Here is a 144,179-nt window from a genome sequence, read left to right on the forward strand (position 1 = left end):
TTACTTGATTTTTATTTAGTGAGTTTTCTTTAGTCTTGATTACACTATTAACCGCATCGTCAGAAGTCAGATGGTCTATCGCCAGACTGATACGTTCTACACACCAACGTGAATAGTCGTTTTGTTGCCACTTCTCCCAATGATTTTTGAAATTCCTATGGAATGTTATCTGCCCCTTCTGCCTTATTTGATCTAAAGTCCTGTAAAGCTTTCTTAAATTCTGATCCTAATACCGGATCCCCTGTCTCTTCTAAATTGACTCCTGCTTCTTCTTCTATCACATCAGACAAGTCTTCCCCCTCATAGAGGCCTTCAGTGTACTCTTTCCACCTATCCGCTCTCTCCTCTGCATTTTTTCTTTTAATTTCATCGAAGTTTGTTTTGACTTTTCTATGCACTGAGTCATTCCTTCCGAAAATCATTTCTTTTTCGATGTCTTCACATTTTTTATGCAGCCATTTCACCTTAGCTTCTCTGTACTTCTTGTTTATTTCGTTATTTTTTGTATTTCGGTATTCCTGAATTTCCCTGAATATTTTTGTACCTCCTTTTTTCGTCGATCTACTGAAGTTTTCTTCTGTTACCCATGATTTCTTCGCTGTTACCTTCTTTGTACCTACGTTTTTCTTTTCAACTTGTGTGAGAGCCCTTTTTAGAGATATTCATTCCTCTTCAACTGTACTGCCTACTGAGGTATTCCTTATTGCAGTATCTATGACCGTAGAGAACTTCATGAGTATCACGTCTTTCCTTAGTGCTGTCGTCACCCACTTCTTTGCGTATTAATTCTTCCTGACTAATCTCTTAAACTTCAGCCTACTCTTCATCGCTACTACACTGTGATCTGAGTCTGTATCTGCTCCTGGGTACGCCTTACAATCCAGTATGTGTTTTCAGAATCTCTGTCTGACCGTGATGTATTCTGACTGAAATCTTCCCGTATCACCCGGCCTTTTCCAAGTATACCACCTCCTCTTGTAATTCTTGAACAGAATATTCGCTATTACTGGCTGAAATTTGTTACAGAACTCAGATAGTCTTTCTTCTCTCTCGTTCCTTGACCCTAGCCCATATTCTCCTGTAACTTTTTCTACTCCTTCCCCTAAAACTGCGTTCCAGTCCACCATGACTATTAGATTTTCATCCCCTTTTACTTACCATATTACGCTTTCAAAATCCTCATAGACTCTCTATCTGTTCATCAGCTTGCGACGTCAGTATGTATACCTGAACTATGTCGATTTGGTTTGCTGTCGATTCTGATAAAAATAACCCTAACAGTGAACTGTTCACAGTAACACACTCTCCGCCCTACCTTTCTATTCATAACGTATCCTACTCCCGTTATATCATTTTCTGCTGCTGTTGATATTCCCCTATACTCATCTGATCAGAACTCCTTGTCTGTTTTTCCATTTCACTTCACTGACCCCTACTATATCTAGATTGAGCCTTTGCATTTACCTTTCCAGATTTTCTAGCTTCCCTACCACGTTCAGGCTTCTGACAGTCCACGCCCCGACTCGTAGAAAGTTGTCCTTTCTTTGGTCATTCAATCTTTTTTTCATGGTCACCTCCTCCTTGGCAGTCCCCTCCCGGAAATCCGAATAGGAGATTTTCCGGAATCTTTTGCCAGTGGAGAGATCATCATGACACTTTTCAATAACATTACACATGTCCTGTGGATACACCTTATGTATATTTAATGCAGGTCTTTCATTGCCTTCTGCACTCTCATCCCATTGATCATTACTGTCTCTTCCACCTGCACATAGGCATGGAAATAGTACACTTCGGCACTGTAGCCTGCATTACGTGTTTTCATACACTTTGTACAGTAGAGGAAATGTTATGGGACCATTTCTTATGATGGCGGACAATGAGTGGTTTGCTGTAATCGTATACATTATTTCTCAAGTGAACATCCCTTTTTCTCAGCACATACTAAAGTACAATGGTGAATGAGATTTGTTATAAGAATTTGTTAATCGGTTTCTGACATTACACCGATTTTGAGCTAACACTTATTATTTGTGGAAAATGTTAACATAAAAGAGACTTTGAACTATCATAGGCAAAAGGGCATCATGGATGTCCAGCTTCATACCTATATTTTTAAGAAGCTAACGTATTAAGGGCGAATAAGAGACTCCCTTTTCATACTCTCTCATTACAAATACCATGTTATTTGTTTTAAACTACCTATTAACTGGATAATTTGTGTACAGCATTGTCACAGATAACATCCGTGATCACTGCGGTAGCATGTTATATCTGCCCGTCGTACAGAATTACTTTTCTAAACGAATATATTCTCCGAAACGACAAACGTATTTGTCACTGTCGCCTTGAATAGTGATTTACCTGCTACTACTGCGCCTAACGTGCGTATTGTAATTGAAAACGTCTGCCGAGTTAAAGTCCGTGATCTCTTCCCATCGTACAAGCCGGGACAAATTTTCTGAATGCAAAACACGTTTTTGGATACATTAAAATGTATATACAAGGATGTGTCATAAATTCATGACTGTATTTCACGTCGTTCGATTCAGTTTTAAGGGTGTTTTATCTTTTTTTCCATAACTACCCTTACCCAGCGACTGCACTTTTTCCAAATACTATCAGTATTTGAAACTATAAAAGTGAAATTGATGAAATTACGCACATCTTGCGTCATAGAACTTCTCTTCGAAGGCTCTTTCAAATGCCGAACTAAAAGTACGTTGTTCCGTTTATGAAATCAAAGTCGCATCACAACACGGCAGCTATAAACATTAAAAATTACTTGCGTACCTCATAAAATTTGCCAAATCGTCCGTCTTAGGTTAGTGACTATAACACCCTTTTACATATCTGCTTTTTCTGGGTAAATTGCGGGTAGCCTATATTAACTTCCCCACGCCCTACAGCAAAATTCGAAGTTCCTAAAACTAAATAAAAGAGGTAGATTTTTCACTTGATATCAGCAGTTTTAGATGAGGGAAGGTCAAAAACAAAAGAGTCTCGTGTAAGGCGTGGAGATGCTGACAATTGGTGATATAGCACCTCGGGTGTTCGCGGCAACATCGGAGAGAAGCGCTGAAGGTTGCCTAGAGCTACAGCTGTAGCAGCAGTTGGCGAGACTGCAGCGGTAAGATGTAGCGGGGAGTACGCTGTCATTATCTGTCTTCCTGGGGATCCCCGCGTTGTTCGTACAAGAGATCTCTGCCAACCGTAGTCCCTTATCGCTCTACAAGTGGTCGGTAATCTCGTTTGTGCGCAATAAACTGCGAGCTTATGTAATACTGCAGAGAAGTTTTCTTTTAAGCATAAAGTGTCTTAAACATAGTTTCACTGAGATGAAATACAGTGATATTACCTCTGATGTGAAGACATCTTTCAGCAGACCTTCTTATTCTCCTTCCTCCTGATTTGCGTGGATCTGACACTTATTGTAACCAGGTGGCCTACCTCGAAACCTGAACCTCAAAACAGAAATATTATGTTAACTCGTTTATACTACTGAACCCGTGATGAAGAAACACCATAGCATTACTTTCGAGGGAATCTGTCTGATAAGGTAACCCAAGCTGGCAGGTAGATCAACAGTTTGCAAATTAGGGGAGTCGATTTGATCTGCTCCAGGCTCCTCTTCCTATTTCACTGTCTATTCGTTCATCTATTCACTCATCTTGTTCTGTGAATCCCATCAAAAAAGAGAACATCTAGAGACGTGGAAAGAATAGATATATACTACTCTGAAATCAGGCTTTGCTACTCCAGTTATGTTGTTCTGATATTTCAGCAGGTCTCCGTGGAAGATATAGGAAAACTTAAGTAGGCGCTAACATCCGTCATTTCGTTTTTTATTTTTTTATTTTAGTCGTTTTCACAACTAACATCGTTTTTACTCACTATGTTCTCGATGTGACTCTCACGTTGTAATTATACTGCTTCGTTCACGGGACATCAACTTTCTTGTAAAGAACGGGAAGCGATCTGATAAAATAGCAAAATCCAACAGATAAAAGGCCGTTAGATACACACAAGAATGAAACTCAGCTTTAGCGATCCGTACAAAGACAGGATATCAGCACAAATTCTCGGCAGCCGTGGAGGCTTCGATGCAAGCTGGCCTGTGATACACGTCCATCAACAACTTGATGTCCTACTGCTCAAGACTCTCCATTATTGTGCACAGGTCTTCGGCAGAGGTGGCCGTATTATATACTCCGACCATTCGCAGTTTAGTTTAGAGCCTGGCGGACAACGCGTTTACATTTGGAGCCATTCTGCAGGGTAAAATCACATTTGTGCCCGAAACCTTTTAACGTTGTGGTAGTGATTTGATGGTAGGGATAGCACCAATGGACGTGCAGACAAGAAAATAGACGCCCTGCCTCACGATAGGACGTCCCCTTTTAATTTTTTTCTGAATACCACAAGACAGCGCTATTGAGATTATTTTAAAATTTGTCTTCTGTTATTGTTAACGCAATGACAGCTCAGAATGATCGGATACAGCACAACTCAATTTCGTGTAATACCTGTTAAATACAGGAAAACTGATTCATATCCGTGTCCGGAACACTACAAAAATGTACGGCGCAAGTTCGTTGCTTGTTTTTCTTTTTCCTAAAATAAAAGAAGTTGTCCGTGGGCCCCTGTTGGTATTCTTACCAATGGTAAATGTGCAGTACTTATTAGAAATGCGGTTGTTTTATTGATAAGGAATTAAATTTGAAATGCAAGATGTAGTACACTTTTGTTGTATGTGGTATTCATAATCTTATTATACACTGAAGAGCCAAAGAAACTAGTACACCTCCCTAATATCGTGTAGGGTCTCAGACGTGCCTCAAAACGACGTAGCATGGACTCGAATAATGTCTGAAGTAGTGCTGGAAGGAACTGATACCATGAATCCTGCAGGGTGTTCATAAATCCGTAAAAGTACGAGGGAGTGGAGATCTTTTCTGAACAGTATGTTTCAAGGGATCCCAGATATGCTAAATAATGTTCATGTCTGGGGAATTTGGTGGCCAGTGGAAATGTTTAAACTCAGAAGAGCGTTCCTAGAACTACTCTTTAGCAATTCTGGACTTGTGGGGTGTCACATTGTCCTCCTGGAATTGTCCAAGTCAGTCGCAATGCACAGTGGTCATGAATGGATGCAGGTGATAAGACAGGATGCTTACGTACGTGTCACATGTCAGAGACGTGTCTAGACGTATCAGAGGTCCCACATCACTCCAACGACACACGCCCCACACAATTACAGAGCCTCCACCAGCTTGAACAATCCCCTGCTGACATGCAGGGTCCATGGATTCATGATGTTGTTTCCATACCGTACACGTCCATCCGATCGATACAATTTGAAATGAGACTCGTCCGACCAGGCAACATGTTTCCAATTATCAACAGTCCAATGTCGGTATTAACGGGCCCAGGCGGGACGTAAAGCTTTGTGCCGTGCTGTCATCAAGGGTACACAAGTGGGCCTTGGGCTCCGAAAGCCCATATCGATGATGTTTCGTTGAATGGTTCGCAGGCTGACACATGCTGATGGCACAGCACTGAAATATGCAGCAATTTGCGGAAGGATTGCACTTCTGTCACACTGCATGATTCTCTTCATCGTCGTTGGTCCCGTTCTTGCAGGATCTTTTTTCCGGCCGCAGCGATATCAGAGATTTGATGTTTTACCGGAGTCCTGATATTCACGGTACTCTCGTGAAATGGTTGTATGGGAAAATCCCCACTTCATCGCTACCGCGGAGATTCTGTGTCCTACCGCTCGTGCGCCGACTGTAACACCACATTCAAACTCACTTAAATCTTGATAACTCGCCATTGTAGCAGCAATAACCGATCTAAAAACTGCAACAGACAGTTGTGTTATTCGCGCTTTGTCGAGCGCAGCGTCGTATTCTGCCTCTTCACGTATCTCTGTATTTGAATATCCACGACTGTATCAGTTTCTTTGGTGCTTCAGTGTACATGAGAATGTTCCATATCCGCAGACCTTCGTCACAGTCTAAGACCATTTGCCTGATTTAAGCCGACCAAATTTGCGTGTAAGAACTTCGTTGAAAATTCCTGCCAGACAAAAAATTAGTGGCCCCCAGGAGATAACACAATAGTGCCATGTAAACTCCGCCTCCGGTTTTGATGTTGGCCGTAGTTCAGTGAGGAAGAGCGCTCACAATTTTTTTTTCTTACCTATGTCGCATCCAACTGAAACCACACTTGATTACTAGATCCTGTAGAGCTACGAAATCACGGAGATGTTTATTGCCACACTTCACTCTTTGTTACAAATGGTCTTAGACATTTTCTGTGGGATCAGGCGGGTCAATTTCGGTGCTATAGCGTGTCTGCGTGTTCATCGAACTGCGAACGTATGGGTACCGCTCTATAAACATGGCTTTTGTCATCTAGAAGACGGCGGTGTTCACAGAATACTCTTCGCGACTGCTACGGTCGCAGGTTTGAATCCTGCCTCGGGCATGGATGTGTGTGATGTCTTTAGGTTAGTTAGGTTTCAGTAGTTCTAAGTTCTAGGGGACTGATGACCACAGATGTTAAGTCCCATAGTGCTCAGAGCCATTTGAACCATTTGAACCACAGAATACTCATCATCAAGATGTAGAAGGTAAGGCAACACTTCGTCATCAAGAATGTTGAAACAAACATCCTGGTTCATATTTACGGCAACTTGAATAAGAGAGCCCAAGTAACGACACGAAAAACGCCACAAAATCATCACAGAACCAACCCCAGCTCGAGCAACACTCTACACGCATGGCGTGTTAAACGCATCATTGGTCCGTCACTGCACCACACGCCTTCTGTCGTTTGAAAAGAGGAAAAACCGCGACTCCTCCGACCGCAGATCACGCCTCCAGCCACTCAGTGTTCAGTTGTCTGGCGTATTGGAAACGTGTAGTTTTATTAGACCGGTCAACTAAGACCAAATAAGTAGAATAGCAGATAAAATTCGTGTAGACAGAAATTTTTGTACTGTGTTAGCAGGACGTGCCATAGTGCCGTGAAGAACGTAATAAAAATCCCGACCGGTGGGGTATGAGCGCGTATGTGTGTGTGTGTGTCGGGGGGGGGGGGGGGAGAGAAGGTGAGTCATTTAAAGGTATTTGGAACGCTGTTGCAGAAACAATGAAAAAAGTATGCCAAATTTTAAAGAACACAGAATCTTCAAGACTGGCGATGTTTTACTGAAACTGGAAACTCAGCGCGGAACTCAATGCGAGATGCTTTTAATAGCTTTCACAACGAAACACTGTCTCGAAATCTGGAAGCAGATCCAAAGAGATTCTGATCGTATGTAAACTACACAGAGGCAAGCCAAAATTAATGCCTTCACTGCGAGCAATGGTAATATTACCGATTCAGCACCACCAAAGCAAACTTATTAGTTTTCCGAAATTCTTTCACCAAAGAAGACGAAGTAAATATTCCAAAATTCGAATCAAGAATAGCTTCCTACATGAGTAACTTAGAACTAGATATCCTCGATCTAGCGAAGCACCTTAAATCACTTAATATAAGCAAGTTTCGCGGTCCAGATAGTATACCAGTCTGGTTTCTTTCAGAGTATGCTGACACAATAGCTGCATACTTAGCAACGATATACAATTGCTCGCTCGATGAAAGATCCGTACCAAAAGACTGGAAAGTTGCACAGCTTGCACCAGTTCTCAAGAAAGAAAATAGGAGCAATCCGATGAACTACAGACCCATATCACTAAAGTCGATTTGCAGCAGAATTATGGAACATATACTGAGTTCGAACATTCTGAATTACCTTGAATAAAACTATCTATTGACACATAGTCATCACGAATTCAGAAAATATTGTTCTTGCGAAACACAACTAGCTCTTTGTTCGCACAAAGTAATGAGTGCTATCAACACGGAATCTCAAATTGATTCCATATTTCCAGAAGGCTTTTGACACCGTTCATCATAAGAGACTTCTACTCAAATTGTGGGTCTGTGTCAGGATCGCGTCAATTGTGTAGTCTGATTCGCGTTTGCTGTCAGATAGGTCACAGTACGTAGTAATCGACGAAAATCATTGAATAAAACAGAAGTGATTTCCAGTATCATTTTTTACAAGTAATGCTGTCATTTACCTTATAGAAAAGTAATCAGAAGATCAAAATCAATTGCAAACTGATTTAGAAGAAACATCTGTATGGTGCGAAAAGTGGACATTGCCAATGAATTACGAAACCTGTGAGGTCATCCACATCAATAAGACAAGAAATCCGTTAAATTAGGTTACACAATAAATCACACAAAAATAAAGATTATAAATTCACCTAAATACCTGTGAATTACAATTACGAACAACTTAAATTGGAACTCTCTCTTAAATAATGTTGAATGGAACGCAAACCAAAGGCTGCTTTTTACTGGCAGAACACTTAGAAGATGCAATAGCAACATTGTCCTCCGAAAGCGAAAAACCCACATAGGGGGACATGATTATTTTAGTAATATGAGAGAAATCAGAGCTCGTACAGATTATTTTAGTCTTCATTTTTCCCGCGCGCTGTTTGAGAGAGAGTGCGACGGTACAGGAAGAGTCTGAAGGTGGCTCGAAGAACCTCGAGCCAGGCACTTAAGTGTGAATTAGAGTAGTCACGTAGAAGTAGATGTAGTTGTAGATGTGAACCACCGACTTCTAGTGAAAATGTTCCCCAGTACAAAATTGAAGTGTATTAAATTCTGTAGAAGAAAGGTCATATAGCCAGATTCCAAGTAAATCAATGCACAGTTCTTCACTACCAGAAGGGAAATAGATTCTTAGTCCTTCTATATGACGACAGAAGCGGAAAACGCAACTATTTGGACTACGAATGCTGCTCGCTTTTCAGTTTACAGTGAAACTGCACCGCCGCAGCACTTCTTGTTCATTTCTCTTACGTGAGTAGACAATATAACTTCCCTCAATGAGCCCTTGTTCATATAGAGGAGTCACCAGCGATTTATAAGGTGCGTTTCGGAGGGTCGATATACACTATGTGATCAAAAGCATCCGGACACCCCCAAAAACATCCGTTTTTCATTTTAGGTTCATTGTGCTGCCACCTATTGCAAGGTACGCCATATCAACGACCCCTGTAGTCATTAGACATCGTGAGAGAGCAGAATGGGGCGGACTAAGGAACACACGTACTTCGAATGTGGTCAAGTGATTGGGTGTCACTTGAATCATACGTCTGTACGCGAGATTTCCACACTCCCAAACATCCCTAGGTCCACTGTTTCCGATGTGATAGTAAAGTGGAAACGTGAAGGGAAACATACAGCACAAAAACGTACAGCTCGACTTCGTCTGTTGACTGACAGAGATCGCCGACAATTAAACAGGGTCGTAATGTGTAATAGTCAGAAATCTATCCAGATCATCACACAAAAATTCCAAACTGCATCAGCATCCACTGCAAGTACTATGACAGTTAGGCAGAAGGTGAGAAAACTTGGATTTCATGGTCGAGCGGCTGCTCGAAAGCCACACTTCAGGCCGGCAAATGCCAAACGACGGCTCACTTGGTGTAAGGAGCGTAAACATTGGACGATTAAACACTGGAAAAACGTTGCGTGGAGTGACGAATCACGGTACACAATGTGGCGATCCGATGGCAGGGTGTGGGTATGGCGAATGCCGGGTGAACGTCATCTGCCAGGGTGTGAAGTGCCAACAGTAAAATTCGTAGGCGGTGGTGTTATGGTGTGGTCGTGTTTTTCGTGGAGGGGGTTTGCACTCTTTGTTGTTTTGCGTGGCACGTTGTAATGGACTGGCCTGCACAGAGTGTTGATCTGAACCCTACAGAACACCTTTGGGATGTTTTGGAGCTCCGACTTCGTGTCAGGCCTCACCGACCGACATTGATACCTCTCAGCAGTGCAGCACTCCGTGAAGAATGGGCTACCATTCCCCAAGAAACCTTCCAGCACCTGATTGAACGTATGCCTGCGAGAATGGAAGTTGTCATCAAGGCTAAGGGTGGGTCAACACCACACTGAATTCCAGCATTACCAACGGAGGGCACCACGAACTTGTAAGTCATTTTCAGCCAGGTGTGCGGATACTTTTGATGACATAGTGTATATCGTGAAACACCCTTGGTTGCTTCTTGTGACGGAGTGGGGAATCACTTGCTCACTCTTAAGGCTGCAGGCCTTTGAAGCAGGGAAGTGCATGATGACAGTACGGCGACCTACTTTCGCTCGCACGTCTACCCTCCATTCCTCCCCCCTCCACTCCGTTGCAACCTGTTACACTCCAGAACATAATTTGTACCTTAATACGGCTCTGTTGCACTTATACGTGGTATACACATTAAATATTTGCTCTTAACCAAAGTCATTTAATAATAAACATTAATTTTATAGCATTGAAACACTAATTTAATAATGTGTTATCCTTCCATCCCCTGTAACTCGGAAACCATAAACCCAAGAGAAAGAAACAAGTTGTTCTTTTCTTTATAGGGTATTTAACGTAGTTTAATTGTATAGTGAAAAATATTTTTGTCAGAAACCGTGGTATTCCAGTTATTTAAGAAAAACATAAACGGACCTTTAAGCGCCACCCTCTCAACCCGTCCTCCACCCTCACACACGGTCGGGAATTTTAATGTGTTGTTCATGGCACTAACTCCTACAATTGTACAAAAATTTGCGCCTACTCAAACTTTTCCCTAATTTTTCTTCGTTCGCTGTAATATCTGTGTCGCCGTGAGCAGTGGGCTTTTGCGAAGTAATGTCCGTTACATGCATTGTTCGCTCGGAGTCTGGCTGAAATGGACCTACATTCACCGGCAGCAGAAATTCTTGCCGGGTTTGAAACCGACACTCTTCTCTGGTGCCTGTTGGTTACGATCTTTTCCGATCACTGTGCTCACCCCGTGTTACATGGCTGCTAGTGGTACACCATTCCTTGTAAACATGTTGGACAGCCTCCTTTGATAAACTAAAAAACGGACAACTTCATTTACATGTGGTCATGGGTACGCTGAAATACGGATGCTCATTTCTGCCTTCTTTCCCGTTTCCGCTTTGCTGTGCTGGTTCCGTACAACCGACACCAACACTTAGACCAGCGATGGAGGGGTCACGTGACCGACTAGTGCCATTACCTATAAGATCTACAGCGCTCCAAGGCGATCGGACTGTTTGTTCAAAAGGGTGACTAATGTTTTCACCGCTGAACTTACAATGTAATTCTCATGCCAGTAATTGGTAAATGCGTCGATGTAGTCATTAATAAGCGTCTGATTTAGAGCAATATTGTTACATCTCAGAAGTGGTTCTTGGCCTGCAGTTCTTAGACTGAAATTACAGCTATTACCTATGTCTGCAGACAATTTTTCTTCAGTCTGTGCTTCGGTTTTTCTCGGAGTCTTTCTGTCAGAAGGATGTTCTCAAGTATACTTCTGATAATTTGACGAGTGTCTTCCTGTCTTGTAGAGGTACATCATGTCGCTTCATTAGTTTTTTTCATTATTCTTTTATGTAGCTTATTAACACTAAATTTTAGTTAGAATTTCATAGTATGAAGACACATGTAGTCTTAAGTCGGTGCTGAAAAGTAATGGAAGGATCTCTGTCGTAATAATTGTGCGGCTACTCTCCGGGGCCGCAGCTTGCAGTCGAAGTTAATTTCTCCTGGGGAACTTAAGTAGACTGATGGAAATTGCCTCTGTGTCTCCGTTTCTGAATCTACACTACTGGCCATTAAAATTTCTACACCAAGAGGAAATGCCAATGATAAACGGGTATTCATTGGACAAATATATTATACTAGAACCGACATGTGATACATTTTCAGGCAATTTGGGTGCATAGATCCTGAGAAATCAGTACCCAGAACAACCACATCTGGCCGTAATAACGGCCTTGATACGTGTGGGCATTGAGTCAAACAGAGCTCGGATGGCGTGTACAGGTACAGCTGCGCATGCAGCTTAAACACGATACCGCAGTTCATCAAGAGCAGTGACTGGCGTATTGTGACGAGCCAGTTGCTCGGCCACCATTGAGCAGACGTTTTCAATTGGTGAGAGATTTGGAGAATGTGCTGGCCAGGGCAGCAGTCGAACATTTTCTGTATCCAGAAAGGCCCGTACAGGACCTGCAACATGGGGTCGTGCATTATCCTGCTGAAATGTAGGGTTTCACAGTGGTCGGATGAAGGATAGAGCCACGGGTCGTAACACATCTGAAATGTAACGTCCACTGTTCAAAGTGCCGTCAATGCAAACAAGAGGTGACCGAGACGTGTAACCAATGGCAACCCATACCATCACGCCGGGTGATACGCCAGTATGGCGATGACGAATACACCTTCCAATGTGCGTTAACCGCGATGTCGCCAAACACGGATGCGACCATCATGATGCTGTAAACAGAACCTGGATTCATACGAAAAAATGACGTTTTGCCATTCGTGCATCCAGGTAGGTCCTTGAGTACACCATCGCAGGCGCTCCGGTCTGTGATGCAGCATCAAGGGTAACCGCAGCCATGGTCTCCGAGCTGATAGTCCATGCTGCAGCAAACGTCGTCGAACTGTTCTTGCAGATGGTTGTTGTCTTGCAAACGTCCCCATCTGTTGACTCAGGGATCGAGACGTGGCTGCACGATCCGTTACAGCCATGCGGATAAGATGCCTGTCATCTCGACTGCTAGTGATACGAGGCCGTTGGGATCCAGCACGGCGTTCCGCATTACCCTCCTGAACCCACCGATTCCGTATTCTGCTTACACTCATCGGATCTCGACCAATGCGAGCAGCAATGTCGCGATACGATAAACTGCAGTCGCGATAGGCTACAATCCGACCTTTTTCAAAGTCGGAAACGTGATGGCATGCATTTCTCCTCCTTACACGGGACATCACAACAACGTAACTGCTGTTTGTGTATGAGAAATCGGTTGGAATTTTTCCTCATGTCAGCACGTTGTAGGTGTCGCCACCGGCGCCAACCTTATGTGAATGCTCTGAAAAGCTAATCATTTGCGTATCACAGCATCTTCTTCCTGTCGGTTAAATTTCGCGTCTGTAGCACGTCATCTTCGTGGTGTAGCAATTTTAATGGCCAGTAGTGTAATAGACGAATAGACAGTTTGGACTGATGTCCATGTATCAAGAAGAATGCACCCTTGTAAAGTGATCTCATTTGAAAATATCTGTTTCATGCCATTTTGCTGTTGGCTGCAGTAGATTAGCAGCGCCACAGATTAATACAACTTGAGAAAAAATTACAAAAATATAAACCAAAAACGTTACTTGAAGAAGCAATCAGTGTGAAACACGTGATAGCGTCGAAATAGCACTTGAGACTACAGTAAATAAATAAAATGTTTGAAACGTACAAAAATGATGCGTAGCGTGAGCATGGTTCAAGAAATGTCACAATTACGTGTCGTTGTCTTGAACAGCAATACAATATACACACTTAGGTGACAAAAGTCAGCCGGCCGCGGTGGTCTAGCGGTTCTGGCGCTGCAGTCCGGAACCGCGGGACTGCTACGGTCACAGGTTCGAATCCTGCCTCGGGCATGGGTGTGTGTGATGTCCTTAGGTTAGTTAGGTTTAAGTAGTTCTAAGTTCTAGGGGACTTGTGACCTAAGATGTTGAGTCCCATAGTGCTCAGAGCCATTTTTGACAAAAGTCATGGATATCTCCTAATATCGTGTCGGACCACCTTCTGCTCTGCGTTTTGCGGCAGCTTGACGAGGATGTACTCCACATGTCGTTGCAAGTCTCCTGCGGAAACCCTGAGCCATGCTGCCCCTACAGCCATCCATAATTGCAAAGTGTTGCCGGTGCAGCATTTTGTGCATTAACTGACCTCTCGATTACATACCATAAATGTTCGCTGAGATTCACGTCAGGCGATCTGAGTGGCCAAGCCATTCACTGGAACTATCTAGAAAGTTCTTTAAACAAATCACGAACAATTGTAGCCCGGTGACATGGCATCGTTGTTTGAGAACATGTAGTGCACGAATGGATGCAGATGGTCTCCAAGTAGCCGAACATAGCCATTTCCAGTCAAAGAGCGGTTCAGTTGGACCAGAGGCCCCAGTCCATTCCACTAAACACAGCCACGCCGTTGTTGAGAACTTGTGTCCGTAGTTTCATGGGGTTTGCGCCACAGTCGAACCCTACCATCAGCTCTTACAAGCTGAAATCGGGACTCATTTGACTAGGCCACGGTTTTCTAGTCGTCTAGGGTAAAACTGACATGGTCACGAGACCAGAAGAGGCGCTGCAGGCGATATCGTGCTCTTAGCAAAGGCACTCGCGTCGGTCGTCTGCTGCCATGGTCCACTAACTCCAAATTTCGCCGCGCTTTCCTAACGGATGCGTTCGTCGTATCTCCTACATTCATTTCTACGGTTATTTCAAGCAGTGTTGCTTGTCTGTTAGCACTGACAACTCCACGGGAACACCGCTTCTCCTGGTCATTAAGTGAAGGCCATCGGCCACTATGTTGTCCGTGATGAGAGATGATGCCTGAAATTTCGTATTCTCGTCACACTCTTGACACTATGGATCTAGGAATACTGAATTCCGTAACGATTTCCGAAATGGAACGTCCCGTGCGTCTAGCTCAAACTACCACTCCGCGTTCAAAGTCTGTTAATTCGCGTCGTGCCGCTATAATCACGTCGGAAACTTTTTCACACGGATCACCTGAGCACAAACGACAGTTCCGCCAATGCACTGCCCTGTTATACCTGGTGTGCGCGGTACTTCCGCCATCTGCATATGTGCATATCGCTATCCCGTGACTTTGGTAACTTCAGTGTAGAGTGCTGGTTGATGTTGCCTGTGAGAACCACACTACGTCAGTGATGATCGTCCAGCAAGCTCCGTACACCGACCCTCCCCCAAATCTAAATATGTTCTGTGGGATTCACGTATGGGGATCAACTTGACAATTGTATAAACAGAATCATCAGTTACGGAAGCGTGCTTTGAGGTCGAGAGTTGTCCTGTGTAGTGAAATTTCCCGTGATCGATCGGCATATGGACGCACGCGACATTAAGGATGGTGGCTTTATAGGCCTGAGCGGTCAGTGTTTTACATTTGCCCCCCAGCCTACATACAAAAGACAGACACGTATTAAGGCACGGTTTTTGAATCAGCTCAGTGCACGTCTTGGCTTGCCATCCGTAAACCCTCCTTCTGTGACGAGAGGCACGTACATGTCTGGCCGGCCGGCATACATTCAGCTTTCGTGGGTACTTTATCCACGGTGCGCTATAGTTTCACCCTTTGCGTCCATGCAGCAACGGCAGGGCACAACTGGTATGACGTCATGGCCTTGTACCATCGAACGCGTAACAAATATATCCATCATCGGCACGCATCTTATTCCCTGGCCATCCTGGGATCTGGACGTTCTCCTTCCATGAACAACGAAAGGAGGGGCAATTAACCACTTCGTCTCTTCTGACTGAGCTGCACTTGCCTCCAAAAAACGTGTGTGAAACCTTACGGGACTTAACTGCCAAGGTCATCAGTCCCTAAGCTTACACATTACTTAACCTAAATTACCCTAAGGACAATCACATACACCCATGCCCGAGGAAGGATTCGAACCTCCGCCGGGACTAGCCGCACAGTCCATGACTGCAGCGCCTGAGACCACGCGGCTAATCCCGCTCGGCACTTGCCTCCAATCAGATAACGTCGTCTATCGAATTTCGTCCGGCAAATAACGGTCTAAAGTCTTCCATCAGACTGGCTGTCAAAAAATGGCTCTGAGCACTATGGGACTCAACTGCTGTGGTCATAAGTCCCCTAGAACTTAGAACTACTTAAACCTAACTAACCTAAGGACAGCACACAACACCCAGCCATCACGAGGCAGAGAAAATCCCTGACCCCGCCGGGAATCGAACCCGGGAACCCGGGCGTGGGAAGCGAGAACGCTACCGCACGACCACGAGATGCGGGCAGACTGGCTGTACCAACGGTACTATGTTGCTCGTAGCACCAGCGTTGCTGCCCTACTCTTAAAACACAGTCGCCTGCTACACACAGTTGATATAAGCTCCGTTTTGTGGTAGTTTCCTACAGCACTACTGACGTATAATTCACATCACTTTTTCAAGTACTTCATGTTTTTGCTACCTTCTGCTCCTGCACTACTTCCATGTTCTGTGTCAAGTGTGCTTTAGTGTCCTGAGAGCGTTCCACTTGAAGCTTATGGTGTCACAAAGTATTATTCTCAAGACCATTCTATATTTTTACTGTGATCGAAACAGGCCATAGACCGCTTGACTGACGTCGGTATCTCGAGACTATACCAAAGACGCGTTCAAATAAGCAAGTAACCACTTTGCAGAAAATTATGATATTTGGGAACGTAACAATATGATTGCCTCCGAATGGGATGCCTTCAGACATTGTCTATACCTGCATCTGTATTCTGCAAACCGTTGTGTGAAGTGCATGGCAGAGAGTACCTCTCATTTGCCATATGTTAGTTGTTCCCCTTCCATTCGTGTACGGAGCACGAGGAGAAGTCTGCTTAAATACTCTTTGAGCGTGCTGTAATTAGTTTAATCTTGTATTGTGATAAGAGGAATGGATGAGGCTGTGGCATATTCCTCATGTTAGTTTTGCGGTGAATAGGCGATAGTATCATCTCAAATGGACTTTGCTACTAGCCGGTATCCATTGCATACACCACCTTGCTTACGTCTTTCTGTAGACGGGAAAGAAGTGAGGTCGGTTTGAAAAGATAATATGTTTTCTAGGGGCAGAGGCAGGTGCGCCCCGCCCCGCCCCTCCCCCCCCCCCCCCCCCGCCCCCCACACACACACACGCCGGCGCGCTTAATTACGAGTATAAGCGACCGCCTACCCAGGTGCACCGTGAACTCGGCACGCTCTTTCGAACTGCACAAGGGGCTGTATGTGGTAATTTCTGTTATCAAAAGAATATTGAGAAAGAGATCCCCATCTTTTTTAAAAATAGGTTGTCGTTAGGGAGTTACCAAACCTTTTTGAGCAGTTTATGTAGTTTTGCCTCGAGAAAGCCTACTTAAAGTTGTTATGTACGTCGCGTAGAATACTGTTAACACCACCACTCGTTGCTGATGTTACCGTCCACTTTAGGTTATTCCGCGTTCCTGTCATTCACATACACACCGTCGACTGCTGACGCTTGTGTTGTCACTCTGTCCCATTTTCATTTACAGTAATTCCTGTCTGTTTCTTGTTGTTGAGAAATCACTGAAGTTTTGCGAAATCCACGACGTCCTGCTGATGCGTTATGAAACCCGTTACCGTCTGTCGTCGAATAGTCAAAATATTTGATAATGCAAAACCTTAGCCTGTACAGGGTGGTCCATTGATCGTGACCGGGCCAAATATCTCACGAAATAAGCGTCAAACGAACAAACTACAAAGAACGAAATTTGTCTAGCTTGAAGGGGGAAACCAAATGGCGCTGTGGTTGGCTCGCTAGATGGCGCTACCATAGGTCAAACAGATATCAACTGCGTTTTTTTTAAATAGGAACCCCATTTTTATTACATATTCGTGTAGTACGTAAAAAAATTTGAATGTTTTAGATGGACCACTTTTTTCGCTTTATGATAGATGGCGCTGTAATAGTCGCAAACATATGGCTCACAATCTTACAATTAGATGAACAGTTAGTAATAGGTAGGTTTTTTAAATTAAAATACAGAACGTAGGTACGTTTGAACATTTTATTTCGGTTGTTCCTATGTGATACATGTACCTTTGTGAATTTATCATTTCTGAAAACGCATGATGTTACAGCTTGATTACCTGTAAATACCACATTAATGCAATAAATGCTCAAAATGATGTTCATCAACCTCAATGCATTTGGCAATACGTGTAACGACATTCCTCTCAACAACGAGTAGTTCGCCTTCCGTAATGTTCGCACATGCATTGACAATGCGCTGACGCATGTTGTCAGGCCTTGTCGGTGGATCACGATGGCAAATTCCTTCAGCTTTCCCCACAGAAAGAAGTCCGGGGACAGTGAACGTGCTCCGACGACCAATCCACCTGTCATGAGATATGCTATTCAATACCGCTTCAATCGCACGCGAGCTATGTGCAGGACATTCATCATGTTGTAAGTACTTCGCCATTCTCTCATGCAGTGAAACATCTTGTAGTAACATCGGTAGAACATTACGTAGGAAATCACCATACATTGCACCATTTAGACTGCCATCGATAAAATAGGGGCCAATTATCCGTCCTTCCATAATGCCGCACCATACGTTTACCCACCAAGGTCGCTGATGTTCCACTTGTCGCAGCCATCGTGGATTTTCGTTGCCCAATAGTGCATATTGTGCCGGTTTACGTTACGGCTGTTGGTGAATGACGCTTCGTCGCTAAGTAGAACGCGTGCAAGATATCTGTCATCGTCCCATAATTTCTCTTGAGCCCAGTGGCAGAACTGTACACGACGTTCAAAGTCGTCGCCATGTTATTTCTGGTGCACAGAAATATAGTACGGGTGCAATCGATGTTGATGTAGCATTCTCAACACCGACGTTTTTGAGATTCCCGATTCTCGCGCAGTTTGTCTGCTACTGATGTGCGAATTAGCCGTGTCAGCAGCTAAAACACCTACTTGCATGTCATGGTTGACGTTTCATATGTGGGTGAACTCTTCCTGTTTCCTTAAATAACGTAACTATCCGGAGAACGGTCCGGACACTTAGATGATGTCGTCCAGGATACCGAGCAGCATACATAGCACACGCCCATTGGCATTTTGATCACAATAGCCATACATCAACTCGATATCGACCTTTTCCTCAATTGGTAAACGGTCCATTTTAACACGGGTAATGTATCACGAAGCAAATACCGCCCGTACTGGAGGAATGTACGGGATACCACGTACTTGTATGTTTGTGACTATTACAGCGTCATCCATCACAAAGTGAAGAAAGTGGTCCAACTAAAACATTCATATTTCTTTACGTAATACACGAATATGTAATAAAAAATTGGGGTTTCTATTTTAAAAAACGCAGTTGATATCCGTTTGACCTATGGCAGCGCCATCTAGCGGGCCAGTCATAGCGCCATCTGGTTTCCCCTTTCAAGCTAGACGAGTTTAGTTCTTTGTAGGTTTTTTGTTTGACGCTTATTTCGTGAGATATTTGGCCCGGTCACGATCAATGGACCACCCAGTGTATATTATTTCTTAATCCTTAATAATAATTAGTTTCTATCATTAGTATTTTTCACGATGAATCTTTCGTTGATTTAAAACTGAACCTTGATTTGGGCGGTACAGTTATACAGTGGAACTAAAATATTAAATACCAAAAACGCAACACATTATCACGTATAATGAAGTGTAAGAAAACCGTTAGCCTTCAAAACAATTTCCAGCCGTTTCGGAACAGATAAATACAGCCCCTGTAAAGTTTCCAACGAAATCTCTAACCATTCTTTCCACAAAACAGTGGCAGGTAACGATGATGGAGGTGGATGGAAGTCACGTACCCTTCCCTCCAAAGCAGACCACAAAGGCTCAACAATATTTAGATCTGGTAACTGTGGTGGCCATGAGGGATGCGACAAATCATCCCCGTGCTCACAAAACCTATCCTGGACGATGCTAGCTGTGCGAAAGGGGACCCTGTCATCTTGGAACGTAGCATCATCATTGAGGAACAAACATTGTACCACTGGATGGATCTAATCAGCCATAATGGTCATCACATAACCGTTGACGGTATAGCGACCTTGCAACATACCATGGGGCCCATGGAATACCACGGTTTGGCTACCCAAATAATAACCGAACCCGCGCCATTTTTCTCTCCTGGGACGTACATAAACTCAGTCAGAAGTTGGAAACTCTGCGACAAGATTTATCCGACCAAATGACTTACTTCGTCTGCTCCATAGTCCAGGTTTTGTGGCTTCATCACCACGTTTTCATGTTACGCACATTTGTATCACTGATGTGTCGTCTTGGAATTCCACCTCGCTTGGCAGCTCTTACCTGATTGATTGATTTTATTGATTTATTGATCCATCTTTAAGCATTTTTTATGCAATTGATGTCATCATTTTACATACATCATATAATTACAAAATAAGTCATACGTTTTTAACATTCTGAATGAGTAAATATGTTTTATACTGCACTTGTTTAGTAGTCATTAAACATAAATGTGTCGTGCAGAATGACAAAAGGAGATACTGTATGTGTAACACAATACACATGCTAAGAAAAACATTTTAACAAATATAAATGAGACAAGCTTAATACATGTTAACCATTGGGGAAAATGCATTATGTAAATAAAGCTTAACAGCATGGTACAATAACATTTTCAGAAGTGCTCATGTAATATGGTGGTCATGTCATACACAGTTTTAATAGATTAGATCATTTTTATTACATACTTTAAATTCTTCTATTGTATAGAATGCTTTTTGTCCAAGCCACCTTTTTGTAATATTTTTGAAGACATTCAGTGATACACTGTGTGCTGTAGGCGGTAGCATGTTAAATAATTGTATCCCTGTGTGTGTGTAACTGTTTTGCTTTTTTTTTAAGCCTAGTAACTGGGATGTCCATCATCTGCCTTTGGCGTGTGTCATGGCTATGTACAGACTCGCGCAGTTTATAGCTTTCTTGGTTTTCCTTTATGTGCACTAAGCAACTGAGAATAAACAGTGATGTAAATGTCAGTATTTTTAACTCTTTGAAATAGTCTCTACATGATACATGGTTTCTCACTCCAGCAATACACCTAATGACCTTTTTCTGCCAAAGAAAAATTCTTTTCGCCCCAGAGGCGTTGCCCCCTAACAGCACTGCATACGTGAGGTGGCTATAAAAAAAGGCATAATAGGCATTTAGCAGTAGCTCGTCCGTCACACAAGTCCTGAGCTTAGTTAGCAGATAGGTGACTCGGGATAACTTTTTGCATGCATAATTGGTGTGATTTTCCCAGGTTAATTTTGGGTCCAGATGAATGCCAAGAAGCTTAACTGAGGAACTACAGTTGTCATTGGCTGAATAGAATGTTTACAGTTTTAGAGCTCCCTTCATGTTGGTGCTGAAAGGGTGCGAGAGCGCGACATTAAATTTTGCAGTGAAGTTTGCAGCTGTTGTCGCCTTATTTTTCGTCACAATACTCTTCGATGACCGCCTGTCTCAATCACTCAACACACACTTTGTCCGTTTCGTGACTTGGCGCATGATGTTTTTTGCCTTTCCCTGTATGTATCCTGTATTCTGTAGACATTCCATACAGTGCCTCTTGAAACATCAAACACTGGCTACTTTGGTTACAGAGGCACCCGTCAAACGAGCACCAACAATTTGCACACGTTCGAAGTCGCTTATTTCCGACGTGATGCACTCACAACTTCACAAAACACTGTTCTGACCCCGACTGACACTTGCACAGCATCGAGGACATTGCTCAGACGTGGCCACCTGCATGTTTGGCTAGCTGCTGCATTTATGTTCAAGCATGCATTGCTCGCGGTATTTCCATGTTTTTGATCAGCCGCTGTATTTGACAGATTAGTTAATTCAGAAATAAAGCTTGTGTAATTTTCTTTTCAACAAGACGACTTTCTTTGCTCTTGCCCAAAGTGTGTACTTGTAATAGGCCTGTACTTTTGCGACAAAATGATTCTCGAGTAATATTATCAAGGACATTAAGAGATATTTTCTTTAGTTCGAAGGTATATTAAAATTTCCTTTCGTAGGAACTAGTTTTTTCTCAGTGCGATCTTGCATGACTGTAAGTCCCCAGCTATTAGAAATTGTAATGCGAATTCCTTCTATACGATGATGCGTAATTACAACATTCCGAAAATCTTCCAGCTGAAGTAGCAGTGACTACAACCAAATGTAGGCCTGCATGGGTTAATTTCTCGTAAATATCTAATACCTGCCGCAACTCTCATTAGTAATAATTGGAAACATGGGGCGAGTCCAGCGAGAAACAATAGTATCGGTACTATTTTCCTTGCGCTCGGATGACTGTAAACTCAGGACGCAAAAATCACTGAGGTTTATCCACCAGCCAGCTGATACTGACGGGAAAATCTGAGTTATAATTATCGCTCTTAGTTCACGTATTGCTTTAGGTGTATATAAGAGTGTTGTGCTCCTTGTGTCTGAGTTTTAACGTGACTGTCAAGCGTCTTTTAATATAGATATGGCCTCGAGTTTGATCGTATCCCATAGTCACTGATTTTAATTTACAAATACTGGAATGGCTATCTTCTTCAAGGATTGTAAATGAACGCAAGTGAGTAAGCTGCCTTAATAAAACCCGCAGACATGGGACAGTTAAGTACAGTGATTTTAAGTAGGTTATTCAAACTGAAAGAAAGCAAAAAAATAATCATCAGAAACAGACTTTTTGCGAATTCTTCTTCTCAGAACCGATAATTTTCAGCTGCATTTCAGCGCCTCGTTTAAATGTTTCAACCTCCCGCCAAAATTTTCGCACTGCTAATGCGCTACTGAACTATAGGCTGCTATCATAGAAACACATTCTTTTATAGTGGGACCTCTCATTTGTTGTTACAGTTACTTTCATACAAAATTCACTGGTTCCTTTCGGGCAACTGCTTTCTTTTATTAGCGGCATTAGCTGCAGTTGTGACTGGAGTAGTGAGCTGTGCGTTCCATATGTTGGCAACACTGCTTGTTTATACATCACAAGGAAGCGGGAGTTGAAGAAGGCAAGTAGTGTAGCAGGAGCGCGTAAACGCCATTTTAGTATTAGTATGTATCGGTATCGGTCACGGAGCTGTGAGGACGCGACGAACTGAGTAACCGCGTTGCAGGCGGTGCTGTGCAACCGGGCCAGCAGTGAGCAGTGCGTAGCGCGGCAGCTTTTGCAATGTAGACAGCCATGCCAACAGGTGGTTGCGCTACGGTACTCCACTGCACCGTTGCCACGGATTCGTGACCAGAATTTGCGGACCGACTGGCTAAAAATAAAACCGTGTATTGATGCAAATCATGGTTACACCGTTTCTGCCTTCGCCTGATTTGTGATTGCTGACGCCGCGATGGTAGGTCCTGGTGCGTACACTGCTAGAAGGAAGCCAAGGGTGATGTCTTGCACATTTGATGAAACACCAACTAATTCAGAGCCGGAGAAGAAAGTAGGGCCGTTGACAGGTGAGAACACAACGTATTTTTAAGTAAATTTTTCTTATTGTCGAGGAGTACGAAAGATGTACCGATGCTTCACCATCGAATAATTGTTTCAGATCATCTGTTACCGACAAACCTGACACTAAAATTCGATACTAACGTCAGGTTGCAGAGGAACAGTGTGCTGACAACAGTAACCATTTTAAATGCGGTGGTTACTGCTGCGTTAATTGTTGCAGCTGTCCCGACGAGTGTTTATGTACATAGTGAACTGAATAATTCCCAGCATAAAGTCCTAGTCCTTCAAGAGCAAGTAAATTTCTTGACGGATCGTTACGAGTACATCCTAAAACAGTTAAGGTCAGTGAGGATCCGATCAAAAGGAAGTTCCTTAAATGAAAATTTGAAGCAAAGTAGTAATAACGAAGATTTTAACAGTGCGCAACATAAATTTCCTAGTCAGTACAAGGATGTTGATTCTGTTAATAGTGGAGAGCGGAGCCAGCACCTGCAAATCAAGAAACCAAGTTTCGTGTCGAAAGACGTCGTGAAGGAGTCATCAAAAGGTGCCCAGGCTACAGAGGATACATTTCCTCCATTTTCTGAAGAGCCACACACATCAAGAGCAGTGGCAATGGAATCTGACGGCAGTCAGTATGGCACTCATACACTGCGGAGGACTAAGCGTTCAGATTGGAGAGGTAAACAGTCACAGAGGAAGCCTTCGAATGGTGGACGTGGGCGACAGCGAAGGAGAGGAAAATTTAGTGGTACAATACTTTGGCTATACAGAGATTTGCACTTAGTGTTGCAGTTGATGTTGAGAGCTAGTTGGTGTAAAATACCTTATTTAGGGTTGTTGATCCCAGGTTTTTGTCTCAATAAACGAATTATTCTAGCCATAAGGCTAATTTTTGGTGTGATAATTCTCGTGGTGTTCCACACAAGATATTAAATCGGTTGAAATTCTGTAGCTGAAATAAATGGCCTTATTAGAAATTGTCACTGGACAACAAATATGGGTAGGTATGAAATTGAGGAAGAATTAGTTAAAGAGATAGTTAAGACCTTGAAACACCCTGTCTGCTTGGCAGAGGATGGAAATAAGAGGGTGGTGGCAGAGGGAGGGTATAATGGAGTTATAAATCACTGAATAGGTATTACTGTCATTGATTAATATGTATCTGTGGTGTATGATACTAAAATTTGAGTAAATTCAAAACTTCATACTGTAGCCTACATGTTGTTTGAAAAATTAATAGAAGGGAGAGAGAGAGAGTGACTAAGAATGTGTAGCTTTGTTTTGATGAAATTACTGGATGTAGAAATTTGCCTCTATTGTATTTCATAGCAATGTCAAAATTATTTTTATTTGGTTTCCCAGGTGCTGCTGTTGCACATTTCAAGGGTGGGCAGCCAGAAACTTTCATCAGAGATGGAGGTAGTATGTATAATTTTTTGCACTATTTAAAATACATCTATTGTGCCAGGTGCAGTTACCTTCAGAACTGAGTACATTAAAATAAATTTGGCACAAAGTGTGTTTCTTTTAGTTAAAAGTACTGTAATAAGGATTTTATACTTTTCAAAATATCTGAATTATTTGAGTTCTGTACGTCTATGTGCAAATTTTAGTGTATGTGATTTATGTTACTGAGAATAAAATGGGGGGGGGGGGGGATCCTTGCAGGTCTATTGAAAGATGTGAGCCATCGAAATACTCTTTGAAACGTAACAATATACATTATGCAGATGACATCTGCAGTAGTTTTGTTTGTATTTTTGTTGTAGAGGCCATTTATATGTTTCCTTTAGAATATTTATTGTATGTAGTTTTTTTGGATAGTTCAGATAACACTGTGTATTAGACATACAAACTGTGAAGATGTTGATCCATTGACAGGAGTGGTGAGAAGGGGGGGGGGGTGGATTGCTTTATATAATGGACCTCTGTAGTTTAGTGGCCATAGCAAGTGTGTTGAAGAGTGATAATGCCATCTGATTCGAGTATCAATGTCACTGCCTCCTTTTATCCCCCTTTGGGTTGTTGAGAAAAGCTCTAGGTTGCACTCAAAGGTAATGATATAATTTGAGTGAGAGCTAGCAAAGCCTACAAATGTCATGTCTTTTTTCCCTTTCATTTCACATTCAATAGTTACATTTATGTTCTTGATAAAAACCCTCTGTTTCCCTCAATGATGTATTTAAGTTTTTTAATATGTCAATGACAAGAACATCTGTACCCAATCTGTGAAGCCTTCTATTCTCGAGGAGGTCCTGTTAGTGAGTTACTGTTTAGCTAATGTGTTTTTGCTTTGTGATGTCACCCACTGCTAAGTTTTTGAGGCTCAGAACTTCACCGTGTTAATGACACCATTAAGTCCCTTTGCAGTGCAGCACTGTTTACTAATCCCATGTTAGTGTGTACATAGTTCTCTCACCTGGCAAATTTTCATTTTCTGCTGGGATGGTTTCTTTGAAGAGGAAGCTGCCTGTTTTCTTCCACAAACTAGTTTATTTGTTCTATGCTGATTGAATTATTGATGAGTTTGTCTAATTGTCATTAATTCATTGTTACTTAAGAAAAATTAAAATGCAGACCTTATTTATTCTGCACAACTGATGCATTTTTAAAAAGTAATGGTGGGAAGGTTTCTGGTTTATACTAGTATCTTAGTAAAGGTTAATTTGCTGCTCCACACCACTAGCCCTTTATTCAAAACTGTAGTTGTAATATGAAGTAAGACCGTAATATGCATCGTAATTCTTCGTGGACGTCTTTGACTGTATTGTAATACAGATTTTCTGAATTTAATACTGTTAACAATGGAGGATCCAGGATGGAATAATGACAATATTATGACATGGATAGATTTCTACTCACCATATAGTCAGTATGACTGGTTTGCTTTTGCCATTATTGTTGTAGTGATACGATGTAGTGTGTATTCTGTAGCAGGTGGTTGCTTTAGGTATCACTCACTCTCTTGTCATCAGTTTCAATATTGAGAAGGTTTGGGTGTCTTTTTATTTGTAAAAGTTGTTGCCTAAGTTCAGAGTTCGTAGATTGTACTGCCAGATCTAGTGTATGTTGATGCGGGAAATGGTTATTTTTAGTACAATTACTTTTCTGTGGGTGAACTGGGTTTTGGTCTATAATTAAAGTGTCACCACTGTAGAAAACAAATAAGAATGGTGAAGATTACTAGTTCCCAAACTAGCAATGGTTTTATGTTGTGCTATAGGAAGGATGTTTGAAAATCTATTTGGCATGGAACACGGTTTGAGATATCTGTACTGTTGATCTGCAGTATCATTTATGTTGTGTGTTGTTTTTGTTAATATTACTCAGGCTTGCAGCATTGTAACCACGAGATGGGTGTTAGTGAAAATTTTATTGACTGGTTTTGTTTTTGTAAAAAAAAGTGCTTTGTTAATTGGTTAGGTATAGGGGTACCTGAGGTGGTTGTGGAAATTGAGGAGTTGGCTTTTGTGAAGTGTGGGAAGTGGAAGAAACATATGGGGAGTTTTTATTTTGGGGGAGAGGGGGTTGACTCTGAAGTTATTTTAGGATGGATGGGGAAATAATGAGTGGGTGTTGAATGATTAGCCATACTGAGACGAGGTTGACTACGGTTTTGGGATATTGTGCTTCATGTAGGGGGTATAATAATTAGACTGTAAATCTTAAAAAAAGAGACTGGGTTTTGTACTTTATTTTATTTTGGATTTGTAAATTGTGTGGTATAGCATTTTCTTTGTGCTACCATTTTTTTTTTTGGGGGGGGGGGAGGAGGAAATTTTGTGTTTTTAAGTATTTTCTGTTCGGTGTGGTTTATTTTAAGGGGATGTTTCTATTTTTCTGTCTTTTTAGTTGATAAAGGGAAGAGTGGTTATTCGGGGCTAAGTAGGTGAGTTAGGTATTTCATTTGCTTGTTTGTTCTGTGTACATATGGTGTGTGAAAAATTTATTTAATTTGAAGTTAATGAATTTCAATTCTCGGATTTGTTTGTTTCATGTCTGAGATTAAGGGGATTTGTTTGACAAGTAAGTTCTTACCTAATTGTTGTCGGCATCCCATTGTTTACACATTGGTCTCTAGATTTTGAATATAATTTTGGTAATGAAATGTGTATAGTGTGTTTGTTATGGTTATTGAAATGAAATAAGTTAAAATATTTAGACATTTTGATATAACAGGTAAGAGGTGATCTCTAGTATTGAATGCATCAGTATTTCAATGCTTCTAATGTCTATCAAATGACATCTAGAACATCACATTCTATTTGAAAAACAGCCAGTATGTGCATGCTATGGGTTACATAATTACTTGCCAGATTAGTTATGTCATTTCTTTTAACCTGCCAGTGAAGACAATTAGTTAATACCTTGCATTTTATTTATGAATGATGTAAGATACTCATAAAATGAAGTAGTGAATTACTCCTGTAAATACATTGTGGCAAATCAAAAGAAACTTTTTGTCATTCATGGTATCAAAGGCTGTGGCACAGTTATACACTGTGCCATCGATATAAGCAGCTACTCATTACCAATGTGTGTGTGACAAATTCTCTACACTATGAAGACATTTGCCCCTTACAGAAAAAATGACAAATGTGATTTTTGCTTCATGTAAATCCTTATACATTAATAATATTTATTGTACAAAGGTCAAGGAAGTCCAGTTGCACAGCCTCCCAATTAACCTAATCAATATTCCATGTTTTATCTATGTGGTAATTTAGACATCACTGTGTACTATACCCATCTACAGTGTTGCACATGCCTTTATCTTAAGACAGGAGAAAATCAGAGGCCAACATGATGTATTCTTAGAAATCTTTTTTTCTGTGAGAAAACAGTTAAGGTTTGAGAATAGGCAACTACCACATTTAACCCCTGCTGCTGTTGGCACATGGCTACCAAAGAACAGAATAGCTCATTTTGCAACAAATATGTTCTTACGTAACTTCTTTCTAATTTCGATCCCCACTATCTCCTGTAGGAGTAAGATACCCTTTGTTTTAAACATCATGTATATGTTGGAGCCCTAGTGTCTAGAGATGCAAAATAAGGGTGCAGCTCAGTGAGGTCTTGAGTGCTGTTTGTGCCTCAAGAGAATGCAAGAAAAGTATCAATCTCACACACACAGGTTCAAGGCACAATAAGAACATAAATACGTCTTTTCTTGCCCAGTGTATCAGTAGGCAGTCGCAAACAAAGGTCTCTCCTTCTGTCCATAGTTAATAATATAATAGATTTGTTAAAAAAAGGAATAAGACTGGCAAGAACATGTTTGAGGTAACAATGCAATTACCTTATTCTTCGCACAGCATGTAGGTTGAATTGTGCATTTGACTTAGTACCAGTTTGAACTTTGTTTAGTTGCTACATGAGTGTTAGAAGTGTCTGAAAAGAAATTGTGTTTATCATATGCATTACAAACATGGACAGGTATGCAAAAATGCTGTGTTATCAAATACTGTGAAACTCTGAACTACCTCTGTAATTTCAGAAAAAAATTGCAAAGGGCTTATGTAAGGACTCTCTCCCAATCTCAGTAAATTATGAATGAGAAGATGGGAAATCAGCTAGATGCTCTTTATTTTTTCAGTTTGGGGATTGTCTACGAGAAATTTTGCCTACAGTAGAAAACATCATTTAGACTTTTTACTGGCAAGTGCTTGAAGAACTGCTCAGACTTGGTTGCAGCACCCTCTCACAGGGTAAACTGCATCAATGAATTTTTGCTAACAAATAATGTTTTTGTGATTCCTCAGCTTCTCTGTTAGCTGGATCTCATTGTATGACTTTGTTTTATTGCCCAACATGAAAACCACTTCAAATGGCATCACATAGGTCCTACAGATGATATCCAGATGTGTCTACACAGTGAGCTGAATGGTGCTTTAGCAGAAGTATCCCAGAACTGCATAGAAGACTAGACATTGGTGACAAAATTGTTATGTAATTGCTGCTGGGAGTTATTTTTAAAGGGACAGTCTCGATGGATGTAAAAAGGAAAAAATATGGTAGCTAAAAATTTTCTCATTACATTTCTTTCAAGCCTTGTATGTGCAAACCTTACGTTTGTAACACTATACAGTGTGCAGTCTGCCAAAATATAGTGAAATTGAATGGTTTCCACTCAGCTGGGAGCCACACATTTATTTAGTTCCATTGATTACAGTAGTTTCATTGAATTCATCTTGCCTTGCACCATGTCCATGAATTATACTGTAGAGGTTGTTTCTCTTAGTCTGTTCGGTTTAGTTTTATTATCCATGTCTTACTAGCCTAATACTTAAATGAAGGTGGTGTTGTTGGATGTTAGGCCTTTTTAAGATGTAAACAGATCACTGTTACGTGAATCGACTGCAGTGCCATCTTGATTCTTGATGTATATACCAATGTAATAACTCCATATTTAGCAAATTTACATAAAGCTGCTTGCTCGAAGAAAGAGATGTACCTAAAGTATGGAAAGTTGAACGGGTCACACCAAAACGCAAGAACAGAAATGAAAGTAATTTGCCGAATTACAGACCCATATCACTGATACTGATTTGCAATAGGATTCTGAAACATCATGATTTGCCTCGAAGAGAAGGATCTGTTGACACGGTTTTCATTCATGAAATATTACTTTGAAACACAAGTGGCTCTTTATTCACACAGAGTTATAAATTCATATTTATATATTTTCAGAAGCTATTGACAGCATTGCTCAGCTTCTAATAAAATTGTGCGACTAAGGAGTACTGTTACAATTATTAGATCTGTGATTTCTAGTCGGAAAGGTCATAGTTTGTAGAAACTGATGGAAAGTCAAAGTTTAAAACAGAAGTGATAACTGGTAGTTTCACAAAGAAGTGTTCCACGTCATCTGCTGTTGCTGATGTATATAAATGATTAACGGAAAATTTGAGCAGCCCTCTTAGACTGTTTCAAGATGATGCTGTCATTTAACATTCAGTAGACTCATCAAAGGACCAAAACCAATTGCAAAAGGATTTGGACAAGATATCTGTATTGTACAAAACTGGCAATTGACTCTCAGCAGTGAAAAGTGAGATCATGTGCTTGGATTGTAAAAGGAATTCATTAAATTTTGGTAACATGATAAATCTCACAAATTTAGCAACTGTCAGTTCAACTGAATATCTAGGACATACAGTTACAAATAACTTAAATTGGAACGATCACACAGAAAATGTTGTGGAGAAGACAAACCAGAGACTTTATTTTATTGGCAATACTTACTGAAGATGCAACGAATCTACTAAAGAGATTGCGTACATTACACTTGCATGTCTTCTTCTGGTGTATTATTGTGCAGTATGTAGGGTACTTACCAGGTAGGTCTTATAGCAGGCATTGGAACAGTTCTGAGAAGAGGAAGATATGATACACAAATTGGGGTGGCAAACATCAAAATGGAGTAGTTATTGTTTAAGTGAGATCCTTTCATGAAATTTCAGTCACCAACTTTCTCCTCTGAATGTGAAAGTATTTTGTCAACTCCCACCTACAAAGGGAGAAATGACCATCATAATAAAATAAGAGAAATCGCAACTTACACTGAAAAAGATTTAAGTTTTTGTTTTCCTGCATGCTATTAGAGAGTAAAATGGTAGAAAAATAATCTGTAATTATTTGATGAAGCCCCTATTAAGTGCTTAAGTGTGAATAGCAGTGTAATGTAGATGCAGGTATGTTCCTTCCATAAACTTAAAATTGAAATATAGATATATTATTTTCATGAATAGCTGCATTTGCAGTGCTATGTTCTGTTGGTATTTTTACTAATTAATTGCAATAATAAATGTTCAGAATAACTGAACATTAGTTTAAGAGGACATATATTATCTGTGTTTGTTCCTGGATATCATGATTAATGACAGTAGTTCTGTATCGTTAGTTTCTCCCACCCCTAGATCTAATATGTTTACGAACTGGGGAAAAAGCTTGATAGTAGTGCCCTACCCCTCTCAAGCATTTGAGATAGGATATTGGAAACAAAAAATAAATAAAAAATGGATTTTTCAAAGATATGTTCATTTTGTAGTGCACGTCTTTCTGATGAGCATGATATATCAGTTCAAGGAAATGTAAGGCATGTTTTTGGTCTTAAGTGTGCCAGAGTACAGTGCCATGTCTCTTCACACAGCATTCTTCTATTGCAAGAACTCAAATTTGTATGTTTTGTAATTTAAGCCATCAAATCTATATTCAGAACATTGGAAATTGAAAAGTCTTGTGGTGACTCTCTTGCTCTCAGTTGGCCAGATTAACATCCCCCCCCCCCATCCCCATCCCCCTCCCCATCACCACCTTAAAGAAGAAGACAAACACTTGGACATAATACTGGATGGGATTATTTGCGAGTGTGTGAATAAGACCTCTTCAGAAAATTTGCACCCTTTATTGGCTGTTGGCTAGTAACTTTCTCTTTTGTGTGACATAAATTAAATTTAGGAAACATAAAACCTGTAAATACAAGAGATAAGACAGTACACATTTCTTAAAACCTTAGGTCCAAGCATTTTTTCTCTCTATTCCTGCTACAAGTTTACATGATGTGCTTTCCTTTCTGCGAAAGAATCTATTACCCTATCAAAGTTCGTCAAATGTTATGCTGCATGAAAAGACAATGTTTTTGTCTAATACTGAAAAAGCTTTTAATATGAATAGTACCCAAGACTGGTGTCATTTCTCAATTTGAGTACATCTATTTTCCCACTGTCTGTTAGAAATGCTTATTTCATTTTATCTAATATTGCAGCAATTGCAACGCATGCCAAATAAATGATACTGCTTTGCCACACATGGTCATTTTTATTGACCTCATTTACATACATGGTGTCCAGAAAAGGACTCCCTGATTTCAAAATTAAATATCTCGAAAAAAAAAAAGATCGATAGAGGAATGCAGTAAACGGTATGTTTATTGTGAAAGCTGTAAGAAGTTTATACAGCAGTTTGAAATAATAGTTACAAAAGCTGCTAACAGATGGCACTGTAATCGCCATATGTAATGCCTAGTATAAATAGTGATCCGAAGCCCAAAGCGATCAGTTCCACTATTGAAATGTGAAAGGAGGTTAGCGTACCAAAGGAAGAGATTAAAACCATGTACTCCATTGAACAACGTGTTTTTCTGGTGCTAGAGTACCACAGGTTCGAAGAGAGTCCTACGGCAACAAGGCGAAGTTTTCAAGCACGATTTAATGTTCCAAAAGGACCCGATGCAAAAACCATTCGTACGCTCTTCGCAAAATTTCAACGAACAAGCAGCGTAACTGATGATCTAGTGGGGCATGTTGGCCGCAAGCAAACCGCAGTTTCTGGAATTATTCAGCGATAGCCAATGTCATCCGTCTGTAGAATTGCATCTGAGACCGGTTTGAAGTGTTCCAGCATGCAGAAAATACTGAGATAGCCTACACATGTTTCCATTCAAAATTCAAAGGCACAAGGCCATACCTGTACGAGCTGTGCAACAAAGGGTTGCCTTTGCTAATTGATAGTGAAGGGTTTGATGTTGGCTGCATCTGGTTTACAGATGAAGCACACTTCCACCTGAATGGATACGTGAATATACAGAACTGGCGATTTTGGGGTTCCGAAAAGCTATATTGGTGTGAAGCGAAACCCCTGTATTCTCCTAAAGTTACTGTGTGGGCTGCAGTATGCAGCAGAGGCATTATTGGCCCTTTTTTCATTTGAGAAACAGTCACTGGCACACGTTACGTTGCAGTTTTGGAACAATTTGTCGCCACACAGCAAACGTTAGAGGATCGACCAGGTATTGAATGGTTTATGCAAGATGGAGCCCGACCACATCTGACTGAACAAGTGTTTAGATTTCTTGAGGAATACTTCGGGAATCGAGTCATTGCTTTGGAATATCCCAAATTTACTGGTGCAGGCATGGATTGGCCTCCATAATCGCTGGATTTGACTCCCTGTGACTTCTTTTTGTGGGGCACAGTGGAAGACATGGTCTACCCAAAGCATCCCGCCACGCTGGACGAGCTTGAATCGGCGATCGCTGTGGCATGTGAATCCATTTCGGTTGAGACACTTCGAAATGTGATGGCGAATTTCATTCTTCATTTGTGCCACCTCTGTAGTGCCAATTGTGAACATTTTGAGAACATTGTGATCTGATTGTTCGCAAAGATTGTTTTCATATGATTATTTCACTTATGTATGCTGATATGAGCTGTACAGCGTACAGTGCCATCTGTTAGCAGATTTTGTAACTATTATTTCAAACTGCTGTATAAACTTCTTACAGCTTTCACAATAAACATACCGTTTACTGCATTCCTCTATCGATCTTTGTTTTCGAGATATTTAATTTTGAAATCAGGGAGACCTCTTCTGGACACCCTGTAACTACTCCTGCCATTGTCAAAACTTATTTTCCAGTTAACTTTGGTAGCCCTGCCAGAATCACCAGTTTACTCATTCTGTATTTATTGTCTGGTAGGTGTCACTACGTGTTCATACAACTCATTTTCAGAGCTGTTCCAAAAATTGAACTTATGAAGATGCTCACCAGGGACTGTAAACCCTGCCCTTAGTATTGTAGTGATCTGGCAAAAATTTTGTTAAAAATATTTTTTTCTTGGAGACACTAAGAAGATAACATATTATCCTTCTTACTCCTTATTTCTGTTATTGTTTATTTTCTCTCTGGTAGTCTGAATCTATGGATTTCACTAATGATGATAATAATGCTTACCATTCACACACCCAATCAACCACAAAAACAAACAGCAATTGACGTTCACCTGTTTGGGTTTATTCGGCTCAGCTCGTATAGCCCCAACCCCTTTGTCTATGAGAAAGTTTTTGTTTCTACATGCAATATGATTTCCTCTGGCAGACACAGGACATACACAATATGCACGTATTCAAAAATCAATGTATGATTCATTCAGGAATCATCTTGGAATGTGCTCAAAAACCAACAGGGATGCATTTCATATTGATGAGTAATCAATATACCAACGTGTGCAGGATGCTAGGCACTTTGTGAAAAAAGATTTTTTCCATAAAGAATATGAATTTGGTACGCCCCCCCCCCCCCCCCCCCCCCAAAAATTGCCGTCTGGGGGCAGGTACCTGTACCTTTGTTTGCCTCTCCATCTTCCCCCCCCCCCCCCCTGCCTCCCGGGTGAGTTTTCCAGCATGCACTATGCAGTGTCGATTTCTGCATCGATGGTGACAATGGACTTCTTTGTACCTGATATCCAGCACAGTAGCCAGTCCGTTGTGGTGGGGCTAACATGTACCCTGTTGGTTGTAGCCCCCTGACCACACAGGGATTGCTTTGCTGATGCTAGGCCATTAACTCTCAATGTATGTCAAGGGGTAGATGCCAATCCCCCTGGGGCATCGGGACTCCTGGCAATGGCCATCCTGCCAGGTGGCCTTTGCTGCGGCTGGGTAGCACCTGTGGGGAGGGCCCCTGGTCGGAGTGGGCGACATCTGGGCATATGACACACGATGAAGCGTAGTCCATCATCTCTTGCTAGTAGTGAAACACCAGCAGTCTCTAAGCGATCACAAGCTCGATTCAATACACAGAAGTACGACCCCAAATTGTTCCCCTCCCTGGCCACACCATGGAAAGAGCGTCAGACTAAGGATGGTAGCAGATCTTATTCACCCTGGTACCTTGTATGTTCGAGAGCTGATGGGGAATCTTTAATGACGATGAAGCCTCAGTTTTTTGTTGAGCATTTAGAGGACAAGTTCAGGGAGGTGCAGGGCTTGTCCAAAATAAGATCTGGGTCAATCTTGATCAAAACAGCATCCTCTGCCCAGTCAGGGGAGTTACTCACTTCTGACAGGTTGAGGATGTTTCTGTAACCGTCACGCCCCATAAGAGCTTAAATAGAGACCAGGGTATCATATTTTACAGTGACTTTCTTTTGCATCCCGATGATAAGCTGCACGCCAATTTAGAGCGGCGAGATGTACATTTTGTCTGGGGTGTCCACCGGGATCCGAAGGATAATCAGGTTGCCACCAGTGCCTTCATCTTGGCCTTTGAGGGTGATACATTGCCCGAGAAGGTCAATGTGATGGTCTATCTGTGTGATGTAAAGCCCTATATCCCTCCCCCGATGCGTAGCCTTAAGTGTTGGAAGTTCGGCCATATGTCTTTCCGCTGTACTTAGTGTCATATGTCAAGATTGTGGACGTGCATCACATCCCAATACTCCATGTGCCCCACCCCCATCTGTCTCACATGCAGAAAGCACCATTCGCCTTGCTCACCTGACTGCAAGATTCTCCAGAAAGAAGGAAAAATCAGAGTGCAAGACCCAGGACAGACTGACCTACACTGCAGCTAAGAGAAAATTTGAACACCTGCACCCTGTGCGTATGACATCGTTTCACGCTGACGCTACAACAGTTCTGGCACCATCAGCTCCGCCAACCCATATCACCTCTGAGCCGGAAGATTACACCTGCCCCCATGATGGTGGGGGGCATTTCCCTCCCTGTTGCTACTGCACCACCCACTTCGGGAGCAACACTCCCCCCCCCCCCCCCTCCCCCCCTCCATCCATTGAGGATGCCCATCCCCACTTCTAAACCAGAGATGCGTAAGTCTTAGTTGGCTTCTCTCACTAGGAAGGGGTCCCTTGGGTCAGTCCCTTTCAAGGTTTCTTCTAGTAGGAAAGATGGCACCTGCCAGTGGCTGAAGAGCCCAAAAGCAGCTGGTCGTAGGGCTTCACGCTCATCTTCAGTCCCGGAGACTGAGCCAGTGAAGTCCTCCCAGCCAGGGAAACCCAAGGAGCAGTGAGAGAAATCCAAAAAGAAAACCCCTAAGACCAAGGAAATTCCAGTGGCACCCACACCACCACTACCTAGAAGCTCTGTGGCTGAGGATGAGGTGGAGATTTTGGCGTCCTATGAGGACCTAGATCTCGTCAGACCCTCAGACACAATGGATATACACTGGTCAGGCAATAAATTGGTGGCAGCGGATGACTCTGAGGAATAAACTGCCTCATTGAATGCTCCATGCCTTCACAGTCTCACAGTGATGTCATCCTCCAGTGGAATTGCAGCGGTTTATTCCACTGCCTGGCTGAGCTACGGCAACTGTTAAGCTTTACACCTGCTATCTGCATTGTCCTCCAGGAAACCTGATTCCTAGCAATGCGGACCCCTGTCCTCCTTGGCTATAAGGGATATTACAGGAACCTAATGAATATAATAAAGTGTCGGGTGGAGTTTGCGTACTCGGACTATAGTGAACATGTGCCCCTTCAAACCCCTTTTAAAGCTGTGGCTGTCAGAATGACGACGCAGGAAATAACTGTCTGCAAGGTATATCTCCCTCCAGATGGTGCAGTACCACTGAAGGTATTAGCTGCACTGACAGATCAGCTCCCTAAACCTTTAATGTCCATAACCCCTTGTGGCGTGGTACAATGCTTACTGGCCAGGGCAGAGATATCAAAACTTTTGTCATAATTTGACCTCTGCCTCGTAAATACTGGGGCCGCCACACATTTCAGTGTGGCTCATGTTAGTTAGTCGACCATTGATTTATCAATTTGCAGCCCAGGACTTCTCCCATCTATACACTGGAGAGCACATTATGGCCTGTATCGTAGTGACCAGTTATCTTCCTGTCACTGCCCCAGTGTCAGGATCACGGATGCCTGCCCAGAAGGGCTTTGAACGACGCGGAGTGGGGAACTTTCACCTCTGCTGTCACCGCTGAATCTCCCCCCACGCAGTAACAATGATACGATAGTTGAGCAGGTGACTAGCACAATTGTTTCTGCGGCAGAAAATGCGATCCCTTGCTTTTTTAGGGTGCCCGAGGCCTAAGGCAGTCCCTTGGTGATCGTTGGAAGTTGCTGAAGCAATTAAGGAGTGTCAATGAGCTCTACAGCGGCATAAGCAGCACCCTTTGCTGGAGCACCTCATAGCCTTTAAATGGCTCCATGCCCATGTTCACTACCTTACCAAAAAATGGAAGTAGTAGTATCGGGAGAGAGAAATCTCCACCGTTGGGTGCCATACATCACCTTCCCAAGTCTGGGCAAAGATCAAATGTCTTTTCTGGTACCAGGCCCCAACACTGTCTCCGGTGTTACAATAAATGGCTAGTTGTGTACTGATGCAAACACAATTGCCGAGCACTTCGCTCGAGCCTCTGCGTTTGAGAATTACCCCAAGCCTTTTGCACACTGACAGCTGCTGGAAAGGAATGTAGTCTCATTCACTACACGCTACAGTGAATCCTATAATACCCCATTTCAAGAGTTGGATCTCCTCAGTGCCCTTGCACATTGCCCTGACACTGCTCCTGGGCCTGATTGGATCCACAGCCAGGTGATTAAACATTTCTCATCATCTTCAACTGGATCTGGTGCGGTGGTGTCTTTCCATGGTAATAGCGGGAGAGCACCATCATTCCAGTGCTCAAACTCGGTAAAAACCCACTTGATGTGGATAGCTATCGGACCATCAGCCTCACCAACGTTCTTTATATGCTCCTGGAACATATGGCATGTTGGCAGTTGGGTTGGGTCCTGGAGTCTCGTGGCTTGCTGGCTGCATGTCAGGGCAGCTTCTGCCAGGGTCGTTCTACCACTGATAATCTAGTGTCCATTGAGTCTGCCATCTGAACATCCTTTTCCAGATGGCAACACCTGATTGCCATCTTTCTTGACTTACATAAAGCATACGGCATGGCTTGGCGACATCGTATCCTTGCCACTTTGTGTGAGTGCGATCTCTGGCAACCACTCCTGATTTTTATCCATAACTTCCTGTTGCTCCGTACTTTCCATGTCCAAGTTGGTGACTCCCATAGTTCCATCCATATCCAGGAGAATGGAGTCCTGCTGGGCACTGTATTGAGTCTCTCTCTCTCTCTCTCTCTCTCTCTCTCTCTCTCTCTCTCTCTCTCTCTCTCTCTCTCTCTCTCTCTCTCTTTGGTGGCCATTAACGGTCTAGCAGCAGCTGTAGGGCCCTCCGTCTCACCTTCTCTGTATGCAGGCGACTTTTGCTTTTCGTACTGCTGCTCCAGTGCTGTTGTTGCTGAGTGGCACCTCCAGGGAACCATCCACAAGGTGCAGTCAAGGGCTCTAGCCCATGTTTTTGTTTTCAGCTGCAAAGTCTTGTCTCGTGCATTTCTGTCGGTGTCGTACCGTTCATCTGGAACCCGCACTTTACCTTAATGACAATCCACTCACTGTAGCGGAGACATATCAATTCCTAGGACTGGTTTTCGACACTCGATTGACTTAGCTCCCTCATCTTCATCTGGCAGCACCTCAATGCCCTCCGTTGCCTGAGCAACACCATTTGGCGTACAGATCGCTCTAAGCTGCTGCAGCTCTACAGAGCAATTGTCCAATCCCAAATTGACTATGGGAGTGTGGTTTATGGTTTGGCAGCACCTTCAGCATTGTATTTACTTGACCCTGTGCACCATTGTGAGGTTTGAGTAGCGACAGGAGCTTTTAGGACGTGTCCGGTGACCAATGTACTGATGGAGGCTGGTGTCCCTCCACTGCAGATCAGATGTGCACAACTTCTCACCAGTTATGCAGCACACATTCATAGTTCCCCTGAGCATGTGAATTACCATCTCCTTTTCCCGCCCTCGGCAGTCCATCTCCCCCATTGGTGGCCCGGATTGGAGCTGTCAATTGCGGTTTCCTTGCAGTCCCTTTTCTCTGAACTGAAGTCCTTCCCTTTACCACGGTCCATTCCTGTATGCCCCCATGGTGTATGCCTCGGCCACAGCTTTGGCTGGACCTTTTGCATGACCCTAAGGACTCCGTTAAACCCGCCGCTCTCTGCTGTCATTTCCTCTAGATTCTTGACGTGTTCCGGGGCTCTGAAGTGGTTTACATGAACGACTCAATGTCTGATAGTCACATAGGCTTTGCATATGTTCATGGAGGATATATTGAGCAGCACTCCTTGCCAGTTGGCTGCAGTGTTTTCACTGCAGAGCTGACGGCCATATCTCGTGCTCTTGAGTAAATCCGCTCATGCCCTGGTGAGTCATTTCTCCTGTGTACTGACTCATTGAGCAGCCTACTAGCTATCGACCAGTGCTACCCTCGTCACCCTCTGATAACTTCCATTCAGGAGTCTTATCTATGGCCTGGAAAAGTCCCACCACTCCGTGGTGTTTTTGTGGACCCCAGGACATGTTGGAATCCCCGACAGCAAACTTTCCGACAGGCTGGCCAAACAGGCGACACGGAAACCACTTCTGGAGGCATCTCCAAAGCTGACCTGTGTTCTGTCTTACACAGCACGGTTTTCTGGCTTTGTGAGATAGAATGGAATAACAGCACGCACAACAAACTGCGTGTCATTGAGGAGACTATGAATGTGTGGAATTCTTTCATGCAGGCCTCTCGCAGGGAGTCATTTGTCCTGTGCCGGCTCGCCATTGGCCATACGTGGCTAATGCGTGGTTACCTACTCCATCACGAGGACCCATCTCAGTGTCGCTGTGGCTCCCAAATGACTAGTCATCCAGCTCTTGTTGGACTGCACACTTTTAGCCGCTCTGCGGCAGACTTCTTTCTCAGCACCCTGCCTTTGGTGTTGGGCAACAATGCCTCCACAGCATCTGTAGTTTTAAGTTTTATCCGTGAGAGTGGGTTTTATACTTCTATGTAGGTTGTAGCGCATGTCCTTCGTCCCTCTGTGTCCTCCACCATAGTGCTTTTAGGGTGGAGGTTTTAATGTGTTGCAGAGTGCCTGGCTTTTCCTTTTTATTCTCGTGGTTGGCCAGCCACTGTAATCTGCTTTCATGTTTTACTCTCTTCTGTTTCTAGCTTCTCTCTTGTTTTCTTGTCCTCTTTTGTTCCTTTTTGTGTTTGTTGCCTTATCTTCGTTCTTGTGGCTTTCCCTTTCTTTCCGTTTTGTGTTATATGTTTCATCGGTTTTATTCTCACACTTGTGCCATTGTTTTATTAGGAACAAGGGTCTGATGACCTCGTAGTTTGGTCTCTTTTTCCCACCTTTAAACCAACCAACCAACAAACAAACAATCTGCCTTTCATGCTCCCTATAGAGCATTTATTAGCACTAACAATAGGTTATAATTTCTTCATCTATATCATGCAAACCACCATGAGGTGCATGGCAGAAGGTACATCCCATTGTACCACTTACTAGGGTTTCTTCCTGTTCCAATTACATATGGACTGCAGGAAGAATAATTGTTTAAATGCCTGTGTGCATGCAGTAATTATTCTTATCTTCACGGCCGTTAAATGTGCAATATGTTCCTAGAATAATCATTTAAAGATAGTTCTTGCAACATTGTGAATAGACTTTCTTGGAATAGTTTACATCTATCTTCAAGAATCTTCCAGTTCAGTTCCTTAAATATCTGTGACACACTCCCATGGAGGTAACAAACCTGTGATCATTCATGCTGCCCTTCTCTGTATACGTTAAATATCTTCTATTAGTCATATTTGGTATGGGTCCCACACACTTTAGAAATATTGTAGACACTGTCGCATGAGTGATTTGTAAGCAATCTCCTTTGTACATTGAATGCATTTCCCCAGTATTGTACCAATAAACCGAAGTGTATTACATGCTTTACCCATGAGTGGACCTATGTCATCAATTTTTAGACTTGAGTATTTGTACAAGTTGACTGATCCCAACAGTGACTCATTGATATTATAGGATACTATGTTTTTTTAGTTTTTTGAAGTGCAAAATTTTACATTTCATGACATTTAGAGCAAGTTGCCAGTATTTGACCCATGCTGAAATCTTGACAGGATCTGACTGAATATTTATGCAGTTTGTCAGATAGTACTTCATTATAGATAACTGCATCATCTGCAGAAAGCCTGATTTTAGTATTAATACTGTCTGCAAGGTCATTAATATACAATGTGAACAGAAAGGGCCCAAATACACTCCCCTGGGGCTCACCTGAAGTTACTTTTACTTCTGACAAGGACACTCTATCAGAGGTAACATGATGTGTCCTCTATGCTAAAAAGTCCTCTGTCCAGTCATAAATTTCACTTGATATCCCATATGATCATACTTTTGACAATAAGTGTAGGTGTGGTACTGAGTCATAAGTTTTTCGGAAACAAGAAATACTGCATCTACCTGGTTGCCTTGATCTAACACTTTCAGTGCATTGTGAAAAAAGTGTGAACCTGCAATCCTTTAAATACGAATCCATTTTCTTACCACTGAATCAAACACCGCTTCCTAAACACGGTGTCACAGGGACAATTGATAAGGTGCACATAGTGACAGATCTGAATCAAAATTCCTATTATTTCCTAAACGCTTGGCCATCTGAAGTTCCCACTTTGGGCATTTCCACATCTCACCACGCCCTACATGTACCATAAATTTTGATGAATTTGGCGATGACGAGTAGTTGTCCTCTCCTTTTTAGTATTATGTGAGCCTCACTACTTTTCATGAGAACTTCAAACTCTGGCACTTTGTTGTGAATGCTTCGGCAGTTTACCATTAGGAATTTAATACTGTCACCTGTAAGAGGCATTTCTTTCGATCTTACACTGATATTTCAGAATTTCCTACAGCTATCAATATCTGGATTGGATGGAGAGTCGCCTAATCTGAAAAATCTGTGTGTGCGCACCACACTGTCAGCTATCTGAGTAGCAGCCTCTGATGTGTAGTGCACAGCTGACCTACTTACAGGAACTGTACAGTTCTCATCCCTGTGCTCCAGTTCAGGAAATCACAGCCTAGCTTGTCCGCAGCTCACGGTCTAGTGGCTAGTGTTACTGCCTCTGGATCGTAGGGTTCCAGGTTTGATTCCTAGCTGGGTAGGGGATTTTCTCTGACCGGGGCCTGGGTGTTTGTGTTTTCCTCATCATTTCATCATCATGATTTCTGACTGTGGCTCAATTGGATTGTAAAAAATATTGGACTGTGTAAAAATTGGGACTTGGTATGGGCACTGATGACTGCACAGTTGAGCACCCCACAAACCAAACATCATCAATCAGCCTAGCTTGTCACATCTTCGAAGTCTCTCATTTGGTTCGTTCCACTCAGCTCAGAACCAAACGGCAACAATCAATTCTGGGGAAAATGCTGCAAATTGAGCTTCATTGAAACTCCATGTGTAAAGCTGGTCTTCTCAACCTTCTCTGCCAGTTGCTGGAATGACCCTAGAATGACCTTGAAATACAGACAACTGGCATCATTTGCTGTGATGTTTATAGCCCACCTAATTTTCTCGTGAGGTACTTCATCAAATTCTCAAGATTTTGCTTGCTTTTCTCCAGACTACGGAGTGAGTGTTTTCCATCCAGACAACTGACCCTTTCATTGCATGCCTCTAAACAAAAATGAATGTCTGGAAGTATTTTACTTTATTAAATTTTCTATTTGGATATAACATAACTTCTTACAGCCACTTTAGTAACAGGGATGTAGGAGAGGTATCATTCATTATTCACTTTCGTTATATGAATATGGAGTAGAGTGAGGGCAGCTGTTATTGTAAAATATAATTGATTTGTTCTTTTCATTACAGCTTTTCTACGTACTTCAGGCTCTTTATATTTCATCTTCAGCTAGGCACTAGTTTTAAAAATTATCTGCTACCTTCACATTCATGGTGTTATTTTTGGTCATAGTGTTAAGCTTTTGCAAAAATTGCTGTTTCAAATAAACAAATCTTTGTCTTCAGAATACATCTGACAGTTTTATCAGTTGGATATGTACCTGTAAATAGTATGTCCTGTCAATTTTGAATGTATTGTTGCTAAATTTCTGTTTTCTAAAAACAAAATTGCAGGTTTGGTTGCGCCATGGTTCCTTGATGATGCTGCATCTGGAAGATTCAGTTTCTCAGCCTTCCAGCTGAAACAAGGAAAAGCAGCGGTTGAGGTGACAGAGAGTGGGCTTTACTATATATATTCTCAGGTACATATCTTCCGTTGCAGTTGTCTGAAACTGTTCTCTTTAAAGTCAGTTAACAGCGTATTGCTAAATTTTTACTGGCATGTTATTTTATTCCAGATCCATTATTTGACTTCACAAGTTACAAATAGCTACTCCCTGAACTTAAGGCACGGTAGTCAGAGCAACTCCTCCGTCCTATCGTACTGCAGTGCAAGTTCAGGTAGTCAGACTCTGAATGAAGTGAGCTGCTTTACATCAGTTGTCAGATACCTCAATTCCACAGATCGCATTTTCATACAACAGAGAGACATGAATAGAAGAATTATTCTTAGAGATGGATATAGTTATCTTGGTGTTGTAAGGCTAAGTGCATAATTGCCGAAGCTTGAGAATTCCATTTTCACAAAGAGTAAGAAATACTGCTCAATGAAGAGCTATGCTTAGAAGTGAAAAAGTTGTATATGCTTGGAGCAACAGTTTCCAAACTGTCGCAGGTTCCGCTACATTAAGCTGGTGATAATGCATATAGTTTTGGTTACATTACTGTTGTCCAGACACTTAACATCCAAGAATGTGGTGTGCATTTAAGGTGATCTCCTTCTTTTTAAAATGCAAGGCTTGTGATTATATTTGAGTGTAACTTGTTTTGTTTGGGAATGAGGTGTTACTTAGAGACTAAATGTATGTGCTACACCTGTACTAGAGTTCATGTTGTAGCTGAATCAGTCACTGAAGTCCCTAAAATGGCTAGGAAGCAGTAAGAGATTGACGCTTACTGCAAAGACTGTAAAGAGCAAAATGGTGAGCACTTCCTACCAGGTGTGCTATTATCTCCAAAGTAGTTCACCCAAGTTAAAAATGTATTATACTATTTACTTATTAAGATTGCAATGGTGCTAAATTAATTACAGTGCAGAAGTACAAATATTTGAATAAGTTGAAAAACCCAACTGTAAATGTGCATATTTGTTTGCATCATTTTAGAAGACTAAATAATTAGTCAGGCTAAATGAAAATGTATGTTTTAAATTTATTTTGTGATGTATCAACTCAGGAGGAACAATATCCACTTATACAGACAACAAATTGTATTCTGTGAACAAACTTTGATTCTAAGTTCTTTTTGGGAAGTATGTATGGGTACATTTGTGTTTCAAATCGTACATGGAATATCTAGCAACCTAGTTGGCAAAAAATGCAAAAAGTCCACTTCCAAGTAGAAAATACAGAAAGCACAGTTACAGAGAATTGATTCCTTCCTTAGTACTATTCATATAATATTAACAGTTGTACTGTAGTATTGAGACAGATATTCAAAATGAGTATCCAGAATGGGTTGGCCAGTGTTTCTCTTATCGAGTTGTACTCTCAGTAGGAATTTCTGTTGGTCAATCTTTTCAAAAATTAAGTGGCTTGTATACTTGAATCTTAACGGGCCAAATAATTAAAATAATATACATTTTTCTAGACTTCCTCCATATTCACCTCACAACAATGTCATCATTTAATCATTGTTGTCTTACCTGTGGGAATGGACAGGGTGTCTTGAGATGCTTCATTTGTTGAGAGTACAATCATCATTCAATAGGTAGCAGAACATTTTGGAGAAATACAGTACTCTAGAGGAAATGTGTACAGTTTTATTGATGCCGTGGATACAATTTGTTATCCAGAAAATTAAAATGAGATAAGGTACTCCGTTGATTTAATAGATTGTGGCTATATCCTTATGATGGACCTTACTGTTATAAGTTTCTGTTTACTGGTTAGCTTCAGCTGTAGAATACAGAAAGTTCCAGGAATAAGTTTCCTCTTTTCACTTGTTTGACCATGCTAGTATTGTGGGCAACATAAAGGTAAATGATGGATCACATTTCTGGCAAAGAGTAGTCCAAATGTTCAATATCACCATAATAAGAAAACATTGCAGAGACAAATTTTTTGGGGGGTTTATTGAAAACTTAAAACTTGTGTTTTACACAGTATTGTCTCTAGATCATTGTATTTTGAGGTAGCATACTTTGTCCACTGAGTGTTGCTGTAAATCCAGATTTATGTATTTTGAGTGTCACAACAAAGCATATGAAGTGTTTGGAAGGAAACTTTCACCAACATAAGTGATATTTCACCAGGACCATGCAGTGGAGATGTTAAAAGAGGAGGTTTGTTAATTACACCCAGTCCTGTTTTTGTGGTTCTCTGAAACACAGTGATGTTATTTTTCTGCCAAATGTATAAAGAGCTCCCCCCGCCCCCCGTGAAAGTAAAAAAATGGATATTGTTTAATCACCTTGCATAAACATTATGAACCCAGTACCCAGTAAGTGTTTTGTAAACAGTCACCCATACTGCTGAACGATGATACTGTTGCACTTGGACCAAATCACCATCACTCCTACATGCAATAATATTGTGGCCGATCAATAATTTGCTCAAAAGCAACAATGCATAGTTGCACATACAACTACAATTTGTCTTTGCAAGATAAATTTTAGTTATTATGAAAATACCAATGTAGGAAATTAAAGTGATGAATCATGTGGCTTTGTGCAGTGTTAACATTAGGGCTCAGATTTTTAGGTGCTTAAAAGCTGGAGTTATTTATTTTTTTACATATTTAGAAACATTTGAAATATGACAAATAATTAAACATATTTAATTATAATTTGGTAAATTTTTGTACATCTGAGCAACATGCAGTGTTTATGGATGCAGTTTATGCTATGCCTCACTGATTGCTGAAGAATGAAGATACACAGTGAGATTCATTCTAAAGTTGTTCATTACAAATCACTGATGATTATGCTGAAACGCTGCCCTATACTGGAAGAATGAGTGCTCACTTTAAGATGTCGGTCTGGAAAATTTATGGCAGGTCAGCTCACTCACTCACTCACTCACACATTGATAGCCTCCTCTTGGACATTTGAAGTTTTTCCCAGTTTGAAACTCACCGTTTTCAAACACATCTGACTTAATTTTGTAACATTGGTGCTGTAGATCCACTATGACAAAGTTTCCGTTCAATGTCGTGAACATACTGAACTGTTTGACAGGAGGACCCCCCACCCCTTTAAATTTTTTAAATTGTGCTGCTAAGGAAACACAACAGACAAATATGGCAAATAATTTTTTAACACTGTGTTACTTAACATTTCCTAAAGTATTCCAATTGAAATTTCATCCTCTTTCTCTACTACATCAACCGCTAAGGCCAGGCCATCAAAATTTACTGTATGCTGCTGGGCTGCAAGGAGTGAAGTTCCCCACTGCGTTACTACTGGGGTAGGTAGCTGTGATACATTGGGGTGAATTCTTCTCAGCAACTTCATTAACAGTTTTCCCCATTAGAAATAAATTTGCCTAAAGATATAATGCTTTAACTTCATCACATAGGCTGTGTAAACTATGCACAGTGCATGTAACGTTGATCATTTTAGAATAACTTGTCGCTTCCTGGCACAGGTCACGGATACCAATATAGAGTTGGTAGAGCCTGCGTGGCGCAATCGGGATGTTGGCGACAATTATGGGTTTGTGGTTCCCTTTAACTAGCCTTTATTATGAAGGTGAGAGGGAGTAGAATCTCCTGGACTGTCTAAGGGTGTGTAGAAGGTGTAGATACATTAGACAATACTTTCAATAGGTAGCAGGTACAAGTGGGAATTGGCAGCACTGAACTGTCAAAACAGTAAGGTGAGATTTCTCCTTTAACGCAATTTATTGAACTAATATCATAGCCTCATCAGTAGCGGCTGCTACCTTCTCAATGCTGCCGGGCCTCGTCTGCTTGTGTCCTCTTCAACTTCTGCGACGGCTCTGTTTCTTGCTGCTCGTGGATGTCCTTAAATACCCATTTTGAAGGTCTGCCCTGCTCGGACGCAGCCCTCTCATCCGCTTTCTCTAATTTATTTTTCGGTCTTCCCGGGCATTTTGTCGCTGTGGACCTATATTGGTTTCGATATGTCCAGCAGAGTCCCGGGGCGGAAAGTTCTTTCTTGTCCTCAGAGGTCCGGGAGACACGCTATTCGTATCCTTGACGTGTTTATTAGCTCAGGCTATTTGTACTGTGTGACACTTTCCCTTCCGTGCCTGTGGAACTCTGGGTTTCACTGCGCGGCGTCTCCCGTTGCTAAGAATAGCTATGTCATTTTGTTAATTAAATCCTCTGGGGACCTGACAGACTAATAAAACCTGCCACTGCCTTCTTCATAATTGTGATGCAGCATCTGTTATTAACCCATATTTTGTCATTTTCACATGTAATAAATTTGTTGGTAACACTTTGGAAGCTATTTACTCAAAGCTGACTTTTCAGGAATGTCAAGATTTGAAATTTTGGAGACTAACTTCCTTAACACTGTATTACTTACATTAGAAAGATATATGTTGACTAAAACCAATAGCTTACACAAATCTTCACAATAAACTGAAAATTTATGAGATATTGCAGAACATCCTCAAACTGCATCATTTATTAGAAGCTGTTTGTTTAGTAAGTGCAAAACTGCCCCCCCCCCACCCCACCCACCCCACTCAGTTGTTTAACTTGGAATCGCTGTTTAATCTTTCCTGCTTTCCCATAAGATTGGCAGAACAGGGCATGTCAATCTGCATTAAATTCTCCTTAAATTCTGAAACACACTGCTGCAGATGATAATTTGTTCTTGCTTTTACTTTAGGCATTGTAGTATTGCCTTGCACTTCCTAGCACCAGAAATGAACTACATGTGAATATGTTACTAGGAAGATGACACATGATGCAATATGGCTATGGATAAGGAAATTCCCAGCTTCTGTGGTGACTGCAACTGATAAGATGATAAACACAGTGCTGCAGGCTGATACACAGAAATAGAATAATATGTACTTTTCATTTAGGGCAGCTGACAGGTTCTTCCTCTTTTAAGTAACACACAAAAGAAAAGAAATAAGCTAAAATATCTAGCACATTGATAAAAATTGTAAATATTACGTGCAAATAACTGAAAAACAATATATGTAATTATAAAAACTTTTTACCTAAAAATCAGAGCCATAATTATCATAGGTCATAATTATCTAATGTGTGTTGCAAACCCCCCCCCCCCCCCCCCCCCCCGGCCCTTCTCTCTGTCTCTCTGTCTCTCTGTCGCATCTTTTCTCCTCAGTTTGACTTACTGAAATATTCATAACTGTAGTCATAACTAAAGACTGGTGCATATTGCTGACCTTGAGATTACATACAAAGTTTCCTTTTATACATTAGTGACTTCTCATATGGCCTACCACTCTTTGTTTGTGAACATGTCTTTTTCACATCACGAATGTGAGTCAAATGCCATATTATCTGAAACCTTTGTATCATAACTGTACTTCTCAAACTAGAAACTGAGATGACACATTAATCTTTTGAGTGTAAAGCATGAGCTATGACAGCAGTCCTTCAGCTTTTTTGTGAATTGGCTGACTTTACTGTTGATCTTTATCAGTAGACACATAATTATATTGGTCCAAATTTCTATACGTGGTTTCCACGAAATGTGTTTGAAAAGGATTTTTCAGTGACAGAATTTTATTTTCATGATTACTGTCACACTGGTGCTCCAGGAAAGTTTACTGAAATCCAGAACTATTAGAAATATATAGATTTTTCATCTGTTAATTTAACCTTCATATTTACTCAATGATGCTTAATTTCTTGTGATGCTTAATTTCTTGTGAGCAGTTGTAAGTAAGAGGAATGCATACCGCTCGGGAAGAAAAACAGCCTGAATATGCTTGTGAACAAACAAATGACTGGGAGGAATAAAAGTGAAAGCAATCATTTACATAGTGACTCCTATACAGAAAAATACTACTGAACCCTTCTGTCAATGCAGGACATGAGTGGAAGCTTCCTCTTTAACACCCTTTTCATTGGCATGATACATCAGTTACACAAATAATGGCAATTTTGATTGATTGGAGTTTTAATTTTGGTCCAGTTTTCTTCATTTTCAATTGTTTCCAAATCTTGTATATTAAAGATAGGAACTGAAAAAAATTAGGAACTTTAAAATTTAGTAAATGCTGCCCATTTTGTGTGTTTTGTAGACAAGACAAGAAAGATATCGAAATATTATTTTTAAGTTTGTCTCATTCCAAAATTGGTCCGAGTCTCACAGGGGGTAATATTGCATAGTAGGAGGTAAATTCTTGACTCAGGCTCATTCCCCAATATCAATGAGGTGGGTACCTTGGTGGGGAAGACACTACTCACATTCAGGAGGAACGCAGAACGAATCCCCAGTCATGATTAGGTTTTTCTTGATTTCCTTAAACTGCTTATAGTAAACATTGGTAATTCCTTTGCAATGAATACGGAAAAATTCCCTTCCGCACTGTGAACCTGTGCTTAGTCCATAATGGTGTCGTTACTGACATGATACATTTTTGTCTTCCTTCCTTTTCCATATTTTTTCTGTTTCTTAGTTTCTGCAGATCATTTGTGTGTGTGTGTGTGTGTGTGTGTGTGTGTGTGTGTGTGTGTTCTTTTATGAACTGGGTTCAAGGTAAAAAAACTAATTGATTCTGAGGGGTCTTGCAGTTTAGACTGATTGGATGACAAAATACTTAGTGCTTTGTGCATCAAATAACCACTATTGTTATTATTTCTCCCTCTTTCCCTCTCCTTCATCTCCAACATTTTTGTATTTCAGCTTCAAAACATCACTTAACATTTACGCCTAAATGAGGCTGCCATGTCTTCACTCCACCATAATACTGTAGTAATGTGAGTAGCTGGTTTGTCAGCTAACATTACATACTTTCCTGTGCAACTGATCCAAAGTAAAATTTGGTAGGTCAGTATCTGAATTGTCATCTCTGGTACTATAAATTCATCAAGTGATTTCACATGGTAAAGTCATATTTCTACTTTGCTGTAATTCCATAGTTTAATTTCTCTGTTCATTATTCTTTATTTAATACTGGCACATCCTCTGCCGTCAAAAGGCAGTATTTTTCGTTTCCAGTCATCAATGGCACACACAGAATCTTAATTTTGCCTTGTAATTTAAAAATACCGATTCGTGTAATAGAATCAGAAAAAAGTCTTCTCCAGTCAAGACTTCCAATTTGAAATATTACCTTTGTTTATTATCCATGTCTTGTGATTTTGTTACAAAATAATCTTTGTAAAAGTAAAAGCAAATTTCGGGTATTGTTACTGATAATTACATTCATTGAATGACAAATACACAGTACTGCATCACTTGGTCTCAGATAAAATGTGAATAATTGTATGGTTGTAATAATACACTATGGGAGAATGTTCGTAATTGCTATAAAATCATTTGGCATGCTTAATCACTGATGGATTTAGAACAAGATTGACAAAAGGACTATTAGTTGTATATTTTTTATCTGTGATAATGTTTAATCATAAATGTGACATTTTAATAGGAAAAGATTTAATGTGAGGCTGTTCAGTAGAAAATTGCATGTTATCATGCAAATAACGGATAGTATATTTACTTCATATGTGTCATGAAACTATCAGATTTATTAATTAATAATGTTACCTTAATTTCATGTGAAATTAATCAATGCAATCATCCTTAGTGAATCAACAGCAAATATTTTGCTAACCAGTCTGTGTGACTTTATTTGGAATGAGAGGCATTATCTATGCTTTCATCGTGTTTGTAGTAGTTTAATTTCCCAAGTAATACGATGATAGATTGTTGAATGATATGTCAGTTTAGATGAGGATGAAATGCAGACATTATTACAGATGTATCTTAATTGTACATAGTGAAGGTGCTCAGTAGATAAACCTGAACATTTCTAGTGATTCAAAATAAGAAATATGAATTCTGATCTCTCCTGTGAATTCCATTGTTTGCGTTGCAGAGGTTGGTATATTTTTCAGCACTGTTTCTTGATCTCAAAATTTATACAAGAAATTGTAACTTTTTGGCCAATTGTTAATAAAAAAATCTAATCACTTCTTAAAATTATTTAGATAGTTTACCACCCTAACAGAATGCATTATTTGTCATACAACACTGGAATACCTTGTCAGATATAGGCTATTCTTTATTGATTTAAGAAAATACTATATTTGGAAAGCGATAAAATCTGAATTGTAAAATTGTTTCGAATAAGCCCTCTATTTTTAAAGCAAAATATACAATATTCAGTTAGAAGCAATCATTATCAGTATTAATTTTTAATACTATGTCATTACCTTCAGAAGCTGACATAAAAACATTGTATTATTGAGGCACTGTATTAAGAAAATGTATTTTGCAGTTTTCAGTTTGGATGAAACAACTAAAAATCATTGACAGTATTGGTTTTAAACATGTTATTTATATTAATGGCAAAGTTTTCGCACATGACAACTTTGACTACTCAGAATGGCAGAAACTGCTACAGAAAACTGAAGACCAAAGACAAGAATTGTAAGATTTCTGTCCTAACCATATGCCAAACACAAATTTAAGACATGTAGATACATTGAAATTTCTTATGTAAGAGTGCTTTTGCTACAGAAAGAGCAATAGCTGGAAGGCTAGTGTAAATAATGTATTCTCTTCAGACCTTGTAAGTGCCACTCATCAGTCATATCTAGATGAGTGGTTCCCTTCCCTTCCCTTCCCCGTCTCCCCCTTTCCCCCCTCCCCCTATCTCCTTTAACAATTTTTAATTGTTCTTATTCAGTACATGTTAAAGCATTATAGGAGACATTGAAGTAAGTAGGGTGATGAGAACACTCTGAACTTAACAAAAAGATTTTGAATGAAGGGAAGTTACTTTACTTTGAAACAAAATTCTCAAGTTAAAATAGAATGTGGGATCAAACAAAAAAGGCCTGAAAATGAAGCAATAAATGCAGTCACTTTCAGAACAAACTTTCTTGAAGACTGACAATTTAGAAAAGTAACATTGAACCATTATATGGTTTTATATGGTGTGTTGAAACACTACCTACATTATTAGGCCACAATATACATTTAAATGTACAACAAATAAGTTAACTTAAGACTTCTCGGTGATAGTGGAGCTCATGCAGGAGATGGTGGCAGGGTGAAGAGCTAACTTTTACTTGGTAGCTATTGTACTTTCACACCAGGAAAAAACCAACATTAATCCAATTGTTTGCCGTGCTACAGTGGTAAAGCCCAAATCACCAAATTTATGTATTTTCCTAATAGGGGTCATCAAATTTATGTATTTTCCTAATAGCAAAATACACAATTTTGACTGTATGCATATTCCTATGCCATGGCCACTTGTGAAGCTGTATTCACTGATGATACTCATAGATTATGTGTTTTTGTCGTTAAGTGCTGTGGTGTGTTAACGTTTGATTTGAACTTTCATTAAGAACAGTCACTATACTATTTTAAACACAGAAATGACTACCATATCCTCAGAAAGAGCCATTATAGGTGATGGTCAGATAAATTGTAGTAATTAATTTTTGACCATAGAGTAAAGCTTTGGACTTTAAAAATGATAAATCTACATTTAAAATGAGCAACTATCTTCAAATAACATGTAAAGGACAGTTCATTTATAGAATTACATGGACAGTATCGTATAAAACTGTTATTGTAGTATGTTACATAGTAGGGTGGACAGAAAAATGTTTAGTAGCAAAGTGGACAAGTCGTGATTCATTACAAATAAGCATAAATATGCTGGCATTCACTGACAAGTGTAGTTTGCAGCATGTTTGATGGTCAGATTTTAATAAGACTCATTGTGTTGCATGTCTTGACTGCCACTTGTGAATAGTATGCAGATAGAAGCAACCATCAGACACATGTAGTCTCAAATAATTGTATTTGCTGACTTTTTGCTTCTTATATTCTTACCTGCAATATTAGGTGAACGTCATTGTAATGAAATGATGCCAACAACTATAATTATATTCAGAGATAAGATGTGAAACAATTATTGAACTAGTTAGGGCATGCAAATTACTTTTTTGTAACTCTTGGTATGCCCCTGGTCTGGTTTGTAGTGTTGTTTACAGTTCATTGTGTGAAAACAATGAAGAATTATTTAGCAGAATTAATATATTTGTTTTCTGTAGAATACATGGAACATTTTGAGAGAGAAATTTTCAACAAGCTTGGAAATTTTATTCATTTTGTCCACTTTCAGAATGCTAAAGTCTTTTACTGTTGCTATCATGTTTTGCATGATTGTCCTCTTATCTTACCCCACAGCAAATGTGTAGCAATTTAAATCTGTGTTGAAGGATGGAAGGTGTCCATTGATTCCTTACAGTGCATGTGTGGTAGACAAAAGAAATACCTCATTTGTATTTTTGTGTAGATTCTTGGTAACAGCCTGGATTGGAGATATTTCTTTCCAATCACAATTTGACTGAAATTATTTACTTTTATGGTACAAATCACATGACAATTTAGGTGCAAACCTGGCAGTATTTTCTTCCAGTCCTAATTACAAACAACGGTTCGAGATTAGAAGTAAACCATGATAACTTTTGTTTGAAGGTACAATGCATTCATAGATAACTTTATATGGATGGAATCATTTGCAATATTTCACTGAAATCTACCAATAGTGATAAAAGAATGACAGACTATTGTCTGATGTTAGGTATTTAGTATAGCATGGCAATGTGTGGAGTAGGTATTAAAATCCATGGAGAAGAAATAAAAACCTTGAGGTTCACTGATGACATTGTAATTCTGCCAGACACAGCAAAGGACTTGGAAGAGCAGTTGAACGGAATGGACAGTGTCTTGAAAGGAGGATATAAGATTAACATCAACAAAAGCAAAACGAGGATAATGGAATGAAATCGAATTAAGTCGGGTGATGCTGAGGGAAATAGATTAGGAAATAACACACTTAAAGTAGTAAAGGAATTTTCCTATTTGGGGAGCAAAAACTGATGATGGTCGAAGTAGAGAGGATATAAAATGTAGACTGGCAGTGGCAAGGAAAGCGTTTCTGAAGAAGAGAAATTTGTTAACATCAGGTATATATTTAAGTGTCAGAAAGCCGTTTCTGAAAGTATTTGTATGGAGTGTAGCCATGTATGGAAGTGAAACATGGACGATAAATAGTTAGGACAAGAAGAGAATAGAAGCTTTTGAAATGTGGTGGTACAGAAGAATGCTGAAGATTAGATGGGTAGATCACATAACTAATGAGGAGGTATTGAAAAGGTGCTGAATAGAAGAGGAGTTTGTGGCACAACTTGAGTAGAATAAGGGATTGGTTGGTATGACATGTTCTGAGGCATCAAGGGATCACCAATTCAGTACTGGAGGGCAGCATGGAGTGTAAAAATCATAGAGGGAGACCAAGAGATGAATACACTAAGCAGATTCAGAAGGATGTAGGTTGCAGTAGGTACTGGCAGATGAAGTTTGCACAGGACAGAGTAGCATGGAGACCTGCATCAAACCAGTCTCACGACTGAAGACCACAACAACAACAACAACAACAACATACTGAAATGCTCCTTTTATGCCATCCACAGAGTTTCCTTGGTGTCTTGTGAAGTTCCACTTAGAGCAGTGCCGAGAATCCACACTTGTGTTTTACTTGACTAAATGAAAAAAATTCTTTGATATAAGGGAAGTCCCTAGGATCCAAGACTAAAGTTCACACTAGCTACAGGTTTTCTGTCTTTGAGCATAAGCAACTATAAAAAAATGTACATAAGTGGTACAGATGGACAGTACAAAAATTTCAAGTCCAACATGAGATACAGTACTAATGGCAGGGAGGTGAGACAAAAATGCTAAGGTCTAGATCACTAGTCAGAAACTGACCGTGGCACCTGTGGTGGAAGTAGCCACAGCCTGTTCAAAAAGAGATGGAGTTTATCTCTCTTCTCCACCTTTCCCTGTGATAGGAACAGGCAGCCAGTCCCGCATGATAGGTTTAGGAGCCACATGGAACTATGCGCAGTATGCTTGTCTTCATTCAAGTGTTACCATCAAAAAGGGCTCCTTGACTTTTTCCATTATTCATATGAATAATATTAACAGTTCTCGCCTTCACAATACTTTGTGGAGGCAGAACTCCCTGTTGTTACTTGTCCTTTGTCAGAATGCCCTCCCCACTACCTCCCCTATTGAATACCATTGCTGAGTGTCCCCAAGCCTAGAAGATTGCTGAGTTATGAGTTTGCACATGTTGAAGCTGGCAACCACAGGCATACAGCAGGCCTGATACAAATGTGTGTAAACCTCTGTATGACCAACAGAGGTCCATTGTTTAAGGTAATAGCTGTCTTCAGTGGCTCTAGCTGTGTGATGCAGTCAAGTTCCATGTTTGAAAATTGTACTCCATAGGATCCACAGGAGGAGGCTCTGTGTTTTCAATGTTCGTTCATCCCACACAATTCGGTGCTTCTAGCTTTGCTGCTTGGTTTGTCCCATGGCTGTTGTTGCATATTGCAACAGTACAAGACAAACAAAGCAACATGTTTGCTTTATAAATTTACTCATAAATTTTATTGGCAAACCTGGATAAATCCTGTGCACTGATAATTTGTTAAATTAGTCTAAAAAATGGTCCCTGGCCTTGCTGTAACATGAGACAATGTTAAAATTGGCACTTATTCTGTTGACAGAACTGAACTTTTTTTTCTTTGACAAGAATAAAAATATGAGTTTCTAGAAGTATTTGTCATGCTGCATGCAAATATTTTCATTTTTCCCCATCAGGCAGGAGTTTCCTGTGATATTCATTTGAATTTTTGATAATTTGTAATAAAATCAGTGACTAGCTCTCTAACTGTAAATGATACACTACTCATTCTGACTTAACCAGAAAATGGTGGATATTGATTTTTGGACATATTTTGCATCTGTAACTTCTCTTGTTTTGTTGCAGAAGTAGTCAGCAGAATATTAGAGCTCCACATGCCTTGGTACCTTTTTTCCATTGAAGAAATTTGCTGATGAAAATGCTGACCATACCCATAGCTGACTGCTCAAAGATTTTCTGGGAAAAAGACTAAGTGAGAATCCAAGAAGTGAATTTTTACGGACATATTGCATCCCATAGCTTTATTAGGATATAGAATATCTGCCACTATGTCACAATAGTTTTCTGATTTAGGGTTTCCAAGGAAACTGCAACACACCTCTGAAAGACTGACAGGCTGCTTCTCCCAGTAGATTTAACAGCCCTTCAAAATATTCATCAGACATTAATGACTGTATTTGTGGTCCTGCAAAAATTCTCTTTGTTTAGCATTGTGACTATGGGTAATACTGATTTAAAATAGAAGAATCCATCAGGAAGTTTATCCATAGCATTGATTAAATATTTCATTACTCCTAGTTTAATATTCAGTGGAGGCAAATATATTTTTGCCAGGACTCACTAAAGGGACATGTGACACATTTTTCTGACCAGAGGTAAGAGATTCACCTTTAGGCCATGAATTTCTAACATAGTGAGACAACTTATCTCTGCTGTCCCCTTCATACAAAAAACAGCACGATATGGTGAACCCAAATTGTAAACCAAGTAATAAAGCAATTTCTTATTGTCATAGGTCTATTTCGTATCACTGGCATGCACTACAAGTATTGGTGGAAGTTCATTGCCAATATGTAGCAGCACAGCCTTCAAATACCTTCAGAGGAATCTTTGAACAATCACCATTTATCTGGCCAGTGTTCATGCCCAAGATTTTCCGTAACATAACAATAGCATTTCAAAACACAAAAACATTTTTGTGAGAGAAGAGTCTTTGAAATCACTATTGCAGCGGCGATAAGTATTTATTCGTAGATCTTGTTGGAGAGTACATTCCAGCCTTTGCATGTGGAAATTAAAAAGTTGAAACTTCAGCTTACTCTTTAATCCTAAATCAGGTCATGATGGTATTGTTGACTGGGAAAGTATGGTTCTGATGAATAGCAACTGCCTCCATATGTAGGATCATTTTTAATTTCATCTGAATCATGTTCAGTTTGAGGCAGATCATAATCACAGTTATAAATTAAGGTTGTATCTGCATATACTGATACAGGGAACTCTTCACTGTCTAAGCCAGGCCTCATTGTAGCTGGCAAATTTGAATACTTAACTGTATGTTCTCATTTAGATGTGATTCCTTTAATATTTGTTAAAAAATATAACAGTCAGTCAAATGATATGTGAGTTTCTTCCAAATCATGGGAATTGTAGATGGCATATGATGTTTACAATTTTTCCACCCATTTAATAGTCACACATGAAACACAGCATATATTGGGACTTAACTCTTATCAAAATGACCCATGTAACAGCCAAAGTAAAGTTCATAACACTCTTTGACAAGTTCTGTGAAATGTCACATATGAGACTTGAAGGTCAGCTTGCCATAAATATAGCAGAAATTGTCTGCATGATTTACACAATTTCTTGGCTTAATGAAACAGCAAAACACACACACATCATACACAACACATTCTACACAGAAAGGAAGAAAATAATATTTCACTAGTGATATTCGTGCTAACACACAATCAGCTCATACTGACATATCACACTTCCATATTAACAGGTCTGCACATAAGAAAACATGAATGAATCTGTGCAGTCTTGTCGTCTGGTGCTTCAGCGTGATATTGCATATAATTTCCTGAAATATGGCAGGAATAAAATCGCTGTATATGAGATACTTGTTCCTATGACAGGTCAACGAGAATGCTAAAATCAAATTTTAAAAAGAAACTGCCAGAAAAAAAATCTGCCTGATGGAAAAGTTCATACTATGTATCTGAATTTAGTGTAACAACATGCAATAAAATCATGAATCAGATTTCTTGTGAAGAAAAGCTTGTTAACCAATATAATAAGTGCTATGTAGCAATGTAACTGCTTTCAAGAAAGTCTCATATCTGACCACTGCCTCCAACTGCTTTCTGGTGACTCTTGATAACAATCTCCTTCATAAATGAAAGAGGACAACAGTGCAAAGTCAATATGGGGGGACGAAAAGACTCAAACACCTCAGTGTCCAGGGAAACAACCAGAATTTTAATATCTCCAACTGACCCTTTCAAGGCCACCTCATTCATGAAACAAGTTTCAACTAGCTAATGGCTCCACTTGCTGCTATGGAGCCTTTTCCTAGTCTATGGTTCCTACAGGTGGCAGGGCTGCATTGTTGAAGATGACTAGCATTAATCAAGGCAAGGAAGAGCTAGCATTTTGCAGCATCACTCCCTGTCCTAAATGTGATCTTGTGGACAGTAACTGAGTGGAACAGCTAAACCAGACGCTCAGACGATATTGTGACAATCTTGAATAGAGATTTCCTGACGCCTTCTTGAAAGGTCCGACGTGTACTATACAGGGCTGCTAGGGTAGCAGGTATGTGTGGTGTGCATATACAAGTCTTTTAAAATGAGGGACTGTTATCATAGAATTAATAAATTACATTTTGGTTTCAGAGAGGGCAGAATAGCAGCTTCATTAATTACAGATAGTAATGTCTGCCATGGCAAGTCAGACAAATGAAATATTAATATAGCATTAATTAACCACAGAAGTGATTGAGAAAGACCTTATAATTAATCTCACTTGTACATGGGAATAATACCCATACAGTACTAGAGACAGAAATCTGACTGGAACAAGCTGTTAGTACCAGTGGAGTTCTGACTGGGAAGATATCAGAAAAATTTGCTAGGTCCTGATGGTGGAAACCTCCATAGCAGTAATTGAAAATGTCCACTTGGCGTATTTTGGGCGGGAGTGCCCTTTAGAATTCAGCTATCGGACATAAATCATTTTTTATTTGACACCTTTTTGGAGACTTGTGTGTAGTCGATGATGATGATGATGATGATGATGATAACAGCACAACATCCAGCCTGAGTGGAGAAAATCTCTGACCTGGCCGGGAATCAAACCAAGGCCCTTGCATGGAATAGAGCCATGCTAACCATTTGGCCACTGAGTGTAAATAATATACTACTATGTAGTTACATTAGTATAGATTCTGAAGTTGAATAATTTCAGTGAAGATAAGTAACATCCTAATCAGATGCCTTTACAGACACACTGTCTCAGAAGCAGCAGTGACAGAATATTTCAAAAAAACTTGGTGTAGATTTGTGCACAAATTTTCTAGTCATATTTAAAGTATTTCAGCTTATAAGCTGTGGAATGGGTAATGGAGTTGCTGACAGTGAGCAGCAGGAACAAGTAATGGAGAACAGACTTGTTCCAAACAAGCTAAAAAATTTTGACGTGTGTTAATGAAGAGCTGGTAAACACTGAGCAAAGCCTCACTGAATCCAGATAGCAAAAGAAAGGTAGGAATATGTTTCTTTTTGGTAAGTGCAACTAGACATAAATTTCAGATTACCTTAGCAATGAACATCATTCAGATGGCAGAAAATGTTCACTACAAGTAAACAGAGTTCAGTTATCTTGAACAATGTGCTGTAGATAGGTACATGCAAAGGAAAGCTGCAAACAGATATACATGTATGCCAAAGAGATGAAGGTTGGAAAAGACCCTCCATGATTTGACGGCCGTATTTGAAAGCTTTTCTGAAAACAGAGGGATCATAATTATAGATTTATATATAGCTGAAGTCTCATTGACAAACACAAAATGAATGAAGCAAAGTGTAATGAGAACTATGTTTCAGGCACCCAAGAAATTCGAAAGTAAAACTATTTATCAGTCTGATAGAAAATCCTAAGAAGTTTTGGTCTTATTATTAAATTCGTGAATGGATCAAAGCCATCTGTACAGGTACTTTATCACCATAATGACATCGAAATTCCAAAATTGGTTCACTGATGAAGACACTGACGCCCATGTGATAGAAAGCCAATTGAATGTGCTCAAAAGGAAAGGCAGCTGGACTGGATGAGATACCCATTCAGCATGTGGAAGAATTTACTCCTCTTCCAGGCACAGTGTATCATAGGACATTCAAGCAATGAAGCATTCTGGCTGACTGCAAGAATACTTAGGTAATTGCCACTTTCAAGAATGGTCTACAAACTGATGCACATTATGGAACATGTTCTATGCTCACGTATTATGACTCTTTCCGAAGACCAAAAATCTGCTATGTAGATATGACATGGATTCTGCAAAGAACATTTGTGTCAAACTCAGCTCTGTTCGTCGAAGAGACACAGAAGACAATAGATCCCAGTGTCCAGGTCGATGCTGTATTCCTTGACTTCAGGGCATTCCATATCCTCTGTTACTCTTATCTGGTGTGGGTCGCAATTGATTGTAAGCAATCTCCTTTGTAGACTGAGAGCATTTCCTTAGAATCCTACCAATGAATTAGTCTCCTACCTCATTTACCTACAATGAGCATATGTGATCATTTGACTTTAAATCCCCGCAAAATATTACATCTGGATATTTGTATGAGTTGCCTGATTCAAATTATGACAGACCAATATTGCAATTATAGGACACTAATTTTCTTCACTTTGTGAAGTGCGCATATTTAGATTTCAGAACATTTAAAGTATGTTGCCAGTCTGTGTACTACTTCGAAGTCCTAGTGAGATCTGGCTGAATATATGTGCAGATTTTTTCAGTAATTTTTTGGCTTATCTCCTAACTGTACAACTCTTGAATAAAGCTTTCTAAAATAGCAGTAGCAAGGGTTCCAGCAAACCTGGAAAATGCCTGTAGCTACTAGTACATCTGTTGATGATGATGCTCTACCCAGGATAACGTGCTGCACCTTTCTTACCAGGAAATTCTCAGTCCAGTGACAAATTTTATTTGGTAGCCAATATGATAGGAAACAGGAATAATGTCAGTCTGTTTTTAAAACTTCCATTATCTACCAGTGCTTTTAACTAAAAAAGTAGGTAGTCTGGTATTTTTATGGCTGTATGATTTGCTACTTTCTGTGCAACAATAAAATTAATTTGTGGATAGTGGAGGCTATTTTTGTTCCAGACATTACATTTATGAGCGCTACTGTTATTTTCAAATTGCATCCGATTCTTCACAACAAACTTCATAAGTGAGAAAAATGTATTATGAGGCTGTTATCAGTATGCTTTATTTTTTAAACAGTTAATCACATGAAGTTTGAGTGTGGAACCAGGTATTATCTATTCAACACATACCAATACAGTATTTCCTTGTCCTTGTGTGGAACTGCCCCAGCAGATTATTCCACATGACATCAATGAATGCAAGTGCAGAATATTAATTTTCTAGTGATTTATCAATAAAATCAGCAATTAAGTGTACAGCAAATTTTAAGCTTGTGCCCATATTATTTCCATAAATTGCACACACAGCCTTTTTGAATAACCAGTTATACAAATTTCCCTTCCTCCATACTGGATTGTTGTTACTGATTTATGCTTATCTTGTTTTGTAAAGAATCAAATGAACTTTTCTTTTTCTGAGTTACACAATGATCCATTCACCAAGAACCAATCAATTATGCTAAGACTATTTCATTTATTGTTCCTTGTGTTGGGTTTGATTACAATCCTTGCATCATCAACAAAGAGAAGTACCGTAACTGTCAGATGGAAGGTCATTTATATATTGCAATAATGAGATTGGCCCCAGAAGACCCTTTTGGTGGTTATATAAAGCCCCAGTCAGCAAATGATGTACCAAGAATGAGGTATTTAACAAGAGCATTTGCATCTTGTGAGTCCCAAATGAAGTGAAGTTTCTGTAAAAAAATGTGATTTGAACAGTCAAAACCCAAACGCCCCCTGTGCACTAGGCAGACTGGCTGTGACAAGTGAAATTTTGAGAAGCCAATTCCAAGTACACAGCCAAAAGCCAGTAATGACTGCAAGTCTGAAGTAAATGGGTCAAGACAGACATGGAAGATGTTACGATAGTTAATTTATTGCCTTGTAAGAAATGTAAAACCAAAGGAAGACATTTGATTCATTCCCTAGTCCTGGAGTGCCACTCAGATTTTGTTTTTACTATGTAAGAAAATCGACCAATAGACAACCTATTGCAAAAAACAAGACATTCAGTTAATTACACAATTACTCTTTCATGTGCTTTTATGATTCCAGAATTAGTACTTGGAGGCATGTGCAAGAACAATACATTTTATGTTTAGACTTAATAAAATCAGTTACTGGATTTTTGAAATTTCTTACATTTCTTGTACTGATTCCCAAAACAAGTTTAATATTTCTGAACACTTATATCTGACAGAATTCAATCAGTTGGTGGTAACACATCATACATCATTATAGTGTGCTTTGTGTCTGGAACAGGCATGGAATATCCACAGTGAATTTACTCACTGCCCAAAGCTTCCAGTCAGAAATTATGATGAATTGGATATCTGTGGTAATATTACTCAGTGGCCAAGGTTTCTGATCCATAATTTGGCCATATCATATATCTACAGCTGGTTGATCCAGTAGCTCATATTTCTGGTTAAATCATAACCAGAATAGCCTTGGCGAAAAAGGCCAGATCTGGTGCTATGAGTTCCCAGTGGAAGTAGTAGTGCTCATTTTATTGCATCAATTATTTCAATTTTTGGAAAGCATTTGATGTTCTCAAAAGCCTCTAAAATCTTCTAGAACTGAAAGCAAACCCAGTCTATCTGGATTAGATCCTTGTTACTTTCATTGTCTTCTCTCGCTGCAATACTGTGTTTCAATACTTAAACCAAACTTACATTTTGTTTGGCTCCTTCTTGATTTTGGGAACACAGCCTGTTTAATCCCTTACTAGCTTCAGTAGCAGAGGCAAGATATTTACAGCATCTTACAGGACATTATCTGTAGATTACTTTATGAATGTAAATAAGCTGTGTTGTTGTTGTGGTCCTCTGTCCGAAGACAGGTTTGATGCAACTCTCCATGCTACTCTTTCCTGGGCCAGCTTCTTCATCTCAAAATAACTAATGCAACCTACATTCTTTTAAATCTGCTTACTATATTCATCTCTCTCTCTCTCTCTCTCTCTCTCTCTCTCTCTCTCTCTCTCTCTCTCTCTCCAATACTAAATTCGTGATCCTTTGATGTCCCAGAAAGAGTCCTATCAGCCGATGCCTTCTTCTAGTCAGGTTGTGCCACCAGTTTCTTTCCTCACCAATTCCATTCAGTACCACCTCATTAGTTATGTGATCTAGCCATCTAATCTTCAGCATTCTTCTGTAGCACCACATTTCAAAAGCTTGTATTCTCTTCTTGCCTTAACTGGTTATCATCCACATTTTACTTCCATACATGGCTACACTCCACACTAATACTTTCAGAAAAGACTCCCTTACACAAATCTATATTCGATGCTAACAAATCTCTCTTCTTCAGAAATACTTTTGTTGTCATTGCCAGATTACATTTTATATCCTCACTACATCAGTCATCATCAGTTATTTTGCTGCCCAAATAGCAAAACTCATCCACTGCTTTAAGTGTCTCATTTTCTAATCTAATTCCCTCAGTGTCACTTGATTTTATTCAAATTCATTCCATTATACTTGTTTTGCTTTTGTTGATGTTCATCTTGTGTTCTGCTTTCAAGATTCCATTTAACTGCTCTTCCACGTCCTTTGCTGTCTCTGAGACAGCTATCTTCGGCAAATGTCAAAGTTTTTATTTCTTACTTCTTAACTTTAATTCTTATTCCAGATTTTTACTTTGTTTCCTTTACTGCTTGTTCAGTGCAAGAATTTTACAGTGTAGAGGAGTATATATGAAAAGAATGAGGAATGCTTGTATTACTTGTGTATGTGTATTGCAGTTAATTAAAATATTGTAGTATGATGTATGTAAATAACTCATAGTATGTAGTTTTACCTTGTAAATGTAGGTTAAATATTTTAAGATATTAGGCGCCGGGTAAAAGTGTACAAATTGCCGATCCAGCAGTTCCAACAAATTTCGACCGTAATAAGTGCAAAACATGTTCAAAAAGAGTTATACGAGGTATTCTGTGTATTAACTGTAATTACTGGTACCACGAAAAATGCGTCAAAGTTAACCTGAAATACTTTAACAGTGCATCATAGAAGCAACTGAAGCCAAAGTAAACAATACTCTAAAAACACAGGATCACATAATTACGTCATTGAAACAAGAAATAATGGACCTCAACCTCAAGCTTGAAAGCCTACTGGTGAAGTATCATGAACTATTAGTGAAGTGTAATGAACTTGAAGTGGCAGTAACCAATAAAACCACGAACAATGAACTCGTTATCCGCACCCCGAACGTAAATATCAGCAACAAAAACTGGCGTTTGACGGGACAGCGCACTACGAGAAATAGTCAAGCCGTAAATTGTGCTCAGAGTTCAATGCTCAGAAATCGTGTGTTGCCTAGCGCCACGTGTGATCGTAGCCCTGTAAAATCTGCACGTAAACGAACTGCAACGGAAAACAAAGCTAATGTGGGGGTAGGCCTATGTGAAATGGATGCAGAAAGTCGTTTTAAAAGTGTAACTACTGATAACCGCCTGGTGCAAGATGCTAGCAAGGTCAATTTACAGTCTAACTTTGCACAATATCTTACGCAAAAATTAACCCAAAGTGAACAATCCACCACAAAGTGTATGAGTAATCTGTCGACGAACAGAATCTCTCAAGCACCAGTATATGTGCAGGACAAAAATGAAAGAAATTCCACAATGTTACATAGCAAGAAAATCTCGGAAAAAATGAAAGTACTGATATTAAGTGACAGTCATGGAAGAGACTGTGCTCAAATACTGCAAGACAAACTAGGGCCCTCATACCAGGTAAAAAGCATAGTAAAACCTGGCGCCCCACTAAAAGTGGTGATAAAAAACGCAGAAAATTTGACAAGAAGCTTCAGTGCACGTGATACTTTGGTTGTAATAGGGGGTTCTAACGACATAGACAAACCTCTCGATCTAATGTTGAAACATGCGGTAGAACCATTGGAACCAATACTCGCTCTAAGTCACAAAATGAATATCATTAGCCATCCTATACCCAGGAGATATTATGTTCAAAATTTAAATAGTAAAATTAATACTGCAAACCTCCATCAGATAAAGGCTCTGAATTTAGCTAAACATGGATACAAAAAAAGAATTGCTGTGAACTTTGAAATAGGGAGACTAGCCAGAAACCACTTCGCAACACATGGCTTACACCTAAACAAATGTGGCAAGGAGATTATCTGCAATAGACTGGCCTTCCTGACAACTATGGGGGACAATAAGAGACCAAAAGTCAGAAACCATAAACAGACGCTAATAAGCAATTGGATAAAGACAAACAAGATGGGAAATAAAAAGAGTAGTAGTGGCCATACTGTGCAAACTACACTAGACAAATGGGTCACGAAGTCACAGAGATGAAACACAAAGCCCCCGACCCCTCAAAAAGGTCAGGAACCTGAAAGGATCAATAATGTGATGGTGAACATTATCGAGACATCCCTCCAAAATGTCAATGTGATGCCTCAGCAGTGTGAAGTGCATGTGGATACTTTTCAGGCCCACCTGGAAGATGAGTTGGCTGCCAAGGACGACCAACAGAACCAGCACAACTGCTCAGAAGTCAACATACCTGGAATACAGCACAATTTAAACTAAAGGTCAGTGACACAGTAAATATGACTTTGAGCCCCTTGAGTAAACCCCACTCAGACCTGAAAATCTATTATCACAATGTCCAATGCTTGAGCAACAAAACTGATGACTTAAGCATTTTGCTGACCAGTGAACTCAGTGATATCTCAATAGTATGCCTAGCAGAGCACTGGCTCTGCACTGATGTAGTTAAGTTTATCTCACTACCAAACTTCGAACACTGCTCCAGATCAAATGATGGACATGGTGGTGTTGCCATCTTCATCAAACAACACATTAAATATAGTCCACTTCCTACCCTAAAGGAAATAGGGACAGACAAGATCTTTGAATGTGCAGCCATAAAGCTTACAGATCTAAATCTAATTGTAGCTACAATTTACTGTCCCCCCTCCAGTAGTACTAATGATTTTCTGTTACAAATGGACTTTTCTATCCAAAATAAGTCAGTGGAAACAGGATCTGATTATATGTGGTGACTTTAATATAGACTTTCTCACCCACAACAGAAACAGGGAAACATTGATTAACATTGCAAAAACTTATAATCTGCATGGCCTTGTAAACAAGCTCACTAGAATAACACCCTCATGCAAGACAGCTCTAGATCAAATTTTTGCAAATAGAAATAAACTTAACCCAACTCTAGAAGTATACAATGCAGGATTCAGTGACCACCAAGCTTTCTTTCTAAAGGTCGATGTTAGCAAAGATACCTCAAACCCAGTCCCACCTAAAACTTTACAAAGGTTTTTCACCCAAGAGAACTTGCACAAGCTAAATGCCCTCCTTAGTAAAGAAAAGTGGACAGAGATGTACACAGCCAATGATGTCAACATGAAATTCATCATATTTCTTGACAAAATGATCCACCACTTTGAAGAGGCCTTTCCACAAAAACCAGTAAGAATAAATAATAATAATAATAATAGTAACAAGAGCTGGATTACACCAGCTATAAAAATCTCTTGCAAACATAAAAGAATACTCCACATGTTGTGCAAACAAAGTAGTGACTCCTCTCAACTAACAGAATACTATAAAAACTACACATGTATCCTAAGAAGAGTGACAAGCAAAAAGGATGCAGAATGATGAGTACATTGACAAATCCAGCAATAAAGTAAAAGCAATGTGGAATATCATAAAAAGGGAAAGAGGGGAAATGAAAGCTTCACACACGAACATAGAAATCAAACTCAACAATGAATCTATATCTAATCCCGAAGTTGTGGTGAACTCTTTCAACAATTTCTTTACGAGCATAGCTGAAAAATTGGTCCAAAATAATCCTAACACAAATTACCAACCAGCAAACCAAAAGTATTACACATGTGCAGAGTCAATTTTCATTACCAAAGTCACTGAAAATGATGTTGCAAAAGCCCTCAGAGAGTTAAAAAATCCATATTCAGCTGGAATTGATGGTATTCCAGCAGCTGTAATCAAAAATTGTGAACACACAATTGCTAAACCATTAACTCACCTCTGTGACTGTTCTTTCCAGGCAGGTATCTTCCCTGAAGCTCTGAAACTTTCTAAAGTAATTTCTGTCTTCCAAAAAGGTGATAATAAAGATATGAATAACTACAGGCCTGTCTCAATCTCATTGTGCTTTTCTAAAGTTTTTGAAAAAATAATGTACAAAAAAATGATGGACTTCATCGGAAAAAAAAAAAAAAAAAAAAAAAAAAAAAAAAAAAAAGATTTACTAAGTTTAGCTCAACATGGGTTCAGAAGCAACAAATCTACTGAAACTGCAGTATATGATTGCATAAATACGCTATTAGAACTGTTAGATAGAAAACAACACATAAAAGGCATATTTCTGGATCCGTCAAAGGCTTTTGACACTTGACCACAAAATATAACTGTAAAAATTAGAACACTATGGTATCAGAGGAATTGCAAACTGGATTGCTACATTCCTAACCAATTGGATGCAGAGAGTCAGCATGAAATATACTAATAGACAAAGCAACTCAATAACCGAAATACTATCAAGTAATAAAACTATAAAGCAAGGTGTCCCACAGGGCTCAGTATTGGGACCCCTACTTTTCCTCCTGTATATTAATGACTTGAGCCTGAATGTTGATGCATAATATTTGCTGGTGACACAACTGTACTCCTCAAATTCAGCAACTGGGCTAAAATCAACAGATTATCTATCAGCACCAAAACGACAGCTTCCATGAACTTTCACACAACACAAAATGCAAATTCCTCTCAGCCATTTGTCACTGTAAATAACCAGTCAATAGATACCGACACAGTTTTCAAATTCCTGGGTGTGTGGGTTCAAGATGACCTGAAATGGAATACACATACAGGAAAGGTAAATGCCAGGATTTGTACTGGCTGTTATGCATTGAGTGTACTGAAAACATTAACCAGTGCATACTACGCTTACATACAAGCCCACCTAAAATATGGTGTAATATTCTGGGGAAATTCTCCAACTGCTCTGAGCACATTCAGAATCCAGAAGAGAGCAATGAGGATTATTACTGGGAGCAAACCCAGAGACTCCTGCAAACCCATCTTCAGAAAGCTGGAAATCCTTACACTGCCTTGCCTCTACATTCTTGAGACTCTAAAATTTTTCAGAAACCACGTAGTGCCAACTGACCCCCAAGTCATAAAAAATAATGAAATACATGAACACAACACCAGGAAAAACACAAACATGTATGTTATATGTACAAACACTCAACTGTGTAAAAAGGGAGCTTTCTACATGGGCCTCCAAATGTTCAACAATCTTCCCACTAGTATTAAGTACATCGTGTCGTTACATGTATGAAGTTAAACACAGAGCCCTGAATATAATTGTATGTAAATAAAGGCTACTGCTTTCACACTGCAGATGGATTTTTTTCTACAACTGTCACTGTATTCAATTGTTCAGAATTTCCTGTGTGTACTTTGTGCCTATTTCTTCACATGTGAGTCCTTCTGAGTAGCTCTGAAAGTATTCCTACATGCCCACTTTGTCTAAAATTTTCTTTCAACCCATGCCTGACCACTGATGGTGGGACGACAAACGCTTCATGTAGTTACAGCTGGGAATACCACGTAGCGTTGCTATAGCTGACGATATCTTGTGTAGACTCCTTTCCCAAGGTGGCTTCCGTCAACTCCCCCTCCCAGATGGGGTCCTCTCTCCCTCCATTTATCCCTCCTATCAACCCTGATCCTCACCCCCCTCCTTTAATGTCCTTTCCCTGGGCTCCCTCTCCCCCCCCCCTTCCATCCTGTTTTCTCCCCATCTAACCTCTCTCTGCCTCCCCCCCCCCCCCCCCGTCCTTTTGAATACCCATCCTCTGCCTTTCCCCACTCCCTGTCGCATCTGCCCTGCACCTGCCGCCCCCTCCCCCCCTCTTATGGGTCCTCATCCTCCATCAGCTCCTTTACCCCTCCCCGCCACACTTCGTTTTTTCCTCTCCTTCCCCCCTTTCCTTTCCCGTCGTCTGTCCAGGTTCCCCCCCCCCCCCCCCCCCAATCTGCCCTCGGCTGTGGTATATGATATTTATTAAAATTTTTTAGTGCAGTGTTCAAGTGAATGTTCAGTGTGTTCGTCTTTTCAAAAGTGTTGCGAACAGAAACCATGCTGTCTTTGGGTGTACATTTTATATCTCTTGCAAACAGAAACCAGTGTTTTTTTAAATTGTATGTCTATTCTTTTACCTGTGTGCTTCATATGTATTTTATTAGCATCATCAACCCTTTGTTTTATGTTCCATGATTCTCCGCCATTTTACCGTTTAAGTCACCGATTTTATCGCCTGTTATTATTATTTATTATCTTCATCTTGTTAAAACAAATTCTGTAGGCTGAAGAGCAGCGTACTAAGCTGCTGCCAGCCCGCCCCATTCGGGGGGAATCGAAACTCAATAAAGGAAAAAAAAATTACACTGCAGATGCTCGGAATAGCTTACTATTGGTTAATATTTGGAAGAGCTCCAATCATGTGAGCTTCTGTATTATTAGGAAGTAGAGATATGAGCTGTGGGTTGCAAGCATGAGGTAATGATCTGTGGCTGAACTGAAACAGTAAGCCGCTAATGATTTGATGCTGCGCTGCATCACAAAGGATGAGAGAGCTCTACAGTACCCTTATTAGGAATATTACTTTAGGACAGGGCATGCTCGTGCCCTCCTCTGACTTTCGACGGACTTATCGAGCCAGGTATGTAGAAAAGTGTAACCAGGATTATGTCTTGCTAGTGATTGGGGGGGGGGGGGGGGGGACTGTTGTCAAATCTTACAACCTCTGGATTTAGCCATGGAAAATACTTGTAAGTTACTTCAACAAATAATACCAGATGAAACCTTCACTTAGTCGATTAATGTGTGGAGAAAGGAACCTTCCCAGATAGAATGAAGATTGCCAGAGTATTACCACTCTTCAAAAAAAAGTGATCCTGTGTGTTCCCAGATAATTTCAGACCAGTTAGCCTCTTGCCCATTTTGTCAAAGATCCTAGAAAGAATAATATTTGTAAGGTTAATGACATTTTTTGATAAAAACTGTTGGCAGTTTTGGGTTCCAGAGGGGAAAATCTACACTGTTAGCTCCATGTGAGCTTACTAATATAATCTCAGCAGACCTAGATCACGGCAAAATCCCTGTTGGAGTTTTCTGACACTTGTCTGAAGCCTTCAGTCTTGTTAACCAGGAAATTTTAATAATGAAACTACACCAATATGGAATTAGAGGAACAATCCTCAGTATCAAAAAGTCATTTCTGAAGAATAGAAAACAACCAGTGGAAGTGTCATATAAACAGGCGAAAGACCTGTCAGACCTCCAGTACACAGAATATGGTGTGCTACAGGGCAGTATTCTAGGGCCCTTCCTTTTCCTTTTATATGTAAATGGCTTATCTTCTAACACAGAAGGTAAAATGGTACTCTTTGCATATGTCACAACAAGCATAACCACGAGACCGAGCTTACAGGAGGCCATAACTAAAAATAATCAAACAGTTGAAATGATCACTTACTGGCTTAAAGTGAATAGGCTAATTCTCAGCCATGAGAAAAGTAATGCAGTGCTGTTTAGAAACAACAGAAGAAGAAAACCAATGAACTGACAAAACTGCAAGAGCTAGATGTAAGAGTAGTTGAAAGCAGTCCTGTTTTTGATCCAAGACAAATTGATCCACTACTAACTGGAGATGATCTGTGCATGGTGTATTTTTCATACTTCAATGCTATAATGAGCTGTAGTATAGAAATCTGGGGCCACTCGACTGATGCAAATAAAATATTCAAATTACAAAAGAGAATAATTGGAAAAATAGGAAACAGAAGAACAAGAGACAGTTACATCAAAAATTATAAGATTCTAACATTCTACAGTTTGTATGTATACAAAATTCTGCTCCTTGCTTGGGATCATAAAGATAAAATTGACAAAAATGAAGTTATACACTACCATTACACAAGAAACTGCAAGCAATTAGGAAATGCACAGCATAATACAACTCAAACACAAGAGGAGCAGTGGTTACATGGCAGTAAAGTTGTACAACTGTTTATCACCACTCATCACTAATACCAAATAGAAAGTTAAGTTTAAATGTTTGATCAAGCAGGTACTATGAGAACCCTCCTTATATTCAGTCAGAGAATTTCTTTCACATGGAACTAACTGAAGTAAACTAGAAGAGTATTGAAAAATGTAGACAGGAGGAGAGAAAAAGGAAAAGTAAAATGAGGAAAATTCTTAACAACATTATTATACCCAAATGCTGTAAATTTGGTATAGTATATTTGCTTTTAAATTTTTTATTAATGTAAACATAACTGGAGATAGAATATGTATGTCATATATGACTGTTTTATGCCACATATATAAAATGAGGTAACCATGGTATGGAATCATGCAATTAAATTTTCTTTCATTTATGTACATTGAATATGTATGCCTCATAAAATTTGCTAGGTGAACCACATCTAAAATAATGTAAATATTATGGAAATTTACAGAAGTATTGTGACTAAAATTCATTAGTCTTCTAAATAAATCTGCAGTTTGAATTAGTAAAAGTAATCCGTTTTAATGTAAAACTGAAAAAGCAAATATGTACTTGGACATGGGACACGCTCCATAGATGTACGTCAAAGCTGCTTAGTAAAGAAATAAAACAGATATGATAACATTGGGGATAGGTTACAACACTGTCTCATTCCCTTCTCAACCACTGTTCCCCTTTCATGCACTTTGACTCTCATAACTGCCATCTGGTTTCTGTACAAGTTGTAAATAGCCCTTTGTTCCCTATATTTTACCCCAGTTACCTTCAGAATTTCAAAGACAGTATTCCAGTCAACATTATCAAAAGCTTTTTCTAAGTCTACAAATGCTATAAATGTAGGTTCGCTTTTCCTTAACCTACATTCTAAGGTAAGTCATAATGTCAGTATTGGTTTGCATCTTCCTATATTCCTCTGAATCCAAACTGATCTTCACTGAAGAGTTTCCATTATTCTGTAAAGAATGTGTGTTAGTATTTTGCAACCATAACTTATTACACTGATAGTTCAGTAATTTTATGCCTGTCAGCATCTGCTTTCTTTGGAACTGCAATTATTACATTCTTCTTGAGGTCTGAGGGTATTTCACTTGTTTCATACATCTTGAACACCAGATGGAATAATTCTGACATGGCTGGCTCTCCCAAGGCTATCAGTAGCTCTGACTGAATGTCATCTACTCTCAGGGCCTTGTTTCAACTTAGGTCTTTCAATGCTCTGTAAAATTCTTTTTGCAGTATCGCATCTTCTTTCTCATCTTCATCTATGTCCTCTTACCTTTTTATAACATCGTCTTCAAGTTTATCTCCCTTGTATATAGACTTTCTATATATTCCTTCAACTTTTCAGCTTTCCTTTTTTTTGTTAGGACTGGTGGACTGGTTTTCCATCTGAGCTCTCTTTTCTCTAAAGGCATCTTTAATTTTCCTGTTGCCAGTATATACCTTTCCTGTTCTGAAATATGCTTCTAAATCCTTACATTTGTCATTCACCCATTCCTGTGTAGCCATTTTCCGCTTCCTGTCAGTTTCATTTTTCATACATTTGCGTTAGCTTTCACATGCTTCATTTTTAAATTTTCTCCTCTCATCAATTAAATTCAGTATCTCTTGTGTCACCCAAGGATTTCTACCAGGCCTTGTCTTTTTACTATTTGACCTTCTGCTGCCTTTACTACATCTCTACCTATTCATCTTCTACAGTATTCTATTCCCCTGTTCAAGTCAACCGTCGTCTAATGCCTCCTCTGACACTTTCAACAATCTCTGGTTCTTTCTACTTATTCATGTCCCATCTCCTTACTTTGCTAGTTTTTTCAATTTCTTCAGCTTCAATTTCCATTTAATAACCAATACATTGTAGTCACAGTTCACATGTGCCTCTGGAAATGTCTTACAATTTGAAATCTGTATCTTACCATTACATCATCAATGTGAAGCTTTCCGGTGTCTCCAGGCCTTTTCCACATATACAACTTTCTTTCATGATTCCTAACCCAAGTGTTTGAGATGATTAAATTATTCTCTGTGCAAATTCTACCAGGCAGCTTCCCCTTTCATTCTTTTTCCCAGTCCATATTCACCAACTACTTTTCCTCCTCTTCCTTTTCCTACTACCAAATTGCAGCTCCTCATCACAATTAAATTTTCATCTCCCATAATTATCTGAATAATTTCTTTTACTCATCATATATTTCTTCAACCCCTTCATCATCTGCTGAACTAGCTGGCTTATAAACTTGTACTACTGTAGTGAGTTTGGGTTTCAGACCTATTTTGACTACAATGATGCATTTACTAGGCTGTTCATAGTGGCTTCCTGCTTTCCTATTTTCTTATTGATTATTAAACCTAATCCAGCATTATCTCTATTTGATTTTGTATTTGTAACTCTGTACTTATCTGACCACGAAGTCCTGTTCCTCTTGCTGCCACCAAACTTCACTAATTCTCAATTCTTAAGCCTATCCATTTCCCTTTTTAAATTTTCTAACCTACCTGCGATATCAGGACATTTATGTCAACATTAGACAGGTTAAAACTACTACATGTAATTCTGTCACAAGTGCAATGGGAAACATTGTTTATTTGTAGTTACTAGTTTCAGACATGATGTCCATTATCAAACCATTGCCTTCATCGCAATTCAACAGGTACATTTGTAAAGCACTGATAATGTGTTGTACATGATTTTGTACATGTTACTCATAGTGGCTATTTGCAGATGTACTGGTTGTATTATGTTTTAATACTTATAATGAAGATGATGGTTTGATGATGGTCAACATGTCCTAAACTAGTCACCACAAATAAAGTGTATTTCATAATGCAATTTCAGTGGCATTGCAAATAGTGGTTTGAATAAAAATAAGTTGCTGCCCTTTTCCCTGCATCACGCTGGTGGTTCACAAATATTAGACAGATTGTTTCTCCCACACATAATCTTTCTCATTATATACATTTTTAAACAAAAATTGTGTACACAACAATGTACTGTTTTGTTTTCTTCCTCATAGTTGCTTATTGCACAGCAGGAACATTGGATTTATGGCTTGTTGGCTTATTATTAGAATAGTACTGCGGAATCAGAATTTGCAATAACAATGAATGTGGTTCTAGGTCAGAGAGAGGGGGAAAGAGGAGGGGGAGAAGATGGACATAGTGAGGGAGTAGGAGGAGGTGGACAGATGAAAACGGAGGGGTTGATGGACAGAGACAGAGGGGAGGAGTAGGACAAAGAGATTAAGAGGAGGAGATGGGCAAAGAGAGAGAGCGATGGGAGAAGTAGATTAGGACATACATCCAATTCCCAAACATGTGTAGCAACTGCAAAGAATTATCAGGTTCATTAGTTTAGATATATTTTAAAAGGTCAATGAAGAGGTAAGTCTGGTTGAGAGGCTCTAATGAAATCTAAATTGTGAATAACTCAGAATCCTGTATTTGCAGAGTATGCACAAATATTCTTAAGCACATCATCTTTACAAAACCTTTTAGAAGGAAATTAATATTGAATCAGGCCAACAATTGTTATCTGTACTAACACCTTTCTTAGAGAGAGGTCTGGTCTGCATGGAAAGAAATCTTGTTAAAGTGATGCATTAAACATATGGCTGAATACAGTACCTATATCATATTTAACTTGAAATGCTATCAATAATGAGAATTTTTGCTGTAAAATGTGTTAATTATTATTGTGATTCCCAAGGAGTAAGTTGAAGTGATCTCAAACTGACTGATCACTTGTGGTAGTGATTCTCTTGTATACTATGGTGCATTTTCTTTAAGCTGTCTGTATTGAGCTTCTCATTTTTATTTATTAGAAAGTGTTGTTAAAAAGGCTTGCTATATGTTTGGTGTGATGGAAAATTTGATTGTTATCATTAATTACCAGATCATCTTGTTCCCTGTTAGACTTTTCCATTTCCCTTCTAAATACTCTCCACATTGTTTTGATTTTATTTTCAGTATTATTGATTTCTTACATGAGATACAGGATTTTTTTTATTTTCTTACAACTTCTCTCAATCTAGAAACAGTATCTTATATATATCACAGTTGTGCTTATTCTGCCCATTTTATGTCTTAGTTCTCTCTCTCTGGTACTTGATACTGCACAAAGAATAGATTGCACACAATGTATTTAATGTCTTTGAAGTCAATGCTGTTGACAATTTGGAATTGGATACTACTCATACCCTCGTTAAGTTCACTTTTGACAGTTATGTAAGAATGGGTCACATAAAAACAAAAACTTTCATTGTAGCACCCCCAAGATGTTTTCATTGTCTAAAATGATGAACTTGCAGGATCGCTACAAACTCATGAACCTGAAAATGCAGAAAAAAATCATAGGCGGCAGAGACTACACAGAGTCATACAGAAGCATTGTATCAGGAAGTAGATTGAGCCCAATATCTGTACTGAACTGCCTAATAAATCCATGTTGCCAAAATTATCTCGGAGCCCTGTTGGCCTTATGCATACTGAAGACAAAAGTCGCAGTTTGTGGACCGTATATATGATGAATGGTCTGGCTTCGATGTATTGGTGAAAGTGCCACACTGCCTCATATGTGGCTAATAGCTCATGGTCAAAAGCACTCCATTTGATGTGGTGTGCCATGAGCTTACAGGAGAAAAAACTCAAGGGCTGCTAATAATTGTCAACATAGGGGGGGGGGGGGGGCACCAAATGCTTGCTGGCTAGCATCTACAACTACTGCTAAAGGTGTGTCATTTACAGGATGGGCTAACAAAACTGCTTCCTGCAAGCTGGCTTTTACCTGGTTGAAAGCCTGCTGCATCTCCAGTGTCCACTGCAGTGGCTGCCAATCTTAAATTGTGCATTAGGATTAGATTCTAAGTTAGCTTTAACCTCTTATGTTGTATGGCTTAGTATGTCATCTATTGATTTGATAATTTGTTCCTTAATTAATTCCACTTGTTCCACTTTCTGTCCTTTCTTATCCTTCACTGCTTGTTCTTTAAATATACCTTCTAGTATTGATCTTAACTCCTTGTTTTGCATTGCCACCTTTCTTGTGATCGGAATGCACTATTTATTACCAGTCGATAATATTAACATTAAACCCTATACTCACAGAACTGTTTCTACTTTTTAAATGTTCATGGGTCACCCTTCTGCAGAACTGTGAACTGCATGCTGGTTGTAGAACAACCAAAGCTGGCGCTGAAGCTGATGTCTGCTCTTGTGCTGCATGCTGCCACTGACTGGACAACACAGCACCCCGTACTCACGTAACTGCTCGCCGCTGTGCATTGATAACTCCTGCTGGATTGATACCCACCATATGCTTTATCCAGTCAAAACAATTTTGTTAAGTTTTGAACAAATTCCATACACTCATTGCATGTAATATGGGTGCATGTGCTGCTGCCACTGTCTTCTTTCTTTCTTTCTTTCTGTTTCAGATTTGTGACAGTAAATTACATTTTCCATTCATTATATGTTTACTATTCTTTCTTAGACAATTTATTCAAAAGAAACTCTTAATTATTTTAGATTTCTTGTTACGTGCATTATAAGGCACTGCTGTTGATTGCTAGTTGCAAGGGGCAACTTCCCTGTCTTCTATTCTTTACAGTTATAATTCTGACTCAAATCAATTTTCTGCACTTACTTGCTGGTGCATTCTCCATTTGCGTTTACCAGGATTGCCATATGGGGTGTATCTTTCCTTATTTTTCTGCTGTTGTTTATTTTGTTAGATTTGTGGCGAGTCTTATACGAGCACTAGTGGGAAATTACATCTCTTGCCGATATAACAAGGCAATATTTTGCCGACCCAGTACACCACCAGATGAAAGTAGTATTACCTTTATCCTCTCTTCTCAGTGTAGTTTTTTTCTTTTTTTGGTGGTCTGAATCCTTCTATGCCACCTCCCTGGTGATCCAACTGTGGTGAAGATCCCTGGAATGCTTCTGCAAGTTCTCTCTATTGCACTACTAAATAAATAGCCACACTTCTCACAAACAGGGGTATATTTTGCCCAACATTTTCATTATTACTTTTCACAACACAACTAACAATTGCTATGGAAATACCACTCTCTTGAGTACATTTGAAGTCTGTACTTGCATACTGTAAGACCAGAGAGCAAAACTAGGAAAACAACTACCACTCTTCAATTGTTCATTATGTCCTTGTTGATGCATCATGTACTCCATGGCTCTCGGATTCAGACCATTGCCTGCACCATGCCACAAATGACTCCCAGATGACTAGTGGTTGTAATACCATTTTTACTTGTCCCCTTCTTGTCGGCTCCAGAACTGTTCCACATTCACTGCATACAAGAAAGGAAAACACACTGTTTCCTATCCCACCACATTTATGCTTATTCAATTTGCTCACAAGCATCTCTTGTTGACAGCTTTCCAGTGGTGTGTTGGGATGTTTAAACATCCCAAAATACTACGGATGCCATGAGCTTACAGGAGAAAAAACTCAAGGGGTGCCAATAATAGTCAACATACTGGCTGGCATCTACTGCTAAAGGTGTGTCATTTACAGGATGGGCTAATGAAACTGCTTCCTGCAAGCTAGCTTTTACATGATTGAAAACCTGCTGCATCTCTGGTGTCCACTGCAATGGCTGCCAACCTGTGGTGTACTTACTTGCTAGAGCTGCTGTCAGTGGTGTTTGTACCTTGGCTGTTCCTCGTAGGTGCCACTGGTAGAAATTTACAACTCCTAGGAATCTTATTAGCTGATGAAAGTCTGTCTGGCAAGGAGTGCCCTTCATGATTTCAGTCTTGTCTTTCAAAGGTCAGATGCCAGGTGCTGAAATTACATAGCCAAGAAAATTTATCTGCATCTGACGCAAAGTACACTTAACTTTGTTGACCAATATGCCATAGTTGTGTATTCAGTCCAAGACTGCTTTGAAGTGTTCTTCGTACTCTGTGGTCATTCCGAAAAATACCAAGATGTCGTCCAGGTATGAGGTATGCAAAGGTAAAAGTCACCCCTCTAAGGACTTTGTCAGCAAAACATTGCCACATCTGTGCAGCATTTTTTAATCCAAAAGGCATTTGTAAAAACTCAAACAATCCAAATGGAGTTATCACAGCAGTCTTTGGTACGTCTTCATTCGCCACCGGTATTTGGTTATATGCCTTCTTGCAATCAATTACACTGAATGTTGTGGATTCCACTAGTACGTTTGTGACATATTTAATATTTGGTACTGAGTCTCGATCTGGGATTGTGCATTTGTTCAGGGCCCGGTAATCCCCGCAGGGCATCCAAGTGTCATCCCTTCTTCTTTACTAGGTGTAACGGGGATGCCCACGGGCTATCTGACCTGCAGATGATGCCTGTTTGTAGCCTATCTTCGAACTCCACCTTTGCTGCTGCGAAATGATTGGGAGCCAGTCTTCTTGGCCTTTATGAGACCAGTTCTCCTGGTGTGGTCTTAATGTGGTGTACTGTGTTATGCAACACTGCATTTACTTGTTCTTGACTACCGAAGGTGCTCACAGCACTTCAGCCCAGAGATTCTGTGACAACTTCACTGTCCAGTTTTATCTTTGCTGTATTGAGGTTTATCTCTATCCTCTGTTGACAAATAAAATCCATTCCCAGGATAGTGCATGAACCTCCATATAAATTTCTTCCTAAATCCAAAGTCCCATTCTATTTAGTGATGTCCATACATTGCTATGGATGAAATGTTTGCAGCCGTGAGCTGAGTAAGCGTGTCTGACATTCTTTTTTGTGTGCCTAGTAGTAATGTGCTAACGTCGGAGCCTGAATCAAACAGTTAGTAGCAATCCGTTTTAACATCTGTTTGACAGTGTCAGTAGACTGGCTTGATTTCTCACTCAATAGGGTTCTGTTAGATTGTTGACTGCCTTAGTATGGCACTTTTGCTGAGCTCCGTGGCCTGCTGCACCTATTGCAAATTGCTGGCACCATCTGGGAATTAACATGTGGAAGTACAGTTTGTGGCCCACTCCCCAAAATGCCGAGATGTTGAATCTTGCTTATTCTTGTAATATTGTTGATTCTTACATTCAGTGTCTTGTTAGTGGATATCCCTTGTATCTGCTGCCTTCTCTTATAACATTGTCGATTCTTACATTCAGTTTCTTGTCGCTGTACATTCTGCGTATCTTCTACCAGTGCAATTGTGTGTTTCTGCAGCATGTCTTCATGCTCTTTCAGGTGTTCATACTGCCTGTTAATATCTGTGTGTCACTCTTTTCATATAGGCACAGTCTCTTGTGTGTTTCTTCCTTCTCTCATGCAATTTAATTGCACTCGATGCGTTTGTCTTGTCTGATGTTGCATACACTGCCTGCAATGGAATTATTGTGTTGTGTCAGTACTGCTGTAGTAACAACAGCTACTTGCACCATAACTGGCAGCTGTACTGCCCACACTAGTGTCTGATAACTCCTCTTCACTGATATTTCGTAAATTTCACTGAAATTCTGCTGGTGTTCTGTTACTTATCAGCTCATTTCGCAATACTTGCTGCACTACTGACTTACACAACCGATCAATCAGCATTTCTTTAGCTGTGTATATTGTTGTTTTTGCAGTGGTTTCAATATATTGTCTGTAACCATTGCAGCAGCTCTACCTGGAAACTGTTAACTGCTACAACGAATTTTACATCATCAGTCACTTAGTTCTGGACAGATGCTAGGTCTGACATTGCAAACCATAATTCCGGTTTTTCACGCAAGAACTGCAGAGTTTGCACTTTCTTTCTAGGTTTGTAACACGCCAGGGGTACAAATAGGGGTGGGTGATACTTAACTGGCTTTTTCACTTCTGGACCGTGCGCCCTGTCCACACCACGTACCCGATAATCCCGCGGCGGTCATACTGTTCTGCTCCACACTGCTGCTGGCTTGCCTGAAATTATCTATCGAAATATACAAGCGAATCAGGGGAGCCACTCATCCACTCATCGTCAGACACTGTTCTACGTCTGGTATGAACAACTATATTCTGAGATGATTAAAGGAGGTCACAGGTTGCACTGTTTACATTCTAATTCATAAGTGTTTATCCCAGTTAATGGATGATTACCAGTCCACAATATCACTTAGACGGGCGTACACGTAACTGACATGACGCGGGTGATTGTTGATGATGCGGAAGCCGTCACACATACACAGATATTTGGTACCAGTCCTCCTTGATACTAGTAATGATATTTTAACACTGTTCACAAAGTTAAATTTACAGTTCACCATTCTCAGTTGTACGAGCGTGCACGTAACCTTTGCGGCGTGGTTGATTGTTGATGATGTGGAAACGTGATGACCGAACGCATGTTCTCACGCTCACTACAAGACACTGGCACTTGACTGCACTCTTTTGTAGTAAATAGTATTACTGATTCACATTAGTTCATTCTTGGAGACCGAACATGGCACGGATGATTGATACAGTACAGTACGTCACGCGACGACAGGATACACAAATATATTATCCACAGCACTGCACATTTTTAAATTACTTCTTGACACACTTTCCTCTGAATCATTTATTTATTTTATCACTTTACTGTAATAGCATTTGTAGCAACACTTCAACTTCCGTACTAACAATGCCTATCACATACAGAGCTACACGCCACACAACGTAACAGTTCCGTGTCCCGCGCTTGACTCTGCAGGCACAGCTGCCCACAAAGATATTCCACAACTAAGCCAGCGATATGACAATTCGCTTACAGGCTTGACTCACAACTCCTATTTGTTGGCCTGTCTGTGTACTGAATCATTGTTTTCTCTCAGTGATTGTGAGCATGTCTCATCTTATATTGCATTTCTATTATGTTTCCAAGACCCTTAATTTGCTACTGCAAGTTGTCTTGTACCTTCAGCAGCTGCAACATGAATTTATTGGACAGTTCATTACAGTGGCTGGATTATAGTTGATTACGGGCAGCTGGTCACAGCACAGGCTACCGATGCCCAGCTAAAAGAATATTTACACAGTGAATTGATAGGACTGCAATTTAAAATGTACAGCCAGTTGGGGCTAAAGTAAAGATCTGGTGTGATATGTCACAAGGCAAACCCAGATTTTTCATACCAGAATGACTACGCAAAGCTGTTTTTGACAGAATTCATGCACTAGCTCATCTTAGTGCAAACACAAGCGTTAGGCTGCTGACAGAATGGTTCACATGGCACAGCATTAATAAGGATTGCTGCAGGTGGGAAAAATCGTTGTGGTATGTCAACAATCCAACGTTGTAGGCATGTCCATAAGCAAGTGAGAGAATTTCTGGAAACAACAGACTGCTTCTCCCATGTTCACTTGGATATTGTATGACCACTGGCAGAGTCAGAAGGGTGCAATACTTGCTGACAGCAATCAACTGTTATACTTTGTAGGCGGAGGCAGTACCCATCACTGAAATCTCTGCGGAGGCAGTAGCAAAAGTTTTTTTAGCATCATGAGCAGTATGTTTTGGCTGCCCATCACATCACCACAGACCAGAGGTGACAGTTCGAATGAACACTATTCCTAGAGTTGGCTAAATGGTATGGGTTCTGCTATCATCATACAACCAGCTACCATTGAGAAAGTAATGGAATGATGAAACGCTGACACAGCACACTGAAAGCTGCTATCGCATCATGAAGGCAACTGGACCTCCGCATTCCACTAGTTCTGTTAGATCTCCACATCATACATAAACAAGATATAGGAGCTTCAACGGCCAACATGGTATAGGGGGAGACCCTATGTCTGCTGGTGGAATTTTTTTTGGTACCATCAGAACTGAGAGGAAATTATCTGACATACTTGTTGCAATAAATACAAAACCACATTTCCAAACTCTGGTAATCACCAGCAACACAACATAGGAGACATAAGTTTTTTGTGCACAAAGATCTGAGCACGTGTTCACTGATGCAGTAGGTCCACCTCTGCAACCACCGTATGCAGGGCCATACAGTCATAAGATGTGACAAACATATGATGCAGATACAATATAACGGCAAACAACAGACAGTGTCCCTAGAAAGGGTGAAGCCTGCATATACACTGGCATCAGACAGTGAATTGTTTCCAGAAAAGCAAGTGGCAACTGTGGTCACAACTCCAGAAAAGACAGAAGGAGAGTTGGAGCAAATGAAACCCTCAACAAGGCAAGTAGACCCAGAAGAAAGGCCAGAAAAGTAAGTAGTTTACACCGTGGGCAGTTGATGTGTGCAATACAAATACCCATACATTTCAGAAGCTCTGCACTATCGCAGGGGGGAGTGGGGGTTGGGGAAGGGTGGGATGGGGTGGGGGGGAGGGGGTGTGGCTGTGTGGCAATCACCACACAAAGGATAGATCTCACACGGTGCATTTAATGTGTTTGAAATGGACGCTCTTTGGATTTGGACACTACTCTTAGCCTTGTTAAGTTCACTTTTGACAGTTTTGCAAGAGCAAGCTACATAGAAATAAAAAGTTTCATTTCAGCATTTCCAAGAGTATTTTCATTGAAACTTCCTGGCAGATTAAAACTGTGTGCCCGACCGAGACTCGAACTCGGGACCTTTGCCTTTCGCGGGCAAGTGCTCTACCATCTGAGCTACCGTAGCACGACTCACGCCCGGTACTCACAGCTTTACTTCTGCCAGTATCTCGTCTCCTACCTTCCAAACTTCATTCTGGAGTATTTTCATTGTTTAAAATGATGAACATGCTGGATCACTGCACTGTAATGCCTTTCATTATCCAAGATTTCTTTGACATACACCTGGTACTATATTTCAGTTTTTTTGGGGAAACCACTGCTAAATGAGGGGAGAAATCCATATGTATCATAAAAATTGATGCACGTGTAAACGTATGTGTGTATGTTCCACATCTCCTCCTTAATGCAGGACCAAGTCCAGCCAAACTAGGTACACATATCATTTACTGTCTGAAAATTACAGCTGTCAGTGTAAGAACCACCTGCCAATTACAGTAGGGAGGAACGAGCAAAGCAGTACAGTGGTTAGTACACCAGACTCACATTTTGGAGGACTACAATTCAAACTCACATCCAGCCACCCTGATTTAGGTTTTCCACGATTTCCCTAAATCACTTCAGGCAAATGCCAGGATGAATGCTTCGAAAGGACATGGCCAACTTCCTTCCCTGCCCTTCCCTTATCCCATAGGACTGATGACCTCACTGTTTGCTCTCCTCTGTTAAAATCAACCATCCAAAGAGGGGGGGGGGGGAAGGGGGGGTATCCCATGACACACTACTACCCATACTGTAGTTATCCAGTATTTGAGAATGAGAGCACTTAATGACTTGGAGCAAACTTTACACATAACATCAAATCTTTACCGAACTTTTTCTCACTGACAACCCGCATAGAATGATAAAAATATTTTCACTGTTCATACAGTAAAACTGCTGCATGAAGCATGGTGTTTAAATTCATTTCTTCTTTACTGATAACTGTATTTCTCACACATTCTTCAGACATTGTTCACATATACCACTGAATGTACCAGAAAAATTATATCATTGTATGGCATATAGTTCAGGAAATATGAGCTCATAAAACTGAGCTGTGTGAGAAACTGCTGCATCATGCACTATGTTTTAAGTTATGACTTCTGTACTAGTAACTCTATTTGCAACACATTTTGTATACAGTATTCACATATGCCACTGAATGTACCTACAAAAATGTATCAATGTACAACACACAGTTCAGGAGATACAACAAGATCAACATTAAGCTGCCTGGAAGTGGAATGGCAGGGCGAAACTCAATAGAGATAAAGGCGAAATATATGTACAAATACATGTGAAATATGTTAAATACATGTGAAATATATTTGACATGTGCATATGCAGGCAAAGTCACAGGCAAAAAGCTCATCCTAAACCCGTGGAACAATTTCAACCAAATCTGGTACACATGTTAGCTACAATCTGGACAGAAATACTTTGGGGGAAGAATCACCAGCATCTTGTTGGAGTGAGTGTAACATGAAGAGTGAAGGGGGGAGGAGGAGATGGGCAGAGAGAGGGTGCAGGTTGAGATGGACAGACAGACAGATGAGGAAGGAGGAGATGGGCTAACAAAAGATTGGAATACTTACCCAGGCAACACCAGGTACTCAGGTAGTCTACTTACAGCTGGCAATTTGCAGGTTGCGTCTAAAGATGTCTGTTGTGAGCTCATTAACTATTCTAATGGATTTCCTAGTTGACATTCCATTTAGAGTTATCATGTTGTCTGTTATGGCTAATTGCTCATCATGATCTGGTAACTCATTTAAAATTGGATTAACACTTAACCGTGTTGTCTACAACCTCATACACAAAAAGGTTGTCTGTTAATGTATTATTGCCTGGCACAGTCATAGTGAGAAACTTACAATTGCACTTTCGTACTCATGTTTCCACACATTGTTCTGTACACAAACTATTTGTGTCTATAGGTTTGAATATATTTTTCACATACATTATAGCTCCTCCGTTGTTCATAACTTTCAGCATTTAACTTTTCTGTCCCTGTATTTATATGGAGCTCAGACAGGCAAAGTACATCAACTAACTTTCCACCTCCTAATTAGTTCAGGCAAATAATAAAATTATTAACTTTGTGTTTTGAGCTTTTATTATTCTGATGCAAGATTTTTTTGCAGTATTTGAAACTTCAGTTGTTTTAATCTTTTCTCAGTACTGCTTGTCTGGATGAAAACGTTAAGCTAAAAGAATTTTTTTATGTGTGAATGTCGCACACCTTACTCTTTCAGCTAATAAATCTGCTAACATGTTTTTCCCATTCCTATTAAAGTGTAGCACATTTGTTGTTGTTGTGGTCTTCAGTCTTAAGACTGGTTTGATGCAGCTCTCCATGCTACTCTATCCTGTGCAAGCTTCTTCATCTCCCAGAACCTACTACAATCTACATCCTTCTGAATCTGCTTAGTGTATTCATCTCTTGGTCTCCCTCTATGATTTTTACCCTCCACGCTGCCCTCCAATGCTAAATTTGTGATCCCTTGATGCCTCAGATGATGTCCTACCAACCGGTCCCTTCTTCTTGTCAAGTTGTGCCATAGACTCCTCTTCTCCCCAGTTCTATTCAATACCTCCTCATTAGTTATGTGATCTACCCATCTAATTTTCAGCATTCTTCTGTAGCACCACGTTTCGAAAGCTTCTATTCTCTTCTTGTCCAAACTATTTATCATCCATGTTTCACTTCCGTACGTGGCTACACTCCATACAAATACTTTAAGAAACGACTTCCTGACACTTAAATCTATACTCGATGTCAACAAATTTGTTTTCTTCTGAAACACTTTCCTTGCCATTGCCAGTCTACATTTTATATCCTCTCTACATCAACCATCATCAGTTATTTTGCTCCCCAAATAGCAAAACTCCTTTACCACCTTAAGTGTCTCATTTCCTAATGTAATTCCCTCAGCATCACCTAACTTAATTCGACTACATTCCATTATCCTCATTTTGCTTTTGTTGATGTTCATCTTATATCCTCCTTTCAAGATGCTGTCTATTCCATTCAACTGCTCTTCCAAGTCCTTTGCTGTCTCTGACAGAATTACAATGTCATCGGCGAACCTCAAAGTTTTTATTTCTTCTCCATGGATTTTAATACCTACTCCAAATTTTTCTTTTGTTTCCTTTACTGCTTGCTCAATATACAGATTGAATAACATCGGGGAGAGGCTACAACCCTGTCTCACTTCCTTCCCAACCACTGCTTCCCTTTCATGCCCCTCGACTCTTATAACTGCCATCTGGTTTCTGTACAAATTGTAAATAGCCTTTTGCTCCCTATATTTTACCCCTGCCACCTTTAGAATTTGAAAGAGAGTATTCCAGTCAACATTGTCGTAAGCTTCCTCTAAGTCTACAAATGCCAGAAACATAGGTTTGCATTCCTTAATCTTTCTTCTAAGATAAGTCATAAGGTCAGTATTGCCTCATGTGTTCCAATATTTCTACGGAATCCAAACTGATCTTCCCTGAGGTTGGCTTCTACCAGTTTTTCCATTCATCTGTAAAGAATTTGTGTCAGTATTTTGCAGCTGTGACTTATTAAACTGATAGTTCGGTAATTTTCACATCTGTCAACACCTGCTTTCTTTGGGATTGGAATTATTATATTCTTCTTGAAGCCTGAGGCTATTTCACCTGTCACATACATCTTGCTCACCAGATGGCAGAGTTTTGTCAGGACTGGCTCTCCCAAGGCTGTCAGTAGTTCTAATGGAATGTTGTCTACCTCCGGGGCCTTATTTCGACTCAGGTCTTTCAGTGCTCTGTCAAACTCTTCACGCAGTATCGTGTCTCCCATTTCATCTTCATCTACATCCTCTTCCATTTCCATAATATTGTCCTCAAGAACATCGCCCTTGTATAGACCCTCTATATACTCCTTCTAACTTTCTGCTTTCCCTTCTTTGCTTAGAACTGGGTTTCCATCTGAGCTCATGATATTCATACAAGTGTTTCTCTTTTCCCTAAAGGTCTCTTTAATTTTCCTGTAGGCAGTATCTATCTTACCCCTAGTGAGACAAGCCTCTACATCCTTACATTTGTCCTCTAGCCATCCCTGCTTAGCCATTTTGGACTTCCTATCGATCTCATTTTTGAGATGTTTGTATTCCTTTTTGCCTGCTTCATTTACTGCATTTTTATATTTTCTCCTTTCACCAATTAAATTCAATATTTCTTCTGTTACCCAAGGATTTCTACTAGCCCTTGTCTTTTTACCTACTTGATCCTCTGCTGCCTTCACTACTTCATCCCTCAGAGCTACCCATTCTTCTTTTACTGTATTTCTTTCCCCCATTCCTGTCAATTGTTTCCCAAAACTCTGTACAACCTCTGGTTTAGTCAGTTTATCCAGGTCCCCAAATTCCCACCTTTTTGCAGTTTCTTCAGTTTTAATCTGCAGTTCATAACCAATAGATTTTGGTCAGAGTCCACATCTGCCCCTGGAAATGTCTTACAATTTAAAACCTGGTTCCTAAATCTCTGTCTTACTATTATATAATCTATCTGAAACCTGTCAGTATCTCCAGGATTCTTCCATGTATACAACCTTCTTTCATGATTCTTGAACCAAGTGTTAGCTATGATTAAGTAATGCTCTGTGCAAAATTCTACCAGACGGCTTCCTCTTTCATTTCTTACCCCCTATCCATATTCACCTGCTACATTTCCTTCTCTCCCTTTTCCTACTCTCGAATTCCAGTCACCCATGGCTATTAAATTTTTGTCTCCCTTCACTACCTGAATAATTTCTTTTATCTCATCATACATTTCATCAATTTCTTCATCATATGCAGAGCTAGTTGGTATATAGACTTGTACTACTGTAGTAGGTGTGGGCTTCATGTCTATCTCGGCCACAATAATGCGTTCACTATGCTGTTTGTAGTAGCTTATCCGCACACCTATTTTTTTATTCATTATTAAACCTACTCCTGCATTACCCCAATTTGATTTTGTATTTATAACCCTGTATTCACCTGACCAAAAGTCTTGTTCCTCCTGCCACTGAACTTCACTAATTCCCACCATATCTAACTTTAACCTATCCATTTCCCTTTTTAAATTTTCTAACCTACCTGCCCAATTACGGGATCTGACATTCCACACTCCAATCCGTAGAACGCCAGTTTTCTTTCTCCTAATAACGACATCCTCTTGAGTAGTCCCCGCCCGGAGATCCGAATGGGTGACTATTTTACTTCCAGAATATTTTACCCAAGAGGACGCCATTATCATTTAACCATACAGTAAAGCTGCATGCCATCGGGAAAAATTACGGCAGGTAGGTTAGAAAATTTAAAAAGGGAAATGGGTAGGTTAAAGTTAGATATAGTGGGAATTAGTGAAGTTCGGTGGCAGGAGGAACAAGACTTTTGGTCAGGTGTATACAGACTTATAAATATAAAATCAAATAGGGGTAAAGCAGGAGTAGGTTTAATAATGAACAAAAAAAATAGGAGTGTGGGTAAGCTGCTACAAACAGAATAGTGAACGTATTATTGTGGCCAAGATGGACACGGAGCCCACGCCTACTACAGTAATACAAGTTTATAAACCAACTAGCTCTGCATATGATGAAGAAATTGATGAAATGTATGATGAGGTAAAAGAAATTATTCAGGTAGTGAAGGGAGACAAAAATTTAATAGTCATGGGTGACTGGAATTCGAGAGTAGGAAAAGGGAGAGAAGGAAACGTAGCAGGTGAACATGGATAGGGGGTAAGAAATGAAAGAGGAAGCCGTCTGGTAGAATTTTGCACAGAGCATAACTTAATCATAGCTAACACTTGGTTCAAGAATCATGAAAGAAGGTTGCATACATGGAAAAATCCTGGAGATACTAGAAGGTATCAGATACTATAGTATCAGATAGTATAGTATAGATCAGTATAGATAATGGTAAGACAGAGATTTAGTAACCAGGTTTTAAATTGTAAGACATTTCCAGGGGTAGACGTGGACTCTGACCACAATCCATTGGTTATGAACTGTAGATTAAAACTGAAGAAACTGCAAAAAGGTGGGAATTTGGGGACCTGGATAAACTGAAAGAACTAGACGTTGTACAGAGTTTCAGGGAGAGCATAAGGGAACAATTGACAGGAATGGGGGAAAGAAATACAGTAGCAGAAGAATGGGTAGCTTTGAGGAATGAAATAGTGAAGGCAGCTGAGGATCAAGTAGGTAGAAAGATGAGGGCTAGCAGAAATCCTTGGGTAACAGAAGAGATACTGAATTTAATTGATGAAAGAAGAAAATATAAGAATGCAGCAAGTGAAGCAGGCAAAAAGGAATACAAACATCTCAAAAAATGAGATTGACAGGAAGTGCAAAATGGCTAAGCAGGGATGGATAGAGGACAAATGTAAGGATGTAGAGGCTTATCTCATGAGGGGTAAGATAGATACTGCCTACAGGAAAATTAAAGAGACCTTTGGAGAAAAGAGAACCACTTGCATGAATATCAAGAGCTCAGATGGAAATGCAGTTCTAAGCAAAGAAGGGTAAGCAGAAAGGTGGAAGGAGTATATAGAGGGTCTATACAAGGGCGATGTACTTGAGGGACAATATTATGCTAATGGAAGAGGATGTAGATGAAGATGAAATGGGAGACATGATGCTGCGTGAAGAGTTTGACAGAGCACTGAAAGACCAGAGTCGAAACAAGGCCTCGGGAGTAGACAACATTCCATTAGAACTACTGACAGCCTTGGGAGAGCCAGTCCTGACAAAACTCTACCATCTGGTGAGCAAGATGTATGAGACAGGCGAAATACCCTCAGACTTAAAGAAGAAGAAGAAGATGAAGGGATCGGTTGGTAGGACATGTTCTGAGGCATCAAGGGATCACCAATTTAGTATTGGAGGGCAGCGTGGAGGGTAAAAATTGCAGTGGGAGACCAAGAGATGAATTCACTAAGCAGATTCAGAAGGATGTAGGCTGCAGTATGTACTGGGAGATGAAGAAGGTTCCGCAGGATAGAGTAGCATGGAGAGCTGCATCAAACCAGTCTCAGGCTGAAGGCCACAACAACAACATGAATTAGCTCATGAAGTGTACAAATGTTAAAGCTTTATATTCTCATTTAACACCAAAGCTTCCTCATTCCCTAGCTATGTTTAGACAGACTGCATCGAAATTGCGTTATATACTTCTAGAATAACAAAATTATTATTTGAGTAGGTAATGCAAAGTCCTTTTGGAATATATACAATTTATGGAGTAAATGCAGAGTTTGATTTGTGACACTACACACTGATAAGTCACTGTGGCAGAACTTCTTTTTTTACAAATCAAGCACTGAGTGAAGGTAACAACTTATCAAATAGTAGTGGCTTTGAGTGATTGACAGTCACACAGGATTTAGCTTCCCTTGTTAAATTCTTTAAAACCCTCTATTTTGTAACACTTTATATGTAATAACAGAGTTATTAATGTAATATGGAGGTACTGATCAGAACAGGGTAGCCTTGGCTGTTCAATACCAGAGGAGAACAAGAAACAGCATCTTTCCTACAAAAAACACTGCTAACAGAGATTGAAATTACATAGAATGTGCACTAAATATTTTCATTACTGCCATCAGGGAACTCAGCCTTTTATTAAATCTCTAATGCTGATGGACATATAATCTTTTAGTTGTTTCATGCTGTGCAGTACTATATACCACATCTGACATGCTGTTCAGTTTCGTTTAGTGGTAAGAGAGACAGTAGAATTTGACACAGTATTTATACTGTATTTTGCAATGTTTGCTCATTAGATGTTGAAAGACTCCATCTTATGGTCTCAATCTTTCCTTGTGCCTTTGAATCCAACAAAGAACTTCGTTGGTTCACCTATTATTATTCACTGGGCTACATGCCATGCCCACCGCAGTTTCATTTTCATTACTATGGTAAGTATATTTTTCATTCACATCTGTTCCCTGATCCATATGTATATTTTCCTGTCTCTCCAAACATGCATCTCTTTATTGTCCAATGAGGAAGCCACAAATTTTTTTTTCAAGAATGATACATCTCAGATCTATACATGAAAACTGGTAACACAGTTTGATTAGAGACTATCTGCTTTAGACTTATTTCAAGCTTAGTTTGGCCATTATTTTTGTCTTGTGTTTTATTTTTATGTCCATATTCAGACATATTTTAGATAAGTTCTTTCATTTGTCCTTGAAAGTTGTCATCACTAGAGGCAAACCGTACATCATGGACAAAATGACGGTGGTTTAGTCGTAATTGACTAACAGATATTTCCTTCTTCATTCTTTCACTTCCAGTATCTGAAACTACCTCTTTTTGTGCTAAATGGTGGTGTTGATACGGAATGACTCCTCCTTCAATTACAAATCTCTCATCATCCAGATGAAGTCTAATGCAAGCTGTGCCAATGACAACTATATTCTTTGTTATACCAATATGAGACAATTACTTGTTCCTGAAGGGCTCCCTGTGCATATTTATTTGAAATTTAGCTAAAACAGTCTCAAAATATTTCAAATCCAGCAAATGGTAATTCATACTAAACGCTCTATTCTATAATTTTGTTCATGACATGCAAGTGGTGGAATGTACTGTATTACTTCTTAATGCTTTCATGGATAAAATTCATTTTTTACAGATTTTTAAAATATTAAGGTGATAACATTTTCTTTTCAGTCCTATTATTATATTTTCACCACCAAAATATTTTTTAAGTTCTCCATTTTTTCACAACAGGAAGTGGGACACTTATGTCCCATGAACCAATGCGAGATACTTTTTCTGCTGACTGACTGAGTTTGTAATTTTATTTTTTTAGCCATAAACTGGATTTTGTGGAGAATAAAATAACTACAAATTATACAAGCATGTAATCTTTTTATTTGTGTAGAGCCAGTGTAAAAATATTCATTACATTTCAGTTTTCAAGAAACATGACCAATACTTACAAAACTTTACATTCCATGAAACTTGGAAAAACATGGTGTGGCACAAAGTGGTACACCACAAGCAGTGCAAACAACTTTTGTTCTCAGAATGAGATTTTCACTCTGCAGTGGAGTATGCGCTGATATGAAACTTCCTGGCAGATTAAAACTGTGTGCCGGACCGAGACTCAAACTCGGGACCTTTGCCTTTCGCGGGCAAGTGCTCTACCAACTGAGCTACCGAAGCACGACTCATGCCCCATCCCCACAGCGTTACTTCTGCCAGTATCTCGTCTCCTACCTTCCAGACTTTACAGAAGCTCTTCTGCGAACCTTGCAGAACTAGCACTCCTGCCTTTGCAGTGCAGTCCTGATTTTTTCTCAGGTTCAGTACAGTCGTCCCTAGATGGCAGCACCGTGCAGAGCTGGGTAACATATATCCCGACACTCGAACTGGCGCTCAAAGTTAGTGGGACATATATGACCCATCAACCAGAAAAGGGTTAAGCTAACTTGTTCCTTTGGCTGATTAAAATACGTGTTTATTTTTTCCCTGCCAATGCAGATGGTGATCATTTTAATAACAACTGACATACACATGACCACTGTCTCTTTGATTGCGGTGTGTGTGTGTGTGTTTTTCTACTTCACAAGAAGGCCTTTTGGCCAAAAGCTAAAATGCAATCTTTTCATTGTGCCTCTCTGTGACTCAATATGGTGAGTATAGCAGCCTATTCTTTTCATAATGTTGCTGTCATTCATCCTGGTCTTTCTGCTCTTTAATAAATACTTTGTATGTTATGGAAGAGAGACTGGCTGGTGCATAGTTTCATATTTCTTGTCTGTTTCCTTTCTTATGTTTCATTTTTAGGGAAATGTCTTCACATGCAGATATTCTAAAAGCGTAAATTGGCAAATGCCATTAAGTGTTACCTTGTCTCACACTAGCTTTATCTGTTGTGACTGAAACATTACCACTGAGCATCATTATTCTCTTCATACCTTGAATGGCTTTATCAACTTTGTCTGCATTACTTCCACACTGGCATTATTTTCCTTAGCAACTACGTGTGTTTTTGATTCATCTCTTGAACTAGACAAATGTTTAAAAAAAAGAAAACCTGACTGAATGCTTGTATAGTTTGTTTTCTGTTGTTAGCTATTGTGCTGTTGCCATCTGAACTGACGAAATATGGTACATGCCCAATATAATGTCTGTTTTGTTTTCTTTATGCTTTCATTGTTTTCAGTTATCATCCTACCAAATTTCACTGTATCTTGATGCATTCCCATTGTTGCAGTAATCTGCTGGCACAACATTTCGCTGTCACGGATGACTACAGTGCATTGGTATGACCACCTTGTCAGCAACCAGCAGTATTACATAAATACAGGAAATTTGTGCAGCATTGCGATGGGAACTACATGATGCCTGGGGTATTTGCATGTTAACAAGACAGATGCTGGTGTGTATCAGGAAGGACTGCTAAGCCAACACTGAATCGGTAACCACTGTTGAATGGATGACTGCTGTGTGGTCCAGAGAAGCACTACTACTCTACCGTCATCCACTGGTGCATTCATCAATGATCGTCATTCTATGGGACCATGGTGCTGTCCATGCTCAGCTATGATGAGCCAAGGGTTGAACTAGAACCATTTTAGCCATCAACTTGCTTAACGACAATTATCCCACGTGCTGCTAGCCAGATGTCAGCACCCTGGATGGCACTATCCTTGCCTCAAGCTGCAGTTGGGCTAGTCAGCAACATCACATGGCTGTCACTGTGCCATGAGATAGGGATGTGTGGCAGCACTGGCTCAGCATTGGCAGCACTGGGTACTCACATAGCACAGATGCACAACCCAGAGCCATGCATCACCATTAACAAGCTGGTGCCAGAATCCTGACAGAGTGCCATCGACACAGACTGTTGGTTTGACCCCCCCCCCCCCCCCCCCCATTTCCCCTTGCTGGATGTGGGGCAGTGAATCAATGGTGTTTGCTGTACACAAGTGAAAAATGAACTAGGTTCAATCAGAGTGTGACTTCATCTGCTCCTGCTCCTACTAGAGAAGCTGCATGCCTTGGGTGAGGGTGTCATACTTGCCCCCTGACAAGTCTACTCCCGATCTTCTCACACTCCAACAGGTTTGATGCTATCCAGACTTGTCGATGTCATTACATCTCAATAACATTCACAAATAGCTTTGTTTAATTTGACATATTGTATCATATTGTTATTATCATTTGGTTGGAACTCTCCCATTTTATTTTATTTTGCATGTTTAGTTCTGTAGGAACAAATAGCGGAGCAAATCTCTGTGGTCGTGGAATGAGTCAGTACATAAAATTAACATCAGAAAAATTAATATAAGTGAAATACAGTGTATATGAATCCTAAGCAAATGGCAAGCTCCTGAGAACATATGAACTCCCGACACAATAGGAGGAATGAGACATGAGGACATTCTTCAGTTCAGACTTGAAAGTCTGAGGTTTACTGCTAAGGTTTTTAAATTCTTGTGGTAGCTTATTGAAAATGGATGTACCAGAATGCTGTTTGCCATTTCTATTTAATTGCTAACTCATGTTTTTTTTTTTTTTTTTTTTTTTTTTTTTTTTTTTTTTCACTTGCAAAATATTTTGTGAATTGCCAAGTATACTTGTTACATAAAGACCACTTTTATTTGTCTCTGTGAATCTTAATTTTCTAAAATGATGAACTTATTGCTTAATTTAGTCTGGTAGATTTCTGCAAAAGGTGTGTCTAATAAGAACGGGAGAAGGGGGGGGGAGGAGGGAGGGGGAAAAGCCCTTCATTACATCTTATTGTCGATTAAAGGAACCAACAAGGTATGTCCCACTGCCCAATCTGGACATTCACTCAAACAAGGTGTCAGTACCCATAAAATGATCAATCCTGTTTATTATTACTTTATGGAGAAAAAATTCAGATAGGATGACTGCCAACCTGTACTGCAGACAGCATGGTGAATCTACGTCTGTTATCCTCTGGATTAAACGTGTTATGGGAGACACAGAGACGGGAGAGACTGCTAAATCACAACATTGGCTGGAGACTTGAGGGACCTGTTAGCATGTGGTAATATGTGATTGTGTTTATCTTGGGCTCTGCAGTTAAGAAACACAAAGTTCTGGGCTGAGACTGTTGTGAGCACAACCCTGGGAAGATTTAGCACTGTCCATATGTGTTGCCAAACTCTTCATGGTCTGGCAGGTTAGCATACAATGTATAGGTTTGTAAGAGGTCCTACTGATACTTGGGAGTTTCTGGAACATTGATATTTTAACATGTGTTGTAAAATATTGAGGGTTATGGGCTGAGAGAATGCAGCAATGGCTTCAAGTTGTGGTGCATGCCAGACTACTTCTATGCCCACACCTTTCTACCCTGAAGTTTGGCTAATTCAATTGCCTCAGAACTACCCTGCCTCTACTACTTTTATTTGGTAACAACATATTGCAGATTTCTAGTACCCAAATATAGGTAAGTGGAGTAGGAACAGGAATTATTACAGTTATAAGGAAAGTATAAAAAAAGACCAAACTGGTTTAAAATCAGGACTGGTGTTTTGCTATGGGAAACTCCCCATCACACCCCCTTCAGATTTATTGAAAAAAGTGATCCAGTGGACAGCCCGTCAAAAACTGAATGCAGATCAAGCATGAAATCAGGAAGGAGGTGTACTAGACTGTGAAAAAAAAAACTAGAAACGGTGAATGGTCCAAGAATAGAGAGTGCAATATAGAGCAGCTGGGTTCACAAATGGCTTCATGGTTAATTGTTTACAGTGTTGGACTGCCATCTGGGCGAGCCAAGTTCTAATCTCTTTCGTGCCTTTTTTTTTCACTTTCGCTTTATTCAAATTTGTGTCTGTGTCATGGTGTAACATCCACTTGCAACAGTGAGGCTCAAGGTAGGGACCTATTATGATGGTTGATTCTGGACAACTACTCTATTTACAGCTGAAAGGAAGTGACTTTTAAATGGGAACCGCAAATGTTTGATGACAAGGTGACAAGTCAGCTGAATCCTCCACTGGAAAACACATCTCGTGTGTCATACACAGCATTAGTGACAGTATGTGTGTGTCATATGATAGGAATATCTCACACCTAATTTGTATGACTGGTAAGTGAGTGAGCTATGCTTCCTTGCCCGATGTAGGTGTTCATATGGATGTGAATGTGATCACTCACAAGGAAATGATGACTACATAATTGTTTGTCATGTAAACTGCAACAAATGAACACAACACTTTCACAATCACACAGTTTCTCTGTGCTCTGTCAAAACATATGTTTTTAACGTTTTTGAAGTTGCATTCCATTACAAAAGTCTTGACTCTTGAATTCCTTTGTTGTAACATAGTTCACACCTGTTTATTTGTTGTTTTCATTTCTGTGAGACATCTGTGGATATAAAAAGTAAAAAAATCTGTTCTTTACTGCACTTGTTGATCTTTGACCATTCACTGTTTCTATGTTGGCCTTTTTTTTCACAGTTCTGTACACTTTCTTCCTGATTTCTGCTTGATCTGTGTTCAGTTTTTGATGGGCCATCCACTGGGCCATCTTACCACTAAATCTGAGGGGTGTGTGATGGGGTGTTTCCCTTGTTAGGAACATAGCAGGGAGGAAACATTTGTGTAGACTTAATTTAAAGATGGAAAGACCTCTAAGAAGAGTAAATAAAACTGATAATACACAGCAAACCTTACTTGATAATGGAAATTGTGTTTTCAAGTAAAAGTAAAGTAAAACTCCTCAGCATGAAATTTTGGTTATGATAACAGAAATGACAGAGGACATATGCTAGTAGAATTTGCAAGACTAGATTAATAAAGTCCAGTATCATAGGAAATACAAAGAGAGGCAATAATTTAGTAAAAAGCAAATTATGTTGCAGGTATGAATAGAACAGAAGAAAAGAACATTGCAAATGGAATGAGGCAACTATTAAAGAGGAAGTAAGAATTTCAGGCAACAGTAATAAGAACATACAGAACATGTTGTATTACACAAGATTATTCTTAAATGTTTTCAGTAGGATACAAGAAGATACAATAAAAGTACACTGCTCATAAGAACCAGGGAAAACATATATGAAGCCCAATTATGTTGAATCTATTTTGATACACAGTACCTGTGGTCTTACTTCATAGATCGAGGCAGTCACTTTCAGTGTTTATAACAACTAGTCATTAGACAGCTATCAGCTGTGTTACATATTAAAGTATCAGGTGACCCCTCAGAAGGACATGAATACAGGTGTCACACATTCTCTAGGGAGGTACACAGATGGCAGTTGTCATTTCAAGACATTGTATTCAATCAAGCATGTGCAGTGCAACACTCAATGCAGTGGAAGTTGCAAGGACAGTCTGATGCAAGGATGGACTTTCCATTGTGCTGCTGCAGATGCCAATGTCTCTCCATCTGTCATCCATAGGTTGTGGACACACTGCAGGGAGACAGGTCAGTACACAAGACAAGCTGGACAAGGTTGCTGACGCATTACAACCTCTGATGAAGATCAATATCTAGCCATCTCTGCAGTGCACTGTTAACACGGTTACCATCAGTGCACTGCAACATGATCTCAGAAGGACCACTGGAGCTGCTGTGGTACAGGTTACGAGAAAGGACTTTATAATCCAGATGTTCTATTCAAGTACCCTGCTTGACATGATAATGTCTCACAGCTTGCCTTCAGTTCTACTGTTCCCATGTCAACTGGCAACATTGTTGCTGGTGAAACATGTTATTTGTACACAAGTGCAGAATTTCTCTGATGCCAGGTACTGGCCATGAACATGTGTGGAGACAGCATAGTGAGCAGTATCTGCCAAAGTTCGTACAGGAAATCAACAGATTCTGCCAAGGTTCTGTGAGGTATGGGGAAGGCTCAGTGTTGACAGCCATACGGATCTTGTTATTCATTGTTGTCTCACTGTAAGGCAGTTCACTGAACAGATCCTGTTGGACCATGTGGTGACGGTTGCATACAGTGGTGACCTTGAATTCCTTCCAGCATGATAACGCAAGGGCCCATGTGCCAGGTGTCACCAGGGACCTTTCATGAAGTCTGGACATCGAAGTAATGGAATGGCAAACGGTGAGTCCTGACCCAAACCCCATTAAACATGTGTAGGCCAAATTCATGTTTGACCTGTTACACCACGGACTCTTCAAGAAACCTAAAGGGCTCTCACTGAAGAATGGGAATGTATACCACAGAGTGACCTCTGTAAATTTATTTAAAGCATTCCATGTAGGTGTCTGGCACTGATAAATGTTCACAGAGCACATACCCATTATTGAAGTTCTTTAAGTTCAATGACAAGCTCCTAGTATGGCAGGAGGAATGATTGTTTCAACTTTGTTTTCAACACCAGTCCAACATTTCAGTAACTGTTATGTAAATAAACAAGGGTATAATGATGATTTGTTTTCGTGTACTTTATGAAAGATAAAGGTATAATTTGGTAACAACCCAATCCTCAATTATTGCTCAGTGGAGTATAGATGATGCTGAAAGTCATGTTTCCCTAATTCTTTTGAGCAGGGTATATGAGAAACAGAGCAATTCAGCAAGAAAATGAAGAAAATAAAACAGAAAAATATGCTGAGTATACACTACATTTTACTCTCAGCAGTTCTAGAGGAACTGTTTAGATCCTTAATCTGTGAAAATAAAGACAAATTATATGTCACTGAATCATGTTGTTAACCACCTTCATTTTGCTGACGAAATTATACTGTTTGCCTGTAGTGCAGCTAAATACCAACCACAAATGGAAGAATTTAATAAAGGAAGTTGGAAAGTAAGCCTGAATAATCACTTAAAACAAGACTACAATAATGTATATATTGAAAAGAAACTGTTACAAACAAACAATGAAGTAACAGAATCATCTGAGTTTTAAGACATAATTAATTACTACTGCAAAAGAAAAAAAAAAAGAAAAGAAAAAGGAAATGGAGGGGGAAGGGTATGGAACAGCAACACAGTGAGGTGAATGAGTGGCACATGGACCAAGGAACTTATCTGCTGACTTCCAAGAGATAAGAAAAGATTGATATGATGACCTAATTGATGGTAGGTAGATGATATTGAACAACATGGATCATAATAGCTGAGGACTGTAAAAAGTTTAGAGGAGGCCTTTATCCAGCAGTAAATGTCAAATAGTGGTGGTGATGATTATCACCCCTCTCATTTCCCCTAACCTCAAATAGAGTCTTATAACACATATTTCTGACTTCCTCCCTTATGAGTCTCTGTCTTTCTTGAATTTTATCCACTTTTACTCTGCATCTTACAAGTCTATGGTCACTAGCAATTAGTGTGTTTCTTGGTGTGTGTAAGGGGGGGAGGGGGGGTGGTGTGTGCTTACATGTTGTCTTCTTTGTCTTGTCCACAGCTAACTAAGGGCTTGGAATGATAGCTCAGAATACCTAGTGGTTTTCTTTCAAAGTGCCTGTCTGCCACTCGCTATCTCCTCTGAGTGATGAGTAACCATCAACTCTATTTCATATTGTCAAACAATGGAAAATCCAGGAGGGAATGTAACAGTATTATGAAAAGAGTAGTTGCTACTCACCATGTAGCGGAATTGCAGATAGGCACAACAAAAGGACTGTCACAAAGGCCCATCTGTAATCAGCATCTTCACTATATGGTGAGTAGCAAATATCCTTTTCATAATACTTCTTCATACTGTTGTTAAATTACACCTATGCCTCATAAATGAACATCACTTTGTATTTCCTCAATACCTTACCCCTCGAGAACAAATATGCTATCTGAAAATTGTGTATACTGAAGTTCAAGTGATCAACAAAAACCAGGAGAAGTATTCAGCCACTGCATTTACAAGTGACACATTAAAGTCAACTTGTGTTTACATAGTTAGCTAAATCATAGTACTAGTGTATGGAAGAAAGACTTCTCAATGACTTTTTTAATTTTTTTGTAAAAAATGCCACATGAGAATCTCAAGATTATGTGAAAGGTTATATAAAACATTGAGAACCACAAAAAACTTTGAAAATTGTTCAAGGGAGCAACATGCTGAATCACAAACAGGTATTTTGGTTTTCCATGTATAGTGAATAAACAGATCCACAAAACGCCAAAGGAATAACACTTTTCAGGTCATGTAAGGCAGATAACTGAAGTTACAGGAAAGATAAGCGTAGAATACATTGAGTGCATCCTTAAATTTGTGGTTACCTTTGCTGGCTATTTATGCAAGGGCCCTATTTTTGATTCTGAGTGACTGCTTTTGATTTTTCTTCAGTGGGGAAGTTTGCTGTGGGATCTACTCAACATTGTGCCCCTAGAAAAACCTCTTATGCATGAGGGTAAGTCACTTATTATGCACAAAGTAGTTATGAAATTTTATTGTAATCAAATAGGAAACTTACAAGAACATCATTATTCAACATAGTCTCCTTGAATTTCAACACAATTGGTCCATTGTTGTACAAGCTTCTTGATGCCCTCATATAAGGTTCTCGGTTGAGCTGCAAGCCAGGAATGCACTGCTTCTCAAATCGACAGCCCCTTAATGCCTGTTTTAATGGACCAAACAAATGATAGTCAGAAGGGGCAAGATAGGGACTATATGGAGGATTATCCAGTACTTCAGATTTGAGTTTCTGGAGCATTTCAGCAGTGTGGGCAGCAGTATGCAGACAGGCATTGTTGTGCAACAGCACAACACCTTTTGACAGCAATCCTCAGAATCTGCTTCAAATTGCAGGCTTTAGCCTGGCAGTAAGCATCTCACTGTAACGTACACTGTTTATTGTTGTGCCCCTTTCCCCATAATGCTCCAATATCGGATCCTGTGCTTCCCAAAATACCGCTTTCCTGCAGATGGTTGGGTCTTGAACTTTTTCTTGCACAGCGAATTTAGATGTTTCCATTCCATACTCTGCCATTTACTCTCTGGCTCGTAATGATGGATCCATGTTTCGTCACCAGTAATGATCCTGTCGAAGGAGTTGTTCCCTTCATTTCCATAGCGATCCGAATGCTTTTTGCAGATGTCCAAATGCATTTGTTTATGCAACTGTGTGAGTTGTTTTGGGACCCATCTTGCACAAACTTTATGAAACCCAAGTCTGTTGTGGATGATTTCATAGGCAGAACCATGACTAATTTGAAGACAATGTGCCACTTCATCAATAGTTAATCGTCTGTCTAAGAGAATCATTTCACATGAACGCTCAATCGTTTCTTCATTTGTGGTGGTAAACGGTTGTCCGGCTCCTTCATCATGCATAACACTTGTGTGAGCCTTTCAGAATTTTTCAATCCATTCGTAGACACTCCATCGTGGCAAAACACTGTTCTCGCACTGTACCGAATGTCTTCGAGGAATTTTGCCCCCTGATATGCCTTCTGACCACAAAAAACGGATCACTGAACGTTGCTCTTCTTTGGTGCAAATAGACAGTGGAGCAGCCATGATTAACATCACGGCAGCGATAACCTAGCAGCTTGAAAATTGCTAAGATATAACAACAAATAAACAAAGCATGTATCATCAACATAAAATGACAGTACTACCAAAATAAACAAAAATATAACTAAGTTGTGGATAATAATTGACTTATCCTTGTAGAAACTGAGTAGCAAGTTGAATTACAGTACAGGGTATACATAAAGTCAGGGAACGCTTTCAATTATTTATTGCACAAGAACTAAACATTGTACAGATATCATAGATATGTCATTTTGTACAGAAACCCTCAAAGTTTCTTTCATGTATACCGCCACAGCATAGTTTGGTAATTTGCCGATAGTCAGCACTAGTCACAAACATGGAAAGTTCAGGTGTGGAGTGAGCTTTGTGTGTGATGGAGTTTGACAAAAACAAGTGTGCTGCAGCTGTTCAACATAGGTTTAGTACCAAGCGTGGTAAGAGGCCACCAACAAGGAAGGCCATTTACCACTGGCACAACAAATTCATTATGACAGGTCGCTTGTGCCCGGCAAACAGAAGCGGATGACCCAGCATGAGTGAAGTGAATGTGGAATGCTTATGAGAGACATTCGTTAAGAGTTCAAAGAAATCAGTGCATTGTGCATCCTGTGAACTCGAAATGGCTCCAATGACAGTGTGGAAAGTCCTACAGAAGCTGTCTATGGAACCATTCAAATTGGAGCTAATGTAGAAGCTCAATGATGATGACAAAGACAAGCATTTTGAGTTTCGTTCGCAGTTGCAACAATTGAATGAGGATAGGGATGGTATTGTTGATTGTTTAATTTTTAGTGATAAAGCCACTTTTCACACTAATGGGAAAGTGAACAGATGTAATTGTCGAATCTGTGGTACAAAACATCCACACGAATGCATTGAATTTGAGCGTGATTCCCCAAAGGTAAATGTTTTTTGTGCGTTGTCACATCGAAAACTGTAAGGGCCATTCTTCTTCACTGTGAGCACTGTCACTGGATATTCCTACTTGGACATGTTGCAGCAATGGCTGATACCTCAAATGCAATTGAACTCTCCGTTTATCTTTCTGCAGGATGGGACTCCACCCTATTTTCATTGTAAAGCTTATGGGTACCTGAACGTGGAGCTGCCACGTCGATGAATTGGCCGTGCTACAGAAGAGGACACCTGTTTCATGAAATGGCCTCCCTGATCACCAGATCTCACTCTGTGTGACTTTTTTATGTGGGGACACATTAAAGATCTGGTGCATGTACCACCTCTACCTCATGATGTAGCAGAGCAACTGCCACAGTCGACAATGCTATGCTGGGATGGGTAAGGCAAGAATTCGATTACTGTATTGATGTCTGTTGGGTCACTCATGGTTCGCATATTAAATGTTTGTAAAAAATACTTTCAGATTTTCTCTTCAAAATGCAATATGTGTAACATCTGTACAATGTTTAGTTCTTGTACAATAAATAATTGAAAGTGTTCCCAGACTTTATGTACACCCTGTATAATGGCTACCAGGAGCAAATTATAGACATCACGTATGTCTCAGAAAATAAACTCTGATGTGTCACAAAGTCATTAAGTTCATTACTGAAATTATAAAAAAAATATGAGACAGTAAAGTAGACATTTTTCTAGTAAGAACTGAATTTTTATTTTAAGTTATACACTCTCCATCCTTGATTTCCGTTTATTTTTCTTGGACATACAGGTCCATAAAGTGGAAAACTCTGCATTGTGTTTGTTTATGATTGTCAAAATTTACAATATATTATACGTAATTTCTCTCTCCCAATACACACATTTTTTCATATTGAATATAAACCAAAGGCCACAATAGATCAACATATAATAAAACTTAAAACACCTTGTCTATGATACTTCAAGAGAACAGATCAAACACTAGCAAAAAGAAATTTAAATCCTGCACTCATTTTCATGGACTCCCCCCTGAGTGCACTGAAACATTCTTTTTTCCAACATAACTTAACTACTAGTTTTCTGTTGTAAGCTTGATTATCTTGTTCAAAATTTATAAAGCAAATTTTGAACTCAACTAAATAAGGTGCTACAGAAAGCTTTATGACTGGTGAATCAAATATTCATAAATTATCAAATGAGGAATAGTGTAACAGCTACAAAGCAGCACTCTGTCAGTCTCAATTCTCACAGTAGTTTTTAAAATCAGTTTCACTAGTAATGTGATATTTGTTGGTTTACACACATGCATGACAATATTTGTGGCTTGACATAATGTACAAAAAATTTCCAGATATTCAATACACCTGTGATTCCAGTATTTTTGGCTCAGTTAACCTGTATCGACACCTGTTAAACAAATCAGGCCTTTGTCTTTCTACACAGACATTATGTACAGAACATACAGGATGACAATTAATGAACTATATGAAATAAAACTGTCAAAACTTCTGAACAGTTTGTGTTAGGACATTCAAACTGCATGGTTGGCCACAGGGCATGATGGGAATTAGCATGCGGTATGTGGTTTGGTTTAACGACAAAGCCTACTTTCATTTGGATGGGTTTGTCAATAAACAGAACTGGTGCATTTGGGTGACTGAGAATCCACATTTCCCAATCGAGAAGTATCTTAACCCTCAAAGGATGACTGTGGGGTGTGCAGTGTGCAGTCATGGAATAATCAGTGTGATATTCCTTGATGGCATGGTGGCTACCAAACAGTGCGTGGAAGTTTTGGAAGACGATTTCATCCCCATCATCAAAAGTGACCCTGATTTCAACAAGATGTGGTTCATGCAAGACAGAGATTGACCTCATTGAAGCAGGAGAGTGTTTGATGTTCTGGAGAAGCACTTTGCGGACCGCATTCTGGCTCTAAGATACCCTCAGGCCACTGGCATGGGCCTCAGTTGTATGCCATATTCCCCGGGTCTGAACACATGCAACTCCTTTTTGTGGGGCTATATTAAAGACAAGGTATACAGAAATAACACCAAAACCATTGCTGAGCTGAAAACAGCCATTCAGGAGGTCATCAAACATCATCAACATTCCGATACTTCAGCCGATCATGCAGGATTTCACTCTTTGTCTGTGCCACATCATCGCCAATGATGACAGGCATATCGAACATATCATAACCTAAATCCAAATATCCACAATGATGTTTACATGTTGAAGACAGGGTGTGCACACTGTAGTTTGTAACTAATTTACTTTTTTTTCATGGAGTCCAATAATTATTATCCTGCACATATACTCCGCCATTCACATGTAAGTGCCTGCTATTCCTCTACCATTCTGCCCTCAAACAGCACACAGGAAAAACGAACACTTATGTATTTCCATGTGAGATCTGATTTCTCTTCTTTTGTTATGATGATCATTTCTCCATCTATGGGTGGGCACCAACAAAATAGTTTCGAATTTGGAGGTGTTAGTTGGTGACTGAAATTTCGTGAAAAGATCCTGCCCCAATGAAAAAGTCTTTGTTGTAATGTCTGCCACCCCAACTCATTTTGTGTCATAGCCGTGACACTCCCCCCCCCCCCCCCCCCCCCTCTCTCTCTCTCTCGCTCTCTCTCTCTCTCTCTCTCTCTGCGCTATGGATCCCATACCACACAGCAACAAGAGGGTGGACAAGCATAGTATAGAAAGTCTCTTTAATAACCTTGTTGCACCTTCTTAGATTTCTGCCAATATAATGGTCTTAGGTTCATTTTCTCCACAATATTATCTATGTGAGTGTTCCAGTTTATGTTATTCATGACTGCAATCTCTAAGTATTTTGGATTTGATTGCCTTTAGACTTGTGTGGTTTATCGTGTAACTGAAATTTAGGGGATTTCTGTTAGTACTCATGTAGATAACTCCACACTCTTCATTTTTTTTAGAATCAATTGCCATTTTTCGCACCATACAGGTATCTTGTCAGAATAAATTTTACAATTGGTATTGATCTTCTGATGACTTTGCAAAGACTGTAAATGACAGAATCAATTGCAAATAATTGAGGGGATCGGAGTGTCTCCTCAATTGTTTATATAGATTAGGAACAACAGAGGGCCTATAAAACATGATACTGATACTTCATCCAAAAGAGTTGTGAGGCATTACAAAAACTGTAACTATGGTTACATTAGCATCAATAATGTAAATTTAATCTCATCAGGCAGAAGCTTCCCTAAAAGTTAATTACAATTTTTTTTCTACTGAGGTGTCATTTCCCACTTTATACTTTGCAGCCTGAAACTGTGATATTGGTCTCCACTCAAGTAAGTGGAGAGTGCAGTCTTATGGAATAGTTGATATACAGTCACTGTGTTTGCAGGTGCTTGAATCAAACCAATTGTTTATACAGTCACATTTGAAGTTGTTTGGGCCACAAAATATACCATGTCCTTTCATCTTTGTTGATCTCTGCTTAATATCAAGATTTGTTTTTAAGATAGTTGTGTATTATTTTGCAGGGTTGTTAATAGATTGGTTCAATTTTTTGAGTTTACATATTCAAGGTTTACATTCTGGCCAAACCATCACAGTCATTAAAAATTTTATTATGAAAGAGACTGCACAGAAGACTGTCTATTTTCAATACAGCTATTTTTTGTTTTCCAAAAAGAATTTAACATTTTGCACAAGGAAATAGTTACACATGTAGATTCCATATTCTACTCCTGGCATCTACTGGTCCTTTCATTCATTACAATACACAGATCGCATATGGAAAGAGAACATTTAGAGATGTGGAACAAAAGAAAAATAAGTAGTAGAAAATTAATCTGTACATTGTGTAACAATGAACTAATACTACACCATTTATTGATACTTGTGCTTAATGCTAGCTAAATTTAATGTAGGAAATTATATATAATGTTGATATTGTGAAAAAGCCATCACTTCCCCTGTTATGTTGAATGGTTGCTGTGCAGCTGCTACTGGTACCTTAATATTAACTTTATAAAACAGTTTTCTGAAATAAAATAGCTACCTACATTTAAAAATATGGAAATGTGTTTGCAATACTTTACTACTTGACATACAACTTGACAATAAACACAGATGTCTAATATGTAGCTAATAGAACTCTTCAATTCCTGAATGTATGGATAAACAGAAAAAGTGGTTAAAGAGAGATGTTTTTAAATTGATTGGGATTCCCAATTTCTTGCTGTATGTCAGATGTAGGTATTTTTATATGCCTTTGTATTGGAGTCCAAAACTCTGCTCTGAACCCTTGATGATGAGACAGTCTACATAAAAATTATTTTTGTATTTTGTATTGCGATTGTGTAGATCATAGTTACCTGAAATTGATGTTTATAGTTAGTAACAAAAGCCATTACTGGGACTTTAGGTGTAAGAATTCCAAGGCCCTTAAAATGACCTCTATTTTTCACAATATTCTTACTGCTCATGTTTGCTAGTTTACTCTGCTCCAAAAGGTAACTTAAGACAAAAATAACTGAAATATGAAAAACTAAGCCCAACGCATGTCTTTAGGTCCAAAGAATGAGAGATGCTTATAACGACAAAACATGCTAGTTAGAGAATTTTTATTACTTTTTCTGTGTGTTGACTCTATTCTAATTCATCATCCAGCTGGATTACAACTAACTTTCACATAGTGTGTATCATTCAGCATGTGATAATATTAACTGTTATGCAAGCAGATAATTTTTGCTTGCTTTATATCATATAATATGAATCTGTCAGATTAAGACAAATTATTAGCTCAGCTCTGTGAATCTCTTATAAGTCTTGCTCAGTTTTGACCCAAGACTATTATATAGGTGCCATCAACAACCACAACACTATTTGATTAATCCTTTATGTAATATGAAAATCATTTACTTAGTTTTGGTGGGTCCAGTACTGAGCACTGTGGGACCCCACATTCTGAGGTTGGTTTACATTTTCGAGTGTCTTTCAGTGTTGCCATCACTTCAGTTATGAAGGCAAGATTCCATCCAAGCAAGGGGATGTGAAAGCCACAGTAGTGCCTCACACAGGACACTGTGTATCCATTGGCATCCACAAGCTCCTGTTTAGAAAATATATTCTGATGGAATGTTAGCAACACAGTCATAGACACATGTGGCTTGTATATGAAAAGTGGATGTCATGTGGCTTGTACATGCAATCTTGTGTTGGTGAGGTATTATCAATTGAGCCTTGATCACAGTTATGGCGTCTTACAATTCAACTTGCAGTTCTGAGCATTAATTTCTTTTTATTAATTGATTTGATATCAGTATGTAGGAAACAGGAAAAGTATTTTGTTTAACCATTACATATATTTGAAAATTTATTTTTAACTATGTTGTTATCACAAAAAATATGAAATTTCAACAGTGTATAATATAAACGATTTTACCCCAAACACTGAAAAGCAACTGGTTTCATTCATAAAGTATCATGAGTATGATGAGTTTTAATTTAGATGATCCAGAATTATCAGTTTTTTTATGAAGATGATAGGTTTGTGGACACAGCTGATGCTGATGGCAGTGGTGATTATGATGGTTGTGTTGGTAATGGTGATGGCAGTGATAAGTAGTTCACTGGGCCTGGTGCAGACATTAGTCTGCAGTCTGTGGAATGGTATGATGTCAGTGGTTATCATCTGTCAAGGACTCTATAGACCAAGAAAAATATAAAACTGAATACACAAGGCAAGTAAAGAATTTTATGGTAGTAATTATCAATCATTAACTTGTGTGTTGACTAAGCCAGAAATGTTCTAAGGCTCTAGGAGCAGTAAAGATTACTGAAATCTGATGGTGCAACGTCAGCAAATATGCAACACCACTTCCTGAATTTCACAAGAAACAAACAGCAGAAATTAAAAAGTGTGAAAGAGATGCTAGAAGTTTTACTTAAGTATGTCTGAAACTCATTGAAGGTTTGTAACTTTGGAACAAGGTAGTCACAACTGTAAAATATGCAACAAATTAGTCTGTCCACCTTATTGTTCACAAACACAATATTGCTATGTTCCTGGATACATAGTCCCACACAGTAATTTGTGACATATTTAACCTGGGGCAGCAGCATCCACATGATGTGATGTGCTAACTCACATGTATAGGATAAAGTAATTTTAATATGATTTTCAAAAATTCTTGTTATTGTGGACTGGCCCAATAGTGAATTATTTTTCACTATACATGAGGCAATCAATGTGTTAATTATGTTCCAAATCATGTGTTTTGCTTGGAGTGTTACTTTTTTAGCCCTTGCAACATTCTCTTCAACAGCTTTTTTTCCCTCATAACTAATTTTCTTCTTAAGTTTACTCTGCTCACGTATTTTATTATGATTTGGTTGTAAATTTTACAGTTCATCACAACGTTTATCTGATTATACCTGTAACATTTACTTTTTAGTTTTTACACGGCAACTAACACGAATTCACACTTACCTCACATTTTAATATATCCTACAATGGATGTAGCCCAGTGAAGCTAGGACACTGTATTGTACTGCATTGACAACTGGTATCTTATCTACTGAACAAAATCATGTGTAGTCAGAATGTTTGATCTTTCCAAGCAAACTAAATCCAGGAAAAAGTTTATTCAAAATAATGCAGTGAAATAAAAGCTTTTCGATCCATTTAATTAAATAACATTTTTAAATGAACTAATGTGAAGCAAAACATTAAAAAGCAATTTTAGTAGCATGCAGACGAAGGAAAGGGGTAGCTTAATAAATACACCAAAGGGAAAAAAAGAAAAATATCTGCAACACCAAGAAGTAGTGTGACAAAAAGGAAAGTTGGAAGGCATGTTTCAAAATCTGAAAGATGATGACTATTCAAATTTCACACCAGTCACATGAGTGGCGCTAGTAGTGCCACTATGAGGATTCAGATCAGGTTTGTTTTAAATACTACTTGTAACGGTCGTGAGCATTAGTTATATTAGAGACTGGATGTGGTAAGTTGATGTTAGTCAAGAATGCCTTTCCGGTGACAAAAATGCCATTATCAACACCTCACTGAGTTTGAACGAGGTTGTATAATGGGGCTACAAGAAGCTGGATGTGTCTTCTGTGATGCTGCACAAACACTTGGCAGGAATGTAGCCACTGTAAATGACAGCTAGCAATGGTGGTGATGAGAATGTATGATCACAAGAAGACTGGGCTCCAGAAAGCCAGGTGGCACTAACAGAGAGGGAAGACCACTGTGTTCAGCCCATGGCTTTGGTGCATCATACTGCATCTGTAGCAGTTGTTGGTATCACAGTGACACAAAGAACTGTTACAAATCAGCTGCTTCAAGGACAACTCTGAGCCAGATGCCCTGTAGCAGGCATTCCACTGACCCCAAATCACTGCCATTTCCAATGTCAGTGGTGTCAAGTGAGAGCTCATTGGAGGGCAGTATGGTGGTCTGTTATGTTTTTGATGAAATCTGGATCCACCTTGGTGCAAGTGAAGATTGTGTGTTGGTTAGGTACACGAGTTCTTTATATAAAGACTTAAATTTTTTCCCTGATGATCTTTCAAATAGTTTTATTACATGTACTGTGTGAAACAGAATGCAGTAGGCAGAAGTGTTGTAAGAACTGTGGTGCGAGAGAGGTGTCAGTAGTTGTTGGGTCGAACAGTTTGGCAGACAGTCATGGATGATGCGCGAGCATGGCGTACGAAAGCAAGTATTGTGTGTTGTAATGGTGTGCTTTTAACGTGGTATTAACACCGGAATTTCATGTGTTAGACGTGGTTTGAAATTTGACTTCATGATAGACATTCTAAATGGACGTTGCATTATGCAAATGCTGTTGGTTTCTGCAGAACGATGCTTGTGGCAGTGATAATGCACTCATGAACAGACAGTATTGTCATCAATTTAGAATTGAACTGCATTATATAAACTGTGATTTTAATATTACTCATTTTTCTTGACAACGAAATATGATGTATGTTAAAACAGTAACTGCCAATGTGGAAACTGTGAACTCTGTTGCTACGTAAGTGATTGCTTTCACAGGAACATTGTTATCATGAACCATGAATATTAACAGCAGATGGACTGTGTAACTTCGCAACTGACAAATTATATTAAATGGAATGTTAATTTAAACACATGTGGACTGTGCCAAACTATTGTGTGGGAAAGTTGCAGTTGAACTAATATGACCTTCAAGTGCTGCATAAACAGTTACTTTGTTCTAGCCTATGACAAATGGATGCTACGCAACTTATTTATTACCACCAAGAGCTGAAACAGAATGTAAGGAAAGAGGATGTATAAATGATAAGGACACAACTGGATGAACTTCTAGGATTTATATCAGCAACTTCAAATTGCTTCTGCTGGCATCACCACATCACACCAGCCCAGAACAGATAAGACTCAAAACCACTCCTCTCTTCGAGAAACTCACAATTGTAAACAATTCAATTTCTTTTTGCCTTGTAACAGATTGTCTCTTAATGTTTCTCTCCATAAATAAAAGTACTGTATTTGTAAAGACTGTTCCAACTTCAGTGATTGTTGATCCCACCATTAACAGTAGTTATTGCCATCAATTATCCGTTTTTGCTTTTCAGTGTATTTGTTCCAGACGCTGCATGTGTTATATGTGTCTTTTGGAGGGGTGTGCTTTGATGTGTATATACAGTAGTTTAGGCAGGTGAATTTGTGTGTTGTACTGTGAAATGTGGTCAGATGCGCAATTAGAGGCACCCGCCATTGAAGTTATTCACACTGTCCAATTACAAAGAAGTAGCTTATTCACCATTGGCTCAAGTTAGTGTATTAGAGGGAACTTTGAATCTAACAGCTGTCAAAGTACGGCATTTTTGTTAACATGCCACTGAACTTCATATTTTCCTTCATTCATGTTCAGACGCAAATTTATTTGGGTTTAACTGTTACTGTTAACCAAAATTACAGTATACTGTGTCCTTATTTATCAAATTAACTTTGGAGTGTTTTACTGTTTTCACTATCAAAGGATTTTATTATCAGAATTTTAACAGGATTGGGAAACTTCTCATACAGAGGCTTTCTTTTGAAGTTTCTGGAAGTAAAACGGGTTCTTGGGGTTTATGCAATATTAATTTACTTCATGCAGTTTTTCTTTAAACATTTTCTGATTACAAATTCATGGTCACAGTAAATCTCCAGGAACCGTTTTCTTCACATATGTTGACCGTGTAGTGACAGGACAGTATTATGTGGATGCTGTCTATTCGAATGTCCAAAATTCAGATTGAAGTTTCGAAATTTTGGTAACAGGAGATATTTGTTTGGTGGTGTTGTATATACAGAAAATACAGTAAACGATAAGAGAAGATGAACGAGTAGCTAGTTTCAAGGTATGGGGAGATGACCAAGATAAAAATGAAGAAGCAGAAGTTGTTGCAGAAAAAGGGGGTAAAGGACCAAACATTAAAGTGGAACCAGGTGTTGAAGGGCAAGCACAGCAGAATGGAGGATTGGAAAATATGTTAGCTAGGTTGTTAGAAGAAGGAAAGAAATGCATGGAAGGATAGAAGCATGTAACAAAGAAATGAGTGGATGGATAGAAGCAGGTAACAAAGAAATGAGTGGGAGGATAGAAGCTGGTAACAAAGAAATGAGTGGAAGGGTAGAAGCTACTAATAAAAAGATAGAATCTGTTACTAACAAAGTAGAAGGTATTAGCAAATCACAAAAGGAAATGGGAGAGAAACTCAAAAACTTATACAAGAGATATGAACAAAGGTTGAAGGATTTGTAAAAGGAGTTTGAACAGGGATTGGTAAGGAGAATTTCTGACGTCAAATTCAATATGAGAAAAGATTTTGAAAAGTTTAAGGATTATGTGAAAGAGACATTTAAATGGGATTAAAGGAAAAACAAACGAAATTCCAGGAAAGGTTACAGAAAAAACTAAACAGCTTGTATAAAAATGCAGGAGCCCAATCTAAAGAATGTGAACAAAGAAAGACTGGGGTAAAGGAGTATTGTAATCAAATTGTTGAGGAACAAGGCAGAAAACTAAAGCAGAAGTGGAAGAGTAGCTTTAAAAATATAGTCTTTGATACCAAAGGAATGTACATCTGGTGTCCTTTGTAAATAGCTTGAAAAGTCAGTTCACCACAGATTGGACAGAGAAAGACAAGCTAAGAAGGGCCAGAGCTTGTTTATAAGGTGAGAGTTTAGATTGGGGGGCAGATGCACCCAATAAATATGAAACTTTTGAGGAATTTGAGTCAGCTTTTATAGGAGAGTACTGGTCCAAAGAGAAAAAAGTGATGTTACATGGGCCTTAAGACCACTCCGTGGTACGATATGATTGGTTGGTTGGTTTAAAGGAGGGGGGAAGCGATCAAACTGCGAGGTCATCGGTCCCTTGTACCTGGTAAAATATTTACACCAGGGAAAGAAGAAAAGAAGGGATATGTATGGCATAATAACAGGAGAATGGAAGAACCAGAAGAATGGCAAAAGGACACCAACACTACTATGGACAAAACAGGAAAAGAAAACCACAGAGAGAAGCAAGAAACAGGTAACATGGAGAAAAACAAGCGAGCAGATGACCATGGCTGGCTGACCTCAAGAATAAAAAGGAAAAGCCAGCCATCTGCGACACATTAAAACATCCAGCCTAAAAGCATTAGAGTGGAGAACACAAAGGGACAGGGGACATGGGACACGTGTGAAAACTTATATAGAATGTTAAAATTCACCGTTACATATAAAATGTAAAACTAAATTAGTCGATGAGTCGTTATCAGCTAAAATTAATGGCAATGAGTCCGGTAGCTGAAGAGTCCATCACAGGGCAGCCAAAGAAGGACAGCTCACCAAGATGTGGGCCACTGTCAGAGGGGCACCGCACAGACAATGAGGTGGTTCATCATGGCGCAGAAGATAGCTGTGTGTCACCCAAGCGTTGCCAATGTGGAGCTGACAGAGAACCACAGAGCCCTATGAAAGGCCCGCATGGAGGTCTTCCACACATTCGTAGTCTCCTTAATGGCACGCAGTTTGTTGTGCGTACTGAGATTATGCCATTCCATCTGCAAAAGCCGCAGAACCTTGCAGCATAGTACTGAACGCAGGTCAGTTGCAGAGAAGCTGATCTCCATAAGCGGTTTCCGCATAGCCTGTTTGGCCGGCCTTTCGGCAAGTTCATTGCCTGGGTTTCCGATGTGACCTGGGGTCCACACAAACATTACTGAACAACTGGACTGTTCCAAGGCATAGATGGCTCCTGGCTGGTAGCTACCAAAGGATGACGAGGGTAGCACTGGTTGATAGCTTGTAGACTACTCAAGGAGTCAGTACACAGAAGAAACGAATCCCAGGGCATGAACGGATGTGCTCAAGAGCAAGAGATGTAGCCACCAGCTTGGCGGTGAGAACACTGCAGCCATCGGGCAAGGAATGCTGTTCAATATGTCCTCCATGGACACACACGAAGCCAACATGATCATCAGTCATCGAGCAGTCGGTGTAAAACACTTCATGGTCTCGGTACATGTCAAGAATCGGAGGACATGGCAGCGGAGAGACACTGTGTTAACTGAGTCCTTAGGGCCATGTGAAAAGTCCAGACAAAGCTGCGGCCTAGATGTACACCTTGGAGGTGTATGTGAGTGGACCTCAAGTTATTGGTGGTAAAGGCATTCTTGCCTTCCAGCTCAGAAAGAAGGAATCGGACACAAACTTCATTTTGAAGCCCTGGCCTGGGCCACCGATGCAGGAGATGAACCGCTGTGGGTAGGAAAAGGAGACATTAATTCAGATGTGCAGAAGAACTACGAACGTGTACAATGTAACTGGCCAGCAGTTGGGCACGCCTAACCTTCAATGGAGGGACTCTGGCCTCCACCAGGACGCTGGTCACTGGACCTGTCCTAATAGCTCCTGTTGCTAGGTGAACGCCACAGTGGTGCACTGGGTCGAGTAAACACAATGCTGAGGGCACCGCTGAACCATAAACCAGACTCCCATAGCCAAGGCAGAGCTGAAGCAGCACAAAGCGATCTGAAACCCAGTTGGTGTTGCTCAGGCAGTGGAGGGCATTGAAGTGCTGCCAGCACTTCCACTTAAGCTGACAAAGGTGAGCAAGCCAAATCAATCAGGAGTCAAAAACCAGTCCTAAGAATTGATATGTCTCCACTACAGTGAGTGGATCATCATTAAGTTAAAGTTCTGGTTCCGGATGAACGGTATGATGTCGACAGAAGTGCATAACACACTACTTTGCAGGTGAAAACTGGAAACCGTGGGCTAGAGCCAATGACTGCGCCTTGTGGTTGGCTCCCTGTAGGCACTGCTCAGCTACACCAGCACTGGTGGAGCAGTACAAAATGCACAAGTTGTCTGCATACAGAGAGGGTGAGACGGACGGCCCTACAGCTGCTGCTAGACCATTAATGGCCACTAAAAATAGAGATACACTCAATACAGAGCCCTGTGGAACCCCATTCTCCTGGATATGGGGGAAACTATGGGAGGCGTCAACTTGGGACACGGAAAGTATGAATCGACAGGAAATTTTGGATAAAAAGCGGGAGCAGGTCTCCAGATACCCCATTTGTATAATGTGGCACGGATATGATGTCGCCAGGTCATGTAATGCTCTTCGTAAATCAAAAAAGACGGCAACCACGTGTTGGTGTCTGAAAAAGGCTGTTCGGATGGCAGACTCAAGGGACACAAGATTATCAGTGGTAGAGCAACCCTGGCGAAAGCCGCCTTGACATGGAACCAGTAGGCCACGTGACTCCAGGACCCAAACCAACTGCCGACACACCATACATTCCAGCAGCTTACATAGAATGTTGACAAGGCTGATAGCTATCCACATCAAGCGGGTTTTTACCGGGTTTGAGCACCAGAATGGTGGTGCTCTCCCACCACTGTGATGGAAAGACACCATTGCACCAGATCCAGTTTAAGATCATGAGGAGATGTCGTTTGTAGTCAGATGAGAGATGTTTAATCATCTGACTGTGGATCCGATCTGGCCCATGAGCAGTGTCAGGGCACTGTGCAAGGGCGCTAAGGAGGTCCCACTCTGTAAATGGGACATTATAGGATTCACTGTGGTATGTAGTGAAAGAGAGGACTTTCCCTTCCAACCACCATTTGAGAGTGCGAAAAGCAGGGGGTAATTCTCCGATGCAGAGGCTCGAGTATAGTGGTCAGAAAAGTAATTGTGATTGGGTCGATAGATAACACGCCATTTCGTACCCGAAAACACGTTTGATCCTTGCCCAGACTTGGGAAGGTGATGTGTGGCACCCAATGCTCGAGATGTATCTCTTCCAACACTCCTGCTTCTGTCATTTGGTAAGTTGGCAAACACAGGCACGGAGCCGTGAGCTTGCCAATGCTCCTTTGTTGCTTCAGCGACTTCCGGCGACCACCAAGGGACTGCCTTTCGCTGGGGGTACCCTAAAGAGCGAGGGATTGTGTTTTCTGCTGCAGAAAGGATTGTTGTAGTCACCTGCTAATTCAACACATTGATGTTTCTGTGTGGGGGAGATTCGACGGTGACAGCAAAGGTGAAAGTTTCCGCATCTGTCTTGTTTAAAGCCCATCTGGGCAGGCATCCATGTGCCTGATGCCGGAGCAGTGACAGGAAGATTGAGAAGTGGTCACTATCACACAGGTCATCATGTGATCTCCAGTGGATAGATGCGAGAGGTCCTGGGCTGCAGATTAATAAATCAACAGCCGGGTAACTAACATGAGCCACACTGAAATGTGTGGTGGCCCCAGTATTTAAGAGGCAAAGGTTGAACGAAAACAGTAAAGTTTCAACATGTCTGCCACAGCCAGTAAGCACGGTGCCACCTCACAAGGGGTTATGGGTGTTAAAATCTCCCAAAAGTAGGAAAGGTTTAGGGAGATGATCAATCAGTGCAGCTAATACATTCAGAGGTACTGCACCATCTGGAGGAAGATATACATTGCAGACAGTTATTTCCTGCATCGTCCTTGTTCTGACAGCCACAGCTTCAAGAGGGGTCTGAAGGGGCACAGTTTCACTACAGACTGAGTTTAGGACATAAGCACAAACTCCACCCGACACTCAATTATAGTTGCTATGGTTCCTGTAATATCCCTTATAGCCATGGAGGGCAGGGGTCCACATTGCCGGGAACCAGGTTTCCTGGAGGGCAATGCAGAAAGCGGGTGTAAAGCTTAACAACTGCCATAGCTTAGCCAGGTTGTGGAGAAAACCACTGCAATTCCACTGGAGAATGTTGTCGTGAGACAGGGAAGGCATGGAACATTCAATTAGGCAGTTTACACCTCAGGGTCACCTGCTGCCACTGACTTATTGCCTGAGCTGTCTATATCCATTGTGTCTGAGGGTCCGGCGAGATCTAGGTCCTCAGTGGATGCCTGAATCTCCACCTCATCCGCAGAGCTTGTAGGTAGCAGTGGTGTCGGTGCGACCGCAATTCCCTTGGTCTTGGGGACCTCCTTTTGGATTTCTCTCATTGCTCCTTGGGCTTCCCTGGCTGGGAGGACTTCATTGATACAGTCTCCAGGATTGAGGATGAGCGTGAAGCCCTACGACCAGCTGCTTTTCGGCTCGTCAGCCACTGGTGGGTGTCATATTTCTCACTAGCAGAAACCTGGGAAGGGAGTGACCCAAGGACCCCTTCCCAGCGAGAGGAGACAAAGAAGACTTACACTTCTCCAGCGCAGAAGTGGGGACTGATATCCCTGATGGTTGGGGGGGGGGGGGGGGTTGCTTCCGAAGTAGGTGGTGCAGGAGCGACAGGGAGGGAAGTGCCCCCCACCATCAAGGGTGCAGATGTAGTCTTCCAGCTCTGAGAGGTGACTGGGGTTGGCAGAGCTGATGGGGCTAGAACTGTTGTAGTGGCGGCGTAAGATGATGTCATACGTACAGGATGTAGGCGTTCAAATTTCCTCTTAGCCTCAGTGTAGGTCAGTCAGTCCAAGGTCTTGTATTCCATGATTTTCCTTTCTTTCTGGAGAATCCTGCAGTCAGGCGAGCAAGGTGAATGGTGCTCTCCACAGTTGACACAGATGGAAATCGGGGCACATGGAGTATTGGGATGTGATGGGCATCTGCTATCTTGACATGTGACGCTGGAAGTACAGTGAGAAGACATACAGCCAAACTTCCAGCATTTAAAGCACTGCATTGGGGGAGGGATATAGGGTTTTACATCACAGTGGTGGACCATCACCTTGACCTTCTCGGATAATGTATCACCCTCGAAGGCCAAGATGATGGCACCAGTGGTAACCTGATTATCCCCCGGATCCCGGTGGACACACTGAATGAAATGTACACCTTGCTGTTCAAAATTGGCGTGCAGCTCATTGTCAGACTAGAAAAAAATGGTCCCTGTGAAATATGATACCCTGGACCATATTTAAACTCTTACAGGTTGTGATGTTTACAGAAACATCCCCCGGCTTGTTACAAGTGAGTAACGCCTGTGACAGGGTAGAGGATGCTGTTTTGATCAAAACTAAGTCAGATCTCATTTTGGACAATCCCTCCACCTCCCCAAAAGTGTCCTCTAAATGCTCAACAAAACACTGAGGCTCCATCGTCATGAAAGATTCCCCCATCAGCTCTCGAACATACACGGTACCGGGGCGAATAAGAACCGCTGCCATCCTTAGCCTGATGTTCCTCCCGTGGTGTGGCCAGGGAGGGGAATGATTTGGAGTCGTACTTCTGTGCACTGAATTGAGCCCGTGAATGCTTAGATTGCTGGTGTTTGACCACCAGCAAGAGATGGTGTACTGTGCATCATCATGTCATCTGCCCTGATGCCACCCACTCCAACCAGGGACCCTCCCCATGGGCACCATTCAGCCACAGCAAAGGCCGCCTGGCAGGACGGCCATTGCTGGGAGTCCCGATGCCCCATTATGACAGGCATCTACTCCTTAGTATACATGGGGAGTTAATGGCGCAGGCATCAGCAGACCGATCCCTGTATGATCAGGGGGCGACAACCACAACGGACGCTACTGTGCTGGATATCAGGTGCAACCAAGCAAACAAGTCCATTATCATCGTCAGCATAGAAAACGATGCTGCAGTTGATGGAAAAATATGCACCCAGGCAGGTTAACTCGCCAACAGCTGGAGAATGGGCGGAAGTGCAGATCCACATTGACAAAGGTTGCGATAGGTCTCAGCGCACGATGCACCATGTAAGGCGCTCTTCCTCAATTGGCTCAATCTTTGGGAAAATTTTGAAAAATGGTCAAACCCTGCAGGGGAGTCATCACATAAAGACCGAAATGTGTTAAAATCCTTTTATACACCTCTTATGACAGACAGGAATACCATGGGCCTATTCTAACCCCTGGGCCCGCAGGGGGGAGTATGACAGGAGAAACAGAGAAAGTATGAGAGAATATTGTGGAAGATGGATTAATAGACTGCAACATTTGCATGGTACTTGGAGTGACAGGGATACTATAGAGGTGCTAATGGGGAAGTTACCTTCCAATAAGAGGTGTAGACTAATAGGGCATAACAACAATGTAAAATATTTTCTGAATAGAGTGAGGGATGTGGATAGACGGCAAACAAATTGTTCATTTCATGAACTGAGAAGTATCAGGACAATCGAGAGCAGATTAACAGAATGAATCAAGTAAATGTGAGGGGTAGAGGTCGATCAGATTTTAGAGGTAGTAACAGAGGTCATAGTAGATGGGGAAATTCTCATGTGGAAAATGGTACCCTGCAACAGCAAGGGCCCATGCTGGGGCGGGTCGAGTGTCGAGGTCCACTAATGTTGCAAGTTGTCACAATGAGGCATGACAATGTTAATCATGGTGATAAGAGGTGTGAAAGTCAGAACTTGGTGATTGGAGGGAAAGTGGCCGAAGTTAATGGTAGAAATGATGTAGAATCTGAAGGTTCGTGTATTGAAAAGTTTTCTCACGTGTATGAAGGAATTAAACAATTTGAAGGGGTACAGGGAGATAGAGAAAAGGAAGGTAATATAACACAAATTGAAAGTGTCGGAAGTGGGGGAGAAGAAAGTGAGGAGAGTAGTTGTAGTGAAGAGGAAGAAGGAGTACAAGGAGATGCATTTCTCTTTGATGATATTGACACCAGGCATTGTAACATTAAGAGCCTATGGTAGGGAATAGAAAGCTATATTGGATACAGGTAGTAAAATTAGTGCATTAGTTGAAGAATTCTATAACTGTATAAAAGATGGTAATTAGGTAATGGATGTACCAATGTTAGGCTTAAAAATAATAGGTGCCACCGGTAAACTGAGTAAAGTTGTTAAGAGTCAGATTATTTTAGAATTTGAACTAGGAGGAGTAGGTTTGGTACACAACTTTTTGTGGTGCTTGGTCTGAGTGTTGATATTTATCTTGGGTATGTATTGGTTAATAGAGTGTAAAGCAGAAAGTAATTGTGGAGATGGTTTTATTGGTTTTGATAATTGAGGATTGGAAACGAGTGTGAGTTTTGAGGGTATGGTGCTAGAGAATAATGATTTAGTAGGACAATTGAAGGTAAAAGTGATGCCAATAGGAATGGACATTGGGGATTTAGAATTGAAACAAGACTGTGGTGGTAATAAAGATGAAAGAGGAACAATAGAAGAGTTGAAGGTTGTAATCTTACCCTCCCACACATCACCACTAAATTCCTCTTGGTCTGTTCACTATTTTTTAAAGTTTCAAGTTGCGTAAGATATACAAAAGAAAATTTTTAACTTATCTTCATTACCTCGTTGTTGTTGTTTTTGGCTCCAAGTCTTGTTGTGTCTAGGGTACATTCTTGAGGCTGTAATCTTTATAACGTTGCGGGTTCTTGTTGAACCAAATAACTGAAGATTTGACTGTTGCTATAAATATCTTTTTATTTTATCCCATTCTTCTAAATCACACCGACTTTACAATTTTAAATTTTATCACATCAAATATTACACTGTTGTTGACAAGTTCAGCACAATATGTGCATTTCCGTTAGAGGCATGCCCACTACTACTTAATATTCTGTGGTATCCACCAATACTCCAAAGAGTTTACAAAGCGAAGGGGGTTTCCAACCTTTCTTGACAAAAAAGAATTTTCTCTAAAATATATCATTATGTTACAAACGAGTCCAGAATTAAATTTAATATCTTGCATTGGATTGGGCAGTTAATAATATGAATTTTAAGTATACCAGAAATTTCTTAATTTCAAATATTTTTAAAAGAAGAGTAATTTTAATTGCATGTACAGAATACTAACAAATTAATTTCTTTTTATACATTTTAGCCTGAAATATAATACACTGCATACAAAATCACATGAAATTCACTTAGTTAGACAGACGATATAATATTTAACTACACAAAAATAGAGTATACATGGTATCGGTTATTTCTATATAAAAAAAAAGTAATGTTAGAGACGGGTGACCCATTATAAGGTTCATGTGGACAAGTCAGAAGGGTTAAGTGGGCAACAGAAGGAAGAGCTAACAGAAGTTCTATGGGTGACTACAGTGTTTACTTTGAGAGAAGCGATACATAAGGGAATTGAGAGGATGATAGAGTGTGGTGTTATAGAGAGAAGTAAAAGTGAATACAATAGTACATTAATAGTTGTTGGCAAGAAAGATGGTAGTGTGAGATTGGTCATAGATGCTAGGATGTTGAATACCATAATGAGTAGAGAGACTGATTGCCCTGAGAATATGGATGGAATATCGCGAAAATATTACAATATGAATTATATGAGCAGTCTTGATGTGACAGCTGAGTACTGGCAAGTCCCACTCGCAAAGGAGTACAGAAAATGTACTGCTTTTTTGGTAAATGGAAAATGTTACCAATACACTGTGGTTCCTTTTGGTTTAAATATCAGTGTGTCAGTGTTCATTCGGGCTCTCGGCCAAGTATTATGACCAGAGTTGAGTTCCAAAATAACAGTGTATGTGGACGACCTGTTGGTTGCCACTGAGTCTTGGGAAGAGCATTGTAGATTGCTGGATGAGGTGTTTCAAGCTCTGAGGAAAGGGGGCATGACCCTTAAGCTTATGAAATGTAGATTTGTAAGAAAACAAATAACATTCTTGGGTACAGTCTTGTCTACTGCTGGTATTAAGGTTGGCCCTGAAATGATAAAAGCAATTAAAGGGTGTACATGTCAAAAGACCTGAAAGCAGTTGAAATCATTCCTAGGTTTGTGTAATTTTTAAAGAAACTTTGTGTCTGGACAAGTGTTCAACAACCCATGTTTAAACAAATATGTATGTCCAAAAGTACCTTTTGTTTAGACAGACGAATGTGAAGAAGCGTTCAACAATCTTAAAGAGGCCTTGAAATAGAATAGGATTTTACACCATCCGGACCTTAGTTGACCCTTTTGTCTGAAAACTGATTCTAGTGGTTACGGTACTGGAGTTAAATTATTTTAAAATTTTGGGGATGATGAAAAGGAGGATCATAGGACAACTGCTTTTGCAATGCAAGTGGATCATTACCGAGGTATGAAAGAAATTAGTCTGACTGAAAGAAAAGCTCCAGTAATATTTTTGGGATTCAAAACATTCAGACTACCTGTGGGGCAACAAAACTGTCATTTAAACTGATCATGGAGCTCTTACATTTTTTAAGAAATTTAAATTGATGCATACATGATTGACAAGGTGGATGGTGTTTATGCAACAATTTGAGTTTGAAATAAAATATGTTAAGGGCACGCAAAACAAAATAGCAAACACTTTGCCAAGGTTACCATTGGGCGAAGATGGTGAAGCAAGATGGGAAGTAGATGAGGAACATGTTAAATTGTTCTATACAAAGGGACTTCCCAGAGAAAAGAAAATAGAAGGCATCTGTAAGTACATGAGGAGGTATCAGAATCACGTTGAAATGGAAAATGCTAAAGAGGGACTTAGATACGCCGGGTACTAATAATAAATTTGCAAAATATTACAAGGTAAATGGTGGGGTTTTATTTAGGTGAACTAATGAAAATTCAGGGGATTGGAAGGTGTGTTGGCCCAGTGAGTACATAGATGATATAATTGACTATATTCATTTGATTTTTGGATATATAGGAGCAAAAAAGGGTATATATGGTGAGGAGAGTACACAACCGTATTAAGACGTGTGACATATGTCAAAAAGCAAAGGTTACTAATAAGACGTGCAGACTTTCATTACAAAATGTCAAACCAGATGACTTAATGGAATTGTTAGCAGTGGATTTTTATGGATCTTTGCTGAAAACAAAAGGAGGTTTTGCTTATATCTTTGTAGCATTGGAAATATTCTCCAAATTTATGAAACTCTATCCTTTGTGCAAAGCAACTGGCAAAGGGATCTTGACTAAATTAGAAAAGGACTGTGTCATAAAGTTTGGTAAACCGAAGGCCATACTTTCTGATAACGGGTCACAGTTTATGAGTAGGAAGTGGAAGGAAGGCCTCGCTAACCATAGAATAACAGAAATATACACGTCAACTTACCATCCTGCAGGAAATCCTGCAGTGCGTTATATGAGGAAAATTGGGCGACTGTGCCTTACATATTGTAGCAAAAACCATAGTTCATGGGGAGATATTGTGGAAAATATTGAGGATGTAATGAATGCTGTAAGTCGTGACGTAATGGGATTTACTCCTAATGAAATTACAAAGGCAAAGAGACCTTTGGGTTTTGTTGAAGAAAAATGATCTTTTTCCCAGAGAGAGGAATTAAGTTGGGATGAGAAAAAGAAAAGAATGAAAGAATAGGTAGAAAAGAAGTTGGACAAATGGAGGAGGCGACATTATGAGAACATAAAGAAGGCTGATATTAAAGAAGGAGATCTAGTCTTCGTGAAGACATATGAAAAATCTAAAGAGATAAATAATGAGATTTCAAAATTTTTTGATGTGTATAAGGGTCCGATTGAGGTAATAAGTATACCACACCTGAATGCATTCTATTTAGTGTACCCAAAGTCAAAGAAGAAATGTGGTCTTAAGAATATAGTAGATTTGAAACCATACAATATTAGAGAGACAAAAACAGTGAGAGTGAATAAAGTGGGAATTGTTGTTGAGAGCAATATTTGGCAGCCAGGAGGAATGAGTTGAGATAGAGTATATAATTTTGCTTTGAAAGACAAGAAGGTAAATTTGATGAATGTGTAGCTGAAGGTAGTACTCAGCATTTAGGTGGAGGACGTAATTAAAATATTCAGGACTTAATTGAAAGAAATGGTTACAGAGGAGTTCTTGCACGTGGGATTTTGTGGTATTGTGATTTGGAATAATGAAAAATTAAGCTGAGAGATGGTGGAGAGGTTTGGAAATATGATGTGATATTTAATTAGTAATTTAATAACCGAGTTTGAGTTGTTACAGTGTATGATGAAAAGCAATAACTTCCAAAAGATACGACATATTATAAGAAAAACACATGCAGTGACTATTGGTAAAGGAATTCAATAACGGAAAACATTCAAGTATTTTTTTTCAAAGGTGTGATGAAAAGTTTTGTGTAATATGTATTGTAGGTAAAGAACTGATTGGATATGTCTTCAGCTTTATAATTTAAATTTATGGCAATTAATTCTTTTGCTTGACTATTTGTACCAATGCATACATGTCATGTTACTCTATTTGGGGCCATAAACCCAATGACATGTTTAATTGTGGAACTTTTGATATTCTTCGATAAGAAGTTTGTAATATACTATTTCATTATTATTGGATATATTTCATACATTATGTGTGTGTGTGTGTTTTGGGATCTTATGAGCGCCCAACGGCGAGGTTATCAGTGCCCTAACAATGACTTGCATGTGTCAAGGACATTTTATCTTGAGAGTTTCTTTGGAAAATTTCATGATAAAATGGGGGGCAATGTGATGCGATGACTAATAAAGAGATATTTTTTTCCTTTCTTTTACTACCTTCAACTTCACAGATATATTTAGGATGACGTAGAATATTTTTTATTTGGTTATATAGTGTAGAACATGAAGTGTGGCTGTGTTACTCTGCTGTTTTATACATGAGTTCGTTGTGTAAAAACTTAAATTTTTTCCCTGATGATCTTTCAAACAGTTTTATTACACGTACTGTGTGAAACGGAATGCAGTATGCAGAAGTGTTGTAAGAACTGTGGAGCAAGAGAGGTGTCAATAGTTGTCGGGTCGAACAGTTTGGCAGACTGTCGTGGATGATGCGTGAGCATGGCGGTATGAAAGCAAGTATTGTGTGTTATAATGGTGTGCATTTAACATGATATTAATACCGGACTTTTGCGCGTTAGACATGGTTTGAAATTTGCCTTATGATGGACGTTCTAAATGGACATCATATTACACAAACGCTGTTGGCTTTTGCAGAACGATGTTTGTGGCAGTGACAAAGCAGTCATGAACAGACAGTATTGTCATCAGTTTAGAATTGAACTGCATCACATAAACTGTGAATTTAATACTGCTCATTTTTCTTGACAACGAAATATGACTTATGCTAAAACACTAACTGCCAACGTGGAAACTGTGAACTGTATTGCTACGTAAATGACTATTTTCACAGGAACATTGTTATCGTGAGCCGTGAATATTAACAGCAGATGGACTGTCTAACTTTGCAATAGGCAAAGTATAGCAAATGGAATGTTAATTTAAACACGACATGTGGACTGTGCCAAACTGTTGTGTGTGAAAGTTGCAGTTGAACTAATACAACCTTTATGGGCTGCATAAACAACTTTGTTCCGGGCTACGACAAATGGATGCTACACAACTTATTACCACTGTCAGCTGAAACAGGATGTAAGGAAAGAAGATGTATCATTGATAAGGACATGACTGGGTGAACTTACAGCAGTTATATCAGCAACTTCAAACTGCTTCTACCACCATCGCCACATAACGCCGACCCAGAACAGATAAGATTCAAAACCACTCCTCTCTTTGAGAAACTTACAATTGTAAAGAATTTACTTTCTTTTTGCTTCATAATAGACTATCTCTTAATGTTTCTCTCCATAAATAAAAGTAGTGTATATGTAAAGACTGTTCACCTTCAGTGATCGTTGATCCCGACACTAACAGTAGTTATTGTCACCATTTATTTGTTTTTGCTTTTCAGCGTATTTGTAAAAGTCGTTGCATGTGTTGTATGTGTCTTTTGAAAATGTGTGCCTTGATGTGCATATACAGTAGTTTAGGCAAGGGAATTTGTCTGTTGTACTGTGAAATGTGGCCAGACACATAAATTGAGGCATCCACCATTGAAGTTATTTACACTGAACATTTACAAAGAAGTAGCTTATTTGCCATTCGTTCAAATTAGCGTATTAGTGGGAACTTTGAATCTAGCAGCTGTCAAAGTACGGCATCTTTGTTTAAATGCCATATTTCCATTCATTCATTTTCAGATGCAAATTTATTTGGGTTTAACTGTTACTGCTAAGCAAAATTATAGTATATCAAATTAACTACAGAGTGTTTTACTATTTTCACTATCAAAGGATTTTATTATCAGAATGTTATCAGGATTGGGAAACTTCTCAAGCAGAGGCTCGCTTTTGAAGTTTCTGGAAGTAAAACGGGTTATTGGTGTTTGTGCAATATTAATTTACTTTGTGCAGTTTTTCTAAACATTTTCTCATTACAAATTCATGGTAATAATAAATCTCCAGGAACCGTTTCCTTCACAATAGGGATGGTAGAAAATATCCTCCACCATATACTGACTACCTGAGAATGGACTATACCGAGGTGGAGACAAGACCGGTTGCCACCAAAGTGAGCACTTGAACCGTTCCTCTGAATGTTCGTCCATGAACAACCCACCTACACTACAAACATGCAGGATGTATGGGGGCGAGGGGGCAATCAATGGAAAACCTTAATTTTTTTTTTTAATTCAACAAAAGTGGAACACATGTGTATCATTATTCGACATAGTCTCCCTGTCATTCAATGCACATCCTCCAGCATTAGCAAGTGCACGGAGTCCTCTGGGGGAAGGGGGTGGAGGGGAAGTCTCTTGGTCACATGTGCAGTCACTCTGGCACCAACTGTTGCACATCTTCATCATATCGAAATTTATTTCCTCTCTTCACGTCTTTAAGTACTCGAAACATGGGGTAATCACTTGCTGCGAGGTCTCGTGAGTATGGGAGAGTATCAAAGTACAGGTCGTTGACAGTTGCCTGTGTCACACGGCAGCATGATGCCAAGCATTGTCAAGGTGCACACTGGAACCTATAGTCAGAAGTCCAAGGCTGAAGCTGAGTTTTTAATATATTGGAATATGACATACTGGTGAGTCATTAACTGAACTTTCTACTGCACTCATACGCTTGCTGCAATGATAGACACGCGTCACCATACCTGACCTTAATTCATTGATGGATTTCAATAGGCTTCATACCTTCACTACCTAGAAAATATATGACAGAGCACTGCTTTTCCTTAATGACTGTCACAAGCGAGGCAGCCATTATAAACTGGTATTGTGGCAGGATTTTACTTCTCTGTAGTATACTGCCGCCAGTAGAGCATTCCTTAAATTGTTAATGACAGTACTGCCAACTTAGAGAACAATGCCACGAAATGTGATATTTAACTACACTTTTAAAGTTTGCATTTGACTCCCTCTTGTGGAATCAACTTTCTGTAGAGTATGATATATTAGTAAATGTGGATTAAGCAACAGTGCAATCCCATGACCAACTGAGGTTTTATCTCAAGACCTTTTGATTTTTAGTATAGCAAATCCACTGATTTAAAAGGCCTCACATAAGTTAATGATTAAAGTGATCGACAGGTGTAAATCCCTGGCAGACAGGTGTCAATCCCTCCACATTAATAAAAATTATTACATCTTTCATTCTGCTAATTTAAAGGCACAAATCTTTGGAGACATCATGTGAGTTTTCTTCTAGTGTGAATATTTATTGGTGGTTGAAAGCTTTTGCAAAGGGTAGAGCATCTACTACAGTTATGGATCTTACTAACAGCAATGTACTATGCTGGATGTTTGTGAAAAAAGAAAAAAAGTTAGTGAAAGATTGGATAAAAACACACACAATTTGCAGATGGTTAACAGATACACACTGTCTAAAATGTGTGGGCCACATGACCACGAGTGAACGTTTTGCATTGGTTTTTATGTTCTCATCATATTTACACGAATGATGGACAATTGCTTTCTGAGTGAAGACTTACTTCGTAAATTTCTAGTGGGAGAAACGGCACAACTATACAAATCTGAAACCTTATTGCTTTCAGGAATGGTTTAATGTTGGATTAACTAAAATCTCTGATATGGTTTTGCCAAATCTCAACCAACCTGTCAAATTTTAATCTTACCTAAATCATGGGTTAAGCTCCATGTCAATATGCCACCACAACTATGATTTCATGCCCAAATTTGTTGGCTTCACCAACTCACCCACATTGTTACCTGTCAGCACAACCTACACCTTAAGCTAGACTACAGACAGAACCGACATCAGGTATGGGTAGGTTCAACTCACAACTATCAGGAATACGTTTACATTGACTGGTGTGAAACAAAGTTAATTTAATGAACATAATATAGGCCTAAATACAGTAAGCATCTATGTAACTGTTCTTGGGAACACAATAAAAAGTAAGGGCACTTGAATTACATACTACAAGCTTAACAGAGCAATTTATTGAGTGGTTTATGGCAGATCACACGAAAGGAAGCAAACCACCAAGAACTCACAACTAATGGGCGGCACAGGTTCTAGCAACTATTATGAAGTTTGCTCCGCGTTCCTAAAATGACTAACACCTGTATGGATGTTGTTAAATTCTCTGTTGCAATCTGTGCACAAAAGGAAACTCAACTTCTCTTAGTGTATTATCCAGATTTGATCTTGTAAAGTCTTAAAACGAATTACTTGCTAATGAGCTCCAAATCATTTCAACAAAGATCAGCACGAGTTAAAAGCTGTTACTGAGATGACTTACTGGGGCAAAGTTAGTCGTTTAACATATTAATTCCAGAAGCCATCAGCATCATCACTACCACCGTCACTGTCCCACTCAGATTTCACTTTCGTAGTTCCTTTTTCAAAATCTACTCTCTTATCATAAATGAATCCAGGATCACCTGGTGAAATACGGTGTTTATTAAATATCTCGTCCATTATTTCTTTCTTTCGGATAAGTTCATCCCTTTCCAACGCATTGAAATCTTCGTCTGGATTAATATCGTATTCTTTTCTCACAATTACCAATGATTCGTGCAGGTCGTTGCATTTTATGTATTCTTGCAACAACCTCAGCATCTTTTCAAGCTTGATATGACAAATTTTTTCCAAAATGTCATGACGCAGTATCAACTCCTTCGCAACGTAACTTATTTTTGAATTTGGTTTTAAGTTTCTTACTGGCATTATCCTTTTCCTGATTTTACCAGTTCCACTGCCAGCTTCATATATCACAAGGAGAGCTGCAGGCGAAAGCCTTAAACCAAATTTTATGGGAAAACATTGTTCCACGGGCAGCATACCCAACAAATTTATCCGTGTCAGACACGTTGACTTGTGACACACAATTTATATAAACGTAAACACAAGAGACAATTCGTAACCAAACTTCACAGCTTTGTTACGATACACGTAGTCAAAGATGTTTCCTACAGTAAAGCATGCAGGTGTTATTGGCGCAATTTCACATAAGGATCACGAGTTCAGTTGAAGTAAAGCATATAACGGTACCTATGTGAGAGGTAAACATTTTTTTTATGTTAATGTTTATTCGATTCGAATACATCAAACATTTCACTGTTTCTTGCATGGAGGTCTCCTTATACCTCCATGGTTTCTTGCGTACACGACTTCTTATCCATGGAGGTAAAAATAACCTCCATGTTTTCAAGTTTGATATGACAAATTTTTTCCAAAATGTCATGACGTAGTATCAACTTCTTTGCAACGTAAATTATTTTTGAATTTGGTTTTAAGTTTCTTACTGGCATAGTTAAGGAGTTAAAATTGACGTAAACCTCGCCTGAGAATACAGCGTTCTCGTTATTGATTTATACAATTTTCACATTTACTTGTCAGGTGTTATCCATAAAATTATGTAAAATATGCGCCAAAAGTTGGCGCCATATAGCGGCGTCTGCTAGCCTAACAGGATAGCTGCCTGGTGAATGTGAGATGTGCATAAACTCGAAAGTTGTAGTTGAAGGTGAGAGCAAATTGTCTCATATCTGTGGGTTCAAATCACATCTGCCAGATTGGAGCGTGTAGACAGCAAAGATTAAGCGGGAAAAGTTTTATGTATAAGTTCGTTTTCTGCATCATATCTCTCTCTGGTTTTGCAAAACTATGATTTTTGTGTGTAATGTTGTCTTTTTATTTTTGGCCATCTTGAGCTAAAGCTTAGAAGTTGTCTGATAATAGTTGCAACCTCTCGCTACCGTGTGAAACAAACCACTTTTATTTTTATAGTACGCTTTCTATGTGAAAAATATATCCATATGCTAGCGATGTACGTGGTTCTTATCAGCTACGTTCTGGTTAAGAAATGTGTAAAAGAAATTATTTATTATATATGTTAAGGCCTGCCCACAGGCAGATCTTTGCGTGTAAACAGGAGAGTTGCGCAGATACGAGATATATACCCAAACCTGAAAGTTGTAGTTGAAGGGTAGAGCGAAATGGTTCAAATCTGTGGCTTCAGATCACATCTGCCAGTTTGGAGAGCGTGGACAGACGAACATATGGTCCCTGAAAAGGAGCAGCAGCCTTTTTAGTAGTTACAGGGGCGACAGTCTGGATGATTGATTGATCTGGCCCTGTAACATTAACAAAAATGGCCTTGCCTTGCTGGTACTGTGAACAGCTGAAAGCAAGGGGAAGCTACAGCCTAATTTTTCCCGAGGGTATGCAGCTCCACTGTATGGTTAAATGATGATGATCTGTTGGGCAAAATGTTCCAGACATAAAATAGTCCCCCATTCAGATCCCTGGATGGGGACTGCTCAAGAGGATGTCGTCATCAGGAGAAACAAAACTGACATTCTATGGACCGAGGCGTGGAATGTTATATCACTAAATTGGGCAAGTAAATTAGAAAATTTAAAAAGGGAAATGCATAGATTAAAGTCAAATATAGTAGGGAGTAGAGAAGATCGGTGGCAGGAGGAACAGGACATCAGGTCAGGAGAATACAGGGTAGTAAATACAAAGACAAATAGGGGTAATACAGGAGTGGGATTAATAATGAATAAGGAAATAGAAATGTTGGTAAGCTAATATGAACAGTATAGTGAATACATTATCATAGCCAAGATAGACACGAAACCCATTCCTACCACAGTAGTACAAGTTTAAATGCCAACAAGCTCCACAGATGATGAAGAGATTGAGGAAATGTATGATGAGATAAAAGAAATTATTCAGATAGCTAAAGGAGACGAAAATTTACTTGTGATGGGGGACTGGAATTCGATGGTAAGAAAAGGAAAAGAAGGAAAAATAGGTGAATATAAATGGGGGAAAGGAGTGAAAGAAAAATCTGCCTGGTAGAATTTTGCATGGAGCATAATTTCATCATCGCTAACACTTGGTTTAAAAATGATAAAAGAAGGTTGTATACATGGAAGGGGCCTGAAGTCACTGGTAGGTTTCAGGTGGGTTATAGAATGGTACAACAGAGGTATAGGAACCAAATTTTAATCTGAAAACATTTCCAGGGGCAGATGTGAACTCTGACCACAATGTATTGGTTATTAAATGTAGATTAAAACTGAAGAAATTCGAAAAAGGTAGGAAATTAAGGAGAGGGGACCTAAATAACTTTAAAGAAACAGAGGTTGTTGAGAATTTCAGTGGGAGCTTTAGGCAACAGTTGACTAGAACAAGTGAAAGAAATGCAACAGAAGATGAATGTGTAGCTTTAAGACAAAGAATAGTGAAGGCAGCAGAGGATCAAATAGGTTAAAAGACAAGGCGTAGTAGAAGTCCTCGGATCACAGAAGAGATATTGAATTTAATTAATGAAAGGAGAAAATATAAAAATGCAGAAAATGAAGGAGGCCAAAGGAATACAGACGTTTAAAAAATGAGATTGACAGGAAGGGCGAAATGGCTAAGTAGGAATGCCTTGAGAACGAATGTAAGTATTTAGAAGCATGTTTCACTAGGGGAAAGTCAGTCACTACCTACAAGAAAATCAAAGAGGTCTTTCGGGAAAAGAAAAGCAGTTCTATGGATATCAAGAGCTCAGATGGAAAACCAGTCCTAAGCAAAGAAGGGAAAGCTGACAGGTGGAAGGAGTATATAGAGAATCTATACAAGGAAGATGAAATTGGAGGCAATATTATAAGAAGAAAACTGGAAGTAGATGAAGATGAGGTGAGAGATATACTTCTGGAATAATTTGACATAGCTGTAAAAGATCTGAATCAAAACAAGGCCCCAGGGTAGACAATATTCTGTTAGAACTATCGATACCCTTGGAAGTGCCAGCCACGGCAAAAATCTTCCATCTTGTGTGCAAGATGTATGAGACAGGCGAAACACCCTTACACTTTGAGAAGAATGTAGTAATTCCAATGCCAAAGAAAGCAGTTGCTGACAGGCATAAGACTGCCGAACTGTTAGTTTAATAAATCATGGTTGCGAAATACTAACATGAATTCTTTACAGAAGAGTGGAAAAACTTGTAGAAGCCGACCTTGAGTCCTGGATAAATGTAGGAACACACAAGGCAATACTGAACCTTCGATTAATCTTAGAAGGTAGGTTAAGGAAAGAAAAACCTATGTTTATAACAGCTATAGACTTAGTGAAAGATTTTGACAATGTTGACCAGAATACTCTGTTTTAAATTCTGAAGGTAACAGTGAGCGAAAGGTTATCTACAACTTGTACAGAAACCAGACAGCAGATATAAGCGTTGAGGGGCATGAATGGGAACCAGTGGTTGAGGAGAGACTGAGACAGAGTTGTAGTCTACCCAAATGTTATTCAATCTGCACACTGAACAAGCAGTAAAGGAAACCAGAGAAAGATTTGGAGCAGGAATTAAAGTTCAGGGAGAAGAAATAAAAACTTTAAGGTTTTGCTGATGACACTGTAATTCTATCAGAGGCAGCAAATCACTTGGAAGAGCAGCATATCAGAATGGACAGTGCATTGAAAGGAGGATATAAAACGAACATCAACAAAAGAAAACCAAAGATAATGCCAAGAAAATTAGATTAGAAAACGAGATATTTAAAGTAGTAGATGAGTTTTGCTATTTGAACAACAAAATAACTGATGATGGCAGAAGTAGAGAGAATGTAAAATGTAGACGGGTTATAGCAAGAAAAGATTTCCGAAAAAGAGAAATTTGTTGATATCGAATATAGATTTAAATGTTAGGAAGCATTTTCTGGAGGTATTTGTCTCGAGTATGGCCATATATGGAAGTGAAACATGGACAACAAACAGTTTAGACAAAAAGAGAATAGTAGCTTTTGAATTGTGGTGCTCCAGAAGAATGTTGAAGATTAGATGGATAAATCACGTAACCAATGAGGAGGTATTGAAGAGTATTGGCCTGATAAGAAATTTGTGGCACAACAAATCGTAGAGGGAGACCAAGGGATGAATACAGGAAGCAGATTCAGAAGAATGTACGTTGCAGTAATTATCCAGAGATGAAGGGGCTTTCACAGGATAGAGTAGCACAGAGAGCTGCAACAAACCAAACTTCAGACTGTAGACCACAAAAACAACAAAAAATTTATTGACTTTTTTTTCCAAATCCAATATTTTGGGATCTTGGGCAGTAGGAACTACTAAATATTAAATTATTCTCATTGTCAGCAACAGCATTTATTTGTTTCCCACCTCTTTTCCATATCTGACAGGGTGTGGAAATGGGAATAACTCCTTCATATTTGATACTTCACAAAAAATCGTCCTTACGATGGGAAAGAAGCATTTAGATACACAATAAATGAAGTGTAAAAACAATAAAGGTATATTGTAAATGCAGTAACAAATAATTATTGAAAATAGTGTTGCACTTTATATAAACTCTCTCTCTCTCTCTCTCTCTCTCTCTCTCTCTCTCTCTCTCACACACACACACACACACACACACACACACACACACACACACACACACACACACGTGGGGCCTGTTCTAAAGAAACACGATTTTATACCAGCATCCATCACCAATTAAGACATAAAGGAATTACAGACATTCGCTGTGAGAGGGAATTGATTGAAACCAGTGGAGAAAGTTGAAAATTTGTACCAGACCAGGATTTGAACCCAGGTTTCCTCCTTCCTATGCAGATATCGGGACACAGTGGTCAACTGCTCAAACTACTCTAGCATGCCTTCCGTGAGACCCTAATTCCCGACTTATCCACACAATACTGACGTAGTGTCCGTTGCCCATTATTCTCATTACTCGAGGCCTTTCGGCAATTCCTGTAAGAGCTCAAGCCTGGCGAGCATCTGCACTGAAGAGATCATTGACTGTCTCGCCTTAATTATAATTTATGTAAAATACAAATGCTTGTTACAAAAACTGAAGGACTTACAAACATTTTTACATTGAAGGACTGCAGTCGGTCATTTTAACCATCGTGATATTAATTACATTTCATGTCTCTAGAAGCAACCTACTGGATTTTTACATGTGCTTAGTTTATTTTATTTCACTGTTGTGATCTAGTTCCCTCATTTTCTTTCCATTTTACTTTATGTAGTGACCCAATGCACATACTGTAGTTGCTGTTCTCTGCCAGTGTATTGTTCTACTCTGCAGAAGTTTAGTGACCTTCATTGTTATTGTGTGTAGATATTTTTGTTCAGATGAGCTCCCACAGTTCCAGAAAATTTGGAGTTGATATATTGGACCTGATATATCGTCTATACAATGACAATTTTGGCTGCTGGAGGTGGCCTATGCACTTTTCTTTTTGCAGCGTGCTACACCTTGCTGGAACCAATGCCTGGATCCTTTCCAGAGAGAAAAGAGAGGAGGACATTACCAGGCGAATGTTCCTTTCATATTAGCAGAAGAACGCTCCTCTGTGTATTTAAAATCAAGAAAAGGGCCTTTCGATACATTTGTTGAGATCACAGTAATATGTAAGGTATTGGCACAGAGGACCTGTCAAATATGAGGATTCAAAAGTCCCACAAAACCAAAAATCTGTTTGTGCAGTGCAAGAAATGCATATGGGGACCATGTGCTGGAAGTGTTCAGTACATGTATGGAAAATATTTTGGTAAAGATGGTGGCCGTCACTGGAAACATGTCATAGAGGAAAACAATCTTATTTTCTTGTAGTTACCACAGCAATTTATGTTCTTTAACTTTCTGTTTCCTTACAAATATTTTTTTAAGGTCTGTTTGGAGGTTTGATTGAGCACAAGTCATAGAGATAAGAAACGTTATTTTATAATTATATGTTTATTAGCATTTGTAAGTTTAGTATCAAGGTTCAGTTTCAATGAATATAGTACTTACTATTAATTCTTAACTTTGATCCTGTTTTTCTTATTTTAACCTAGTTTATTTAGAAAGAATTAGGCATAACACATTGGCATGGCAAGTGTGATACACTAGTGACGTTTAAAGACACTATACTGGATTAATTCAACAAGATAAAGATCACCTGTCAAAATAACCAGTAGTGGGCCTTCCAGATAGTTTGCAAATGCCAGTCCTCCAAGTATTAAATTTTGTAGAGTGACTATATCATGGTGGTATAAAATAAAAGGAAAGGCCTTGACATCACAAATGCAAAGTCTAGAAATTCAGTGGGTAGCTATCTTGATACCACCAAAATACTGCTGTTCTAAGCTTGTTTACATTACGTTGTGTCTAGTTTTTGGGAAGATTTTGAGCTATAATGGTGATGTGCATAGAGTCTGGGTGCATGAACCGTTCTGGTTGTTGCTAGAAGTCTAAAGGAGTGGCGTGTCATGTGTAAGCTGCTTTGCTGATGTGTTGTTTTGTCGCTTTTATTGCAAATAAATTTGTGCTACTTCTTTACTTGTATTGTGACACGTTTTTCTATGATACAATTTCAGGTGGGCTATGCTGTGGAGGTAAGAATAAAGGGAGGTGGCATTACCTGTGCTGAGAGCAGGCATTGGCTAAAGGCAGGCAATGGGGCAGCTGGACATCTTGTTAAGACCAAAACAAGCATTGCTCCCTTCAAACAAGATATGAAACTTTCCCTCTCTACACGCCACTGAACTTGACAGGCATGTACTAGCAGGTACTTAGATATGATATACTTTTGTGGAGGCATACTCATAACCAGATAGATGTGAACATAATTTGTTAATGCATATTTCATCCATTAAGCACTGACCACATCGCAGAAAAGAGCCAACTGTTTCAATTTAAGTTGAACTATCAGCTGTAATAGATAACAGCACAAATGGCAGAAGATCTTTCTGTATATTTCACCACCTAAATGTATGGCTTTCATAATGTGAGAACTGAAATTACACTTTTTAGTCAGAGGTACATGACAATATTGTATGAAAATTATTCATTGAGCTTAGGTGCAATTAAGCACTGCCAATAAAATCAGAAGCTTACATTTAGTAAAATCTAGCTTTTTCTGTCTCAGACATTTTTACCCCCTTCTAAGAATGCTTAGGTTACTCTACAAACTATCAATTTCATTTGAGAACTTTTCAGTGAGGTGTATATATTTCAATCATGATTTTTTTTTCGTACCATTAAATCAATAGTTCACTTACATTCAGTAATGACATCTGCAAAGTGGAATTTCTACAACAAATGTGTTAAACATTTAAATGAGCATTTTACACTAAAGAAAACAGCACTCCAGTTCTTTGTGAACTTAAGTCTTTATTTCACTTTCAGAAACAAAGCAAACTTGTCATTAACCAGCATAGAGTATCACAAATCTCGGTCACTCTCCTTCTAAAATAATCTGATTACTGTATTCACATTCAGTTTTGACCAACTGAGAAAAATACTTTCAGCAGTCTCACAACAAGAGCCATATTAGACTGTAGTATCAAAGCCTTAATCTTTTGGAGATCTGAGATAATACAAAAGAAAAATACAAGTAAAGGAGCAGCAACATCTGTTCGCAATGGAGGTGGCAAAATAACATGTTAGCAAGACAAATTATATATAAAATATTATTCCTCTAGAATTTATGTCACAATCGGAATGATTCATGCACCCAAACACTACGCACATCACCATTATAGTTCAAAATCCTTCCAAAAAACTAGAGACAATGCTACGTGCACAGGATTAGAACAGAGCTATTTTGATCAGACCGAGATGGCTGTCCAGTGAATTTCTTGGCTTCACAGTTGCGACGTCATGGACTCTTCTTTTATTTCATATCTCCATTGGTTATGCATCTGCCATGTTTGAATTTCCATCCGCTCTTTCTTCTGCAGTCAAGGGCATCATCTGTTTGCTTATGCCCCCTTGAGATTGTGGGGTAATTAACTTCATATCGCTCATGCTAGCTTTATTTTTTTCAGTAATTAATAAACAGTTGTGATTTCTGTGTACACTGGCAGCAACAAGTAAAGTTTTAGCCGAAATAGGGACAAACTTTTCGATGCAGATAAAACTGCAAGACAACTCGAAACATGTTTGTCTGCACTTGGTAACTTTTTTCTGCTTGCAGAATGAATCAATGCAATCTGAGCAGATACTACCTGCAGATTATACTGTACACTTCGAAACGTGTTATGGTTAGCTAACAGAAATGGAGCCTTTAGCAGAAATAATGTATTTTTGTTTGTATTTTAAGTGTACAGTCACAGCCTCAAAAACTAGTCCACTATGGACGAGAACATTTTTAAAAAAATGTTACAAGTGATTAACAGGAATAATTCAAACAGTGATGATGTCTTACAAGACAGTAAAAAATTTATTGCCGTTTCATTTTTACAATGTTTTGTTGACATTTAATTTCTTCATTGTCTTCATTAGCACTTCATTTTTACAGCGTTCTTGATAACATTCTGTTTTGCAGTGTTTTCACTGATCTTTAAATGAGATGAGCTTGGTACATAGTTGTTTTACAATTTTATCTCTGTGCTCAAAGTTTCACATACTGAAACGCGTTTCATCCCCAAATTCAGTTGATATAAGAAGATGGCCACTGTTTATAAATAAGGAACTTCTCAATAATTGCAGTGAAGTGTTCTTCAGTCAGATAATTTCACAAATTTTTGTTAGTATCTTTAGGTCCTATGTCTTTGCAGAATAAAAACATAGCTTTTTCTTTTTTTTCCCTTTCAAACGAGCCACTCATGTTTCTGTCTCACTATTCTTATCTTGTTTTGCATGCTAAGTTGCGTTGTATGGTTCTTCAGTAGCACATTTTCTCTCTTTATTCTCTCATATCATGCTTTCAACTTTTTTTTACTTGGAGGACGATAACTGTTATCATCTTAACTAAGTTTACTAGGCCCCAAGAGAATGAAAGATGGTAATAATAAATAATAACAAAAATATTGCATAAAAACAGGAATTACTGGGTTCTGTCGGTGTCTGCAGACTTAATCAAAAAGGGGAATTGATGAGCCTGATTTTTAACTCGTTGGGCTTCTCTCAAGTTTCTGGTTACCGTGGAAATGACGGTCAAGTAATGTTAGTCACCAGGAGTGCTGTAACTCGTATTTTAGCCACTCTATGAAATTTTAACTCGTTGATTGTACTTACCCTATCGCATCGAGTGTCATGGTTAACTGTGTATCAAATAAAATCTGAATTCATCACGTTCAATGTATTACTTTTTATCATCATCATCATCATCATCATCATCATTTAAGACTGATTATGCCTTTCAGCGTTCAGTCTGGAGCATAGCCCCCCTTGTACAGTTACTTTTTAACTCAGAAATAATCAGTTCCAAGAGGTTATGGGCCAATGAATGCAAGACAAACAACACTTTGTGAAAAATTAGTATCAGACGTAAAATAATAATTCAAATACGATTGTGTCACATGATGTGTTTTCCAGCCATGCATAAGATAATAATAACTTAACGTCAAGCTGGAAAGTGAGATTGTCCACATAAATAAATTCAAAGGTGGTGAAAACTGAATTGCTTGGAAGTTTTGAACATGTGTATTGTTCAAATCAGACAATGCTTGGACTGCTGTCTTCTGACTAAAAAGTGTAATTTCAGTTCTCACATTATGAAAGCCATACATTTAGGTGGTGAAATGTACAGAAAGATCTTCTGCCATTTGTGCTGTTATCTATTACAGCTGATAGTTCAACTTAAATTGAAACAGTTGGCTCTTTTCTGCGATGTGGTCAGTGCTTAATGGATGAAATTTGCATTAACAAATGGTTCATATAATATGCCCGAAGAAACATCCAATAATGATGCATACAGCAAGTTGGTTGCAGCCTTGATGAAGTGTGACAAAATAACTAAATGAATTTATCGCCACATCTGTTGAAGAAAAACCATGCTGCATGCTATGAGTGAAATTTTGAACAAGCTAATGTCTATCTGTAAACAAAAATCGAGAAGCAGTGTTTACATGATACTGCAGCAGTGGTGTAGTTTGCAAAAGAAATCAACTGATGACATAGTAACACATATTGCTAGAAATGAAGATCTTGTACATCATTTACAGATTATAGGTAAGCAAATACCTGAGCAGATGGTCATTACAAAACTTCTGATGCCTGTACCAGTAGCATACAAATATTTTGTCAGTGCATGGGAATCTGCACATGCAAGTGAAGAAACTCTAAGCAATCCAACAGCAAGATTTGCTATTGAGGAAGATAGAATGAACAGAAATGATTAAGGTGAAAGTTTAACTTATACAGCAAGCAACAGGTCTCATAAAAACCTTGGTAAAACGCATGTATTTTGCAAAATCAGACACTTGTCACCATTGTCAGAAACTAGGTTACTGGATCCACAACAGCAAAAAACTCCAATTGTAAACCAGTCTTCACCCAATGGAAAAGCTCTCATGAGAATCAAATCAAGATTCTCTTACAAAGGATTACCAGAGGTGAGACATGTTCGTATTGGTGATGAAAAATATATTTCTGCTATTGGATCTGGAGATATTAATATTCTGGCCTGCACAGGAAAGGAATAGGAATTGCACATCAGTCAGGTTTTGTACAAATGTTTCAGAGTTAACCTACAGTCTCTTCTCTCTGGGTGCAGCTCTCTACAAACATATGACAGATTAGTCTGACAATAAAATGTGTAAATTTTTAAGAACAGATAATGAATAAAAACTTTATGACAAAAATGTTATCAATTTGACTAACAAGCATGACATCTTGCATTAGAAAGCAATGCCATGCAGTATACAATAAAATGAAATCATTGAAAGGGAAAACAGAACTGTTGTCTAGTCAGCCAGGACTGGTAGGCATGCAAGTGGCCTACCAAGTGGAATGTGCACAGAAGCTTCGAATTCACACTGAAGTGGACTGGAAAAAGTAAATAAAGGCGATTTGTGCCATGTGAGCTGTGACTAGGGAAGAAACCAAGCTTAAAAACCTCAAAACTTTTGGCGAAGAAATTTATGTCCATGTTTGTAAAGAAAAGAGGCAACAGTGGGACGTGGAGGGTCAAAAGGGGTATTTTTTTGCTTATAGCCAAAACACAGAAAGTTGTTGGGTGCAGTTTCCAGGCCAGCAACAATTACAGAGATGTTATTTTTACAGGAAAACTGTTTAAAGACAACTGCAGCACATGCGAAACATGAACACCTGAAAATATATTATCCTCTATAAAAGACAACTTACAAAATATTCCTATGACGCAAGACTCTATAGAAGTCTGTGAAGAGAGAGACAATCAAGCACTTTCTGATAATATCAATGAACAGCAAGCAGTAGTTGATGAAGCTGGTCAATATGATAAGGAATATCAGTTAAGAGATGGCATATCCTTAATACTGCCAATAAGATATGAGAATCATGTATCTGGTTCAGATATTGTTGAACCGGAATCATATGACAAAGCAGTTACATGTGATGAGGCAGAAAAATGGAGGTGATCGACAGATCACTATCAAACACCTTGCTGCTCAACTGTACATGACTGTTGGTAGTGTTAACACACTCGTCCACCAGTTGGGGTACTCAAAGAGTTTTACCCATCCTACAGCCCAGATCTTGCACCTTCTGACTTCAATCACTTCGACCCCATGAAGGATTCAATCCATGGGAGGCAGTTCATGGGTGTTGAGGGAAGTCATTACCAGCGTAAGACTTGGCTTTGACGTCGACCAGTAGAGTGGTACCATGCAGGCATACAGAGCCTTCCAGTAAGGTGGTGAAGTCCGCCCAGTTGGCCATGCGGTCTATCGCACGGCTTTCCGGGAGGGAAGGAGCGCCGGTCCCTGGCACAAATCTGCTCGGCGGATTTGTGACAAGGTCCAATGAGCCAGCCAGTCTGTGGATGGTTCTTAGGGGGTTTTCCATCTGCCTCGGCAAATGTGGGCCCTTAGTCCGCCTCAGCTACACTATGTTGGCGATTGCTGCACAAACAAGTTCTCCACGTACATGTACCCCACCATTAGTCTACCACGCAAACATAGGGGTTACACTCGTTTGGTGTGAGACGTTCCCTGGGGGGTCCACCAGGGGGCTGAAGCACACAATATCCCTGGGTTCAGTGTGGGGCGGCGGAGGGGTGAAGTGGACTGTGGTAGTCATCGTGGGGTTGTGGACCACTGTGCCTGCAGTGGGGACGAAACCTCTCTGTCGTTTCTAGGTCCCTGTTTAAGATAACATAACATAACATAAGTTGGTGAAAGGCCGTCGCACTGAATGGAGATCATGTTTAAAAACAGTGTTTTGTAGCCAAAAGATTTGGGAATAATATGCTGTATTGGAATCCCGAATAAAACCAACCTTTTTTCATTAAAAATGTGCTGTGTTACTTATTGAACGCCCCTCGTATTTCAAGCAACAGACTAGTGCAAACTGAGTGCTGGAAGCTTTCCCTTTTTTTCATTTGGTTCGCTATGAATCCTGCTTTATTTTGCAATATGACTGGCGCTCTGTCTGTAGACACACGAAGTAATAAAATTCATGGCGCACCAGATTTTCTATACTTTGTGCTACGATTCTGAGAATGGCACATGTAGCCTTATGCCTGTGATATCTACAATTTCACTAGATCATTAAAGAATATACAACAGACTCTTTACTAAGATTTTGAAAGCTGGCTCTCCATGTCATCAGCCATAGGCTGCGTGGGCCACATGATTGTCATGCATGATAATGGCACTGTACAAAACTGTTCTACTTAAAGTGGAAATAAATGTGAAGCTGCAGTATTGTTTCATTCGATCACCATCCGGGGAAGAGACAAGGACCTTTCTAAACATACTGCAGTTTTGTAGCTCATTCGAACGGCACACTCACTTAATTTTTGCCCTCCTTCTTTCTTCTCTCTACAGAACTTCCTTTTAAATTTTAAAAGCTCTTGTATACACTCAGGTCCCTTGGCATCAAAAAAGCAAATCATCATTGTTTTGGTGTTTGATTTGACTTGATGACATTTTGGACAGGGTGACGATGACGTTTTCCTTTGGCTTGACTGTTGCTTTGTTTCTAGGTTATAACCATACCACCATGACTTATCACTAGTAATGACCTTTGACAGAAAATCAGGATCAGTTTCAGGCTGTTGTTTCAAAGCATGACATGTTTCAACTGGACATTCCTTTTGATTGCGTCAGAACCAGAGGAACAAACTTGGCAACAACGCTTATCATTACCAAATGTCCGGTAAAGATTCGCTGAACCGATCTCCAAGACTACATACTGAACTCTGACAGTTGATCAATTGTCTGTCAACGGTCTGTGGGCACAAGTTCTCGAATTTTTTCAATGTTTTCGTCGAATCGGGCAGTTGATGGACGTCTAGAACGAGGTTAGTCTTCAATCGAAATGTCGCCATTTTTAAATCGCGCAAACCACACGTACGGTTGAGTTTCTGCATTAGCGTCATCTTGGTAAGCTGTTTTGAACTTTAAAACAGTTTCAGCAGGATTTTTACCGAGTATAAAACAAAATTTCACACCTGCACATTGTTCATTTAAACTTGCCACCATAAAAAACGAAACAAGAACAAAACAGCTCTAGCAAAAAGAGTAACTGCAAATAAACAAAACAAGCCAGGTCGACGACACAGGCGGCACTGAACTGGCAATGAGTTGCACTATAGACGCATAGTGGCAGAAATGCACACTACACAAGCTCCGCCCACGGTAATGTTACTCTGGATTTTTGGGTATCCCCTCGTATAACCTCGCTTGGCATAAATGACCATCTGTGCATGTGGCACCATATAGAAAAGTGCCATCACGAACAGTTAAGCTGAAACACGTCTTCCCTGTCTGTTCAGTGCAACATTATGAAGTCAACGGTAGATGTAAGCAGTTACAGCAGCGGGAGTCAGATGTCGCTCATGAAAGTACAACATTGTAAAGACCTTCTGCCTCATTTGGGTCCGAAACAATACCATACGATATTCAGAAAACTGCAAAAAAAAATATAATACTCTTTATAAAGCTACAACAATCTTATGCATTCACAAACCATACTGTACTAAAGCCGTGTTGTCACCAGCGGTATAACACTGATATTGAGTGAGCAGTCTCTCTCTCTCTCTCTCTCGCAGTCCGCCAGTCGAGAACGTAGCCGTCTCCATCCCAGCGTCCGACTCAGTCCCCGCAGAAGCGATTGTCACCCCAACTTGTTAGTCGAGACGAGCCCTCGTGACGTCTTTCATCGTTCCACATACGATGCCTGACACAAGTTTAGCCGTAACTAACAGCTCGCTTAAAAGGGAAGCTGCATGGGGGCTTAATTAAATATTATGCAAATAATTTTAATTTATGGTCGCTGTTTGTTCGGTTACGCAGTCTCGTAACCGGTTGGCCCTGACTAGTATTAGTATGCAATCTGACTGCATAGAATAACAACAAAGAATGAAAGAAAACTTCCGTTAACACAATTAATTAATTAAGTACCCAGCAACTATAAAAGCTACGAAACAAAAACTACTTAACAACAAAGCACAAGTGTAACTGCTCTGTGTGTGGAAGTGTGATTCAACGTACACATCTGGCACGGTTCTTCCTCAATAAGACAAGGTATTTTAAGCACCATTTACACTGAAGTAATTAAAAAAAACAGAAATACTATAACTGCACATAGAAACCAGAATTACACTCTAATACATGAACACAAGCCAGATGCTTTGTTGACTGAACCTGTGACCAAGAGACATTGTTAGTTAGGACATTTGAAATAAAAAAAATTTTCTTTACCTTCATATATATTGACGAAACATACACTCTGATCATTACAACATCCACAATCGAACAGCATCGGCTGTCTAGCCCATCAGAACAACTGCACACAACATGGCCTCAAATAGTACAGCTATCAACATCCTCTCAGCAAACACTAACTACAGGAACTTCTGAACAAGCACTGCCAGTGGAGGCGGCAGAATAATACTCTCTGGCGCAATCTCTGGCGCTGTGACTCAGTGTAGCCACCTTTAATATGCCCCTCCTCAACGGGCTAGAATTTGATGGTATTTTTGCCAGCATTGGTGGTGAAAATACCACCAAATTCGTCCAAAAAATACAGACAAAAATTTAAAAAGTAATATTAATAAGTAAATATCACATAACTAAATAAATTTTGGCATTGCACTGACCCTTCAATAACCTAATATATAAAATACAGTAAGGAATACAAATGCTTGCATACATATGATTTTACATAATAGTTTACACAAGTATCATGTGGTTAAACAATTCAGTCAATAGTGTCAGCAATGACGAATATGTGCAGGTAAGAGTCTCATAACATTTCATAAACAGTAAACACACAAAAAATCAGTTTATACAAATATTCACATAAAATCCCTTCAATAGTTCAATAAACAAGTAGGACTCCTCAGAGTAGTTGGCAGTTCCAACAGTAGCACCCAGCAATGATCAACAGGTGCAGATAGCAGTCTCATAAAATTTCATCAGCAGTATTTAAACAGCTCCAACAGTGAC

General features: G+C 39.6%; 2 protein-coding genes across 7 annotated transcripts; one reads left to right on the forward strand and one right to left on the reverse strand.

Annotated features, from left to right (window-relative positions):
• The first annotated feature begins 22,750 nt into the window (after positions 1 to 22,750).
• LOC126191005 (uncharacterized) lies at positions 22,751 to 94,249 on the forward strand. Of its 6 annotated transcripts, XM_049931725.1 has the most exons (6): positions 22,751 to 23,216; positions 23,309 to 23,552; positions 23,682 to 23,962; positions 24,577 to 24,636; positions 43,034 to 43,161; positions 43,258 to 44,484. In XM_049931725.1, the coding sequence occupies exons 1-6, from the start codon at positions 23,105 to 23,107 to the stop codon at positions 43,513 to 43,515; spliced, it is 1,083 nt and encodes a 360-aa protein (XP_049787682.1). In that variant the 5' UTR covers positions 22,751 to 23,104; the 3' UTR covers positions 43,516 to 44,484. The 6 variants fall into 6 exon arrangements, with proteins under 6 accessions (XP_049787682.1, XP_049787691.1, XP_049787647.1 ...); XM_049931734.1 differs by lacking the exon at positions 43,258 to 44,484 and adding an exon at positions 92,963 to 94,249 and having other exon boundaries at positions 23,309 to 23,962; XM_049931690.1 differs by having other exon boundaries at positions 23,309 to 23,962.
• A 33,049-nt stretch (positions 94,250 to 127,298) lies between these two features.
• LOC126162629 (centrosomal protein of 19 kDa-like) lies at positions 127,299 to 128,753 on the reverse strand. The gene has a single exon (XM_049919258.1). It carries the CDS (start codon positions 128,625 to 128,627, stop codon positions 128,112 to 128,114), a length of 516 nt encoding a protein of 171 aa, XP_049775215.1. The 5' UTR covers positions 128,628 to 128,753; the 3' UTR covers positions 127,299 to 128,111.
• Between the last annotated feature and the right edge of the window lie 15,426 nt (positions 128,754 to 144,179).

Source organism: Schistocerca cancellata, chromosome 1 (assembly GCF_023864275.1).
Source record: "Schistocerca cancellata isolate TAMUIC-IGC-003103 chromosome 1, iqSchCanc2.1, whole genome shotgun sequence".
NCBI lineage: Eukaryota > Metazoa > Arthropoda > Insecta > Orthoptera > Acrididae > Schistocerca > Schistocerca cancellata.

Bases quoted from the DNA above. Each gene is read 5' to 3' on its own strand.
- LOC126191005 (XM_049931690.1), top strand. From the start codon at position 23,105: ATGGTAGGTCCTGGTGCGTACACTGCTAGAAGGAAGCCAAGGGTGATG. The intron at 23,217-23,308 runs GTGAGAACACAA...TAATTGTTTCAG, and splicing joins GAAAGTAGGGCCGTTGACAG to ATCATCTGTTACCGACAAAC. The intron at 24,637-43,033 runs GTATGTATAATT...ACAAAATTGCAG, and splicing joins TTTCATCAGAGATGGAGGTA to GTTTGGTTGCGCCATGGTTC.
- LOC126162629 (XM_049919258.1), bottom strand. From the start codon at position 128,627: ATGCTGCCCGTGGAACAATGTTTTCCCATAAAATTTGGTTTAAGGCTT.